Source organism: Bombina bombina, chromosome 1, assembly GCF_027579735.1.
Source record: "Bombina bombina isolate aBomBom1 chromosome 1, aBomBom1.pri, whole genome shotgun sequence".
NCBI lineage: Eukaryota > Metazoa > Chordata > Amphibia > Anura > Bombinatoridae > Bombina > Bombina bombina.
Genome location: NC_069499.1, coordinates 1,194,892,617 through 1,195,014,512, shown reverse-complemented (window position 1 = coordinate 1,195,014,512; position 121,896 = coordinate 1,194,892,617). Strand labels below are relative to the sequence as shown.

General features: G+C 39.6%; 1 protein-coding gene across 1 annotated transcript; it reads left to right on the top strand.

Moving 5' to 3' along the window:
• The first annotated feature begins 21,848 nt into the window (after positions 1–21,848).
• On the top strand, positions 21,849–107,395 carry PPP1R9B (protein phosphatase 1 regulatory subunit 9B). The gene is made up of 10 exons (XM_053700089.1): positions 21,849–23,260; positions 79,075–79,207; positions 88,746–88,866; positions 89,595–89,699; positions 94,052–94,187; positions 97,669–97,824; positions 97,923–97,976; positions 98,321–98,550; positions 99,898–99,994; positions 105,816–107,395. The coding sequence occupies exons 1-10, from the start codon at positions 22,121–22,123 to the stop codon at positions 105,867–105,869; spliced, it is 2,226 nt and encodes a 741-aa protein (XP_053556064.1). The 5' UTR covers positions 21,849–22,120; the 3' UTR covers positions 105,870–107,395.
• The last annotated feature ends 14,501 nt before the right edge of the window (positions 107,396–121,896 follow it).

The window sequence follows — 121,896 nt, the reverse complement described above, 5'->3', positions numbered from 1 at the left end:
CAACTGCCCTAGGGCACCTTTTCCAGAGGGAAGTCCACTTGGTTGGTAGAAAGAAAAAAAAAAAACATTGCAATCCACTTTTGATTTTAGATTTTGTTTGTGCATAAACAGATCTTTCCAATACATAAACTTTACTATGCTATGTATACATTTTTCTCATTAAGCAAATACTGTATAGGATTGTGGGTTGAAAATGAAACAATTCGTAAACATGACTGGGCACAAGTAAGGGCAACAATTTGACACTTGAGTATTTATAACTGTCACTTAACTGTGGAAAATTGTGACTGAGCCATAACAGCACACAATTTTGAGACATAATAAAGCATACTATGTTTCTTTTTTACCATTTACAACACACATTTTCTTTCTGCAACTAATTCCTGTGTTGTGAATGTCATGTGTACAATTATTGATATTTTGTTTATATGTCTAAACCCATTTAAGTAGTCTGAGGCCAAAATGAAAAACAAAAGGTTCAGCTACTCACTAAAACGGGCAATACTCACAGCTGAAATAAATGCATTTGCCCTCCCTATATTCACTAAAATGCAGTTTGCCAAAATAAACTGACAATTCTCTAATTCCTATGAGGTCCTGCAGAGTAATCACTGAACATATTTAACTATAGATCCCTGGTGTATATAAGGAAAATACCCCACAGTGCAGCGTAATGTGCAGGTAACAAGAAGGCAATTGTAGTAGTTATGGGACATTCAGAAAGGATTTTGTGGTTCTGGATAGGAATTAATTCATTAGTCAATTTTAATTAATTTTTAACAGCAAAGCTGGATTTTCAGGTCTTGGCATAGGATTTATTTGAAGCTTTTGGAAAATCTTCCATCAGAATTTAAGCCTTAAAGGGAGACTGAGCCCAATTTTTTTTCTTTAGTGATTCAGATAGAGCATGCAATTTTAAGCAACTTTCTAATGTACTCCTATTATCAATTTTTCTTCGTTCTCTTGCTATCTTTATTTGCAAAAGAAGGCATCTAAGCAATTTTTTTAGTACCATGGACAGCACTTGGTTATTGGTTGGTGAATTTATCCACCAATCAGCAAGAACAACCCAGGTTGTTCACCAAAAGTGGGCCGGCATCTAATCTTACATTCTTGCTTTTCAAATAAAGATACCAAAAGAATGAAGAAAATTTGATAATAGGAGTAAATTAGAAAGTTGCTTAAAATTGTATGCTCTATCTGAATCACAAAAGAAAAAATAATGGGTTCAGTGTCAATTTAAAAGAGTTCCAAAGCAGAGTTAATTTGGGAAATGCAGCACTAAAGCATTAAGCAGAGCTCTACATTTAAAAAAAAATCCCTGTAACATAAAATAATAAAATATTTTTATCTCCCTGGAGTCTGTACATTCCTAGTAAATATGGTCTGGTCAATTAATAAAGCAGGCAAAATAAATATACACACAGCTACATATACATTCAGACCTATATACAGAACACACACCTGTCAGCTCTGCTTACAAACCAGTTACCATGCAACACTCTCCTCCCTTCCGCCCTCCTCCCCCGCTCAGCTTATTGCTGTTGCCATCATTTCTCCTCTTTAGCATCTCCTCCTCTCACTCACCCACTACCTCCCACCATATCCAGCTGTTATCCGCCTGCTCAGGATTATGGGAAATGTAGTATCCTGTTGTTAAAGCAAAAACAGTGACACAGCCCTGACACAACATGTAACACAAAGCAAACAGCCTCCTTAGAACACTTTACTAAATAGAGTTTTAAACTGATTCTGTACAGATGTAGCTAACCAATCATATACAACACACTTACTGCAAACCTGTATGATCTATTTTTGTCCCTGTCAGCATTTGAGACAATTGCCAAAGGGTTGCATAGATCCCTTGGTCTATTTTATCCTTCAGGAGGAAAAACAGATTCCACAAGCCAGTAACATTGTGGGAGAGGGACAGACTCTGAAGCTCTCTCCAGTGTGTATCATCCTGCTTGGAGTGACATACTCTTTGTCCCATTGTATTTCCCCTGTGTATGGCCCGGTATCCCCCTGCAGGGTAAAAATAAACTGTGTTGGCCCAAGCTCATTCCTACTTGTGTCACTGTATTATATAGCAGGGGCAGAACCGATTTCATAGCCCTTTATTCCCTCTTAGGTGTCACTCTATCAACTTGCATGGGACTGACAGACAGCCTGGCCACTAGCCCTCATAAGTATCACTGTATTAGCTTGCATGAGAGGGACAGACTGTGTGACCCATATTACCTCTTAGGTGTTACTGTACTACCCTGCAAGAGAGCAACAGACTGTGTGGGCTTTAGCAATATCCTGTATGTGTCTTTGTGTCAGCTTGCATTAGAGGGACAGGCTGCATGACCCATATTCCCTCATCAGTCACTGTATCATTTTGCACAAAAGAAAAAAACTATGTGACCACTGGCCATCCCTGTATAACCTTGCATAACGGGGACAGACGGTGTGGCCTATAGCTCTATCCTGTATGAGTCACTAGCTCACTACTGTATGTGTCACTGTATCAGCTTGCAGGAGAGGGACAGACAATACGGACTCTAGCTCACTACTGTATGTGTCACTGTATCACCTTGCAGGAGAGGGACAGACAATGTGGTCTCTAGCTCACTACTGTATGTGTCCCTGTATCACCTTGCAAGAGAAGGACAGACAATGTGGTCTCTAGCTCACTACTGTATGTGTCCCTGTATCACCTTGCAAGAGAAGGACAGACAATGTGGTCTCTAGCTCACTACTGTATGTGTCCCTGTATCAGCTTGCAGGAGAGGGACAGACAATGTGGTCTCTAGCTCACTACTGTATGTGTCACTGTATCCCCTTGCAGGAGAAGGACAGACAATGTGGTCTCTAGCTCACTACTGTATGTGTCACTGTATCACCTTGCAGGAGAGGGGCAGACAATGCAGCCTCTAGCTCTACTGTATGTGTCACTGTATCACCTTGCAAGAGAAGGACAGACAATGTGGTCTCTAGCTCACTACTGTATGTGTCACTGTATCAGCTTGCAGGAGAGGGACAGACAATGTGTACGCTAGCTCACTACTGTATGTGTCACTGTATCACCTTGCAAGAGAAGGACAGACAATGTGAACTCTAGCTCACTACTGTATGTGTCACTGTATCACCTTGCAAGAGAAGGACAGACAATGTGGTCTCTAGCTCACTACTGTATGTGTCACTGTATCACCTTGCAAGAGAAGGACAGACAATGTGGTCTCTAGCTCACTACTGTATGTGTCACTGTATCACCTTGCAAGAGAAGGACAGACAATGTGGTCTCTAGCTCACTACTGTATGTGTCACTGTATCACCTTGCAAGAGAAGGACAGACAATGTGGACTCTAGCTCACTACTGTATGTGTCACTGTATCACCTTGCAAGAGAAGGACAGACAATGTGAACTCTAGCTCACTACTGTATGTGTCACTGTATCAGCTTGCAAGAGAGGGACAGACAATGTGGTCTCTAGCTCACTACTGTATGTGTCACTGCATCACCTTGCAAGAGAAGGACAGACAATGTGGTCTCTAGCTCACTACTGTATGTATCACTGTATCAGCTTGCAGGAGAGGGACAGACAATGTGGTCTCTAGCTCACTACTGTATGTGTCACTGTATCAGCTTGCAGGAGAGGGCAGACAATGTGGTCTCTAGCTCACTACTGTATGTGTCACTGTATCAGCTTGCAAGAGAAGGACAGACAATGTGGTCTCTAGCTCACTACTGTATGTGTCACTGTATCCCCTTGCAGGAGAGGGACAGACAATGTGGTCTCTAGCTCACTACTGTATGTGTCACTGTATCCCATTGCAGGAGAGGGACAGACAATGTGGACTCTAGCTCACTACTGTATGTGTCACTGTATCCCCTTGCAGGAGAGGGACAGACAATGTGGACTCTAGCTCACTACTGTATGTGTCACTGTATCCCCTTGCAGGAGAGGGACAGACAATGTGGACTCTAGCTCACTACTGTATGTGTCACTGTATCAGCTTGCAAGAGAAGGACAGACAATGTGGACTCTAGCTCACTACTGTATGTGTCACTGTATCAGCTTGCAAGAGAAGGACAGACAATGTGGTCTCTAGCTCACTACTGTATGTGTCACTGTATCACCTTGCAGGAGAGGGACAGACAATGTGGACTCTAGCTCACTACTGTATGTGTCACTGTATCAGCTTGCAAGAGAAGGACAGACAATGTGGACTCTAGCTCACTACTGTATGTGTCACTGTATCAGCTTGCAAGAGAAGGACAGACAATGTGGACTCTAGCTCACTACTGTATGTGTCACTGTGTCAGCTTGCAAGAGAAGGACAGACAATGTGGTCTCTAGCTCACTACTGTATGTGTCACTGTATCACCTTGCAAGAGAGGGACAGACAATGTGTACTCTAGCTCACTACTGTATGTGTCACTGTATCACCTTGCAGGAGAGGGACAGACAATGTGGCCTCTAGCTCACTACTGTATGTGTCACTGTATCACCTTGCAGGAGAGGGACAGACAATGTGGCCTCTAGCTCACTACTGTATGTGTCACTGTATCACCTTGCAGGAGAGGGACAGACAATGTGGCCTCTAGCTCACTACTGTATGTGTCACTGTATCACCTTGCAGGAGAGGGACAGACAATGTGGTCTCTAGCTCACTACTGTATGTGTCACTGTATCACCTTGCAAGAGAGGGACAGATAATGTGGACTCTAGCTCACTACTGTATGTGTCACTGTATCACCTTGCAAGAGAGGGACAGACAATGTGTACTCTAGCTCACTACTGTATGTGTCACTGCATCACCTTGCAAGAGAGGGACAGACAATGTGTACTCTAGCTCACTACTGTATGTGTCACTGTATCAGCTTGCAGGAGAGGGACAGACAATGTGGTCTCTAGCTCACTACTGTATGTGTCACTGTATCACCTTGCAGGAGAGGGACAGACAATACAGCCTCTAGCTCACTACTGTATGTGTCACTGTATCACCTTGCAGGAGAGGGACAGACAATACAGCCTCTAGCTCACTACTGTATGTGTCACTGTATCAGCTTGCAAGAGAAGGACAGACAATGTGGACTCTAGCTCACTACTGTATGTGTCACTGTATCACCTTGCAAGAGAAGGACAGACAATGTGGACTCTAGCTCACTACTGTATGTGTCACTGTATCACCTTGCAGGAGAGGGACAGACAATGTGTACTCTAGCTCACTACTGTATGTGTCACTGTATCACCTTGCAGGAGAGGGACAGACAATGTGTACTCTAGCTCACTACTGTATGTGTCACTGTATCACCTTGCAAGAGAGGGACAGACAATATGTACTCTAGCTCACTACTGTATGTGTCACTGTATCACCTTGCAGGAGAGGGGCAGACAATGCAGCCTCTAGCTCTACTGTATGTGTCACTGTATCACCTTGCAGGAGAGGGACAGACAATGCAGGCTCTAGCTCATTACTGTATGTGTCACTGTATCACCTTGCAAGAGAAGGACAGACAATGTGGACTCTAACTCACTACTGTATGTGTCACTGTATCACCTTGCAAGAGAGGGACAGACAATGTGGTCTCTACTAGCTCACTACTGTATGTGTCACTGTATCACCTTGCAAGAGAAGGACAGACAATGTGGACTCTAACTCACTACTGTATGTGTCACTGTATCACCTTGCAGGAGAGGGACAGACAATGTGTACTCTAGCTCACTACTGTATGTGTCACTGCATCACCTTGCAAGAGAGGGACAGACAATGCAGGCTCTAGCTCATTACTGTATGTGTCACTGTATCACCTTGCAGGAGAGGGACAGACAATGTGGTCTCTAGCTCACTACTGTATGTGTCACTGTGTCACCTTGCAAGAGAAGGACAGACAATGTGGACTCTAACTCACTACTGTATGTGTCACTGTATCACCTTGCAAGAGAGGGACAGACAATGTGGTCTCTACTAGCTCACTACTGTATGTGTCACTGTATCACCTTGCAAGAGAAGGACAGACAATGTGGACTCTAACTCACTACTGTATGTGTCACTGTATCACCTTGCAGGAGAGGGACAGACAATGTGGTCTCTACTAGCTCACTACTGTATGTGTCACTGTATCACCTTGCAGGAGAGGGAGAGACAATGTGGGCTCTAGCTCACTACTGTATGTGTCACTGTATCACCTTGCAGGAGAGGGACAGACAATGTGGTCTCTAGCTCACTACTGTATGTGTCACTGTATCACCTTGCAGGAGAGGGACAGACAATGTGTACTCTAGCTCACTACTGTATGTGTCACTGTATCACCTTGCAGGAGAGGGACAGACAATGTGTACTCTAGCTCACTACTGTATGTGTCACTGTATCACCTTGCAAGAGAGGGACAGACAATATGTACTCTAGCTCACTACTGTATGTGTCACTGTATCACCTTGCAGGAGAGGGGCAGACAATGCAGCCTCTAGCTCTACTGTATGTGTCACTGTATCACCTTGCAGGAGAGGGACAGACAATGCAGGCTCTAGCTCATTACTGTATGTGTCACTGTATCACCTTGCAAGAGAAGGACAGACAATGTGGACTCTAACTCACTACTGTATGTGTCACTGTATCACCTTGCAAGAGAGGGACAGACAATGTGGTCTCTACTAGCTCACTACTGTATGTGTCACTGTATCACCTTGCAAGAGAAGGACAGACAATGTGGACTCTAACTCACTACTGTATGTGTCACTGTATCACCTTGCAGGAGAGGGACAGACAATGTGTACTCTAGCTCACTACTGTATGTGTCACTGCATCACCTTGCAAGAGAGGGACAGACAATGCAGGCTCTAGCTCATTACTGTATGTGTCACTGTATCACCTTGCAGGAGAGGGACAGACAATGTGGTCTCTAGCTCACTACTGTATGTGTCACTGTGTCACCTTGCAAGAGAAGGACAGACAATGTGGACTCTAACTCACTACTGTATGTGTCACTGTATCACCTTGCAAGAGAGGGACAGACAATGTGGTCTCTACTAGCTCACTACTGTATGTGTCACTGTATCACCTTGCAAGAGAAGGACAGACAATGTGGACTCTAACTCACTACTGTATGTGTCACTGTATCACCTTGCAGGAGAGGGACAGACAATGTGGTCTCTACTAGCTCACTACTGTATGTGTCACTGTATCACCTTGCAGGAGAGGGAGAGACAATGTGGGCTCTAGCTCACTACTGTATGTGTCACTGTATCACCTTGCAGGAGAGGGACAGACAATGTGGTCTCTAGCTCACTACTGTATGTGTCACTGTGTCACCTTGCAAGAGAAGGACAGACAATGTGGACTCTAACTCACTACTGTATGTGTCACTGTATCACCTTGCAAGAGAGGGACAGACAATGTGGTCTCTACTAGCTCACTACTGTATGTGTCACTGTATCACCTTGCAAGAGAAGGACAGACAATGTGGACTCTAACTCACTACTGTATGTGTCAATGTATCACCTTGCAGGAGAGGGACAGACAATGTGTACTCTAGCTCACTACTGTATGTGTCACTGCATCACCTTGCAAGAGAGGGACAGACAATGCAGGCTCTAGCTCATTACTGTATGTGTCACTGTATCACCTTGCAAGAGAAGGACAGACAATGTGGACTCTAACTCACTACTGTATGTGTCACTGTATCACCTTGCAAGAGAGGGACAGACAATGTGGTCTCTACTAGCTCACTACTGTATGTGTCACTGTATCACCTTGCAAGAGAAGGACAGACAATGTGGACTCTAACTCACTACTGTATGTGTCACTGTATCACCTTGCAGGAGAGGGACAGACAATGTGGTCTCTACTAGCTCACTACTGTATGTGTCACTGTATCACCTTGCAGGAGAGGGAGAGACAATGTGGTCTCTAGCTCACTACTGTATGTGTCACTGTATCACCTTGCAAGAGAGGGACATACAATGTGGACTCTAGCTCACTACTGTATGTGTCACTGTATCACCTTGCAGGAGAGGGAGAGACAATGTGGTCTCTAGCTCACTACTGTATGTGTCACTGCATCACCTTGCAAGAGAGGGACAGACAATGCAGGCTCTAGCTCACTACTGTATGTGTCACTGTATCACCTTGCAAGAGAAGGACAGACAATGTGGACTCTAGCTCACTACTGTATGTGTCACTGTATCACCTTGCAGGAGAGGGACAGACAATGTGGACTCTAGCTCACTACTGTATGTGTCCCTGTATCACCTTGCAGGAGAGGGACAGACAATGTGGTCTCTAGCTCACTACTGTATGTGTCACTGTATCAGCTTGCAGGAGATGGACAGACAATACGGGCTCTAGTTCACTACTGTATGTGTCACTGTATCACCTTGCAAGAGAAGGACAGACAATGTGAACTCTAGCTCACTACTGTATGTGTCACTGTATCACCTTGCAAGAGAAGGACAGACAATGTGGTCTCTAGCTCACTACTGTATGTGTCACTGTATCACCTTGCAAGAGAAGGACAGACAATGTGGTCTCTAGCTCACTACTGTATGTGTCACTGTATCACCTTGCAAGAGAGGGACAGACAATGTGGTCTCTAGCTCACTACTGTATGTGTCACTGTATCACCTTGCAAGAGAAGGACAGACAATGTGGTCTCTAGCTCACTACTGTATGTGTCACTGTATCACCTTGCAAGAGAGGGACATACAATGTGGACTCTAGCTCACTACTGTATGTGTCACTGTATCACCTTGCAGGAGAGGGAGAGACAATGTGGTCTCTAGCTCACTACTGTATGTGTCACTGCATCACCTTGCAAGAGAAGGACAGACAATGTGGACTCTAACTCACTACTGTATGTGTCACTGTATCACCTTGCAAGAGAGGGACAGACAATGTGGTCTCTACTAGCTCACTACTGTATGTGTCACTGTATCACCTTGCAAGAGAAGGACAGACAATGTGGACTCTAACTCACTACTGTATGTGTCACTGTATCACCTTGCAGGAGAGGGACAGACAATGTGTACTCTAGCTCACTACTGTATGTGTCACTGTATCACCTTGCAAGAGAAGGACAGACAATGTGGACTCTAGCTCACTACTGTATGTGTCACTGTATCACCTTGCAGGAGAGGGAGAGACAATGTGGGCTCTAGCTCACTACTGTATGTGTCACTGTATCACCTTGCAGGAGAGGGACAGACAATGTGGTCTCTAGCTCACTACTGTATGTGTCACTGTATCACCTTGCAAGAGAAGGACAGACAATGTGGTCTCTAGCTCACTACTGTATGTGTCACTGTATCAGCTTGCAGGAGAGGGACAGACAATGTGTACGCTAGCTCACTACTGTATGTGTCACTGTATCACCTTGCAAGAGAAGGACAGACAATGTGAACTCTAGCTCACTACTGTATGTGTCACTGTATCACCTTGCAAGAGAAGGACAGACAATGTGGTCTCTAGCTCACTACTGTATGTGTCACTGTATCACCTTGCAAGAGAAGGACAGACAATGTGGACTCTAGCTCACTACTGTATGTGTCACTGTATCACCTTGCAAGAGAAGGACAGACAATGTGAACTCTAGCTCACTACTGTATGTGTCCCTGTATCACCTTGCAAGAGAAGGACAGACAATGTGGTCTCTAGCTCACTACTGTATGTGTCACTGTATCACCTTGCAAGAGAAGGACAGACAATGTGGTCTCTAGCTCACTACTGTATGTGTCACTGTATCACCTTGCAAGACAAGGACAGACAATGTGGTCTCTAGCTCACTACTGTATGTGTCACTGTATCACCTTGCAAGAGAAGGACAGACAATGTGGTCTCTAGCTCACTACTGTATGTGTCACTGTATCACCTTGCAAGACAAGGACAGACAATGTGGTCTCTAGCTCACTACTGTATGTGTCACTGTATCACCTTGCAAGAGAAGGACAGACAATGTGGTCTCTAGCTCACTACTGTATGTGTCACTGTATCACCTTGCAGGAGAAGGACAGGTGATGTGGTCTCTAGCACACTACTGTATGTGTCACTGTATCAGCTTGCAAGAGAGGGACAGACAATGTGGTCTCTAGCTCACTACTGTATGTGTCACTGCATCACCTTGCAAGAGAAGGACAGACAATGTGGTCTCTAGCTCACTACTGTATGTATCACTGTATCAGCTTGCAGGAGAGGGACAGACAATGTGGTCTCTAGCTCACTACTGTATGTGTCACTGTATCAGCTTGCAGGAGAGGGCAGACAATGTGGTCTCTAGCTCACTACTGTATGTGTCACTGTATCAGCTTGCAAGAGAAGGACAGACAATGTGGTCTCTAGCTCACTACTGTATGTGTCACTGTATCCCCTTGCATGAGAGGGACAGACAATGTGGTCTCTAGCTCACTACTGTATGTGTCACTGTATCCCATTGCAGGAGAGGGACAGACAATGTGGACTCTAGCTCACTACTGTATGTGTCACTGTATCCCCTTGCAGGAGAGGGACAGACAATGTGGACTCTAGCTCACTACTGTATGTGTCACTGTATCCCCTTGCAGGAGAGGGACAGACAATGTGGACTCTAGCTCACTACTGTATGTGTCACTGTATCAGCTTGCAAGAGAAGGACAGACAATGTGGACTCTAGCTCACTACTGTATGTGTCACTGTATCAGCTTGCAAGAGAAGGACAGACAATGTGGTCTCTAGCTCACTACTGTATGTGTCACTGTATCACCTTGCAGGAGAGGGACAGACAATGTGGACTCTAGCTCACTACTGTATGTGTCACTGTATCAGCTTGCAAGAGAAGGACAGACAATGTGGACTCTAGCTCACTACTGTATGTGTCACTGTATCAGCTTGCAAGAGAAGGACAGACAATGTGGACTCTAGCTCACTACTGTATGTGTCACTGTGTCAGCTTGCAAGAGAAGGACAGACAATGTGGTCTCTAGCTCACTACTGTATGTGTCACTGTATCACCTTGCAAGAGAGGGACAGACAATGTGTACTCTAGCTCACTACTGTATGTGTCACTGTATCACCTTGCAGGAGAGGGACAGACAATGTGGCCTCTAGCTCACTACTGTATGTGTCACTGTATCACCTTGCAGGAGAGGGACAGACAATGTGGCCTCTAGCTCACTACTGTATGTGTCACTGTATCACCTTGCAGGAGAGGGACAGACAATGTGGCCTCTAGCTCACTACTGTATGTGTCACTGTATCACCTTGCAGGAGAGGGACAGACAATGTGGTCTCTAGCTCACTACTGTATGTGTCACTGTATCACCTTGCAAGAGAGGGACAGACAATGTGGACTCTAGCTCACTACTGTATGTGTCACTGTATCACCTTGCAAGAGAGGGACAGACAATGTGTACTCTAGCTCACTACTGTATGTGTCACTGCATCACCTTGCAAGAGAGGGACAGACAATGTGTACTCTAGCTCACTACTGTATGTGTCACTGTATCAGCTTGCAGGAGAGGGACAGACAATGTGGTCTCTAGCTCACTACTGTATGTGTCACTGTATCACCTTGCAGGAGAGGGACAGACAATACAGCCTCTAGCTCACTACTGTATGTGTCACTGTATCACCTTGCAGGAGAGGGACAGACAATACAGCCTCTAGCTCACTACTGTATGTGTCACTGTATCAGCTTGCAAGAGAAGGACAGACAATGTGGACTCTAGCTCACTACTGTATGTGTCACTGTATCACCTTGCAAGAGAAGGACAGACAATGCAGGCTCTAGCTCACTACTGTATGTGTCACTGTATCACCTTGCAGGAGAGGGACAGACAATGTGTACTCTAGCTCACTACTGTATGTGTCACTGTATCACCTTGCAAGAGAGGGACAGACAATATGTACTCTAGCTCACTACTGTATGTGTCACTGTATCACCTTGCAGGAGAGGGGCAGACAATGCAGCCTCTAGCTCTACTGTATGTGTCACTGTATCACCTTGCAGGAGAGGGACAGACAATGCAGGCTCTAGCTCATTACTGTATGTGTCACTGTATCACCTTGCAAGAGAAGGACAGACAATGTGGACTCTAACTCACTACTGTATGTGTCACTGTATCACCTTGCAAGAGAGGGACAGACAATGTGGTCTCTACTAGCTCACTACTGTATGTGTCACTGTATCACCTTGCAAGAGAAGGACAGACAATGTGGACTCTAACTCACTACTGTATGTGTCACTGTATCACCTTGCAGGAGAGGGACAGACAATGTGTACTCTAGCTCACTACTGTATGTGTCACTGCATCACCTTGCAAGAGAGGGACAGACAATGCAGGCTCTAGCTCATTACTGTATGTGTCACTGTATCACCTTGCAAGAGAAGGACAGACAATGTGGACTCTAACTCACTACTGTATGTTTCACTGTATCACCTTGCAAGAGAGGGACAGACAATGTGGTCTCTACTAGCTCACTACTGTATGTGTCACTGTATCACCTTGCAAGAGAAGGACAGACAATGTGGACTCTAACTCACTACTGTATGTGTCACTGTATCACCTTGCAGGAGAGGGACAGACAATGTGGTCTCTACTAGCTCACTACTGTATGTGTCACTGTATCACCTTGCAGGAGAGGGAGAGACAATGTGGGCTCTAGCTCACTACTGTATGTGTCACTGTATCACCTTGCAGGAGAGGGACAGACAATGTGGTCTCTAGCTCACTACTGTATGTGTCACTGTGTCACCTTGCAAGAGAAGGACAGACAATGTGGACTCTAACTCACTACTGTATGTGTCACTGTATCACCTTGCAAGAGAGGGACAGACAATGTGGTCTCTACTAGCTCACTACTGTATGTGTCACTGTATCACCTTGCAAGAGAAGGACAGACAATGTGGACTCTAACTCACTACTGTATGTGTCAATGTATCACCTTGCAGGAGAGGGACAGACAATGTGTACTCTAGCTCACTACTGTATGTGTCACTGCATCACCTTGCAAGAGAGGGACAGACAATGCAGGCTCTAGCTCATTACTGTATGTGTCACTGTATCACCTTGCAAGAGAAGGACAGACAATGTGGACTCTAACTCACTACTGTATGTGTCACTGTATCACCTTGCAAGAGAGGGACAGACAATGTGGTCTCTACTAGCTCACTACTGTATGTGTCACTGTATCACCTTGCAAGAGAAGGACAGACAATGTGGACTCTAACTCACTACTGTATGTGTCACTGTATCACCTTGCAGGAGAGGGACAGACAATGTGGTCTCTACTAGCTCACTACTGTATGTGTCACTGTATCACCTTGCAGGAGAGGGAGAGACAATGTGGTCTCTAGCTCACTACTGTATGTGTCACTGTATCACCTTGCAAGAGAGGGACATACAATGTGGACTCTAGCTCACTACTGTATGTGTCACTGTATCACCTTGCAGGAGAGGGAGAGACAATGTGGTCTCTAGCTCACTACTGTATGTGTCACTGCATCACCTTGCAAGAGAGGGACAGACAATGCAGGCTCTAGCTCACTACTGTATGTGTCACTGTATCACCTTGCAAGAGAAGGACAGACAATGTGGACTCTAGCTCACTACTGTATGTGTCACTGTATCACCTTGCAGGAGAGGGACAGACAATGTGGTCTCTAGCTCACTACTGTATGTGTCACTGTATCAGCTTGCAAGAGAAGGACAGACAATGTGGACTCTAGCTCACTACTGTATGTGTCCCTGTATCACCTTGCAGGAGAGGGACAGACAATGTGGTCTCTACTAGCTCACTACTGTATGTGTCACTGTATCACCTTGCAGGAGAGGGACAGACAATGTGGTCTCTAGCTCACTACTGTATGTGTCACTGTATCAGCTTGCAGGAGATGGACAGACAATACGGGCTCTAGTTCACTACTGTATGTGTCACTGTATCTTCTTGCAAGAGAAGGACAGACAATGTGAACTCTAGCTCACTACTGTATGTGTCACTGTATCACCTTGCAAGAGAAGGACAGACAATGTGGTCTCTAGCTCACTACTGTATGTGTCACTGTATCACCTTGCAAGAGAAGGACAGACAATGTGGTCTCTAGCTCACTACTGTATGTGTCACTGTATCCCCTTGCAGGAGAGGGACAGACAATGTGGTCTCTAGCTCACTACTGTATGTGTCACTGTATCACCTTGCAAGAGAGGGACAGACAATGTGGTCTCTAGCTCACTACTGTATGTGTCACTGTATCACCTTGCAAGAGAAGGACAGACAATGTGGTCTCTAGCTCACTACTGTATGTGTCACTGTATCACCTTGCAAGAGAGGGACATACAATGTGGACTCTAGCTCACTACTGTATGTGTCACTGTATCACCTTGCAGGAGAGGGAGAGACAATGTGGTCTCTAGCTCACTACTGTATGTGTCACTGCATCACCTTGCAAGAGAAGGACAGACAATGTGGACTCTAACTCACTACTGTATGTGTCACTGTATCACCTTGCAAGAGAGGGACAGACAATGTGGTCTCTACTAGCTCACTACTGTATGTGTCACTGTATCACCTTGCAAGAGAAGGACAGACAATGTGGACTCTAACTCACTACTGTATGTGTCACTGTATCACCTTGCAGGAGAGGGACAGACAATGTGTACTCTAGCTCACTACTGTATGTGTCACTGTATCACCTTGCAAGAGAAGGACAGACAATGTGGACTCTAGCTCACTACTGTATGTGTCACTGTATCACCTTGCAGGAGAGGGAGAGACAATGTGGGCTCTAGCTCACTACTGTATGTGTCACTGTATCACCTTGCAGGAGAGGGACAGACAATGTGGTCTCTAGCTCACTACTGTATGTGTCACTGTATCACCTTGCAGGAGAGGGACAGACAATGTGGTCTCTAGCTCACTACTGTATGTGTCACTGTATCACCTTACAAGAGACGGACAGACAATGTGGTCTCTAGCTCACTACTGTATGTGTCACTGTATCACCTTGCAAGAGAAGGACAGACAATGTGGACTCTAGCTCACTACTGTATGTGTCACTGTATCACCTTGCAGGAGAGGGACAGACAATGTGGGCTCTAGCTCACTACTGTATGTGTCACTGTGTCACCTTGCAAGAGAAGGACAGACAATGTGTACTCTAGCTCACTACTGTATGTGTCACTGTATCACCTTGCAAGAGAAGGACAGACAATGTGGACTCTAGCTCACTACTGTATGTGTCACTGTATCACCTTGCAGGAGAGGGACAGACAATGTGGGCTCTAGCTCACTACTGTATGTGTCACTGTATCACCTTGCAAGAGAAGGACAGACAATGTGGACTCTAGCTCACTACTGTATGTGTCACTGTATCAGCTTGCAGGAGAGGGACAGACAATGTGGGCTCTAGCTCACTACTGTATGTGTCACTGTATCCCCTTGCAGGGGAGGGACAGACAATGTGGTCTCTAGCTCACTACTGTATGTGTCACTGTATCCCATTGCAGGAGAGGGACAGACAATGTGTACTCTAGCTCACTACTGTATGTGTCACTGTATCACCTTGCAAGAGAGGGACAGACAATATGTACTCTAGCTCACTACTGTATGTGTCACTGTATCACCTTGCAGGAGAGGGGCAGACAATGCAGCCTCTAGCTCTACTGTATGTGTCACTGTATCACCTTGCAGGAGAGGGACAGACAATGCAGGCTCTAGCTCATTACTGTATGTGTCACTGTATCACCTTGCAAGAGAAGGACAGACAATGTGGACTCTAACTCACTACTGTATGTGTCACTGTATCACCTTGCAAGAGAGGGACAGACAATGTGGTCTCTACTAGCTCACTACTGTATGTGTCACTGTATCACCTTGCAAGAGAAGGACAGACAATGTGGACTCTAACTCACTACTGTATGTGTCACTGTATCACCTTGCAGGAGAGGGACAGACAATGTGTACTCTAGCTCACTACTGTATGTGTCACTGCATCACCTTGCAAGAGAGGGACAGACAATGCAGGCTCTAGCTCATTACTGTATGTGTCACTGTATCACCTTGCAAGAGAAGGACAGACAATGTGGACTCTAACTCACTACTGTATGTTTCACTGTATCACCTTGCAAGAGAGGGACAGACAATGTGGTCTCTACTAGCTCACTACTGTATGTGTCACTGTATCACCTTGCAAGAGAAGGACAGACAATGTGGACTCTAACTCACTACTGTATGTGTCACTGTATCACCTTGCAGGAGAGGGACAGACAATGTGGTCTCTACTAGCTCACTACTGTATGTGTCACTGTATCACCTTGCAGGAGAGGGAGAGACAATGTGGGCTCTAGCTCACTACTGTATGTGTCACTGTATCACCTTGCAGGAGAGGGACAGACAATGTGGTCTCTAGCTCACTACTGTATGTGTCACTGTGTCACCTTGCAAGAGAAGGACAGACAATGTGGACTCTAACTCACTACTGTATGTGTCACTGTATCACCTTGCAAGAGAGGGACAGACAATGTGGTCTCTACTAGCTCACTACTGTATGTGTCACTGTATCACCTTGCAAGAGAAGGACAGACAATGTGGACTCTAACTCACTACTGTATGTGTCAATGTATCACCTTGCAGGAGAGGGACAGACAATGTGTACTCTAGCTCACTACTGTATGTGTCACTGCATCACCTTGCAAGAGAGGGACAGACAATGCAGGCTCTAGCTCATTACTGTATGTGTCACTGTATCACCTTGCAAGAGAAGGACAGACAATGTGGACTCTAACTCACTACTGTATGTGTCACTGTATCACCTTGCAAGAGAGGGACAGACAATGTGGTCTCTACTAGCTCACTACTGTATGTGTCACTGTATCACCTTGCAAGAGAAGGACAGACAATGTGGACTCTAACTCACTACTGTATGTGTCACTGTATCACCTTGCAGGAGAGGGACAGACAATGTGGTCTCTACTAGCTCACTACTGTATGTGTCACTGTATCACCTTGCAGGAGAGGGAGAGACAATGTGGTCTCTAGCTCACTACTGTATGTGTCACTGTATCACCTTGCAAGAGAGGGACATACAATGTGGACTCTAGCTCACTACTGTATGTGTCACTGTATCACCTTGCAGGAGAGGGAGAGACAATGTGGTCTCTAGCTCACTACTGTATGTGTCACTGCATCACCTTGCAAGAGAGGGACAGACAATGCAGGCTCTAGCTCACTACTGTATGTGTCACTGTATCACCTTGCAAGAGAAGGACAGACAATGTGGACTCTAGCTCACTACTGTATGTGTCACTGTATCACCTTGCAGGAGAGGGACAGACAATGTGGTCTCTAGCTCACTACTGTATGTGTCACTGTATCAGCTTGCAAGAGAAGGACAGACAATGTGGACTCTAGCTCACTACTGTATGTGTCCCTGTATCACCTTGCAGGAGAGGGACAGACAATGTGGTCTCTACTAGCTCACTACTGTATGTGTCACTGTATCACCTTGCAGGAGAGGGACAGACAATGTGGTCTCTAGCTCACTACTGTATGTGTCACTGTATCAGCTTGCAGGAGATGGACAGACAATACGGGCTCTAGTTCACTACTGTATGTGTCACTGTATCTTCTTGCAAGAGAAGGACAGACAATGTGAACTCTAGCTCACTACTGTATGTGTCACTGTATCACCTTGCAAGAGAAGGACAGACAATGTGGTCTCTAGCTCACTACTGTATGTGTCACTGTATCACCTTGCAAGAGAAGGACAGACAATGTGGTCTCTAGCTCACTACTGTATGTGTCACTGTATCCCCTTGCAGGAGAGGGACAGACAATGTGGTCTCTAGCTCACTACTGTATGTGTCACTGTATCACCTTGCAAGAGAGGGACAGACAATGTGGTCTCTAGCTCACTACTGTATGTGTCACTGTATCACCTTGCAAGAGAAGGACAGACAATGTGGTCTCTAGCTCACTACTGTATGTGTCACTGTATCACCTTGCAAGAGAGGGACATACAATGTGGACTCTAGCTCACTACTGTATGTGTCACTGTATCACCTTGCAGGAGAGGGAGAGACAATGTGGTCTCTAGCTCACTACTGTATGTGTCACTGTATCACCTTGCAAGAGAAGGACAGACAATGTGGACTCTAACTCACTACTGTATGTGTCACTGTATCACCTTGCAAGAGAGGGACAGACAATGTGGTCTCTACTAGCTCACTACTGTATGTGTCACTGTATCACCTTGCAAGAGAAGGACAGACAATGTGGACTCTAGCTCACTACTGTATGTGTCACTGTATCACCTTGCAGGAGAGGGACAGACAATGTGTACTCTAGCTCACTACTGTATGTGTCACTGTATCACCTTGCAAGAGAAGGACAGACAATGTGGACTCTAGCTCACTACTGTATGTGTCACTGTATCACCTTGCAGGAGAGGGAGAGACAATGTGGGCTCTAGCTCACTACTGTATGTGTCACTGTATCACCTTGCAGGAGAGGGACAGACAATGTGGTCTCTAGCTCACTACTGTATGTGTCACTGTATCACCTTGCAGGAGAGGGACAGACAATGTGGTCTCTAGCTCACTACTGTATGTGTCACTGTATCACCTTACAAGAGACGGACAGACAATGTGGTCTCTAGCTCACTACTGTATGTGTCACTGTATCACCTTGCAAGAGAAGGACAGACAATGTGGACTCTAGCTCACTACTGTATGTGTCACTGTATCACCTTGCAGGAGAGGGACAGACAATGTGGGCTCTAGCTCACTACTGTATGTGTCACTGTGTCACCTTGCAAGAGAAGGACAGACAATGTGTACTCTAGCTCACTACTGTATGTGTCACTGTATCACCTTGCAAGAGAAGGACAGACAATGTGGACTCTAGCTCACTACTGTATGTGTCACTGTATCACCTTGCAGGAGAGGGACAGACAATGTGGGCTCTAGCTCACTACTGTATGTGTCACTGTATCACCTTGCAAGAGAAGGACAGACAATGTGGACTCTAGCTCACTACTGTATGTGTCACTGTATCAGCTTGCAGGAGAGGGACAGACAATGTGGGCTCTAGCTCACTACTGTATGTGTCACTGTATCCCCTTGCAGGGGAGGGACAGACAATGTGGTCTCTAGCTCACTACTGTATGTGTCACTGTATCCCATTGCAGGAGAGGGACAGACAATGTGGACTCTAGCTCACTACTGTATGTGTCACTGTATCCCCTTACAGGAGAGGGACAGACAATGTGGTCTCTAGCTCACTACTGTATGTGTCACTGTGTCACCTTGCAAGAGAAGGACAGACAATGTGGACTCTAGCTCACTACTGTATGTGTCACTGTATCACCTTGCAAGAGAAGGACAGACAATGTGGACTCTAGCTCACTACTGTATGTGTCACTGTATCACCTTGCAGGAGAGGGACAGACAATGTGGTCTCTAGCTCACTCCTGTATGTGTCACTGTATCACCTTGCAGGAGAGGGACAGACAATGTGGTCTCTAGCTCACTACTGTATGTGTCACTGTATCACCTTGCAAGAGAAGGACAGACAATGTGGACTCTAGCTCACTACTGTATGTGTCACTGTATCACCTTGCAGGAGAAGGACAGGTCATGTGGTCTCTAGCTCACTACTGTATGTGTCACTGTATCAGCTTGCAAGAGAGGGACAGACAATGTGGTCTCTAGCTCACTACTGTATGTGTCACTGTATCACCTTGCAGGAGAAGGACAGGTCATGTGGTCTCTAGCTCACTACTGTATGTGTCACTGTATCAGCTTGCAGGAGAGGAATGTATTGCTGCATCACCCAACAAGAGACTGGCAGACTGCATGGCACCTATATTCTCTTCTGTCGCTGTATCTACCTGCAAGGTAGAGACAGGCTGATTGGCCCTGTATGTGTCAGTATTCACTTGCAGGCAAGAAGAAACTCTATGTCCTGTAGAACATTCCTGCTAGTTTTACACTGGGGGTCAGATGTTATGACTCATGACTCTGTTATATCCCTCTGTTACTCAGTAGTAGAAATAAAAGACACAACAACCTTTCATGATCTCTGTGTGACCCGGGGATGGATGGTGTTCAGATCCAATTACTGACACAACTAACTGCCTCCTGTCTATTTGCCTTTAAACAGGGAAGGGAATGACTCCCTTTCCTTTAGCTTATTTTTGTCTCTATATTAGTCATTCTGCATGTGGAAGAACAGACCCAATATCCTATTGCTCCCCACTGCCTATGTCAATATGACACCCTACAAACAAGAGAACAGTTTTCCCCCCAATCCTCTTACTGTCATAGAGAGCATGTCCCATAGAGAACTGTGTGTCACCTTGCAGAAGAAAGGGCAGACCACATGTTCCACAACGAGCGTTTCTACCTTTATTAGAACAATAGTAGCATACTTAATTACGTAACATTGATTGTAAACTAAAAATAAAAGTCTCCATTTAATGCAACCAGATGTTTTAAACATAAATTTTCCCAAAAGCTCCAGACATTCTGTATATCTGTTTTAAGTTAACTAACTATATGCATAGCACCAACCAGTTTCATTCTGTGACCCTATAGGGGAAGTACATGTTTCATGTTCTTTAGCTACAGTTTGTGTACCTAAAGTTTCCATAACCCCTACTGTGTCATTGTGTGTAATTATATCACCCTGCAGTTATCCCTCACTGCCTGTATCACTGAGTCATCCTGCAAAGGGAGTCTGTATCACTCTCCTCAGGGCAGGGGGGAAGCAGACCATTTTATATGTGACACTGTGTCACTCTGTATTAGTGAGACACAGGGTCTTGTATTATTATTATTCTCTCTGTATCACCATTTTATCCTGTGTAAGGCTCACACTTCAAGTTTTATTTGTGTTGCCCTGCAAGTGGGGTATACATTTATCTGTGACACTGTGTCACTTTGTATTAGTGAGACTCATGGTCTTGTAGTATTATTCTGTCTGTATCACCATTTTATCCTATGTAAGGGACAGACTTCTGTTTTTTTTTATGCTGCCCTGCAAGTGGGGGTATTCCTGTCCAATAGCTTCTCCTGTTGCCTTTATTCTGTGTCTCTGTTAAAGGAAACAATCTTCACACTATCTGTCTGTCGATCTATCTATTTATCTCTGTCCATCCGTCTGTCTAGCTAGCTGCCTAGCTATATGTGTCTACAAAGGCATTTTAATTGTAATAATTAACTCACAGAAGATTAGGGTATATAGGAATGGCAAATAAAATATATATCTGCAAATTTGATTTGTTTGTTATACAAATATATAGATTATTATATATAATACATTATTATTATTATTATTATTATTATTATTAAAGCTGCCCCACAAACATCACATGCTAATGCAAAACACACACACACACACACACACACACACATATATATATATATATGTGTGTGTTTGTGTATTTGAAGTAGAGTATGGAATATATTATAATATATATATATATATATATATATATACACACACTCCCATATATATATTTATATATATATATATATATATATATATATATATATATATATATATATATATATAATGAGAAAGAAAAAAAGAGATTGACAAGTATTAGCACATTTCAAATATTTTACAAACACACTCACACATCCTAAGCACCATACAGATATACAATACAATAAGTATCTTCTTTTAATCCATTAACATATCTCAACAGATGGATTCCTCTGTTGTTTTGTTTCTTTTTCAAATCCCTCCCTATTTTCATATCCTGCCTATTTGTGTTCAGCAGTCTGAATCTGCTTCTCTTTAGGACCCAGCAGGAACCTTACCAAACTGCAGAAGGCAGGAAAAAAGGGAAAGAGAGAGGGGGAGTAATACAGAGAAGGGGGGTCAGAGAGAGAAAGGAGGAAGGAGGATATTGCTTTTCGTGATGCTACAGTAGCTTAGGCCAGGATGTATCAGCTACATTGACATGGTGGGTGATTCTGCTACATCGCTCTGTAACAGCATTCTGCCAGTCTGCAACATCATTCGGCTGCTCTGTTAGTAAATGACAAGAGGGAGGATGCTCCAATAAAGGAAAGCAGATTGATGTGAGAGACAGGAAAAGGAGGATTTGTAAAGAAGAGGACTATGAAATCTGGGTACCCACATCCAGCATCTCCAAAATGATGAAGACAGAGGGTAAGACTTCAGGAGGTGGGCCCAGAAGCTCATCCCCACATAGAAATGCCTATGAGGTTGGGGTGCAGGCGGTGCGCCCTGGCAAGGATGGGAATCCAGAGCCTGAATCAGAGGAGGCCTGGAAATCACGGTGCAAATATGGTTCAAATGTCCATCGTATTAAAAACATGTTCCTACAGATGGGAACAGGTCCAGCAGGAGAGGCAGAAGCAGGACGGGTGAAAGAAAAGCCTTCACGGCTTACGTTGCCGCGGGCCGGCAGCCTGAATGAGAATGTCAACCACAGCGCCCTTTTAAAGCTAGGAACAAGTGTGTCAGAGAGGGTGAGCCGCTTTGATACCCCTTCAGACAGACCTCCATCCAAATTGCAGGAGGCACGGCGTGTGTTTGAGCGGAACCTCCAAGAAAAAGAGACCACCAACCGGATTTTCCTGCGCAAGGAGAGGGGTGGATTCCAAGATCGAAAATTGGATGTGGTGGTGAGATTTGGTGGAAGTACAGAGTCACTTGACAAGTTAGACACAGATGCTGTTTCTCCTACTGTCAGCCAGTTAAGTGCTGTCTTTGAAAATGCAGACCTTCGAAACAACCTCCATAAAATCCCCATCAAAGGTCCTAATACTCGTCGCACTAGAATCCTCCAGCCAGAGAATAGCAAACCTGTAGAAGAGAAGAAGACTTTAGCAAAGGTAGTGGATGTTACCCAAAAGGCACCCACTATCCCGGAAATATGTAAAATCAAACCAGTGGAGGTGGAAGAGAGTGGGGAGTCAGAAACAGATGTGATAAAAGACACAGAGGTATCCAAATTGGAGGTGACTGTCAGTGCTGGAACAGAGAATGGGGGTTCAGAGGTCAAAGGGGTAAGTGTGAGAGAGGGAGAGTTCGAGAAAGAGGTAGAAGGAGAAGTAGCAGAGGATGACTACAAGAGGGAAGACTGGTCTGAGGTGATAGAGCTCAGCGCCTACAGTGGACTTGGGGAGGATTCAGGAGGCAGTGGCTTGGAGGAAGATGAGGATGGGTTTTATGAGGCAGTCACTGGTTGTCTTGAGATCGAGGGCCTCTCTGAAGAAGAGGAGACAGCCCCTAGCAGGAAAATACGATTCAGCACGGCACCCATTAAGGTAAGTTAGTAACAGTTAGTAACAGTTTCCTGTAGAAATTAGGTGGAATGGAAGCTATAACATTTTAGATTACACATTGTTAATATATATATACATATATATATATATATATATATATATATATATAAAACAATAATTTTTTAAACTAAAATCCCTACTTAACTAACCTAACTATTTACCCTATTTATTTTTTTAACACATTCCCTCCCAAAATAAACCCTTTTTCATAAATTGATTTGGTGGATTACATTCAACACATAATGATACTTGTTGTTGCTAGGATCAGGCAGCTCTACCTGCCAAACAGCTAAATCAGAAAGGATTATCCCAGAATCCTTTGCAAAAAGTAATGGTACAGCATGTCCAATATGAACTTACCCTCATGGACATTAGTCATGTATTAATAGATAACTGTGTAAAAACTATATAAATCACTGAAAAAAAATATATTCTATAACTGTTATTCTATTGTGTTTATTTGGGCTTCTGCCTACCCTGATTTTGTGTGTGTATTTGTTTAAAACACTTTTTTTCCTCCTATATTAGTAGATATATATTTGTGCAGTTTTTCTTGTGTGTTTCTCTGTGTGTGTCACATTTCCTGCAGGGTGTGTGGGGAGAGGGTGTGGGAGGTTGTCCCCCTGCTTCCTGTTATGGGGGATATCTAACTGTTCCTATTCAATGACTTAAGTGTTCGGTATAATGTCTAGTTAGCAGATCTGTCTGGGAAAGTTTTTAACATTGTATGTAGACACACAGACACACACACATACATAGACATACACACATATACACACACACACAGACATACACACATATACACACACACACATACATAGACATACACACACATATACACACAGACATACATAGACATACACACATAGACACAGACACAGAGACACACATATATACACACACATATACATAGACGCAGACACACACATACATACATACATACATACATACATACATACATACATAGACGCATACACAGACACACATATATACACACACAGAGACACACATACACACACACACAGACACAGACACATACACATACGCACATATATACACACACACAGAGACACATATACACACACAGACATACATAGACACAAGACACACACATACATACACAGACACACATATACAAACACACACACACATACATAGACACACACACACATATACACAGACACACATACATACACACAGACGCACACACACACAGAGACACACAAACACACACACACACACACACACAAACACACACACACACACACACATATAAACAAATAAACACACAGACACAAACACACACAGACACACAAACACACATACAGACACACATATAAACAAACACACAGACACAAACACACACATACATACATACACACACACAGACAGACACACACACATACATAGACACAGACACACACACAGAGATATATACACACATACACACACACTGTATATATCACTGCCTAGCATAGAGAGCAGAATGTGTCTGTAATATGCAGGATTATGCATTCAGATCAACATCTGTCTGTACCATGCAGGTAGTGTGCTTAAAATAGGCAGAGAAGTGGGCATGCAGAGTAATGTAAAATTCAGACCAGTCTGTGACGTGCATGGTAGTGTGCATTTGTAGCAGACACCGTAAGGTGTGCAAGAAGCAGCCTTAGGCCTCTAGTTATGAAGGTCTGTCGGACCTGATCCGACAGTGCGGATCAGGTCCGACAGACCTCGCTGAATACGGCGAGCAATACGCTTGCCGTATTCAGCATTGCACCAGCAGCTCACAAGAGCTGCTGGTGCAACGCCGCCCCCTGCAGACTTGCGGCCAATAGGCCACCAGCAAGGAGGTGTCAATAAACCCGATCGTACTCGATTTCCGGGGATGTCTGTCCGCCTGCTCAGAGCAGGCGGACAGGTTATGGAACAGCGGTCTTTGTGACCGCTGCTTCATAACTGCTGTTTCTGGCGAGTCTGCAGGCTCGCCAGAAACACGGGGCATCAAGCTCCATACGGAGCTTGATACATATGCCCCTGAATCTGAAGTCTCAGCATTTTGCTTTTAAAAATCACAACAGATTGTGTATCTTGCAGAGTAGTATTTGTGTAACATTGTGAGCATTACACAAGCCTTTATCATGCAGATGAGGGTTTATTTAACATGGTCATGTATAACCTGTATGCATGTAATATGGAGAACCATGAATGCCTAACTCACAGAGCAGTGTGTAAGTCTAACATGTAAGCTAGTGCGTATCTGTAAAATGCAGAGCAGTGTACGTCTGTCACATGCAGAACACTGTGTACAATGTGGAACAGTGTGTATCTACAATGTGTGGGCAGTGGGCACCTATATCATAGAGCAGTGTACGTCTGTCACAGGCAGAACACTGTTTACAATGTAGAACAGTGTGTATCTACAATGTGCGGGCAGTGGGCACCTATATCATAGAGCAGTGTATGTTTATCGCATGCAGAACACTGTGTACAATGTGGAACAATGTGGAACAGTGTGTATCTACAATGTGCGGGCAGTGGGCACCTATATCATAGAGCAGTGTATGTTTGTCACATGCAGAACACTGTGTACAATGTGGAACAATGTGGAACAGTGTGTATCTACAATGTGCGGGCAGTGGGCACCTATATCATAGAGCAGTGTATGTTTGTCACATGCAGAACACTGTGTAGAATGTGGAACAATGTGGAACAGTGTGTATCTACAATGTGCGGGCAGTGGGCACCTATATCATAGAGCAGTGTATGTTTGTCACATGCAGAACACTGTGTAGAATGTGGAACAATGTGGAACAGTGTGTATCTACAATGTGTGGGCAGTGGGCACCTATATCATAGAGCAGTGTATGTTTGTCACATGCAGAACACTGTGTACAATGTGGAACAATGTGGAACAGTGTGTATCTACAACGTGCGGGCAGTGGGCACCTATATCATAGAGCAGTGTATGTTTGTCACATGCAGAACACTGTGTACAATGTGGAACAATGTGGAACAGTGTGTATCTACAATGTGTGGGCAGTGGGCACCTATATCATAGAGCAGTGTATGTTTGTCACATGCAGAACACTGTGTACAATGTGGAACAGTGTGTATCTACAATGTGTGGGCAGTGGGCACCTATATCATAGAGCAGTGTATGTCTTTTAATGCTTGTGTCAAAAGGATAATAGCTGACAAGTCTCTATGTGCAGATCACAAGACTGGTGTGTGATTTCCTGTTTCCGCAATGCCAGTGATGATAATGTAGCTTCAAGTTTCAAACAAATAACAATATAAAGATGGCCTTACATGCTTGAGTTTGTAGTGCTTTTAGCTCATACTCTGAACATAATGTAATGTGCTTAAAGGGATATTAAACCCAATTGTTTTCTTTTATGATTCAGATAAATCATGCAATTTTAAGCAACTTTCTAATTTACTCCTATAATAATTTTTTTCCGTTCTCTTGCTATCTTTATTTAAAAAGCAGGAATGTAAAGCTTAGGAGCCGGCCCATTTTAGGTTCAGCACCCTGGATAGCGCTTGCTTATTGGTTAGCCACCAATAAGCAAGCATAACCCAGGTTCTAAACCAAAAATGGGCCTGCTCCTTAGCTTTAAACGACTGCTTTTTAAATAAAGATAGCACTCTGGTGCCCTAACTTCAGGACTTAGGATATTGCGGCCACGCTAACTCTTTCTCCCCATATTCGTCTAAGGGGTGTGCTACAAAAAGCCTTATTAGTTATCGCTTGCGCACTAACCTGACACTGCGCTAGATCGACTGTACTAAAGCCGAAAGTGCATTAAGAATACTATACATTCATAACATAGGAAAACATTTTTATTTTTTTTATTTTTAAGAATATATAATTATTTTTTATAAAAAATACATCTATTTATCGAGAGAGAGAGAGATTGCATGTGAATATATATATATATATAAATCATAGCTTGGAACATAACCCCGCCCATTTATGAATTGCATTGCACCGCCCACTCCAATCCACTTCAAAAATGCACATAACATACCAGTATTATAATTTAGCCATACTGATTTTTTAAAGGGATAGGAAAAAGTAATAGTTTCAGGAGTCAGACAGAGCATTTAATTTATAAATTCACTTTTATTATCAAATTTACTTTGTTCTCTTTGGTACCTTTATTGAAACGAATATGTACATATCCTCACAGACACACATATAAACAACTACTGGGAGCTAGCTGTTGATTGGTGGCTACACACATTTGTATTTTGTCATTGGCTCACAAGATGTGTTTAGGTAGCTCCCAGTAGTGCACTGCTGCTCTGGATATGACTTTAACTATGTGTTTAATCCATTTGCACAGATTAAATGCATAGTTATATGCAAGCAACAGTGCAATAATACATATGCTAACATACTAGAACATTTTCTTTTTGCACTGTTATAGCCCTTAAATGCAGGTTAAATAATTAAGGTACTCATCTCCTCCCTTACCCTCAAGCACATAACTGGTATAGGAACTTTACAGCACCAAACCAAGCAAAAAAGGGTTCAGCATCTGTATAGCAAAGAAACCTAGTTTATATAGATGTTACACAGCCTAAAATTATACAGATATTAACACAGAGGGGCATATTTAAGAACGTGCGAGCGGACATTATCCGTTATTGCGGATCATGTCCGCTGCACATCGATAAATGCCGACAGCATATGCTCCCGGCATTTATCATTGCACCAGCAATTCTTGTGAACTGCTGGTGCAACGCTGCCTTTTGCAAATTCCCAGCCAATCGGCCGCTAGCAGGGGGTGTCATTCAACCCGATCATATTGCAGGCGGACAGGTTATGGAGCAGCGTTCTTTAGACCGCTGCTTCATAACTTGTGTTTCTGGCGAACCTGAAGGCTCGCCAGAAACACGGGGCATCAAGTTCCATACGGAGCTCAATAAATATGCCCCACTATGTTTAACCTGCTAGTTACTGTGTTGGGGCTGCTAGAATGGAAGCAGTATATGTAAATACACTAAGGATCCCTTTTGCTATGCTTTACTTGTGCTAAAACACTATTGAAAGCTTCACAAGCAGGTGGCATTTTATGAGGTAAATAATCCATTTTGATCTGTGCTGCAGCAGTGATTGTGGGCAGTGTATTAATAGACATAGAAATGCCCCATTAAATCTGTATTTTTGTATGTTCTGTGAATTACAGTCCCAGCACAGGAAGAGACTGATGTATTTAAGCCTCTGCTATTACACCTGTTCCAAATTGTGCAATACTATTCAGATGCCCTGCTTTCTCACACATTACATTCTAATCTACCCACCCTGGTATTACACATCTCATGGCTCCCCCTTACCTGACTACACACTGCTAAACTTCCGTATAACAGAAGAGCACTCAGCACAGACAAAGAAGACTAGAGAAAAAAATTACATTCATCAACTGATAATACGCTGGAATCCCGCGTCGTATTTGGCACGAGATTGATCCGCCGTAGTTAACAAAGCGCCAAGATCGTCAAATGTTGAAATGTGTGAAGAAATATACGCTTCTGTGATCTCAATCCGACGCAGATCGATGCTTGTGCCATTACAGATGTTTAGAATTCATATTTGACTCTATTTGACCCTTCTCCCAATTTATCAAACATTTAACAGGTACGCTCACGTCTATTCCGACACAGCGTACCTAGTTTTCAATCCGCCACCCTTGAGGCCACGGATGCCAAAGAAATCAATGGGAGTCTGAAAACATAGAAAGTTCATATTCGATGCGGCAAGAGAATGAAGTATGTTACATAATAAAAGTAAATTAGATACTTTATTAAATTTGTATACCCTTTCTAAATCAAACAATATTATTGCTCCACATTTGGTGCACTAGTAGATATAGGGATAAAAATGGAAAATACATTACTACTTATGGATTATGCTACAACTTTGTCTCTCATTACAAATCAAGGGGACAATATTTCTACATATTCGGTGCAAAGTTTTGTCCCAAACTTGTTGCACTAATAGATCTAGAGATAAAAATGAAATAAATACACAACATAATATAGCTAACTTCCTTTTTATTTTTTTGTAAAAATCTATGTGCAACATGTTTAAGCCTTGTATTACAAGTCACACTCTCCACTTTGCACCAAATTTGATGCAACACTTTTCACACCAATTATGAAGCAAACTCCTAAACAACCCCCACGCTAGTGAATTTTTCAACCACTTTTGATTGGAATATGCATAATCACATGATTTATAACATCAGCCAATCTGATTCAAATATACATTTTAAACTATCACTAACTAATCAAATTGCTCTATACTTGTGTCATTGATCCCTCATCAGAACTTGTAAGTGCCATTTGTTACATTGTGTATTATACTTTGAAAGTATGTATAAGTGAAATTAGTATTAAAGATAAACATTGATGCTGACATTAGGACACAAAGTGTAATATTTTAAACAATGATTTTAAAATTCAAATTGATGTTTGATTCAATATATCAATATAATCTTAAACTGATAGCTCAAAGGGATAGCCCACCTAACATTAAACTGTCCTGATTCAGCTACAGAAGAAATTAAAATCACCTCTTTACTGTCATGCTATTTTCAGTGTATTTCTTCCTTCTCTTGAACTTCTTTTTCAGTAAGCAATGTCATTTTATATGCCAGCCCATTTTATAACACCTGTGTAGGGGTGGTTTTTAAAACTAGATTGCAATCAGGAGGGGTTACACAGGTACAGAGAGAAAACTGGCCCAGCTCTTAAAATATCCATTGATTGCAAATAAATACATATGATACCCTGATTATGTTATGTTCGCAATTATTCCTGCTCAGAATAATAATACATTTACACTATATTTATATAGTGGTATAAATAAACACAGAGATATGAAAGACTTGTATACAGACAAGTATGTGCAAAGATATACAGGGAGTGCAGAATTATTAGGCAAATTAGTATTTTGACCACATCATCCTCTTTATGCATGTTGTCTTACTCCAAGCTGTATAGGCTCGAAAGCCTACTACCAATTAAGCATATTAGGTGATGTGCATCTCTGTAATGAGAAGGGGTGTGGTCTAATGACATCAACACCCTATATCAGGTGTGCATAATTATTAGGCAACTTCCTTTCCTTTGGCAAAATGGGTCAAAAGAAGGAATTGACAGGCTCAGAAAAGTCAAAAATAGTGAGATATCTTGCAGAGGGATGCAGCACTCTTAAAATTGCAAAGCTTCTGAAGCGTGATCATCGAACAATCAAGCGTTTCATTCAAAATAGTCAACAGGGTCGCAAGAAGCGTGTGGAAAAACCAAGGCGCAAAATAACTGCCTATGAACTGAGAAAAGTCAAGCGTTCAGCTGCCAAGATGCCACTTGCCACCAGTTTGGCCATATTTCAGAGCTGCAACATCACTGGAGTGCCCAAAAGCACAAGGTGTGCAATACTCAGAGACATGGCCAAGGTAAGAAAGGCTGAAAGACGACCACCACTGAACAAGACACACAAGCTGAAACGTCAAGACTGGGCCAAGAAATATCTCAAGACTGATTTTTCTAAGGTTTTATGGACTGATGAAATGAGAGTGAGTCTTGATGGGCCAGATGGATGGGCCCGTGGCTGGATTGGTAAAGGGCAGAGAGCTCCAGTCCGACTCAGACGCCAGCAAGGCGGAGGTGGAGTACTGGTTTGGGCTGGTATCATCAAAGATGAGCTTGTGGGGCCTTTTCGGGTTGAGGATGGAGTCAAGCTCAACTCCCAGTCCTACTGCCAGTTTCTGGAAGACACCTTCTTCAAGCAGTGGTACAGGAAGAAGTCTGCATCCTTCAAGAAAAACATGATTTTCATGCAGGACAATGCTCCATCACACACGTCCAAGTACTCCACAGCGTGGCTGGCAAGAAAGGGTATAAAAGAAGAAAATCTAATGACATGGCCTCCTTGTTCACCTGATCTGAACCCCATTGAGAACCTGTGGTCCATCATCAAATGTGAGATTTACAAGGAGGGAAAACAGTACACCTCTCTGAACAGTGTCTGGGAGGCTGTGGTTGCTGCTGCACGCAATGTTGATGGTGAACAGATCAAAACACTGACAGAATCCATGGATGGCAGGCTTTTGAGTGTCCTTGCAAAGAAAGGTGGCTATATTGGTCACTGATTTGTTTTTGTTTTGTTTTTGAATGTCAGAAATGTATATTTGTGAATGTTGAGATGTTATATTGGTTTCACTGGTAAAAATAAATAATTGAAATGGGTATATATTTGTTTTTTGTTAAGTTGCCTAATAATTATGCACAGTAATAGTCACCTGCACACACAGATATCCCCCTAAAATAGCTAAAACTAAAAACAAACTAAAAACTACTTCCAAAAATATTCAGCTTTGATATTAATGAGTTTTTTGGGTTCATTGAGAACATGATAGTTGTTCAATAATAAAATTAATCCTCAAAAATACAACTTGCCTAATAATTCTGCACTCCCTGTATGTACAAATTCTAGCATTAAAAATCATTTATAAAAAAAAAAACACAGATAAAAGCATATCATAACTTCCAGAAATACAAATACATATTAATTTATGTGAAAGTATCATATAACAAAAAAATATTAAAAATAACTTTCTATGAGATATTGTTTGTTGAGGTATAAATCTAGCTATTTCTTGGACATTAACAGATGAAAAATAAAAGATTAGCTTTAGAGAAATGTGCTTGTTCATGGACAGATGAAATGGTATAAATAAAGTTGGGAAAAACCTGAAAAACCGCAACATTGATGAATGTTAGTTAACAACAATCTGATGCTCATCGCACCGTACTTGACACGCGTATTTTTGACTTTTTTTTTCATAAATAAGGGTATCATATGTAATATGTAAATCCACAGCAGATATGTCTGGCGAGTGTATTGACACTGGCGAATGCACCAAGATTGACGCTTTGATAAATATCCCCCAATAAAGTTAAATTATAAGCCACATTGCCCTCACTGGTGGGAGTACTGCACTGCACACAATATTAAATACATGCAGACTAAATAGAACAAGGGCCATACTTAAAAGTCAGGTAGAGGAAGCCAAAAAACAGGACTGTCCACGGGAAAACTAAACAGTTGGAAACTATGTGTGTGTGTAAATATACAGGGAGTGCAGAATTATTAGGCAAGTTGTATTTTTGAGGATTAATTTTATTATTCAACAACAACCATGTTCTCAATGAACCCAAAAAACTCATTAATATCAAAGCTGAATAGTTTTGGAAGTAGTTTTTAGTTTGTTTTTAGTTATAGCTATTTTAGGGGGATATCTGTGTGTGCAGGTGACTATTACTGTGCATAATTATTAGGCAACTTAACAAAAAACAAATATATACCCATTTCAAATATTTATTTTTACCAGTGAAACCAATATAACATCTCAACATTCACAAATATACATTTCTGACATTCAAAAACAAAACAAAAACAAATCAGTGACCATTATAGCCACCTTTCTTTGCAAGGACACTCAAAAGCCTGCCATCCATGGATTCTGTCTGTGTTTTGATCTGTTCACCATCAACATTGCGTGCAGCAGCAACCACAGCCTCCCAGACACTGTTCAGAGAGGTGTACTGTTTTCCCTCCTTGTAAATCTCACATTTGATGATGGACCACAGGTTCTCAAAGGGGTTCAGATCAGGTGAACAAGGAGGCCATGTCATTAGATTTTCTTCTTTTATACCCTTTCTTGCCAGCCACGCTGTGGAGTACTTGGACGCGTGTGATGGAGCATTGTCCTGCATGAAAATCATGTTTTTCTTGAAGGATGCAGACTTCTTCCTGTACCACTGCTTGAAGAAGGTGTCTTCCAGAAACTGGCAGTAGGACTGGGAGTTGAGCTTGACTCCATCCTCAACCCGAAAAAAGCCCCACAAGCTCATCTTTGATGGTACCAGCCCAAACCAGTACTCCAACTCCACCTTGCTGGCGTCTGAGTCGGACTGGAGCTCTCTGCCCTTTACCAATCCAGCCACGGGCCCATCCATCTGGCCCATCAAGACTCACTCTCATTTCATCAGTCCATAAAACCTTAGAAAAATCAGTCTTGAGATATTTCTTGGCCCAGTCTTGACGTTTCAGCTTGTGTGTCTTGTTCAGTGGTTATCGTCTTTCAGCCTTTCTTACCTTGGCCATGTCTCTGAGTATTGCACACCTTGTGCTTTTGGGCACTCCAGTGATGTTGCAGCTCTGAAATATGGCCAAACTGGTGGCAAGTGGCATCTTGGCAGCTGCATGCTTGACTTTTGTCAGTTCATGGGCAGTTATTTTGCACCTTGGTTTTTCCACACGCTTCTTGCGACCCTGTTGACTATTTTGAATGAAACGCTTGATTGTTCGATGATTACGCTTCAGAAGCTTTGCAATTTTAAGAGTGCTGCATCCCTCTGCAAGATATCTCACTATTTTTGACTTTTCTGAGCCTGTCAAGTCCTTCTTTTGACCCATTTTGCCAAAGGAAAGGAAGTTGCCTAATAATTATGCACACCTGATATAGGGTGTTGATGTCATTAGACCACACCCCTTCTCATTACAGAGATGCACATCACCTGATATGCTTAATTGGTAGTAGGCTTTTGAGCCTATACAGCTTGGAGTAAGACAACATGCATAAAGAGGATAATGTGGTCAAAATACTAATTTGCCTAATAATTCTGCACTCCCTGTATATATATATATATATATATATATATATATATATATATATATATATATATATATATATATAATAAATAGCTGGTGCCCCAGCACTCCTTCCACACAGGTGTAGTCACAGCCTGGCTGCTAGCCTCGAGTTAATGTTTAAAGATATGTTAATGTTGGAGGGCACTCACAGGACATGTTATGAAGCAAATAACAATGCAACTTTATTTCCAAATTAGTTTCACATTAATAAAATGTCGTTGTTTCAACCCGTGTGGTCCTTCTTCAAGACAATCATTATTGCTGTAGTGCAATCAGAACTCCATACAACGGCGTACAACGCCGGACGCCCAGTGAAGATATCAGAGAGATATCTTCACTGGGAGTCCGAATATATCTATATAAACACAAACAAATGTGTAAAATTATTTTGTGTAAAACAAATTTTTTTACATAAAATAATTTTACACATTTGTTTGTGTTTATATAGATATATTCTATATACAACTACATACATATATTCTTTTCAACATATATTTTTTACACTCTGCTGAAGCCCTTCTGCTTCAAGTGCCCTCCACACTTTTGATCTGACATGTTATTATAACAAGCCTTATATAATCCTTAGAATTGTATCAAAAATAATTCTTCATCCAATAGATAGTAGAAATTACAGAGCAAGGAATATGGTTTATATGTGAAAAATTGAATCAGCTTCACCTACTAAATAAGTCTTAGTGTTCCAGTGTGAGCTCTGGACCGTTCGATCGCTGCTAGGTAACCTCCACTGATTAAAACCTGTTGAGGCGCAATAGTTACAGAGCCAGCGTGTGCGTGGCTCTTCTCAGAAGCGTATGGCTAATTTGCATATAGCTATGACGTGTATAGCGCTGAGCTAGTAGCATACCCACGCTGTATGAATAGTATCAGTGATTCAGGCAGGACATCAAATGTTATGAGGGGCTAAATGTTAATGGTGATGTGAGCTTCAAATGTAGGACTATAATTTCACAATATAGCATACTAATAAAGCGCCAACGGTCTGTGTACATATATATAGTATAGTGCAGTTGTGGCAACAGATGCCCCCATTATGCGAATCTAGCCAAATAAATAATAAATACTATTATTATTAGTATACATATATGTGTATGTGTGTGCCTATAAATCAAGGGCGTAGGACAAATTGTATAATATTTACTTAAGTGTATGTAGGCTTCTACATGTCTATTATTATCTTGAGCAAATACCTATGTAGTCTAGTCTAGTCAATAGCCCGTTATGATAGAATCTGTTAAACTTTCTTAGTTCTGTAGCTAAGTATCATACTATATATGTCTGTATGTGTAAACAAACACTGTGTGGTCTATCCAGTCACTGTGTGGTAAAAGCAAGCTTATTGTTAGTACAATAGATCATAATATATTGATCAGCCATGTGCCACCCCAAAGGTAGGGGTTTCTTATGTTTAGACCTCATCAGAAATCAATGGTCTGTTTATATTACAAGTGACAATCATGGTATATGAAGACACTCAAGATTATAACACAGACCTTGTGCCAGAGTATGAGACCAACTCTACCTGTATGACATCAATGTTTCATATGTATCATTGGTCTACTGTTGACAAATGGCAATCAAAGTCATAATTGGGGTATAATTAAGATATATTGTCATGGTGATCATGAGCATAGGGTATATAATAAAGTCACACATTATCCAAGGTCTCAGTATTAGTAGCGATTCAAAATGAGTAAGGGCAAAACAAGTCAGCGGTATATTGGCATCACATCATAGGTGGTATCTCCTTTTGTGGACATGAATGCTGTAACGTGTATCACATGTATTACACCCATCATTAGCCAAAACCCGATGCAGTTATATGAGTGTTCTCTATGAGACTTGTAGGGTCAGACTTAGCGTATATCCCATTATGACATGGGGTGTACCCTGGCTCGAAAACCCAATTCATATGTTAATGCATATAACTCACCCATGGATCCTGGGTTCATAGGAAACAGTGCCAGTCATTAGACATGTTTAGGCCATGTGGATGAAGAGTGCCAAGTCGATATATCCATCGTGATTCAATTTGAAGGAGTGGTCTGTCGCGGTCACCTACTCGTTTCAAAGGGGGGACGTGGTCAATCAAAATTAACCGCAAATCAGTGACTATGTTTTGCCTGCAAGAAATGTCTCGCTACTGGTTGGTCTGATACACCTTTATCCAATGCACTGCGTATTGCAGATCTATGGTTCGCCATTCTTAGGCGAGCATTGTCACTCGTTTTTCCAACATAGAACTGTCCACAACAGCAGCTGAGTAGATAAACCACATGGCTTGTGGTGCATGTAATGAAGTATTTGACGGTAAATTTTCTAGTGTTATGTGGATGGCGGAACGTTTTGCAAGGAATCATCCTGTTGCAAGTTGTGCAGCCTGTACATCTGAAGCAGCCAGTCTTTTTGGTCTTTAGTCATTGTTGCTTTTGGTAGCAGTGCTGTGGGTCTGTGAGTATCAAGTAATCTCTCAAGTTTTTCCCACGTTTGTACCCCATGATTGGTGGGTCCATCTGGCCAAAAGATAGGGTCTTATCTGTCTTGAGGATCTCCCATCTTCCTCTGATGTTATCGGCTAATTCCTTTTTCCTGGAGTTGTACGTGGTAGTGAATATCTTCCACGTCTTATTATCCTCTTTTGGTCTGGTCACCGCCTCATTGGGCTCAGAAGTGATCTCCTGTATAACCTCTCTGATCAAGCTGTTCCTGTAACTGCGTTGGAGAAACTTATTTGCCATCATCTCCAACTGCTGTTCCCGGTTTGTTGTCTCAGTGTTGTTTCTCATAACTCTCATCATTTGAGACTTAATAATAGCCTTACGGGTATGAGGTGGGTGGTTGCTGGTGGCTTCCAGTAGGGAGTTTCTATCTGTCGCTTTGGTGTAAAGAGTGGTGTATAATTTACCTTGTTTTTTTATAGATTCTTAGGTCAAGGAAATCGATATGTTCATGATCATACTTTAGTTCAAACTTTATCGGAGATTCTTTGACCTTTCTATCCCTTTAAAGCTTTACTCTCAAAAATGTATCAGATTATATTCTAAATTATACCGTCCTGGGAACCTAGTGCCAAGCTTAAATATCCAAAAACCTCACATTTATAGAATACATTTACCTTATCCACTCCTTTCTGGAGATTTAATGCTGCAAATAACTTTCCATCTAAGAGCCAGATCACAAGTGGTGCACTAATTTTGTTTCGCTCTCGTGCTAGCTGCGCTCAAAGTAAAAAATTATTGTGGCCGCATTAGCACAGATATTACAAGTTGAAAGTAAAAAGTTAGCGTGGGAGCAAAAGACCAACTTGGACTTGGATACCGCAAACATGCTAATGCATTTCCCCCATAGACTTCTAACCCACTAACCCGACACCATATTAGACCAACTGTGCTAAACTCGAAGTGAGTAAGAAATACTATACATTCCTATGATCTTCAAAAAAAAGAAAATGTTCTTTTTATTTTTAAATATCAATTTCTATTTTATTTTTTTTACAATATATTATATATTATTGCTGATATAGATATATATATATATAGAGAGAGAGAGAGAGAGACATATATATATATATATATATATATATATATATCAAAATTAAAAGGATAATTTCTATTCAAAACACATTAAAAATGAACACAAATTATATTGCATGTTTCAAGGTATTTGACTGAGAAGGGCTAAAAAGCAGGGATAGCCCTTGCAGTGTCCGCCACAACCTTAGTATATCATTTCTTTCTGATTAAATAATAGGAATAAAAAAAAAATATGTAGTGTGAATAAAGTTAGTGGCTTGTGAAGGGATTGCTAGCGATATTGGGTGATAAGTTATGGAATAAATAAATCCTGAGTGAAATATTGGATGTGTATCTGCATCTGTATAATAACACCCAGCTCTATACAAAGACACAGTAGTGACACTGGCACATGCGTATAGTCAGAGCAGGGCTGGTTATAGGATCAGTGGTATCTGCATCAGTATAATAACACACAGCACTATAAAATTATGTTTTTAATTTCAAATGTACCTTGGTGTCCTTCACTAAGGTCTGTACTTTGAAAAATGTCCGCCACAGCCTTTGTCTGTGCCTATCCCTGCTAAAAAGTGTACATACATATGTCTACATATGTGAAAATATGTATTTATATATATATATGTACAGTATGTGTGCACATACATATTTACACACATATGGGCCGAATGGAGCTTGATGCCACTGCTCCATAACTTGTCCACCTGCTCTCAACTCAATTGAATACGATCGGGTTGATTGACACCCCCTGCAGGATGCGGTATTGCACAAGCAGTTATGGTGAACTGCTTGTGCAATGATAAATGCCGACAGCGTATGCTGTCGGCATTTATCGATGTGCAGCAGACATGATACGCTACATTGTATCATGTCCGCTCGCACTTTGATAAATATGCCACATAAACACAAATACATGTTTACACATATACATATATATATATATATATATATATATATATATATATATATATATATATATATATATAACATAATTTATGTAAAAACTTACCTGATAAATTCATTTCTTTCATATTGGCAAGAGTCCATGAGCTAGTGACGTATGGGATATACAATCCTACCAGGAGGGGCAAAGTTTCCCAAACCTCAAAATGCCTATAAATACACCCCTCACCACACCCACAATTCAGTTTAACGAATAGCCAAGTAGTGGGGTGATAGAAAAAGGAGTAAAAAGCATCAAAAAAGGAACTGGAAATATAATTGTGCTTTATACAAAAAAACATAACCACCATAAAAAGGGTGGGTCTCATGGACTCTTGCCAATATGAAAGAAATATATTTATCAGGTAAGTTCTTACATAAATTATGTTTTCTTTCATGTAATTGGCAAGAGTCCATGAGCTAGTGACGTATGGGATAGTAATACCCAAGATGTGGAACTCCACAGAAGAGTCACTAGAGAGGGAGGGATAAAATAAAAACAGCCATTTTCCGATTAAATCCACAACCAAAAGAATACGTTTTTCTTATAATTGAAAAGAAAAAAACTTAAAACATAAGCAGAGTAATCAAACTGAAACAGCTGCATGAAGAACTTTTCTACCAAAAACTGTTTCCGAAGAGGCAAATACATCAAAACGGTAGAATTTAGTAAATGTATGCAAAGAAGACCAAGTCGCTGCTTTGCAAATCTGATCAACTGAAGCTTCATTCTTAAAAGCCTACAAAGTGGATGGAGACTGATCTAGTAGAATGAGCTGTGATTCTCTGTGGTGGGGCCTGACCCGACTCTACATAAGCCTTATGAATCAAAAGCTTTAAAGGGACAGTCTACACCAGATTTTTTATTGTTTTAAAAGATAGATAATCCCTTTATTACCCATTTCCCAGTTTTGCATAACCAACACAGTTATAATAATATACTTTTTATCTTGTATCTAAGCCTCTGCAAACTGCCCCTTTTTCAGTTCTTTTGACAGACTTGCAGTCTAGCCAATCAGTGCCTGCTCCCAGATTACTTCACGTGCACGAACACAGTGTTATCTATATGAAATATGTGAACTAACACCCTCTAGTGGTGAAAAACTGTTAAAATGCATTCTGAAAGAGGTGGGCTTCAAGGTCTAAGAAATTAGCATATGAACCTCCTGGGTTAAGCTTTCAACTAAGAATACCAAGAGAACAAAGCAAAATTGGTGATAAAAGTAAATTGGAAAATTGTTTAAAATTACATGCTCTATCTGAATCATGAAAGTTTATTTTGGCCTAGACTGTCCCTTTAACCAAGATGCCAGGTAAATGGCAGAAGCTTTCTGACCTTTTCTAGAACCAGAAAAGACAACAAATAGACTAGAAGTCTTCCTGAAATCTTTAGTAGCTTCAACATAATATTTCAAAGCTCTTACAACATCCAGAGAATGCAAGGATCTCTCCAAATAATTCTTAGGATTAGGACACAAAGAGGGGACAACAATTTCCCTATTAATGTTGTTAGAATTCACAACTTTAGATAAAAATTTAAATGAAGTCCTTAAAACTGCCTTGTCTTGATGAAAAATCAGAAAAGGTGACTCACAAAAAAGAGCAGATAATTCAGAAACTCTTCTAGCAGAAGAGATAGCCAAAAGGAACAACACTTTCCAAGAAAGGAGTTTAATATCCAAAGAATGCATAGGCTCAAAAGGAGGAGCATGTAAAGCTCTCATGACCAAATTACAGGCTTGATACGGACCAAAGCCTGAACAAAACAGTGAATATCAGGAAGTTTAGCAATCTTTCTGTGAAATAAAACAGAAAGAGCAGAGATGTGTCCCTTCAAGGAACTTGCAGACAAACCTTTATCCAAACCATCCTGAAGAAACTGTAAAATTCTAGGAATTCTAAAGAATGCCAGGAGAATTTATGAAAAGAACACCATGAAATATGTCTTCCAAACGCGATAATAAATCTCCCTAGAAACAGATTTACGAGCCTGTAACATAGTATCAATCACTGAGTCAGAGAAACCTCTATGACTAAGCACTAAGCGTTCAATTTCCATACCTTCAAATTGAATGATTTGAGATCCTGATGGTAAGACGGTCCTTGAGACAGAAGATCTGGTCTTAAAGGAAGTGGCCATGGTTGAAAACTGGACATCCGGACAAGGTCCGCATACCAGAAGCTGTGAGGCCATGCTGGTGCTACCAGAAACACAAACAAATGTTCCATGATGATCTTGGAGATCACTTTTGGAAGAAGAACTAGAGGCAGGAAGATATAAGCAGGTTGGTAAAACCAAGGAACTGCTAACGCATCCACCGACTCCACCTGAGGATCCCTGGACCTGGACAGGTACCTGGAAAATTTCTTGTTCAGATGAGAAGCCATCAGATCAATTTCTGGAAGACCCCACATCTGAAAAATCTTAAAAAACACATCTGGATGAAGTGACCACTCCCCTGGATGTAAAGTCTGACGGCTGAGATAATCTGCTTCCCAATTGTCTACACCTGGGATATGTATTGCATAAATTAGACAAGAGCTAGATTCCGGCCAAGCAAGTATCCAAGATACTTCTTTCATAGCTAGGGGACTGCGAGTCCCACCCTGATGATTGACAAATGCCACAGTTGTGACATTGTCCATCTGAAAACAAATGAATGGTTCTCTCTTCAATAGAGGTCAAACCTGAAGAGCCCTGAAAATAGCACAGAGTTCTAAAATATTGATTGGTAACCTCGCCTCTTGAGATTTCCAAACCCCTTGTGCTGTCAGAGATCCCCAGACAGCTCCCCAACCTGAAAGACTTGCATCTGTTGTGATTACAGTCCAGGTTGGATGAACAAAGGAGGCCCCTTGAACTATATGATGGTGGTCTAACCACCAAGTCAGAGAGAGTTGAACATTGGGATTTAAGGATATTAATTGTTATATATTTGTATAATCCATGCACCATTGATTAAGCATACAAATCTGGAGAGGTCTCATATGAAAACAAGCAAAGGGGATCGTGCACCGATGCTGCAGTCATGAGACCTAAAACTTCCATGCACAAAGCCACTGAAGGGAATATCAAAGACTGAAGGTTCCGACAAGCTGAAACCATTTTAATTAATCTCTTGTCTGTTAGAGACAGAGTCATGGACACTGAATCTATCTGGAAACCTAAAAAGGTGACCCTTGTCTGAGGAATCAAGGAACTTTTTGGTAAATTGATCCTCCAACCATGACTTTGAAGAAACAACACTAGTTGATTTGTGTGAGATTTTGCAGAATGTAAAGACTGAGCTAGTACCAAGATATCATCTAAATAAGGAAACACCGCAATACCCTGTTCTCTGATTCAGTGGCGTCACTAGGGGGTGCGGGCCGCATCCGGGTAACACCCTACAGGGGGTGACACCACCAAAAAAAAAATATATATATATTTTTTTAATTTTATTGAAATTCAAATAAATACAATGTAGAGATGCATATATTTTTTTATTAGGGGGGCCAGCATTTGTAAACATTAGTGGGACTGGGGAAGTTGTAGACACTTCATTTTTTTGCCCCTTGAGCCAGCGCTGCAATTTCCACAAATAGTTTTCCCGGCTGCTTTTGCTTGTTTGTACTTTGCTCCTCCCCTGCCCAATTTCACTATGAATGTTGTGGGCATGCCGTGGGGGTGGCAAAGTTGCGCTGCTAGCCTAAACCTGCCTGCCTATCTGTGCTCACTGCTCAGTGTTGTGTGGAGCAGTGGAGTCACTCACTGCTGTGCTGTCTCTCTAAACGGGAACTGGGAAATCATGAGGGGGATGCCTGGCACCTGACCGCATGACTGTCTGACACAGTCTCTAAAGTGAAGGAGCCATGTATGATGCCCACCAGACCGGTACAGTTACGGTACACTAAGTGCACACTGAAGAGGTAGGAGGGGAGGGTGGGCGGGGGTCTGGGGGTGGGCAGAGAGCAGAGGTGCTTGGCCATAAGAAGCGGTAGGCACGCGGCCCGGGGCTGTGCACTGACAGACTTGGAACAGAGTCAGAGAGCAGAATTTTCATAGTTTGCGCGCCTAAACCTTTTCTTTAGTGATTTATTTTTAGAATGCTCTGTTTATCTTTCATTTGATGCTCTGCTGAGCCAGGGAGCAGCTCTAGACATGAGCTTTATAATTAATGCAGTGCAGTTTACATATTTTGTATGTGTGTGTGTCTGAGTTTTTGTGTGTGTGTATGTGTGTGTGCCTGAGTGTTTTTGTGTGTGTGTATGTGTGTGTGTCTGAGTATTTTTGTGTGTGTGTCTGAATGCTTTTGTGTGTGTGAGTGTTTTTGCGTGTGTGTGTGTGCCCGAGTGTTTTTTTGCGTGTGTCTGAGTGTTTTTGTGCGTGTGTCTGAGTGTGTTTCCGAGTGTTTGTGTGTGCATCTGAGTGTGTTTTTAAGTGTGTCTGAGTGTTTGTATGTGTGTGCGCCTGAGTTTTTGTGTTTGTGTGTGTCTGCTTTCTGGGGGGAGGGGGGGTGACACCATAACTTACCACACCGGGTGACACCAACCCTAGTGACGCCACTGCTCTGATTACAGAGAGTAGAGCACAGAGAACCTTTGAAAAAATTATTGGAGCTGTCGCTAGGCCAAATGGAAGAGCGACAAATTGGTAATGTTCGTCTAGAAAAGAGAATCTCAGAAACCGATAGTGGTCTGGATGAATCAGAATGTGAAGCTATGCATCCTGTAAGTCTACCGTGGACATATAATGACCTTGCTGAACAAAAGGCAGAATAGTCCTTATAGTCATCATTTTGAAAGTTGGCACTCTTACAAAACAAATCAAAATTTTCAGATCCAGAACTGGCCTGAATGAATTTTCTTTCTTTGGGACAATGAATAGATTTGAATAAAACCCCAGACCCTGTTCCTGAAATGGAACTGGTATAATTACCCCTGAAAGGTCTAGATCTAAAACACACTTCAGAAAAGCCTGAGCCTTCACTGGATTTGCTGGAACACGTGAGAGAAAAAATCTTCTTACAGGAGGTCTCATTCTGAATCCTATTCGATACCCTTGAGAGACAATGCTCTGAATCCAATGATTTTGGACAGAATCTGCCCAAATGTTCTGGAAAAATTTTAATCTACCCCCCACCAGCTGAACTGGAATGAGGGCCGCACCATCATGCAGACTTGGGGGCTGGCTTTGGTTTCTTAAAAGGCTTGGATTTATTCCAACATGAAGAAGGCTTACAATTGGAACCAGACTCATTGGGAGAAGGATTTGGTTTCTGTTCCTTATTCTGTCGAAAGGAACGAAAACGATTAGAAGCTTTAGATTTACCTTTAGATCTTTTATCCTGAGGTAAAAAAAAACTCCCTCCCCCCAGTGACAGTTGAAATAATGGAATCCAACTGAGAACCAAATAAATTGTTACCTTGGAAAGAAAGAGATAGTAATCTAGACTTAGATACCATGTCAGCATTCCAATATTTGAGCCACAAAGATCTTCTAGCTAAAATAGCTAAAGACATAGATTTAACATCAATTTTGATGATATAAAAAATAGCATCACAGATAAAATGATTAGCATGTTGAAGCAAGTGAACAATGCTAGAAAAATCAGAATCTGTTTCCTGTTGCGCTAAGCTTTCCAACCAGAAGGTTGATGCAGCTGCAACATAAGCTATAGAAATTGCAGGCCTGAGAAGATAGCTAGAAAATAAATAAGATTTCCTTAGGTAAGATTCAAGTATCCCATCTAAAGGATCCTTAAAGGAATTACTATCTTCCATAGGGATAGTAGTACGTTTGGCAAGAGTACAAATAGCCCCATCAACTTTGGGGATTTTTTCCCAAAACTCCAATCTGGCTGCTGGTAAAGGATACAACTTTTTAAACCTAAAAGAAGGAATAAAAGAAGTACCGGGCCTATTCCATTCCTTTGAAATCATATCAGAAATAGCATCAGGAACTGGAAAAACCTATGGAGTAACTACAGGAGGTTTATAAACAGAATTTAAACGTTTACTAGTTTTAATATCAAGAGGACTAGTTTCCTCAATATCCAAAGTAATCAACACCTCTTTTAACAAGGAATGAATATACTCTACTCTATCTTAAAGAGATAAGTAGATTTGTCAGTGTCAATATCTGAGGTAGGATCTTCTAAATCAGATAGATCCTCATCAGAGGAGGATAATTCAGTATGTTTTTGGTCATTTGAAAATTCATCATCTTTATGATAAGTTTTAAAAGACCTTTTACGTTTATTAGAAGGCAGAATGGCAGACAAAACTTTCTGAATTGCATCAGCAATAAAATCTTTTATATTCACAGGTATATCATGTACATTAGATGTTGAAGGAACAACAGGCATAGTACTAGTACTGATGGATACATTCTCTGCATGTAAAAGCTTATCATGACAACTGTTACATACTACAGCTGTAGATATAGTTATCAAGCCGTCAACCTCAAATACGCTGGAATTCCGCAGCGTATTTGTGGCGAGGCTGATTCGCCTTAGTTATCAAAGGCTCGAGACCGGCTAAAGTAGAATTTAGTGACGTAAGCTTCGATCCGCCGGACTCAGTCCGACACAGATCGATGCTTACGTCACTCCAGATGTTCCGCACACAAGTGCGGCACATTCTCGCTACTTTTGCTAGTTATCAAATGACTAGCAGGTACCCTCGGCACTTTTACGGCCTAGCGTACCTGGTTTTCAAACCGCCACCCCTGGAGGCGGCGGATCCCATAGGAATCAATGGGAGTCTGACCATAGCGAAAGTACAAGTTCGCTGCTGACAGACATCCCATTGATTTCTATGGGAGCTGTCTACACCTAACACCCTAACATGTACCCCGAGTCTAAACACCACTAATCTGCCCCCCTACACCGCCGCAACTAAATAAAGTTATTACCCCCTAAACCGCCACTCCCGGAGCCCACTGCAAGCTACTCTATACATATTAACCCCTAAACCGCCGCTCCCGGAGCCCACCGCAACTATAATAAATGTATTAACCCCTAAACCGCCGCTCCCTGAACCCGCCGCAACCTATATTAAATGTATTAACCCCTATCCTGCCCCCCCTACACCGTCGCCACCTATAATACATTTATTAACCCCTAATCTGCCCCCCCTACACCGTCGCCACCTATATTAAACCTATTAACCCCTATCCTGCCCCCCCTACACCGTCGCCACCTATATTAAACCTATTAACCCCTATCCTGCCCCCCCTACACCGTCGCCACCTATAATAAATTTATTAACCCCTATCCTGCCCCCCCTACACCGTCGCCACCTATAATAAATTTATTAACCCCTATCCTGCCCCCCCTACACCGTCATCACCTATAATAAATTTATTAACCCCTATCCTGCCCCCCACTACACCGCCGCCACTGTAATAAAATTATTAACCCCTAAACCTAAGTCTAACCCTAACCCTAACGCCCCCCTAACTTAAAAATGAATTAAATAAATCTAAATAATATTTCTATTATTAACTAAATTAATCCTATTTAAAACTAAATACTTACCTTTAAAATAAACCCTAATATAGCTACAATATAAATAATAATTATATTCTAGCTATCTTAGGATTTATTTTTATTTTACAGGCAACTTTCAATTTATTTTAACTAGGTACAATAGCTATTAAATAGTTATTAACTTACGCAATTCGCATCATAGCAGACGCAACCTTGTGCAAGGAAACCTGGCCTCAACTAAGACGCCGGAAATTATGAATTTGCGTCACCGAACGTACCTTCGCGCCAAAAAAATTCTTGCGCCAAGAATGACGAAATAAATATGAGCATTTTGCGGCCTCACAAGACTAAATTTTGCCCGTGAAAATTAATGAAAACAGTCAATTTTGAAGAAAAGACTAATCCCCAGGTAAGAAAAAATAAACTTCCTAAATATGTTTTTCCCAATTTTGAAACTGATATCTGAGTCTGCAAAAGGAAATATACATAAACCTGACTCATGGCAAATATAAGTACAATACATATATTTAGAACTTTACATTAATACAAGTGCCAAATCATAGCTGAGAGTGTCTTTAAGAAATAAAAAAATACTTACCAAAAGACACCCATCCACATATAGCAGATAGCCAAACCAGTACTAAAACAGTTATCAGTAGAGGTAATGGAATATGAGAGTATATCGTCGATCTGAAAAGGGAGGTAGGAGATGAATCTCTACGACCGATAACAGAGGACCTATGAAAAGATTTCCCGCAAGGAAAACCATAGAATTCAATAGGTGATACTCCCTTCACGTCCCTTGACATTCACTGTACTCTGAGAGGAATTGGACTTCAAAATGCTGAGAAGCGCATATCACAGAATAAAATCAAGCACAAACTTACTTGACCACCTCCATATTAGGCAAAGTTTTTAAAACTGAATTGTGGGTGTGGTGAGGGGTGTATTTATAGGCATTTTAAGGTTTGGGGAACTTTGCCCCTCCTGGTAGGATTGTATATCCCATACGTCACTAGCTCATGGACTCTTGCCAATTACATGAAATAAATAAATATATATATATAATCTGGTCCTAAATTTTGTTATTTGACTGCCATGGCCCAAGTTTTTATATTCAATATGTGGAAATGAGGCCCAATTATGGGAAAAAATATAAGCTCTACAGTACGCTAATAACGATTTAATTTTAGCGCATATTAGAAGTTGAACGTAATATATTGGCATTTGAGTGAAAGTCTAAGGTACAAAAATATCTGGATGTCAGATAGTGAGAGTGCGCTAAATACTACACACAGACTTCTATGGGGGCACACTGAAAATATTATGCTGGCTATTGCCCGCGTGCAAAGGTAAAATAGTGGAGGACTTAAGTAACTTTTTTAACTATGATTTTCTATTGAGATACACGTTTAAAACACTGCAAACATACATACATAAATACATACATATGTATACACACATACATGCACATATACACACATGAATATGTATATATGTGTGTGTGTATGCATATATGTGTATGTGCATGTATGAGTGTATATACACAAATACCCACACATACACCTACATCTTTAAACCCTTCCCAGTCTAACACACCTTGTCATGTGCCATATCCCTTTAAATCACTGTTAAGGGGGGCGGAGCTTGGAGCCAAATGGAGATGGACGTGTGAACTCCTAGCTCCGTGCTGCTTGTTAAAATAAAAGTGGTTTGGGGGCGAAGTCAACCTCCGAACAGAATGGTCGCAAACATGATGAGCTCCATTTACAATAGCATCAAAAAGGCATTTTAAAAGAGATTCATAATAGATTTAATATTCGGAACTGACCCTGGTAACCAGCAAACTCAAGGGATCTAAATGTCACAGACATTGATGTTCAGCCTGAGACAGGAGCAGAGGATTGTAGCACAAACAAGAGCCGAACACTGAGGCCCAACACAGCACACCATGATACATTGCACAGCATTGCAACCGGCGAACAACCAAAGCTGCTCATACACCGTACACGTCACTGAAGCAATCGTTAACTGGGAACGGTATACCTCACGACTACTAGATGAGCTCTTTGGCAGCCTTCAATTACAGCTGAGAACAGTTTGTTCAAAAGTGCTCGCACAAGCTGAGGATTGTCTTACGGACATAGTCACACTCGCCAGAGACCCCTGTGATTTACATGGTTCTGGCGGGCCCATAGGAAGCATTGATATTGCGGAGGGCCAAAAGTTGTCGACGCGAACAGCTGCTGGTGATATGGAGGAGGAACTTCTCACGCATGAGTTCCGATTTTCGCCTGATCTATACACACAGGCTGAGGACCGGCATGGTGGCCTAAGATAAATTGCTTTGTTGGGTAATATGGTGGATACTATCTCAGGCGGTGGGGAATCTGTACAATGGCCGAACTCTTCTATTGTCCGGTGTTTAAAGACAGGAGACATGATGCTTGACTCTGTTCCTTCCTCAAGCAGTCGGTATGTTTTAGCGAGTAACAGACCTGAGCTTCTCCACCTCTTAGTTGAACCCCCTGCTGCAGTTTATTACAAGGATACCTATAGAAATTTCAGCGAGGAAGAACCAGCACTTTCATCTGGCGGCTTGAAATAAATGGAGTCTCATAGGGTGCTGCTTGCAGAGCACCAACCTCGATTCTTGTTCTGGGGGAGACCAGTGGACTACCTACAAGCCCTCAAGGATACTAAAGCAATATACACTAATCAATCCCATGCCCCTGATGATAACAATTAGGTTTGAAAACCGGGGACTGTATGCTTGTTATGTACTGATTTTATTTTCAGTGACCCCCCCATAAGAGTCTTAGTTTTCTTCTCTACCTTTGCCCTGTTTACATGCATACCCTTCACTACCATATAGCTCAATGGCTCCTTTTATTACAAGAGTTATTACCTATGCCATCACCTTTCTTTCATGTGAAGTTCTAATCCACTGAGGCATATTAACCATGCTGCCTTAATATTATATTCTTAATTAATCCAAGGTTATACATAGGGTTTTTCATTTAATACACTACCATGACCTCTGCATGTCAGCAGTCTTCTGGGGTTGGTGGGTGGCCCCTGGAGACACATGCAGGGATATCTTGGGTATAAAGCGCCTCATAGGAGTATATAAATGTCTACATAATACTAGAAGTGTATTATAACATATAGCCCTTTAATGTTGTTTTTCTACACTACTTGTTTTTTTTCTCCTCTAGCGAGTCCCAGATAAATAGGCAACTTTAAAAATACAGGACAAAAGTGCCAGGTACTGTCTACCCTAGGTCCAGTGTGTGCTAGGTACTCCTTGTGCTGTGTAATGCTTGTGTTAGGTACTGTTTGTGATAGGTACAGTGCGTGCTAGCTTCTATTTGTACTAGGTACTGTTTGTTCTAGGCATGGTTTGTGTTGGGTACTGTTTGTGCTGGGATCAGAGTGTGCAAAGTACTGTTTGTTCTAGGTACTATTTGTGTTTGGTATGGTTTATGTTGGGTACTGTTTGTTCTAGGAACAGAGTGTGTTAGGTACTGTTTGTATTAGGTTCTGTTTGTGCTAGGTACTGTGTGTGCTGGGTACTGTGTGTGCTGGGTACTGTGTGTGCTAGGTACTGTTTGTGCTAGGTACTGTTTGTGCTAGGTACTGTGTGTGCTAGGTACTGTGTGTGCTAGGTACTGTGTGTGCTAGGTACTGTGTGTGCTGAGTACTGTGTGTGCTAGGTACTGTTTGTGCTGGTTTCTGCTTGTGCTAGGTGCCGTTTGGGCTATGTGCTGCATGTGCTAGGTACTGTACGTGCAAGGTACTGCTTGTGCTAGGTACTGTATGTGCTAAGTACTGTTTGTGCTAGACACTGTGTGCGCTAGGTACTCCTGTGTGTGCTAGGTACTCCTTGTGCTGTGTAATGCTTGTGTTAGGTACTGTTTGTGCTAGGTACAATGCGTGCTAGCTTCTATTTGCACTAGGTACTTTTTGTTCTAGGCATGGTTTGTGTTGGATACTGTTTGTGCTGGGATCAGAGTGTGAAAAGTACTGTTTGTGCTAGGTACTGCGTGTGCTAGGTACCGCGTGTGCTAGGACCTGTGTGTGCTAGGTACTGTGTGTGCTAGGTACTCTGTGTGTGTTTGGTACTGTGTGTGCTGGGTACTGTGTGTGCTGGGTACTGTTTGTGCTAGGTACTGTTTGTGCTAGGTACTGTTTGTGCTGGATGATGTCTGGGCTGGATGATGTTTGTGCTGTGTGTTTGTGCTAGGTTCTGAGTGTCCTAGGTACTGGATGTGCTAGGTCCAGTGTATGTTAGGTAATGTTTGCTCTAGGTATGGTGTGTACTAGGTACAGCCTTAAGATTATTTTGTGACCTTCCACTCTATGCTATCTTCTTCCTCATGTTGCTATGCATGGTTGTTTTAGTTTATATTAATAGTTTATTGAGAGACCGATATAATACTATGTATCGCTGGAATATAATCTCCTTGTGAAGTTAAATAGTTTTTGTTCTCTGAGCCTTTATCTATCTCAGGTATGCCTTGTGTGGGCTTTTGGAGGATTAAACTTAATTTATATGCTCTAGCTCCCCCCCCCACACACACCCCCACATTCAGGGCCCACATCAGGGTTCAATCTAGGTGAACTATTTTCACCACAAACTCCCTCATATTACCTATTCTTCCCTTTTTGTATTAAAGAAGTGGGAGTTCCCCAATGGTCAGATTTATATTGGCTTCTTTGAAACAGAAAAATGTGAGTCAATCTGATTTCTATTTATACGACTGTCTAATCTTGCATTTCTTAGTTTGACCTTGGAGGAGTTGGTTTAAAGTCCCCTTCCCTCACTAAGGAAGGGTTACCTGACTTATCAATGTTTTGACAATAACTCTAACTGGACCTGCGTGTCAATTTCATATGTTTGTGTCTATTGGAGCAGGGGTCCTGCGTGTCCCCAAGTGTTACTTCTATTTTTGAAATTAAATAAAAATGTATAAAAAAAATAAAATAAAAGTGGTTTAAACCAACTACCTAACCTGGATTACGCTCAGACAGGCTAGGGGAAGACTCCTGGCCCTGATATAGCCATATACTGTGGATCCCAGCAACGGAATAGAGCTGGTGGGAAAGCGACGAAACAGAGCGGCTGCCATTACAGCTATGGCGCAGCAACACCCACGCTGAAGCGAGCAGACTGCCACTACCTCTGGCGGATTACGGAGCCCAAAAATAATGTCAAATGAGGGGGAAAGAAGAATGCAAAGCCGATGCATAATGCTGGTAAGACCTTCTACACCGCCATTACAGTAACATAGCAATTTTATGCAAGCAGGGGAAGGATACAGGAGAAATCCTCCCACATGGCACCGATGTACACACCAAACAAGCTAAATATCAATAGCGTTTATCATCTAACCCCTACAGAAACATCTACTGGCTTAAACCTTATACAGGCCTATAAGTAAGCACTGTACCTATCTCAGCGTGGGCCAAATCCAGACCATGGAGTTTATTTTAGACAATCGTCTCTAGCTACACTACTCATAGATGACAAGGGGTAAATTGAGCAGCTTACTCCTATGCCTGTTACATCTAAATGCAGAAGTACCCTACAAAACATACCTCCACATGATTAAGGCCATTTATATATAAAATAAAATTCTACAAGAGACTATAACCTACTCACTGATCTCTCAAGGAGAACCATGATATCACCTAGCAACTGTAACTTTACACATACTATATGCTGGTAAGGGGTGACTGAAATATTTACATCGCAAAACTCTCTAGAACACACTTCATCTTTATTCAGCATATCTCTTGAACAGTGAAAAAAATATGTCAGCTAGGAAACAAACTAAGCCTAACGCAGCGAACACGACATCAGCAGTTGCTTTATTTTTTAAATCTGCAAAAGGCGATAAGGCCTTAGAAGCCTATACTACCACAATTGAAGAAGATTCAGAACCTGATATGGAAACACAAACTGCAATGAATGATGCAATTCCGTCACCAAGGCTGATCTTAAGCTACTGGTCTCTAAACAGGACATATCAGTCAATGTTGACAAATTGTGGGAGAAATTCGACACCCTACAAAATACTAATAGCCTAGCAGAACTGAAACAAGATATGAATGATCTTGGCACTAGAGTGGACACATTAGAGAATGCAGAATCGGTCACCGTCGATGAAATACCTACTCTAACTCAGCAAGTCTCCACCCAACAACAAACGATTACTGATATTCGGGAAAAACTGGAGGATTTAGAGAACCGGTGCCGCAGAAATAACTTGAGACTAAAAAGCATCCCAGAATCAGTCACCCCAGACAAGCTGAATAACTACTTATCACAACTCTTCCAAGCTATATCAGGAGAGACAGGCAACAACATGTTCCAAATGAAACGGGCACATTGCGCGATTCATGTAAAACCCAAAGAAAATGCCCCACCACACGATGTGATCGTCAAGATGCTCCGCTTCCCAGACAGAGAGACTCTTCTCTCTGCAGCAAGAAAGAAATCAACGTTCAAGTTTCAGGGCTCCATTATTCAATTCTATAAAGATCTATGCTTGAAAACACTACAGAGGAGAAGCACTCTACATCCTCTTACATCAATCCTGAGGAAGCATCAGATCAATTATAGATGGGATTTTCCTTTTGCACTCCAAATTTTCCATGAAGGAAGAGTTCTCAGTCTCAAACAAGCATCGGACATCCCTGAAATTTGCAAATACCTTCAACTTGATCCACCCTCAATCCCTTCCTCTGAACAAGCCGAAAAAGAGGGACAGGCAACCCTCCTCCCAAGCCAACCACAGAGACAAAGGTGGACCAGGATTACAAAGAAAAATATCTAAGACTTGAGGGATACCATCCACAAAGAAATCCTCTGGCACCTTACCCCTACCAAGCCCTACTTTCGGGAGATTGAGGGAAAAGGAGAGACTTTCAGGTCCTGTCAGACCACTAACAAATGACAGCAGAGGAGGGAGAGACTAAGATGAGTATAACTACTCTTATTAAAGTCACTTACCTCCCCTTTTCCACAGCTATTCTGCATGTTCATACAATGTGTCAGCCTTAACTTAGATTTAGGGTTTGACATTAAATCTGTTTGCATAAGATATGCTTCAATGTCTAAAATATGTTAAGGTCAGTTAACTGATAGACAACCTGAAGAGTCTCATGTCAGCCTATACTTCAACACGTTTAGGTTATTATATTAGAAGTTATTGTTAAATGAGCCCAAGTAGCCACTGGATGGCTTATTTATCATACCACTTTTACTATTGTTGATTTACAACTCTTTGACACCTTTAGTAGCACACTATGTACCCCCCTTTTTCGATCTTCTTATGTGGATTACATGTGTGTTCACTTCAATTCATGTTACAGTTTTGTTTATGTTACTGTTTTCTTACTTTTGTTCAATTGTGCTGTTTTTTTATTATTTGTTTGAACTATGATGACACAAGAATTGAAACTACTCTATAGAATCAGGGAGGTTAGGAAGGTAGATCTGGGCTAGAAATAGTTAAAGATTATATGGGAGGGACCAGAAAGAGAGGTAGCACCAAGAAACTCAAATGATGACTCCAAACATTAAACTCATCTCCCATAATGTACGTGGTCTACATTCTGACCTTAAATGCAAAACCGCCCTCACACAATAGTCAAATCTTAAGGCTAACCTAATATTCCTCCAAGAAACACATTTTACCCAAAACTCAATTCCCAAGAGCTGGACTAGGCAATTCCCTCATCATTATCACTACACCACAGATAGGAAGAAAAGAGGAGTTTCTATACTAGTACACTAGTACACTAGTACACAGATCGCTCGACTTTACCCTAGAAGAGGTGATTAAAGATTCTGAGGGTAGATATTTGATAGTTAGGGGTAGACTTCAGGGTATAGATATAATATTATGCAATGTGTGTGCCCCAAATGAAAAGCAAGACTCATTCTTTAGAACAGTATCAGAATTATTAACTATATGGTTGCAATCTAGAATTTTCTTAGGGGGGGACTTCAATATCACTATGACCTCTAATACGGCAATAGGATCCACGAAACTAACGCATAAACAACAAAGACATAATACAGTGATAAAGTCCATTAGAGAATCGATCCAGTCCCACAACATCTTAGACTCTTGGGGCACACTATATGGTACAACCACAGACTATACATTCTATTCTCATGCCCACAAATCATATTCAAAATTGGACTACATATATTTGAGCCAGGTTCTTATCCCTGACTTTTTTGAAAAAGAAGTATGAATCAGCGCTTATTTCTACCAGCCAAGTACAGAAAATGGTCCCTCTCACAAGGGCCAAAAAAGGGTTAGAAACTGAAGAGAAAAGTACTGGTGCTAACAGCTAAGGTATGTGATCCCAAAATCAATGAGTAATTCTCAATACACAAGAGGGGGTCAATACACCCAGGTGGAGGATAAGAAATATAGGATGTTATTTACAGTGAAGAGGTAGAATTATAAGTGAATTGTATCAGCAAGTGATCAATGTTAAAAAAAGGAAGACAGAAGTCAATGATTCTAAAAAGATATAAGTTTATTTAATACAATAAAATAAGGGTCAGATAAGATTGCACACATAGTGTCTAGTGTGATGTGGATAGAGAAAATACCTAGCTCTAAGGATGAGCTTGAACAAGCAAATTGCAATAGGTAGATATTTAAAAACTATCTAAAACACTAGTTAAGAGTTAATCCTGGCTAGAAGATATATATATTAACAATAATAATCACAGTGCTCTAACTAGAGCTAAAATTCACTAAGTGTGATTAATGTACATAAATGAAATTGAGAGGCAAACTAAAATACATTCAAGGCAATGCTAACTGACTGGACGTCCAGTTTAAAAATAGTACATATAAAACATAAAATAATAAAAAACAGCGAGTGGGCTGTCACACAGAACAAAGGTGTTTGCTGCCCAATAGAGCAATAGTCTCTATAGCAGACAGTGATCAGAACAATGACCGGTCATATATATAGATCTAGGGTGGCTAATAGCAAGCAGGATGGCTGTATGAACAGTGAAAAGTTCACTCTCATATGTAGTTGATCTTGCTCTGACGAGTATTGGATCAAGCTATCATATGAGAGGGGTACCTGAGGGTTGCCGGCTTGTAGTCTGTTGTGAGGGTGGCTACCAGGAGCCGTACCAAAAGATTGAATGAAGTAGGAAATCCCCTTGTTAGAACTTGGGTCCTTTGGGTCTTTATACTCCTCTCGCGGACCGTTTACTTTACCGCTGTCCTCTGGGCTGACAGGTGCGGTGCCGGTCGCTGGGGCTGTGTCGGATTCTCTCAGCTGTTGTAAGTGACGCTTCCGCTTACGTTCTGGATGCTTTGCGTGTGGTCGTCATCAGCTGGGTTTCCAGTTTGGAATGTTTCCAAAGTAGGTCTGCTCAAATGACAGAGCTCACCAAACGTCTTAATTTCACGCTTGGGATATGACAGATATTTTCTTTTCTAGAACAAAGTGCCAAACAAAGTGCCAAACTTCAACGCGTTTCCCCCCTTCCTTGGGGCTTTTTCAAGACTTCTTGTGCAATCTTATCTGACCCTTATTTTATTGTATTAAATAAACTTATATCTTTTTAGAATCATTGACTTCTGTCTTCCTTTTTTTAACATTGATCACTTGCTGATACAATTCACTTATAATTCTACCTCTTCACTGTAAATAACATCCTATATTTCTTATCCTCCACCTGGGTGTATTGACCCCCTCTTGTGTATTGAGAATTACTCATTGATTTTGGGATCACATACCTTAGCTGTTAGCGCCAGTACTTTTCTCTTCAGTTTCTTATCCCTGACTTAACATCCTCCTCAATACACACATGTGTATGGTCTGACCACTCTACAGTACAGATCGAAGTGGCAACCTTACACGGCAGCAACCGACCAAAATCTTGAACATTCGACCCTAACACTCTTAAAAATCCAAAGACACAAGACTCTATCTTTCAGGCTATGTTGGAATACAGGAAAATAAATGATGGTACCACTAAGAATCCTTTACTAACATGGGTATCCCACAAACCATATATTAGTGGACTTCTCAATAGATAAAAAGCTATACACATAAAACTATATCGAGCCAAGTCAGGCACACTCCAGAAAGACATTGACAATCTAATGAGACAACATCAACAGCCCCTCTCACTAGCTACTTTTAAATTGCTACAACACAAAAGGCAGGAACTAGCAAAACTACTAAATGAAGATTCCATTAGGGCAACCCAAAGACTTAGAGCTCAGTACTTTGTTTTTTTTTCCAACAAGCCTGATAGATACCTAACCCATAAACTCTGAGAAAGAAGCAGTTTCTTCTCCATCCTGCAGACACTAAAAAAAGACGGCTCTCACACCACAAACCCTCAAGAGATCAAAAACAGCTTTGCAGATTACTACGAACAGCTTTATGACAGTAACACAGCCACCCCTTCACCTCAAACACAGACCCTACAATGACAATTTTTACAAAAAGCCCATCTACAGACCCTAGACCGTGAAGCAATTGATGAATTAAACTCTGAAATTACAGCAGGGAAAATTTTAGCAGCCATTAAAGACCTAAAATCTGGAAAGGCGGCAGGCCCAGACGGGTTCCCAGGTGAATATTACCAGCTTTTCAAACAGGCACTAGTCCCACATCTACTAAAATTTTGTAACTACATCATGCAAGGACAGGGGGTACCAATCTCCCTGATTAATCAGGATATAAAAAATATTTACTAAGATCATGGCTAAGCGACTTAACCGATATCTCCCCTCCCTAGTTCATCCGGACCAGGTAGGATTCATAGCTAATCGTGAAGCCCCTGACAATGTAAGGGGAACAATCTCCCTGATAGATCATTTGGGGTCAACAGGAATGCCTTCTATGCCCCTTTCTTTGGATGTGGAGAAGGCATTCGACAGAGTAGACTGGAGTTATATGTTAGAGATTCTTACACAGATGGGATTTCAGGGACAGTTCATACAGGCAATCAAGGGGATATACTCATGTCCGACAGCTACTATTAGAGCAGCAGGATATCAATCTAGACCTATTACCATCCTAAACAGAACTTGGCGGGGGTGCCCCCTGTCTCCTCTTTTATTTGCCCTTTGTATTGAACCCCTAGCTGCTTTCATTAGAAACTCCCCAGACATACATGGAGTACAGTTAAATCATAAGACATACAAATTAACTCTCTTCACGGACGATGTCCTACTAACACTGACAAAACCGTTAATCTCCCTACCCAACCTATATCAGGCCCTAAGAGAATTTTCTGATATATTGGGTTATAAAATCAACCCTGACAAGTGTGAGGCCCTACCATTCGCCCTACCTCAACACACTAAAAAATTGATAGAAACTGACTTTGTTTTGGCAAAAGACTCAATTAAATATCTCGGAGTTAAACTGTCACATAAATACACTGATCTATACAAACTAAACTATACTCACCTATATAAAACAATCAGAAGAGACCTAGGCAAGTGGAGGTGCTTCAATTTTTCTTGGTATGGTCACCTAGCTACCATTAAGATGAATATCCTTCCTAGACTACTCTATCTCTTTACAGTTTTACCCATTAAAATACCTCTCTCAGATCTTGATAAATTACAGAAAGATTTAACCAGCTATCTGAGAGGAAATAAACAAGCTAGAATACCTTCGATTACTACAAATACACAGACAACTAGGTGGAGTCGGAATGCCAAACCTCAGAGAATACTACCAAGGAGATAGATTGGCGCAATGCGCCCTCTTAAGCAAAAATCCTAAAGACATTACTTGGACTGAAATAGAAGCTGACATTGGCGATTATGATAGTCCAGCAGATATACTTTGTCATGCAGCATCAACGACACACACAAACCCATAAATCCCTCATTATACTAGATACTATTCAAATCTGGTCTACTCTGACCAAATCCTTAAAATTACTCCCCCCCTAACTCCAGAGTTAGACCAATTAAAACCCTTCTCCCATCAGAATTCCATACACAATTAGGCAAATGGGAAAACAAAGGGTTATACAGAGTAGCTGACGTTCTAGACAGAGGGAAAATCTATACATTCACACAGATCCAAGACAGATTTTCAAGTTACAGTGGTTTCAGTATCTCCAAATTGCCTCAGTAATTTCCAAACACTACCCCCACCACAAGGCCCAACAACTTAGCACACTAGAAACCATATGCGGCTCTGAAGACAGGAATAAAAAGATCTCTAAGATTTACCTAGCTATACAAAAGATTAAATATGACTCTAAATCACCCTTATTGGAAAAATGGGAACAAGACATTGGAAAGGTGTACACGAAAGACGAGTGAGATCACATTTTTCTATTGTCCGGTAAAGGACTAATTAGTGCAGGCTTTAGGGAAAACTGTATAAAAACAACATTCAGATGGTATCTCACCCCCTTAAAAACCGCACACTTCTCCACTCAAAACAGCAGGAATTGTTATAGAGGTTGCACAACACTAGGTACTTATGAACATATGTGGTGGGAATGCCCAAAAATACAATATATCTGGACCAGACTCTCCACCCTAATTAGCACAATTCTTTCAGAACGTGTCACCCTCACAATTTCTCAAGCCCTACTAAATATGTAAAACCCTTCAACTGCGCAATAAACACTTTTTAAAAATTCTATGCACAGCCACCAGGATAGCTATAGCTAGACATTGGAAGACCGATGCCCCTTTGTGGGATGAAGTTTTAACTAAGATTAAAAATACATACACCATGTCAGTACAAGTTTCTTGGGCTAAAGGCACCAATGCTCAATTTCTCGCTACATGGTTCTATTGGATCCTGAAAGAAAGGGAAATAGATACAATTTAAGAAAAGTACTCCTAACTAGGCCAGAGCTTCCAACAGAAGGAAAAAGTTAGTCAAAGATTACAATAGAGATTTACACTAAGACTTAAATTATATATCTGTTATCAAGTTTATTATTTATGCTTTATTTATAGTTCATCTTTCACCATGTACTTTATCAGATTGTTAAAAAAGTTATATTTTTATTACAACAACAATCCGAACCTGGAACCAGTAGGTCCTACGAAACTGAGGAAGAAATAACACCTTACTTTAAGGTCAATATTGACTCACTTAACAAACTTTTCCTAAGGACTCTTTGGTATTTAGATGTTCTTTTTTCTTTTTTTGGCTCCCTTTTAATTTCTCTTAATTGAGAACCTACTACATCCTGAACTGAGACGTTGAAACATCTACTTGAGACAAATGGTCAAAGACGAAATACATAATGTATAACATGTTATTGTTTGATATTCTATGTTTATTTTGCTACAAAAAAGTAATACAAATATTTCAACTAATCACCGTTAGAACATTTTTTCAATAATAAGCCTTTATTTTGCACTTATTATCTATAAATTCAAGTTAAATATTTTATGATATTATACATGTGTAAGAGCACTACATTGTCCAGAACTATTTTGTGTTGTGTTCAAGTGCAACAACCAACACTTGTAATATGAGCGAATAGGCGCACCCTCTGCTATCCATTTAAAGTATAGGGAGCACTAAAAAATGTTAAGAATGTTTTTACCATTCACTTGTAATACTATATTGTGTGATATTTTTAGCTCAGTGTTGTGATAAGAATAATGTACCATGAGCTTTTAGTTGCACTCTATATGTAATCCAGTCCTAAACTAGAATGATGTCTTCATTAGGGTGTTATAGACCTACAAAACATAAACACTATAATAAAAAATGGACCCAAAGACTCCAACCTTACTCTGCATAGTGGCTATTAATCCCAGTCAGCTTCCTACTCACACATACCTACAACTACTAATTCATACATGCTTACAAGGTCTATTGACTCCCAGACACGTAAATCATTATGTTTATCTCACCTGAGGTTCAGTGGCCTGGATTACAATCCACCCAAAATGGCCTTTCAATACATACCAACTGGGTCATTGTTGGGTTTTCAAGTTCAAGTCCATTCCAATCCGTTTGTTATTGCTGTGACAACCAATTATTTAATGCTTTTCTACTGTATTAGTCCTACGTAAACACACCCTTTACCTTGCATGAAGACAATTCAACATCACTATTTCAAGCAGTCAGAAAACTTGTTTTTGGCAGTTTATCAAAGGATTTTAGAATTGTTCATATTCTACATCTTGGCATTGTTGAAAACACATTTTCAAATCAGCATTTAGAAAACCTAGGTTACATATTTTGCTTTACGTCCACTCTAAGGAGCATGGGACAAAGCACAATTTGTACTCAAAACCAAGCGACGTTTAACCCCTTCATGACAGGGGCAAATTTTCATGATCAGAACAGAGTAAACAATTGCAGGAAACAGGAAGTCACATGATCGTCGATGCAATCATGTGACTTCAACGCTGGGGTTGGATCATGGGGGACTGCCTACTATGTTAGGCACTTCCTCCAGTACGATTATTAGTTTACTAGAAGCAGGAGGGAGCAGGATGCTGAAAAAGCTAGGACATGTATATTTACTGTACATATTTCACATTCCAATGTTCTTCACTTCCAGGATAATGGCCTTTTTATTGTAAATATATATATATATATATATATATATATCCTATATTGTATATCTATTCCTATAGATATATAGGTATAGATATATTCATATGTTAAATTTGCGTTTTGAGATTTAGATTTTAACACGGTCGGGTTAGTGCACAGGAAAACGTAGTAATCTTAAAGCGCATTATTGAAATATTACATATAAAACATTTTTTAAAATTATAAAAATTAAACATACTGTAAAATATATAGATCTATTATTTAGAATATTTTACAATATGTTTAATAATTTTAAATAATTTTCATTCATTTGTTTAATATTTTATATGTATTATTTCAATAACGTGCCTTAAGATAACTATGTTTTCATGTACACTAACCTGACCACATTGAAATCTAAAATGCAAAAACTGATTAACAAAATGCATATTTTACATTCCTATGATCTTCATATAGAAAATAATCGGCTAGATTACGAGTCTTGCGTTATGAGTAAAAAAGCAGCGTTAAGCCTCATAACGCTGCTTTTTCACTACCGCTGCTATTATTACACTTTTTTGGCCTTACCGCAAATCAACTTACGCAATTTGCGTATAGTCTATTTTCAATGGAACTTCCATAGCGCCGATATTACAAGCTTGTCCTGGGAGGCCAAAAAGTGAGCGGTATACCCTATCCCATCAAGATTCGTACTGCATTTTAAAGTCAGTAGTTTTACACTACAAAGCCGTAGCATAAAACTCATAACTAAAGTGCTAAAAAGTACACTAACACCCATAAACTACCTATTAACCCCTAAACCGAGGACCTCCCGCATCGCAAACACTAAAATAAAATTATTAACCCCTAATCTGCTGCTCCCGACATCGCCACCACTATAATAAACATATTAACCCCTAAACCGCCACACTCCCACCTCGCAAACATTTGTTAAATATTATTAACCCCTAATCTGCCGTCCCTAACATCGCCGCCACCTACCTACATTTATTAAACCCTAATCTGCCGTCCCCAACATCGCCGCCACTATATTACATTTATTAACCCCTAAATCTAAGTCTAACCCTAACACCCCCTAACTTAAATATAATTAAAATAAATCTAAATAAAACCTACTATCATTAACTAAATAATTACTATTTAAAACTAAATACCTGTAAAATAAACCCTAAGCTAGCTACAATATAACTAATAGTTACATTGTATCTAGCTTAGGGTTTATTTTTATTTTACAGGCAAGTTTGTATTTATTTTAACTAGGTAGAATAGTTACTAAATAGTTATTAACTATTTAATAACTACCTAGCTAAAATAAATACAAATTGACCTGTAAAATAAAACCTAACCTGTCTTACACTAACACCTAACCCTACAATTAAATACATTCCCTAAATTAAATACAATTAACTAAAATCAATAAAATTAGTTAAATTACAAAAAACCCACTAAATTACAGAAAATATTTTTTTTTTTGCAAGATCTTTAAACTAATTACACCTAATCTAATAGCCCTATCAAAATAAAAAAGCCCACCCAAAATAATAAAAACCCCTAGCCTAAACTAAACTACCAATAGCCATTAAAAGGGCCTTTTGCGGGGCATTGCCCCAAAGAAATCAACTCTTTTACCTTTAAAAATAATTGCAAATAACCCCCCAAACAGTAAAACCCACCACCCACACAACCAAACCCCCCAAATAAAACACTAACTAAAAAAACCTAAGCTCCCTATTGCCCTGAAAAGGGCATTTGGATGGGCATTACCCTTAAAAAGGAATTTAGCTCTATTGCAGCCCAAACCCCTAATCTAAAAATAAAACCCACCCAAAACACCCTTAAAAAATCCTAACACTAACTAATCCTAACACTAAAATAGGGGATTGCAGTGATGCCTCAAAATCGAGGCATCACTATAATACCCTGGAAGCGATCAAGATCGCTTCCAGTGCTTCAAACCCCAGAGGACGTGCCAGGAACTTCCTTGGTCATTAAGGGTGTTTTTTTATAGGATGTTCCTGGCACGTCCTCAGTCGTTAAGGGGTTAAAGAGATAGTTTAATCAAAATTAAACTTTCATGATTCAGATAGAGCAAGCAATTTTAAGCAAATTTCTAATTTATTCCTATTATCAATTTTTCTTTGTTCTCTTGGTATCTTTATTTTAAAAAGCTGGAATTTAAATTTAGAAGCCAGCCCATTTTTGGTTCAGCACCTGGGTAGCGCTTTCTGATTAGTGTCTAAATGTAGCCACCAATCACCAAGCGCTACCCAGGTGCTGAACAAAAAAGGGGCTGGCTCCTAAGCTTACTTTCCAGCTATTTTAAATAAAGATACCAAGAGAACGAAGAAAAAATGATAATAGTAACAGTAAATTAGAAAGTTGCTTAAAATTGCAATTGCATGCTCTATCTGAATCATGAAAGTTTATTTTTGACTAGTCTGTCCCTTTAAGCTTTTCAAAACACAAATGAAATGCATAATTTAACATAAATTGATTTAAGAATAAATTGTGCATTGAAACATATTGTTGTGCTAATTTTAGCTTAATAGTGGCCTAACTTTTAGTAGGGAGGTCAGTAAAATCAGCTGGGTGGTGTGCCCATTAAGGGGTAGATTATGAGTGGAGTGCAAATTAGTGCTTGAACAATAACATTACTAGACTAGGGCTTTTTGCGCACGTCAGGTTGCGCTCGTATTATGAGATGAAAGTAAAAAGTTTGTGCACGAGTCTAGTCCTGATGCACGCAAAACAATTATTGTGACCGCGTTAACTTCCTCTCCCTTAGACTTCAATGGAGTGCGAAAACTGGGGGATAAACTAACAGCCATACTTGCATGCTAACCCGACCGCGTTTATTCAAAAACGCTAAAAGACATGAAATATTAATGTCACATTCCAATGTTCTTAACCTAGAAGAATATGGGCAAGATTACGAGTGGCGCGCTGACTGTTGTGCACAAACAAGAAGGGGTATATGGCAGCTCTTTGTGCATGTATAACAAGTTTAAAGTAAACACATTCGCTTCAGCGCAATTGAATTTAACGCACGACTTTAGAGCTCTAGTTAACTGTTAAACGAGACATAAAAGTGTCACAAAACACATAAAAAAATAAATTGAAATAATTATTAATAAATATTGCATAAAAAAAGATATGAAGGCACAACGATATGAGGCCTGCAAAGGGCTATAACAGAGAGATACATAGACCTATGTGTTTTGGTATGCAGTCTCTGGAGTTTTTCAAATGGGCTTTTAATACGCACGTCATTTTTTGTGCACATTAAAAGCACATTCGAAAAACTCCAGAGAGTGCATGCCTGTTTTTGGATTCTATTATTACTTTGCCTACACCCTGGTATATATTTGTAGAAGTGAGAGTGATTTTTTTTTGTTTTCAAAGCTTTTAACTCATAACTAGTAAACCATAGTGATACTTTTCCTCCCCTGTATATATATATATATATATATATATATATATATATATATATGTGTGTGTGTGTGTGTGTGTGTGTGAAAAAGATAGGGTGTTTTGGCTTGCACTGTGCGTTGCAAATAGTTATTTTGCCCTTTAAAATTCCTCCTGGTGTATTTCAAAGGCAGCTTAGTCTGGAGATTCCACTATCATCAATGCAATGAATTATAAAGGGTGAGAGTTGAGGGTCTCAGACTGTAGCGCTCATAGAGTGGAGGAATACCTCACACATTTGAGGTTTAAAAAGGTGAGCACTATTCTTACTTCTTTACTATATTGGTTACTAGTATATACATACTGCACCATAAATTGTTTCTTGTTTATGTTTCCTCCACTCTATGAGCGCTACAGTCTGGGACCCTCAACTCTCACCCATATATATATATACTGTATACATTGTATGTTCTATCCAAATCATGAAAGAAAATGTTGGGGTTTCCTGTCCCTTTAATGTGCATGTCTAATCAGCCTCTTCAAAAGCAGGTAAAATCAAATCCTATTGGTGCACATCAAACTGACATCATTCCATACACATTACCAGGACTGCCTGATATACTTCAGCATAATGGACATACAAATATATTAGGCTTAAACTGTGCACTAAAATTGTTTCAATCTAAAGTGCACTTAACATTTCATATCTCATATCAATATATACTGCTAATAGGCAAGAAAAAATTCCATACAAAAGCATATATAAGCAGTGAATGCTAGTTACAATGATAGACTTCAAAGCTAAACTTATAAAAACATACCAAAGAACTATATCCCTAAGAACATAAATATTTACATACGGCTAGATTACGAGTTTTGCATTAAGCTGAAAAAGCAGCGTTAACAGGTCCTAATGCTGCTTTTTCACTACCGCTGCTATTACGAGTTTTGCAGGCTTAGGGGCCCCGCACACTTTTTTGGCCTTACTACAAACCAACTTACGTAAACTTCGTAAACCGTTTTTTCTATGGGACTTCCATAGCGCCTGTATTACGAGTCTGTCCTAGGAGGCCAAAAAGTGAGTGGTACACCCTCTATCTCCAAGATCCGTAACGCATTTTAAAGTCAGTAGTTATGAGTTTTACACTACAACGCCGTAACATAAAACTCATAACTAAAGTGCTAAAAATTACACTAACACCCATAAACTACCTATTAACCCCTAAACCGAGGCCCTCCCGCATCACAAACACTAAAATAAAATTTTTAACCCCTATTCTGCCGCTCCGGACATCGCCGCCACTAGATCAAACATATTAACCCCTAAACCGCCACACTCCCGCCTCGCAAACACTAGTTAAATATTATTAACCCCTAATCTGCCGCCCCTAAGATCGCCACCACCTACATTATATATATTAACCCCTAATCTTCCGCCCCAACATCGCCACCACTATATTAAATTTATTAACCCCTAAAACTAAGTCTAACCCTAACCCTAACACCCCGTAATTGAAATATAATTTAAATAAATCTAAATAACATTACTATAATTAACTACATTATTCCTATTTAAAACTAAATACCTATAAAATAAACCCTAAGCTAGCTACAATACAACTAATAGTTACATTGTAGCTAGCTTAGGGTTTATTTTTATTTTACAGGCAAGTTTGTATTCATTTTAACTAGGTAGAATAGTTATTAAATAGTTATTAACTATTTAATAACTACCTAGCTAAAATAAAGACAAATTTACCTGTAAAATAAAACCTAACCTATGTTACACTAACACCTAACACTACACTACAATTAAATAAATTAATTAAATTATATACATTAAATTAAATGAGCTAAATCACACAAAAAAACACTAAATTACAGAAAATAAAAAACAAATTACAGATCTTTAAACTAATTACACCTAATCTAATAGCCCTATCAAAATAAAAAAAGCCCCCCCCCCAAAAAAAAAACCCTAGCCTAAACTAAACTATCAATAGCCCTTAAAAGGTCCTTTTGCGGGGCATTGCCCCAAAGTAATCAGCTCTTTTACCTGTAAAAAAAAATACAAACAACCCCCCTAACAGTAAAACCCACCACCCACACAACCAAACCCCCCAAATAAAAAGCTAACTAAAAAAAAACTAAGCTCCCCATTGCCCTGAAAAGGGCATTTGGATGGGCATTGCCCTTAAAAGGGCATTTAGCTCTTTTGCAGGCCCAAAGCCCTAACCTAAAAAATAAACCCAATTCACCCTTAAAAAAATCCTAACACTAACCCCCGAAGATTCACTTACCGGGAGAAGTCTTCATCTAAGCGGCAAGATGTCCTCAATGAAGCCGAAAGAAGTGGTACTCCAGACGGGCAGAAGTTGTCCTCCAGATGGGCAGAAGTCTTCATCTAGACGGCATCTTCTATCTTCATCCTTCCTGCGTGGAGCGAGTCCATCTTCAAGACATCCGACGCGGAGCATCCTCTTCAAACGACGGCTTCTTCGTAATGAATATCTCTTTAAGTGATGTCATCCAAGATGGCGTCCCTTAGATTTCGATTGGCTGATAGAATGCAATCAGCCAATAGGATTGAGCTGGCATTCTATTGGCTGTTCCAATCAGCCAATAGAATGCAAGCTCAATCCTATTGACCAATTGAATCAGCCAATAGGATTGAAGTTCAATCCTATTGGCTGATCCAATCAGCCAATAGGATTTTTTCTAATTTAATTCCGATTGGCGGCAGATTAGGGGTTAATAAATATAATGTAGGTAGCTGCGATGTTGGGGGCAGCAGATTAGGGGTTAATAAGTATAATGTAGGTGGCGGCGGTGTATGGAGCGGCAGATTAGGGTTTAATAAAAATAATGCAGGTGTTGGCGATGTTGGGGGCAGCAGATTATGGGGTTAATAAGTGTAATATTAGGGGTGTTTAGACTCGGGGTTCATGTTAGGGTGTTAGGTGTAAACATAACTTTTATTTCCCCATAGGAATCAATGGGGCGTTACTGAGTTTTACGCTGCTTTTTTGCAGATGTTAGACTTTTTCTCAGCCGGCTCTCCCCATTGATGTCTATGGGGAAATTGTGCACGAGCACGTAAGACCAGCTCACCGCTCACTTAAGCAGCGCTGGTATTGGAGTGCACTATGGAGCAAAATTTTGCTCAATGCTCACTTCTTGTTTTTTAATGCCGGGTTTGTAAAAACCTGTAATACCAGCGCTGTAGGTAACTAAGCGGTGAGAAAAAACTGCTCATTAGCACCGCATAGCTCCTAACACAAAACTCTGGCCGATAGTAATGAGTTAATCATTAGTTCACACTATAGCAACAAATCTATCATGGAGATTGAATGGGGAGAATCCTAATGTTGGTATATTATTATAGATGATTACAATCATTAGAATTTTTATTTCCAATAATTTATTAGATCGTATTCTGTATTTAATCCCAAGGGAATCCTAGTCCCTAGCTGGAATATCCAGTACATTTCACATTTATTGAGGATCTTGTCCCTATTTCCCCCTCTTTTGGGTTTAAACAGTTCTTCTATAGCCTTCCACATAAAGGTGATCTCACTACAGCCATGTTTTTGGGCAAAATGTTGAACCAATGGTGTCGTTGCTGTGCCAATTGTGATGGAGGACAAATGTTCTCTAATGAGTGACTTGATATCACAAGTAGTGAGACCTACATATTGGACCCTACAGGATACACATGCTGCTAGGCATATGATGTATGTTGAAGTGCAGTTTAGACATCTCTTAATCGTATATGTTTTATTCGTTTTTATGGATGTGAATGTATCTTCAACTTCAACAAACTCATATGCTCTGCACCTAGTGTGTCCACACCTGAACATTGCACAATGTGTAAGTCCAAAGATTCTACCCTTCTGTATGAACACCTAACTTCCTTTTTTTAACCAATCCAAACAATATATCATCTGCGGCCAAAAGGCTAAAATGTTTCTTTACTATCCTGCAGATGTGGTCATATTGGGAGCTATAGTCAGTGACAAAGGTTATGCCTTGTGAGTTGGTCCTTTCTCTCTGCTTGACCTGTAAAAGACTGCTACAATCTAATTTGGCTACTTCACGTTTTTGCTCTGTGAATTACTCTTGATTGATAGCCTCTTGCTTTCAATCGTTGAGTTAAATCTTTAGTTTGTTGTATGTATTGTACTTCTTGGGAACAATTCCTTTTTAGTTAAATTAATTGCCCTTTGGCTATGGCATATGGCACATGCCTAGGGTGACTACTGCTAGCATGCAACAGTGAGTTGCCGGCTATTGGTTTACAAAAAACTGTAGTTTCTATCTGTCCATTTAGTTTGTTCTGTATAGTTATATCCAGATAGTCAATAGACTTAGTATGGTAAGAAAACATGAATTTTAAATTATAGTCATTGATCTTAATCCATTTTACAAAATTACTGGCTTCAAGTTCCCCTCCTATCCAAATCCAAATCAAATCATCAATGAATCTTTTGCATAGCCACAGGAAGAGCTTTGTCCAAATTGAGAACCACTATTGAACAACCATCACATAGCGCTCTTGTGCCTAATGATTGCTATTGACTTTCATATTACCAAATAGTCACCAGTGTGTTGTTTATTAGTCTAACTGTGAAGGTTTGGGTTATATTTAGAACTGAGCACACCTACTCTTTTTCTTCTATTTACAGACATATATACACATATAAATAAATATGTATATATATATATATATATATATATATATACCCATATATATATATATATATATATATATATATATAAATAAAAATATATATATATTGAGATATATATATATACATACATACACACACACACACACACACACACACACACACACATATATATATATATATATATATATATATATATATATATATATATATATATATATGCATTGGAGCCCTTTGCAGTCAAGTAGCTGAAAACATGAAAAAACATATTTATGCAATATTCATATTTAATCAAATGTTTGTGTATTTACTGTAAATATTTTAAAATGTCAATGTTCTTCACATAGGGGAATATGTTCTAAGTATTTTTAATATATACTCCTATATATATCTGTATATATCTATACCTATAATTATATAGCTATATAGGTATAGATATATATTTAATCAAAAATCATTTTATATATATATATATATATATATATATATATATATATATATATATATATATATATATATATATTGTGACAAAGCCCTTGCAGGAATAGTCACTTCAGCACGAAATATAGTGGTTTAGGCTGTTTTATTTTTATCAGCAGTTTTAAACATGGGGTGTACTTCCCCTTTAAAACAAACATAAAACAAACAAAATCCTACTCCTTTTTAGGAGACTAACTATACATGCAATATTTCCTTACTAGCCAGTACTGGGCAGCTAAGCTGGTCCCAGTTAACAAAACAAATCAAAATAAGCAGAATACAACAAAGTTTGCTCACCAGTCTCTTGTTTCTACCAGCTATAAATTCAGTCATGCAGCAAGGTCTCAAATCCTCCCTCTCTGGAGTAGCCTACACAATGAGACACTGATTCCCTCTACAGAACTGCTTATAAAGGATCCAAATGATTTAACCAGAATCAGCTGTGGTGAGCTACTAACAAATTAACACTTTGTTAGAGGGGAAAAAGTGACCTTTCCAATCTCCTGCTAACATACACTCCTTCTCTCACCCTGTCGCACATCCCCCTCCCCAGCGCAACACCAGTGTGTGAAGGGACTGCTGCAAGAAGCCCATTCACACGAGACAGTGCATCAGCGTTACCATGGAGCAAACCAGCTCTGTGCTTCACTACAAAAGTAAATGGTTGCAAGGACAAAAACCATCTAGTGACTCATGAGTTTCTATCTCTGTTGGCATGCATCCATTTTAACGGAGCATGGTCGGTGACAAGGGTGAAGCGTCTTCCCAGTAAATAATAGTTTAGAGTCTCCATAGCCCACTTAATAGCTAAGCACTCTTTTTCTATAACAGCATAGCGCTGTTCTCGAGGCAACAATTTCCTGTTTAGATATAGCACTGGATGTCCTCAGAGGCATCTGTCTGTAAAAAAAACTCTTTATCAAAGTCAGGTGCCACAAGGATGGGTTGCTCACACAATGTTGAACGAAGGTCCATAAAGGCCTCCTCTGCCTCTCTGTCCCACCTTACTGTGTCTGGACTTTAATTAGGTTTGTGAGAGGAGCAGCTCTGGTCACAAAATGGGGTATGAACCTGCGGTAGTAGCCAACAATTCCCAAGAAGGCTCTAACCTGCTTCTTCCTAAGAGGCCTGGGCCAATTCTGTATAGCTCCTATCTTGTTCATTTGGGGTTTCGCTAACCCCCTTCCCACTACATAACCTAAATACTTAGCCTCTGCCAATCCAAGAAAACATTTGGAGGGGTTGGCAGCTAATCTAGCTTTCCTAATGGTGTCTACCACTGCCTCTACTTTCTGCAAATGAGAGTCCCAGTCTGTGCTATGGATTATTACATCATCCAAGTACGCAGTGGCATAGTGCGCATGGGGGTCTTAATAATTTATCCATGAGCCTCTGAAAAGTGGCTGGAGCTCCATGGAGACAAAAGGGCATCACCTTATATTGAAATAAACCATCTGGGGTTACAAAGGCAGTTTTCTCTCGGGCATGCTTAGTGAGTGGTATCTGCCAATACCCTTTTGTTAAATCCAATGTAGAAAGAAATCTGGCCTTAGCTAGCCTCTCTACAAGTTCATCACCCCGTGGCATTGGGTAGGCATCAAACTTTGACACTTCATTTAATTTCCTAAAATCATTACAACCATCCTGTTTAGGTACCAAAACAATTGGGCTAGACCAATTACTATGTGATTCTTCTATCACATCTAATTCAAGCATTTTCCTAACCTCTGCTCATACAGCCATCCTTTTTGCCTCAGGAATCCTGTATGGTTTTAATTTAAGTGTTACTCCAGGCTCAGTAATAATATCATGGGCAATTTCTTGTGTTCTGCCCGGCATAGGTGAGAAAACATCCTTATTCCACTCCACCATTTCCTTAACTTCCTTTACTTGTTCAGGGGTTAGCTCTGGTGAAATAGTCACTACTTGTTCTGAGACTTGAGGCTTATGTAACTGGGCTAGTAATGTTTCTCTATTCCTCCATGGCTTAAGAAGATTTATGTGGAATATTTGCTCTTTCCTACATCGGTCAGGCTGACTAACTTTATAATTCACAGGGCTTACCTTTTCTATTATTTCATAAGGTCCCTGCCAATGAGCCAAAAGCTTACTCTCAGCTGTAGGAACCAAAACCATTACCCTGTCCCCCTGTTTAAATTGCCTTACAGTAGCACTCTTATTATAATACATTTTTTTAGTATCCTGAGCTTTTTCCATATATTGGCAAACCAGGGGGAAAACATGAGCCATTCACTCCTGCATTTTCTCTATATGCTGCACCACATTAGTACCTAGTACTCCCTGTTCCTCCTAAGTTTCCTTTAGTATGTCCAACATACCTCTCGGATGTCGACCATACAAAAGTTCAAAAGGAGAAAAACCAGTTGAGCTCTGGGGAATTTCACGGACTGCAAACAATAAGTAAGGAAGCAGTTGATCCCAATCCTTCCCATCTCTACTAACAACTTTCCTTAACATCCCCTTAAGTGTGCAGTTAAACCTCTCTACTAGCCCATCTGTCTGTGGGTGATATACCAAGGTTTTCAAAGCCTGTATGTTAAATTACTGGCAAAACTCTTTCATGAGACGGGAAATGAAAGGAGTACCTTGGTCAGTTAAAATCTCCTTTGGGATCCCAACCCGTGAAAATACTTGCACCAATTCTTTTGCTATGTTTTTAGCATTAGCCTTACGTAGTGGAATGGCCTCAGGGTATTGAGTTGCATACTCTACAATAACAAGAACATATTGGTGACCATGAGATGATTTCTCTAATGGGCCTACCAAGTCCATCCCAATCCTATCAAATGGTACATCAATAATTGGGAGGGGTATAAGGGGAGCCCTTAACTTGGGTTTTGAGGATGACAGTTTTCATTCTGGGCAGGAAGCACAATATCTCTTTATTTCTTCATAAACTCCTGGCCAATAGAACCTCCTCAGGACCCTTTCCTGAGTTTTCTCTACCCCCAGATTTCCACCCAAAAGGTGTGAATTTGCAAAATCTAACACCTTCCTAGTATGAGAGGAAGGCACAACTAGCTGTTCTATCTCTTGACCTTCTTCTGATATTACTCGGTACAGAAGGTCATTTTTAACCATAAAATACGGGTATACACTTTTTGTTTGACCTTCTACAGGTGCTCCATTAACCTCTACTACCCTGCTCCTTGCATGGTATAGCAATGGTTCATTAGCTTGTTCTCGCCCAAAGCTACTGCTAATAATGTCTAGTTCACAGGGAACATTTTCAGTAATTTCACTTCCCTGATCTACTTCAGATTCTGTGCACTGAGTGGCCACGCCTTTATTACTACGTTTCCCTGCTCATTTAACAAAACTTCATTAAGGGCTTTATTAAATCTGTATTTACTCTTCCTGCGCTCTTTTCTAGATTTACCCCTTTTGGGACTGGATTCATACAAATTAGGGTGAATAAAAGGGAAAACTTCATGTAGACTCCTATCCCCTACTTCAACCTCTGACTCTCTTTGTTTAGCAGTAAGTTGAGACTGTATTAGGGTGTGAAACTCTGGAAAGGTTCTTCCTATAACCAAGGGATAGGGCAGCCTAGGTACCACTATAGCAGTTATTTGTATTAATTTCCCAAGTATAGAGACACTTATAACAGAAGTAGGATAAGTAACGGTACACCCATGAATACACAGTACCCCTATTGTCTTATTTTTTTGCAATTGTGATTGTTCCACTAAATCTCCTGACACTAGAGTTAAGGCACTGCCAGAGTCCACCAAAGCCTCTGTGTCTCTTTTATTAAAGCATACTGACACCCGGAAGGTGTGTATGTTTTCTCCCATGCCTGCTAGGTAAATAAGTCCACAAAAGTCTGATGGTTCTTCTCCTAGGGCACATTGCATTGGTTCTGGTAGGTTTGGGCCTCCTGCCCAGACATGCCCTTTGGCACCACACTCAAAGCAGGTTAAAAGGTTCCTCCCCAAACGATCCACTCTTGGCAAAGTGTGGTTTATCTGATAGCGATCTGCTGGTTCAGCTTCAGTCTCACCCTTTTTGTTTCCTGGCCTCTGGGTCCTAAAAGTCTTTTGTTGTCTCAGAGATTCTGAAACAAATTTAGATGGCATAGGACAGGCTTTCTCAAGGTCCCTGGCAGCAAGGTATCTTTCCACTTGATCAGGGGGTGGGATGTGTCAGGTGGGAGGCTGATCTCTACACTAAAGCTAAAAATTAACCCTACAAGCTACCTAATTAACTCCTTAACTGCTGGGCATATTACAAGTGAGGTGCGTAGCAGCATTTAGCAGCCTTCTTATTACCAAAAAGCAACGCCAAAGCCATATATGTCTGCTATTTCTGAACAAAGGGGATCCTAAAGAAGCATTTACAACCATTTGTGCCATAATTCCACACAGTGGCGTCACTAGGGGGGGGGGCGGGGGGGGCGGGCCGCACCCGGGTGACACCCTCCAGGGGGTGACACCAAAAAAAAATTATTTTTTTTTTTTTTTTTTTTTTTAAATTTTATTGAAATTCAAAGAAATACAATTTTGAGATGCATAGATTATTTTATTAGAGGCTGGCATTTGTGAACATTAGTGGGACTGGGGAAGTTGTAGACACACAATTTTTTTGCCCCTTGAGCCAATGCTGCAATTTCAACAAATAGTTTTCCCGGCTGCTTTTGCTTGTTTGTACTTTGCTCCTCCGCTGCCCAATTTCACTATGAATGTTGTGGGTGTGACGTGGGGCTTGCAAAGTTGCGCTGCTAGCCTAAACCTGCCTGCCTATCTGTGCTCACTGCTCAGTGACATGAGTGTCAGAGAGCAGAATTTTCATAGTTTGTACGCCTAAACCTTTTCTTCAGTGATTTATTTTAGAGTGCTCTGTTTATCTTTCATTTGATGTTCTGCTGAGCCAGGGAGCAGCTCTAGGCATGAGCTTCATAATTAATGCAGTGCAGTTTACATATTTTGTATGTGTGTGTCTGAGTTTTTGTGTGTCTCAGTGTTTTTGTGTGTGTGTCTGAGTGTGTTTCCGAGTGTTTGTGTGTGCATCTGAGTATGTTTTTAAGTGTGTCTGAGTGTTTGTATGTGTGTTTGCCTGTGTTTTTGTGTGTGTCTGCTTTCTGGGGGGGGGGGGGGGTGACACCATGACTTACCGCACCGGGTGACACCAACCCTAGTGACGCCACTGATTCCACAAGCTGTTTGTAAATAATTTCAGTGAGAAACCTAAAATTGTGAAAAGTGAACGTTTTTATTTTATTTGATCGCATTTGACGGTGAAATGGTGGCATAAAATATACCAAAATAGGCCTAGATCAATAATTGGGGTTGTTTACTACACTACACTAAAGCTAAAATTAACCATACAAGCTCCCTACAAGATTCATAATTAACCCCTTCACTTCTGGGCATAAATACACGTGTGGTGCACAGCTGCATTTAGCGGCCTTCTAATTACCAAAAAGCAAAGCCAAAGCCATATATGTCTGCTATTTCTGAACAAAGGGGATCCCAGAGAAGCATTTACAACCATTTATGCCATAATTGCACAAGTTGTTTGTAAATAATTTCAGTGAGAAACCTAAAGTTTGTGAAAAAATTTCTGAAAAAGTGAACAATTTTTTTATTTGATCGCATTTGGCGGTGAAATGGTGGCATGAAATATACCAAAATGGGCCTAGACCAATACTTTGGGATGTGTTCAAAAAAAATATATACATGTCAATGGATATTCAGGGATTGCTGAAAGATATCAGTGTCCCAATGTAACTAGCGCTAATTTTGAAAAAACATAATTTATGTAAGAACTTACCTGATAAATTAATTTCTTTCATATTAGCAAGAGTCCATGAGCTAGTGACGTATGGGATATACATTCCTACCAGGAGGGGCAAAGTTTCCCAAACCTTAAAATGCCTATAAATACACCCCTCACCACACCCACAATTCAGTTTAACGAATAGCCAAGAAGTGGGGTGATAAGAAAAAAGTGCGAAAGCATATAAAATAAGGAATTGGAATAATTGTGCTTTATACAAAAAAATCATAACCACCACAAAAAAGGGCGGGCCTCATGGACTCTTGCTAATATGAAAGAAATGAATTTATCAGGTAAGTTCTTACATAAATTATGTTTTCTTTCATGTAATTAGCAAGAGTCCATGAGCTAGTGACGTATGGGATAATGACTACCCAAGATGTGGATCTTTCCACGTAAGAGTCACTAGAGAGGGAGGGATAAAATAAAGACAGCCAATTCCTGCTGAAAATAATCCACACCCAAAATAAAGTTTAATGAAAAACATAAACAGAAGATTCAAACTGAAACCGCTGCCTGAAGTACTTTTCTACCAAAAACTGCTTCAGAAGAAGAAAATACATCAAAATGGTAGAATTTAGTAAAAGTATGCAAAGAGGACCAAGTTGCTGCTTTGCAAATCTGATCAACCGAAGCTTCATTCCTAAACGCCCAGGAAGTAGAAACTGACCTAGTAGAATGAGCTGTAATCCTTTGAGGCGGAGTTTTACCCGACTCGACATAGGCATGATGAATTAAAGATTTCAACCAAGATGCCAAAGAAATGGCAGAAGCTTTCTGGCCTTTTCTAGAACCGGAAAAGATAACAAATAGACTAGAAGTCTTTCGGAAAGACTTAGTAGCTTCAACATAATATTTCAAAGCTCTAACAACATCCAAAGAATGCAACGATTTCTCCTTAGAATTCTTAGGATTAGGACATAATGAAGGAACCACAATTTCTCTACTAATGTTGTTGGAATTCACAACCTTAGGTAAAAATTCAAAAGAAGTTCGCAACACCGCCTTATCCTGATGAAAAATCAGAAAAGGAGACTCACAAGAAAGAGCAGATAATTCAGAGACTCTTCTGGCAGAAGAGATCGCCAAAAGGAACAAAACTTTCCAAGAAAGTAATTTAATGTCCAATGAATGCATGGGTTCAAAAGGAGGAGCTTGAAGAGCCCCCAGAACCAAATTCAAACTCCATTGACTTAATGACAGGTTTTATACGAACCAAAGCTTGTACAAAACAATGAATATCAGAAAGATTAGCAATCTTTCTGTGAAAAAGAACAGAAAGAGCAGAGATTTGTCCTTTCAAAGAACTTGCGGATAAACCTTTATCTAAACCATCCTGAAGAAACTGTAAAATTCTCGGAATTCTAAAAGAATGCCAAGAAAAATAAGGAGAAAGACACCAAGAAATATAAGTCTTCCAGACTCTATAATATAGCTCTCTGGATACAGATTTACGAGCCTGTAACATAGTATTAATCACAGAGTCAGAGAAACCTCTTTGACCAAGAATCAAGCGTTCAATCTCCATACCTTTAAATTTAAGGATTTGAGATCCTGATGGAAAAAAGGACCTTACGACAGAAGGTCTGGTCTTAGCGGAAGAGTCCACGGATGGCAAGAGGCCATCTGGACAAGATCACGCATACCAAAACCCTGTGAGGCCATGCCGGAGCTTACCAGCAGAACAAACGAGCATTCCTTCAGAATCTTGGAGATTACTCTTGGAAGAAGAACTAGAGGCGGAAAGATATAGGCAGGATGATACTCTCCAAGGAAGTGATAATGCATCCACTGCTTCCGCCTGAGGATCCCGGGATCTGGACAGATACCTGGGAAGTTTCTTGTTTAGATGAGACGCCATCAGATCTATTTCTGGAAGCTCCCACATTTGGAACAATCTGAAGAAATACCTCGGGTGAAGAGACCAATTCGCCCGGATGCAAACGTTTGGCGGACTGAGATAATCCGCTTCCCAAATTGTCTATACCTGGGATATGAACCGCAGGAGATTAGACAGGAGCTGGATTCCGCCCAAACCAGAATTCGAGATACTTCTTTCATAGGCCAGAGGACTGTGAGTCCCTCCTTGATGATTGATGTATGCCACAGTTGTGACATTGTCTGTCTGAAAACAAATGAACGATTCTCTCTTCAGAAGAGGGCCAAGACTGAAGAGCTCTGAAAATTGCACGGAGTTCCAAAATATTGATCGGTAATCTCACCTCCTGAGATTCCCAAACTCCTTGTGCGTCAGAGATCCCCACCCGACATTTTTGGCGCAAAAGAACGTCAAAAATGACGTAACTTCCGGCGACACGTATGACGCCGGAAACAGAAAAGATTTTTTGCGCCAAAAAAGTCCGCGCCAAGAATGACGCAATAAAATGAAGCATTTTCAGCCCCCCGCGAGCCTAACAGCCCACAGGGAAAAAAGTCAAATTTTTAAGGTAAGAAAAAATAATTGATTCAAGTGCATTATCCCAAATATGAAACTGACTGTCTGAAATAAGGAATGTTGAACATCCGAGTCAAGGCAAATAAATGTTTGAATACATATATTTAGAACTTTATTAAAAAAAGTGCCCAACCATAGCTTAGAGTGTCACAGAAAATAAGATTTACTTACCCCAGGACACTCATCTACATGTTTGTAGAAAGCCAAACCAGTAACTGAAACGAAAAATCAGCAGAGGTAATGGTATATATCTAAGAGTATATCGTCAATCTGAAAATGGGAGGTAAGAGATGAATCTCTACGACCGATAACAGAGAACCTATGAAATAGACCCCGTAGAAGGAGATCACTGCATTCAAAATAGGCAATACTCTCCTCACATCCCTCTGACATTCACTGCACGCTGAGAGGAAAACCGGGGCTCCAACCTGCTGCGGGAGCGCATATCAACGTAGAATCTAGCACAAACTTACTTCACCACCTCCATAGGAGGCAAAGTTTGTAAAACTGAATTGTGGGGGTGGTGGTGAGGGGGTGTATTTATAGGCATTTTAAGGTTTAGGAAACTTTGCCCCTCCTGGTAGGAATGTATATCCCATACGTCACTAGCTCATGGACTCTTGCTAATTACATGAAAGAAAAAGTGGTTTGGAAATAGCGGCTACTTATATTTATGGCCCTATAACTTACAAAAAAAGCAAAGAGCATGTAAACATTGGGTATTTCTAAACTCAGGACAAAATTTAGAAGCTATTTAGCATGGGTGTTTTTGGTGGTTTGGTGGTAGATGTGTAACAGATTTTTGGGTCAAAGTTAGAAAAAGTGTGTATTTTTTTCATTTTTTCCTCATATTTTATATTTTTTTTATAGTAAATGATAAGATATTATGAAAATAATGGTATCTTTAGAAAGTCCATTTAATGGAGAGAAAAACGGTATATAATATGTGTGGGTACAGTAAATGAGTAAGAGGAAAATTACAGCTAAACACAAACACTGCAGAAATGTAAAAATAGCCTTGGTCCCAGACGGTCAGAAAATGGAAAAGTGCTCTGGTCACTAAGGGGTTAAGCAAGAAAATGTTATAATGATGCAAAGTATCAATCTGGCACTACCTGCATAGTTCATAAAAACACCTGTCTGGCAAACGTTTCTGCAGAGAACACTTTGCTCTATGTGTTACTGGCAGCCAAAGAGGATGTTACACTGATTTGTGTGTAGGTGAGTCACTCATTGTTCTGTGTGTTCTACTGGCAGTTAACAAAGGTCATGTCACTACTATGTATGTGATACAGCCAGCCGAAGAGGTAAAAGCATTTATTTATGTGTTACTGGCATCCAAGGGGATACAATCATTACTAAATTGTGGGAAATGTGTGACCTCACCAACTACCCATGTCCCATTACCTACTGGTTATCCAGTATTTTGTAGAGGATAGCTGGCATCCTTACTCCAGGCCAGTGGGTCAAAACATGGGAAGAAACGTGTATCTGTGTAGAGATTTACCATAAGAGTTATCTGTCTATAGCGTATTTGTATAACTTTTAGAATATTGTGTCCATTTAATATACTAAGCAGTGTATCAACAACAAGCAGTGTATGTGTCTCACATGCATAACATTACACACACTATATATATAAAAAGCATGTTGTTGTTTCTCTGGAATGTAATATCTCTATAAACTGTACTATATCTGTGTCCGCAGGTATTCAGCACATATTCTAATGAGGAATATGACCGTCGTAATGATGATGTAGATCCCATGGCAGCGTCTGCAGAATATGAGCTGGAGAAACGCGTGGAAAGGTTGGACCTGTTCCCTGTGGAGCTGGAAAAAGGTATAATAACTTCTTATCTTACAGAAAAAAAGTTCTCAAAACATTTTGGATTCTTTAAAGATTGCTCACCCTATAAAAATCATTATTTTGTCCCTGTCTGTGTTGAGTGAACTGTATGTCTGTGTGTACCTGCTCAGTAGCTACTTTTGTATTGTTGGTAAGGAGCGCGTGTCTGCTATGCAGGTTGGCCTGTTTGTTAATGAGCTGGGTCTACTTGTATTGACTTTCGACTAGATTATTAGTTTTGCGGTAAGAGCTGCTCGGTAATAACTTGCAAGTTATTGTCACCGCTCACTTCCCTACAGCGCTGGTATTACAGGTTTGCAAAAACCCGGCGTTAGCAGGCAAAAAGTGAGCATAGAGCAAAATTGAGCTCCATACCGCACTCCAATACCAGAGCTGCTGAAAGCTGCGGTAAGCTGGTTTTACGTGCTCGTGCACGATTTCCCCACAGACATCAATGGGGAGAGCCGGCTGAAAAAAATCCTAACACCTGCAAAAAAGCAGCGTAAAGCTCCGCAACGCAGCCCCATTGGTTCCTATGGGAAACAAAATTTATGTTTACACCTAACACCCTAACATGAACCACGAGTCTAAAAACCCCTAAACTTACACTTATTAATCCCTAATCTGCCGCCCCCGACATTGCCGACACTGACATTATACTTATTAACCCCTAATCTGCTGCCCCCAACATCGCCAACACCTACATAACCCCTAATCTCCTGCCCCTAATGTCACCGCAACCTACCTACATTTATTAACCCCAAATCTGCCACCCCCAACGTCGCCACCACTATACTAAATTTATTAACCCCTAAACCTAACCCTAAGTCTAACCCTAACACCCACTAACTTTAATGTAATTAAAATAAATCTAAAATAAACCTACTATTAATAACTAAATAAATCCTATTTAAAACTAAATACTTACCTGAAAAATAAACCCTAAGCTAGCTACAATATAACTAATAGTTACATTGTATCTAGCTTAGGTTTTATTTTTATTTCACAGCTAACTTTGTATTTATTTTAACTAGGTAGAATAGTTACTAAATAGTTATTAACTATTTACTAATTACCTAGCTAAAATAAATACAAATTTACATGTAAAATAAAACCTAACCTGTCGTACACTAACACCTAACCTTACACTACAATTAAATAAATTACATAAATTAAAGGAACACTGAACCCTATTTTATTCTTTTGTGATTCAGATAGAGCATGAAATTTTAAGCAACTTTCTAATTTACTCCTATTATCAAAATTTCTTCAATCTCTTGGTATATTTATTTGAAAAGCAAGAATTTATGTTTAGATGCCGGCCCATTTTTGGTGAACAATCTGGGTTCTTCTTGCTGATTGGTGGATAAATTCACCCACCAATAAACAAGTGCTGTCCAGCGTACTAAACCAAAAATTGTCTGGCTCCTTAGCTTAGATGCCTTCTTTTTCAAATAAAGATAGCAAGAGAATGAAGAAAAAATTATAATAGGAGTAAATTAGAAAGTTGCTTAAAATTGCATGCTCTATCTGAATCACAAAAGAAAAAAATTGATTCAGTGTCCCTTTAAATACAATTAAATAAATGACAAAAAAAACACTAAATTACACAAAATAAAAAAAGAAATGATCAGATATTTAAACTAATTACACCTACTCTAATAGCCCTATCAAAATAAAAAAATCCCCCCCAAAATAAAAAAAACTCTAGCCTAAACCAAACTACCAATAGCCCTTAAAAGGGCCTTTTGCTGGGCATTGCCCCAAAGAAATCAGCTCTTTTACCTGTAAAAAAAAATACAAACAACCCCCCAACAGTAAAACCCACCACCAACACAACCAAATCTCCCAAATAAAATCCTACCTAAAAAACCTAAGCTCCCCATTGCCCTCAAATGGGCATTTGAATGGGCATTGCCCTTATAAGGGCATTTAGCTCTTTTTCCACCCAAAACCCTAATCTAAAAATAAAACCCACCCAATAAACCCTTAAAAAAGCCTAACACTAACCCCCGAAGATCCACATACAGTTTTTGAAGACCCGACATCCATCCTCAACGAAGCCGGCAGAAGTCCTCAACGAAGCGGCAGAAGCCTTCATTCAACCGGGCGGAAGTCTTCATCCAGACGGTATCTTCTATCTTCATCCATCCGGCGCCGACCAGGTCCATCTTCAAGATATCCGGCGCGGAGCATCCTCTTCAATCGACGTCTTCTTCCGAATGAGGTTTCCCTTTAAATGACGTCATCCAAGATTGCGTCCCTTAGATTCCGATTTGCTGATAGATTTCTATCAGCCAATAGGAATTAAAGTTGAAAAAATCCTATTGGCTGTTGCAATCAGCCAATAGGATTGAGCTTTCATCCTATTGGCTGATCCAATAAGCCAATAGGATTGAGCTTGCATTCTATTGGCTGATTATGTCTGCTTCTGTTTGTTGTGACAGTAAGTGATCACTTGCCACTATAGAATTCTCCTGCTAATTTAAATTACAATTTTCCTCTTTATGCCACAAATCTCACAATCCATTGGTGCTATCTAACTTTTCTGCTGTGGTGGCCTGGATTTTTATAGACATGCATTGAAAAACAGAATTTATGTAAGAACTTACCTGATAAATTAATAATGGCAAGAGTCCATGAGCTAGTGACGTATGGGATATACATTCCTACCAGAAGGGGCAAAGTTTCCCAAACCTCAAAATGCCTATAAATACACCTCCCACCACACACATACTTCAGTTTAACATATAGCCAAGTAGTGAGGTGTAAAAAGGAGTAAAATATCATACAAAAAAAGAGGAACTGGAAAATAATATTGTGCTTTTATACAAAAAAATATAACCACCAAAAAAAGGGTGGGTCTCATGGACTCTTGCCATAATGAAAGAAATTAATTTATCAGGTAATTTCTTACATAAAAGAGTCCATGAGCTAGTCATGTATGGGATATAATACCCAAGATGTGGAACTCCACAGAGTCACTAGAGAGTGAGGGATAAAATAAAAGAAGCTATTTCTGCTGAAAAAATTAAATCCAAATAATAATTAAGTTTTCTTAAATTACAAAAAACTCAAATTATAGGCAAAAGAATCAAACTGAGACAACTGCCTGAAGAACTTTTCTACCAAGACTGCTTCTGAGGAAGCAAATACATCAAAATGGTAACATTTAGTAAATGAATGCAAAGAAGACCAAGTTGCTGCTTTGCAAATCTGATAAACTGAAGCTTCATTCTTAAAAGCCCAAGAAGTGGCAACTGATCTAGTAGAATGAGCTGTAATTCTCTGAGGCGGAGACTGTCCCACCTCCAAATAAGCCTTGTGAATCAAAAGCTTTAACCAAGATGCCAAAGAAAAGGCAGAGGATTTCCTGACCTTTCCTAGAACCAGAAAAGACAACAATAGACTAGAAGTCTTCCTGAAATCCTTAGTAGCCTCAACATAGTATTTCAAAGCCCTTATAACATCCAAAGAGTGTAACGATTTTTCAAGCAATTCTTAGGATTCGGACATAAGGTAGGAACAACAATTTCCCTACTAATGTTGTTAGAATTCACAACCTTAGGAAGAAATTTAAACAAAGTCCACAAAACAGCTTTATCCTGATGGAAAATCAGAAAAGGAGACTCGCAAGAGAAAGCAGACAATTCAGAAACTGTTCTAGCAGAAGAGATAGCCAAAAGGAACAATACTTTCCAAGAAAGTAATTTAATATCCAAAGAATGCATAGGTTCAAAAGGAGGGGCCTGCAAAACCTTCAATACCAAATTAAGACTCCATTGAGGAGAAATAGACTTAATAACAGGCTTGATACGGACCAAAGCCTGAACAAAACAGCGAATATCAGGAAGTTTAGCAATCTTTCTATGAAATAAAACAGAAAGAGCAGAGAAGTACCTGCAAACAAACCTTTATCCAAACCGTCCTGAAGAAACTGTAAAATTCTAGGAATTCTTAAAGAATGCCAAGAGAATTTATGAAAAGAACACCATGAAATATAAGTTTTCCAAACCCGATAATAAATCTTCCTTGAAACAGACTTACGAGCCTGCAACATAGTATTGATCACTGAGTCAGAGAAACCTCTGTGACTAAGCACTAAACGTTTAATTTCCATACCTTTAAATGTAGAGATTTGAGATCCTGATGGAAAAACGGCCCTTGAGACAGAAGGTCTGGCCTTAAAGGAAGTGACCAAGGTTGGCAACTGGACATCTGGACAAGATCCGCGTACCAAAATCTGTGAGGCCATGCTGGTGCTATCAGAAACACATGCGATTGTTCCATTATGATCTTGGAGATCCCCCTTGGAAGAAGAACTAGTGGCAGAAATATATAAACAAGTTGGTAAGACCAAGGAACTGCTAACGCATCCACCATCTCCGCCTGAGAATCCCTGGACCTGGAAAGGTATCTGGGAAGTTTCCTGTTTAGATGGGAATCCAACAGATCTATTTCTGGAAGACCCCACATCTGTACAATCTCAAAAAATACATCTGGATGGAGAGACCACTCCCCCGGATGCAAAGTCTGACGGCTGAGATAATCCGCTTCCCAATTGTCTACACCTGGGATATGAATTGCAGAAATTAGACAAGAGTTGGATTTTGCCCAAGAAAGTATCTGTGATACTTATTTCATTGCTAAAGGGCTGTAAGTCCCTCCCTAATGACTGACATATGCCACAGTTCTGATATTGTCTGTCTGAAAGCGAATGAAAAGTTCTCTCTTCAATAGAGGCCAAGCCTGAAGAGCCCAGAAAATAGCACAGAGTTCTAAGATATTGATTGATAACCTCACCTCTAGAGGATTCCAAACCCCTTGTGCTGTCAGAGACCCCCAGACAGCTCCCCAACCAGAAATACTTGCGTCTGTTGAGACTACAGTCCAGGAAGGACGAACAAAAGAGGCCCCTTGAATAATATGATGATGTTCTAACCACCAAGTCAGAGGGAGTAGAATGCTGGGATTTAAGAAAAATCAATTGTGATATCCGAGTATAATCCCTGCACCATTGATTCAACATGCAAAGCTGCAGAGGTCTTATATGAAAATGAGCAAAGGGGATCTTCTCACAGGAGGTCTTATTCTGAAACCTATTTGATACCCTTGAGAAACAATGCTCTGAATCCACTGATTCTGAACAGAATCTGCCCAAATTTTTTTAAATCATTTCAATCTGCCCCCCACCAGTTGAACTGGTTTGAGGGCTGCACCTTCATGCAGTCTTGGGGGCTGGCTTTGGCTTCTTATAAGGCTTGGATTTATTCCAACTTGAAGATGGCTTCCAATTGGAGCCACAGTCCTTAGGGGAAGGAGTGGTTTTCTGTTCTCTATTCTGATGAAAGGAACAAAACCAATTAGAAGATTTAAATTTACCCTTAGACTTGTTATGTTGGGGCAAGAAAACTCCCTTCCCCCCAGTGATAGTGGAAATAATAGAGTGCAATTTAGAACCAAATAAATAATTACTCTGGAAAGATAGAGATATTAATCTAGATTTAGATACCATGTCAGCCTTCCATGATTTAAGCCATAAAACTCTTCTAGCCAGAATAGCTATAGACATAGATTTAACATTAATCTTGATGCTATCAAAAATAGCATCACAGATAAAATGATCAGCATGTTTAAGCAAACGGACAATGCTAGACAAATCAGGATCTGTTTCCTGATGTGCTAAGCTATCCAACCAAAAAGTTGATGCAGCCGAAACATCAGCCATAGAAATGGCAGGCATGAGAATATAGCCAGAATGTAAATAAGCTTTCCATAGATAAGATTCAATCTTCCTATCTAAAGTATCCTTAAAAGAAGTACTATCTTCCATAGGAATAGTAGTACGTTTGGCTAGAGTTGAAATAGCACCATCAACCTTAGGGACTTTTTCCCAAAACTCCAAATTAGCCACTGGTAAAGGATATAACTTCTTAAACCTAGAAGAAGGATTAAAAGAAGCACCAGGCTTAGACCATTCCTTAGCAATCCCATCTGAAACCACATTTGGAACAGGAAAAACCTCAGGAGTAATCACAGAAGGTTTAAAAACAGAATTTAAATGTTTACTGGTTTTGTTATCAAGAGGATCAGACTCCGCAATACCCAAAGTAACCAATACTTCTTTCAACAAAGACTGAATATATTCAATCTTAAAAAGATAAGAAGATTTATCAATTTCAATGTCTGAAGTAGGATCTTCTGAAGCAGAGAGATCCTCTTCAGAGGAGGATATTTCAGTATGTTGTCGGTCATCACAAATTTGATCAGTTTTATAAGAAGTTTTAAAAGACCTTTTACATTTATTAGAAGGTGGAATAGCAGATATAGCCTTCTGTATTGCATCAGCATATCATTTTTCATATCAACAGGGATATCATGTACATTAGATGCTGAAAGAACAACAGGTGCTGTACTAGTACTAATAGAAACATTATCGGCATGCAAAAGTTTATAATGACAACTGTTATATAATATAGCTTGCTTACAACAGATACACTTAGCTTTGGTAGAACTGTGTTCAGGCAGCATGGTTCCTACATTAGCTTCTGAGACAGGATCAGACTGAGACATCTTGCAAAATGTAAAAGAAAAAATAACATTTAAACAAAATATCCAATTTCCTCATATAACAGTTTCAGGAATGGGAAAAAATGCATATGCTAAATAAGCAAAAAAGCAAACATCATAGCCCTCTAGAATATAAAGAGAGCAGGGAGCATAAAGGAAGTGGGGTAATATAACCAAAAAATATTTGGTGCCAAGTATGACACACAATGCAAAGTGAACATTTTTTGGCGCCAAACAACATCTGGAAATAACGCGTCACAACAAGCGTGACTTTGCACCAAACAAACTAACGTCAATAAAGATGCAAGAAATGACGAAACTTGCGATACCATAGACGCAAATTTGCAGTAAAAAATGTTTGCGCCATAAATGACGCAATAAATAACAGCATTTTGTGCCCTCGGAAGCCTAGATTTGCCAGCGAAATTTAAGGAAAAAATGACTAAACCCCAGGTAAGAAATTTTTAAAAAAAAATTAACTTCCTAAAACATGATTCTCATACTGAAACTGTTAGACTTCAAAGGGAAATACACAGAGACCTGACTCATGGCAAATATAAGTAAATACATATATTTAAAACTAAACTTGATATTCTATATAATAAAAGGCCAAGTGTGTTTTTATCCGAAGCTGTCATGCGCAGTAGAGACTGCGTGTGAGGACAAACACACCTGGCCTTCTAACTGACCTGACGTCATGTGGTGGAGTGGGCGTGACCGGTCGGGTGCGACATGGGCGTGACCTGCGTGACATGGGCGTGGCCTGGCGTGACGCGGGCCGGACGGGGCCAGATGCCGGGGCTGCCGAGAGACAGAGAGCTCTAAAGAGGGGGGATAGAGAGAACAGAAGAGGGTGAATAGAGAGAGCAGAAGAGGGGGGATAGAGATAGGGAGAGAGAGACAGCAAAAGAGAAAGGGGAGAGAGACAGCAAAAGAGAAGGGGGAGAGAGACAGCAAAAGAGAGGGGGGAGAGAGACAGCAAAAGAGAGGGGGGGAGAGACAGAAAAAGAGAGGGGGGACAGAGACAGCAAAAGAGAGGGGGGAGGGAGACAGCAAACGAGAAAGGGGGAGAGAGACAGCAAACAAGAAAGGGGGAGAGAGACAGCAAAAGAGAGGGGGAGAGAGACAGCAAAAGAGAGGGGGAGAGAGACAGCAAAAGAGAGGGGGGAGAGAGACAGCAAAAGAGAGGGCGGAGAGAGACAACAAAAGAGAGCGGGAGAGAGACAGCAAAAGAGAGGGGGAGAGAGACAGCAAAAGAGAGGGGGGAGAGAGCGCAAAAGAGGGGAAAATAGCGTAAAAGAGAGGTGGAAGAGAGAGTGCAAAAGAGAGGGGGAGAGAGCACAAAAAGAGGGGGAGAGAGCACAAAAGAGAGGGGGAAAAGCGCAAAAGAGAGGGGGAGAGAGCACAAAAGAGAGGGGGGAAAAGCGCAAAAGAGAGGGGGAAGAGAGCACAAAAGAGAGGGGGGAGAGAGTACAAAAGAGAGGGGGAAGAGAGCGCAAAAGAGAGGGAGAGAGAGCGCAAAAGAGAGGGCAGAGACAGAAAAAAGAGAGTGGGGAGAGAGACAGAAAAAGAGAGGGGGGAGAGACAGCAAAAGAGAGGGGGGGGAGACAGCAATAGCAAAAGAGGGGGAGAGAGAGCAAAAGAGAGGGGGGAGAGAGAGAGCAAAAGAGAGGGGAGAGAGAGAGCAAAAGAGAGGGGGGAGAGAGAGAGAGTAAAAGAGAGGGGGAGAGAGAGAGTAAAAGAGAGGGGAGAGAGAGCAAGGGGTGGGACCGCTGTACTGCAAAAAATGGCCCGTGTACACAGACTTTAGGCCTAGTTAATACATAAAGCGCCAAATATAGCTGAGAGTCTCTTAAATAATGATACATACTTACCGAATACACCCATCCACATATAGCAGACAGCCAAACCAGTACTGAAAACTATCAGCAGAGGTAATGGTATAAGAGTTTATTGTTGATCTGAAAAGGGAGGTAGGAGATGAATCCCTACGACCGATAACAGAGAACCCTTGAAAAGATTTCCCATGAGTGAAACCATAAAAATCAACAGGCAATACTTTCTTCACCTCCCTCTGACAAACACTGTACTCTGAGAGGAATTGGGCTTCAGAATGCTTAGAAGAAAACATAAAAATCAAGCACAAACTTACTTCACTACCTCCATAGGAGGCAAACTTTGTAAAACTGAAGTATGTGTGTGGTGGGAGGTGTATTTATTGGCATTTTGAGGTTTGGGAAACTTTGCCCCTCCTGGTAGGAATGTATATCCCATACGTCACTAGCTCATGGACTCTTGACATTTACATGAAAGAAAGCCAGATACACTATAATGCACTTGCTATTTATCCAGCACATCAGAGTACAACAAGCCTCGGCTGACCATTGCAGGACTTCAATCAATCTTGGTCAAATTTTGAATTAAAAATATAAAGGAAAACTTAGGTGTGTGGCCTGAGAGAAAACGTTACAGGTGTGTGCATGCAGTTGACTATTTAAGAGCTAAACAGCACTAGTTTACATAATTACTTCAATGGTATATTTCTGTTGTTGCTTGTTTTTTGTTTGTGTGGTTGTAAGGGAGGTACATGATAGAGAGGAGAAGTGAAAAGAGTAAGCTGGGTATAGTAAGAGAGACAAAGGGCGAGAGACAGAGGAAGAGGAAAGCAAGGAGAAAGGCCAAGGAAGGAACCAGGAGATAAAAAAAAGTGGTTATAAAGAAGGAATGACAAAAAGAGGATTAGAAGAAATAGAACATAGACAAAAAAGGAGAAGTGAGTAGATATGGAGGCAGAAGAGAGAGTGTGTAAAGATTTTTATGACATTTAGGTGGTTTTCTTGTTTGCTGCCCATAGTTTGCTACTACAGTAGACTAAGGCCTTATTGTGGTTTTTTATTTTATGTTTTTTAATATCCGTCCCCAGTCTGCCTAATCTCATTCATAGACATTATGTTTATTATAGATTCGGAAGGACTTGGCATCAGTATTATTGGTATGGGTGCAGGAGCTGACATGGGGCTGGAGAAACTTGGTATATTTGTGAAGACAGTAACAGAGGGGGGAGCAGCTCACAGAGATGGCAGGTACTGTATCTAATGATAACACAAACAGCTCTATCATCCTATATTTCATTCTATCACTTGTCTATAAAAATCCTCCCTGTAACTCATCCTATTGCTCCGTGTAACCTCTCTACATAGCTCCATAGGTTGCTCCCTATTATTCTTTTGATTTATTCATATAATAACTCATAACTCATCCTATTGCTCCGTGTAACCTCTCTACATAGCTCCATAGGTTGCTCCCTATTATTCTTTTGATTTATTCATGTATTAACTCATAACTCATCCTATTGCTCCATGTAACCTCTCCACATAGCTCCATGCAATATAATTCCTTTGATATACCCATATAATATCTAGTTAGAACTCATTCTTTTGTTCCCTATGATCTATCCCCATCACTTCACTTTCTGCTTCATATAACCTCTTTCTATTGCTCAGCATGACTACCAATACCTCCTTCTATTAAAAAAACCTTCTCAAACATATAAGTATTGATTGCCCCTATAACTTCTCCTTATATTTACTTATGTCACTCCATATAACCTCTACTTATAGTTCATATTATTATAAAATGTAGACTCAATATATCCCATAATTGAATAGAAACCTCACTATTATTATTATTATTAGTTATTTGTAGAGCGCCAACAGTTCCCTAAAGCCTCCTATATTATATCCCAAATCCCCTAAACAACCAATTCTATTTAATATTACGTTATTAAAAACCTTTATTAATCTTTGCACAGAATTGAGGTAAACGATCTGCTGGTGGAAGTTGATGGTACAAGTTTAGTTGGTGTCACTCAATCCTTTGCTGCTTCTGTTCTGAGAAATACAAAAGGTCGTGTCAGGTGAGAAACTACTTACACCCTCTCCCTACAAAGCATTCACAATGCATTTAAAGGATTCACCAAATTTCTAAATAATATTAAATTATTAGAGATTTGTCTATACATACTGGATTAAGGTACACTGTAACATGACTTTTGTACAAATGCAGTTAAATGTTTTATACCAACATAAGAATTATATATATATATATATATATATATATATATATATATATATATATATATATATAGCTTAGATAAAGGTCGCTATAAATCTGCAAATGTGCCACTATTTCCTGCTCAATATGACTTTTTTCTGAACTGCACACAACATTCCACTATGGGCATCCATAAGGGCAAAGGTCTCTCTCTGGGTATGGGCACATGCTTAATGTCTGATCCTGGGGATTACCTGTTAAAGAACCATAAACGCAGGACCCATGTAACTAATATGGACATGGGACCCCTCAATGGAGGAGCATTTGTACCTTTAGGGATCACATGCAGGGGCGTATTAAGGCATAGGCCAACGAGGCCGGTGCCTAGGGCAGCAGATTTTTAAGGGGCAGCAGAATATTGAGTCCCTAGGGCCACTCTACTGAACTCAGGGCCGGGTGGCTAAATCAACCAATTACAATTGACTTAAATGGCTGGCCCGGCTATTGCTATCCTATGGGATTGTATGTGGGTGCGCATGACGTGGTGACAGTGGAAGCGGAGCTCACTTGCACAGTCTGGCCTGGACTGAGAGGGAATGCAGTATTCTTCCTGGCTCCACCGCATGATTGAGACTCACACAGACTACACAGTACATTGTGCACTACAACGTGACCACTGTGAAACAGCATATGCCTTTCCCCGTTCAATACATCTTCATTAGGCATTAAAATACTTAAACGGATTAGTCACTAAATACTTGTACATTTACTGTTTGTCTATCTGTCATACATGCAAAGAATAAGTATTTATTGCTGAATCTATACAACTATGTGACTTAAAACACAACTGAAAATATGTTGTATGCATTTAATACATTCAGAAACAATACAAGTGTATACTTTATTATGATTGTATCATGTGACATTATCCCCTAGGATACAATTCCTAAACCTATCATAACTACTGTTGTATTTTTTAAGAACTTTTAAAGGCCAATTTGTATATTCATTACATATTTATCCAAGCAGATATTTTGCTTAAATAACTGTCAATCACCAAAGAAGATGTTTAAGGTTAAACAAATACCTACTGACAAACTATCATACAATGAAGGATATTTTTTTTCTGATATAAACACTTTAATCATCTGACTTGCAAAATAATGTCTTAATATATATATATATATATATATATATATATATATATATATATATATATATATATATATATACAGGGAGTGCAGAATTATTAGGCAAATGAGTATTTTGACCACATCATCCTCTTTTTATGCATGTTGTCTTACTCCAAGCTGCATAGGCTCAAAAGCCTACTACCAATTAAGCATATTAGGTGATGTGCATCTCTGTAATGAGAAGGGGTGTGGTCTAATGACATCAACACCCTATATCAGGTGTGCATAATTATTAGGCAACTTCCTTTCCTTTGGCAAAATGGGTCAAAAGAAGGACTTGACAGGCTCAGAAAAGTCAAAAATAGTGAGATATCTTGCAGAGGGATGCAGCACTCTTAAAATTGCAAAGCTTCTGAAGAGTGATCATCGAACAATCAAGCGTTTCATTCAAAATAGTCAACAGGGTCGCACGAAGCGTGTGGAAAAACCAAGGCGCAAAATAACTGCCCATGAACTGAGAAAAGTCAAGCGTGCAGCTGCCAAGATGCCACATGCCACCAGTTTGGCCATATTTCAGAGCTGCAACATCACTGGAGTGCCCAAAAGCACAAGGTGTGCAATACTCAGAGACATGGCCAAGGTAAGAAAGGCTGAAAGACGACCACCACTGAACAAGACACACAAGCTGAAACGTCAAGACTGGGCCAAGAAATATCTCAAGACTGATTTTTCTAAGGTTTTATGGACTGATGAAATGAGAGTGAGTCTTGATGGGCCAGATGGATGGGCCCGTGGCTGGATTGGTAAAGGGCAGAGAGCTCCAGTCCGACTCAGACGCCAGAAAGGTGGAGGTGGAGTACTGGTTTGGGCTGGTATCATCAAAGATGAGCTTGTGGGGCCTTTTCGGGTTGAGGATGGAGTCAAGCTCAACTCCCAGTCCTACTGCCAGTTTCTGGAAGACACCTTCTTCAAGCAGTGGTACAGGAAGAAGTCTGCATCCTTCAAGAAAAACATGATTTTCATGCAGGACAATGCTCCATCACACGCGTCCAAGTACTCCACAGCGGGGCTGGCAAGAAAGGGTATAAAAGAAGAAAATCTAATGACATGGCCTCCTTGTTCACCTGATCTGAACCCCATTGAGAACCTGTGGTCCATCATCAAATGTGAGATTTACAAGGAGGGAAAACAGTACACCTCTCTGAACAGTGTCTGGGAGGCTGTGGTTGCTGCTGCACGCAATGTTGATGGTGAACACTGACAGAATCCATGGATGGCAGGCTTTTGAGTGTCCTTGCAAAGAAAGGTGGCTATATTGGTCACTGATTTGTTTTTTTGTGTTTTTTTTGTCAGAAGTGTATATTTGTGAATGTTGAGATGTTATATTGGTTTCACTGGTAAAAATAAATAATTGAAATGGGTATATATTTGTTTTTTGTTAAGTTGCCTAATAATTATGCACAGTAATAGTCACCTGCACACACAGATATCCCCCTAAAATAGCTAAAACTAAAAACAAACTAAAAACTACTTCCAAAACTATTCAGCTTTGATATTAATGAGTTTTTTGGGTTCATTGAGAACATGGTTGTTGTTCAATAATAAAATTAATCCTCAAAAATACAACTTGCCTAATAATTCTGCACTCCCTGTATATATATATATATATATGTGTGTGTGTGTGTGTGTGTGTGACTAGAGTGAATGCAAGCCCTGGTGAACATCTACTTAAAAAGACATTTTTTTAAAAATTTTTACACCCTGCACCAAAAATATTATGTCTAAAAAAAGGTCTTAAACCTGGGGTGGGGTGGGGGGTGGTTAGCAGAATTTTGAGTGCCTAGGGCAGCACAAAACCCAAATACGCCTCTGATCACATGTTAATCAGAGGGGCGTGAAAACCCATATCCAAGAGGGTAATTTCATTGAGATTGATCACCCACATCCTAGAGTAACAAGTGAAAACCTCATTTTAAGGAGGGGCTTCTCACTCAAATGAGAGGTGGCATTTCACTGTAGACCAAACTAGCGGGGAGAGAGGGGCAACATTTTAGCCCCTTACACCTAGAGCACCAGTTTGCTCTCTTTCAAATAAAGAGTTTTTATGTCTCTGTAAGTAATGTGAGGGGCTAAAATATAGGCTCTGTTAGAGCCCTCCCTTCATGCACATCTGACAACAAGGCAGTGCCTTCACTTCCGGGAAATTCTTTATGACACTGATGTCATGACCACTAATGTAGTGATGTCACACCTACACTGAGCAACCAGTGAGACCTATCACGATGGCATAATGTAAAGGGTGACCCTAAACTCAAATGGATGTGAATGTCATTATTCCCATTGTAAGTGTGATGCAAATGAAAACAACATGTTGTCTTTCATAATTAAGGGGTTAAGGTTGAAGAGCTATGAAACTCTGCTCACTATAGAAAGTCCTATCATTGTGAAGCCAACAGACTGTGTAGTGCTCCATCACCTTTAGCCAAAAGATGGTGCTGCACTCTGCTGTCTTTTATGGGAATATAACTGTATACAGTAGATGGTGCATTATAAATTTGACAACTTTTTTATTGATCTAGCTTTTCTTTATATTTGATAAATAGTCTGGTATAATGAATTCCATCTAGATTTTCTATTACTGAAATCCATTAAATGGGTAAGAAATCCTATCAACGTCTGGTCCCCAGGTAGATTCTAAAACTTCCTCTTGTCATTGGCTAACTAGATGGGTTCAGCTAGCTCCCTTTAGTGTATTGCTGCTGCAGAACCTACTCTTAAGATACCAAGAAAAGGGAGTAAATTAGAAATCTATTTAAAATTGTGATTCAGCTTTCAGAACAAAACATATGTTCAGATAATGATATGGCTGATGTAAAAATGGCAATCACTTATCTCACTAAATGCTTGGTTCAAAGTTAAATAATGGGTAAATATTTAAAACTGTAAATACATATTCTAGTCTATCTACATTGATATTATAAATATTTTGCCCCTTCTTAAAAAAAAATCCAGGCTCCAGTACAGAGGAAAAAAATACAATCACCAATGGGTAGAATGATAGAAGAATATTCTTTTTTTTTAGGTTCCTGATTGGTCGTGAGAAGCCTGGGGAACAGAGTGAGGTGGCTCAGCTGATTCAACAGACATTGGAGCAGGAGAGATGGCAGAGAGAAAGTATGGAACAGAGATACAATCAGTGTAATGAAGAAGATGAAGAGGTGAGAAAGGCAGAGCAGAAAAAGAGGGAGAAGGCAGTATCAATGAAACAAACACAATTTGTGTAGTGAGTAGACGTGAGTAAGATAGGAGAGTGCTTGTGAGTGTGTGTGTGTGTAAGGTTGGGAGGGTGCTTGTGTGTGTGCAAGGGTGGGAATAATGCTTGTGTGTAAGGGTGCGAGTGTGCTTGTGTGTGTGTAAGGGTGCGAGTGTGCTTGTGTGTGTGTAAGGGTGCGAGTGTGCTTGTGTGTGTGTGTGTGTGTGTGTGTGTGTGTAAGGATGGGAGAATGCTTGTGTCTATGTGTAAGGTTGGGAGAGTACTTGTGTGTGTAAAGTGGGAATAGTGCTTGTGTGTGTTTAAGGGTGAGGGAATGTGAGTGTGCTTGTGTGTGTGTAAGGGTGCAACTGTGCTTGTGTGTGTGTGTAAGGATGGGAGAGTGCTTGTGTCTATGTGTAAGGTTGGGAGAGTGCTTGTGTGTGTGTAATTGTGGGAATAGTGCTTGTGTGTAAGGGTGCAAGTGTTCTTTTTGTGTGTGTGTTTAAGGGTGGGAAAGTGTGAATTTGCTTGTGTGTGTGTGTAAGAGTGTGACTGTGTGTGTGTGTAAGGGTGGGAGAGTGCTTGTGTGTATGTGTAAGGTTCGGAGAGTGCGTGTGTGTATGTGTAAGGGTGGGAGAGTGCTTGTGTGTATGTGTAAGGTTGGGAGAGTGCTTGGGTGTGTGTGTGTGTGTGTAAGGGTGGGAATAGTGCTTTTGTGTATAGGTGCGAGTGTGCTTGTGTATGTGTGTGTGTGTAAGGGTAGGAGGGTGCTTGTGAGTGTAAGGGAAGGAGGGTGCTTGTGAGTGTAAGGGAAGGAGGGTGCTTGTGAGTGTGTGTGTAAGGGTAGTAGGGTGCTTGTGAGTGTGTATGTAAGGGTGGGAATAGTGCTTTTGTGTATGGGTGCGAGTGTGCTTGTGTGTGTGTATGGGTAGGAGGGTGCTTGTGTGTGTGTGTGTGTGTAAGGGTGGGAATAGTGCCTTTGTGTATGGGTGTGAGTGTGCTTGTGTGTGTGTATGGGTAGGAGGGTGCTTGTGTGTGTGTGTGTGTGTAAGGGTGGGAATAGTGCCTTTGTGTATGGGTGTGAGTGTGCTTGTGTAAGGGTGGGAATAGTGCCTTTGTGTATGGGTGTGAGTGTGCTTGTGTGTATAAGGGTAGGAGGGTGCTTGTGAGTGTGTGTGTGTGTAAGGGTGGGAATATAGTGCTTTTGTGTAAGAGTGCAAGTGTGCAAAATAAGTATATGGGTGTCAGTCCGAGAAAGCAGGAAACAATAACTGTTATACAGAGGCTAGATTGAAGAAGCTCACAATGGATATGTATAGGGGAGAGAAGGAAAGAACAATAGTGAAGTCCGTTAAATCCAGAATATTGCATTCAAAGAGAACGGTACTAACACTGTAAAGAGCTATGTCTAAGCTCTTAGATTATCAGCAGGCAGGTTTATAGCCCCACGGCTAACAATGAAACTCCTAGACTCCAAAGGTAGGTAAAAAGCAAATGTATTAAAATCAAAGGACAGATTACACAGACTGCATCGGCCAAGGGACAGAGAAGCATACAAGAACCATTTGAATTAACTTTCAGATACTAAAACGGAAAGCTTCAAATACCAGCCATGTGTGTGTGTAAGGGTAGTTCCTGTATTAGTATGAGAGAACACTTTGGGTGTGCATAAGAGTGCATAAGGGTAAAAAGAGCACCTACCTTGTGGACAAGGTTGGTGTACAAGAAAAGGGGAAGTATCTAATGGGTGTGTGAAAGAGTAGGATATATATCTAGGGAGTGTGAGCAAAAATAGGAAAAGCACCAGCATGGGTGTGCACAAGGATGGGTTCTGCTTAGGTGTGTGCATGCAAGAATGGGAAAATACCTGGGCGTGTGTGCACATATGAGAGAGAGATCATAATGAGTGTGTGTAAAGAAAAAAGTGAGCCTGTGTAGTGTGCATAAAGGGAAAAAAGTGCTTGTGCGTATATAACAGTAGGAGAGGACCTGGCAGATGACATAAGAGCTCCTGGCAGGTGTGCATAAGAGTAGGAGAAAGCCTAAGGATTTACGTAAGAGTTAGAGAATGCAAAATGATTTTTGTTTATATATGTCTGTTTTTTAATGGTGGTTAAGTGCCTCTGGTGTTGTGCATAAGGATGGGAGAGTATATGGGGTGTGTATATTTAAAGGGATATGGAACCCAAAATGTTTATTTCATGATTCAGATAGGGCATGGTATTTCAAACAACTTTCCACTTTACTTCTATTATCTAATTTGCTTCAGTTTCCTGGTATTCTTTATTGATAATAATACCTAGGTAGGCTGGGACATAGCTGCTGATTGATGACTCCATATATATTGCCTCTTGGCACCCAATGTGTTCAGCTAGCTGCCAGTACTGCATTGCTCCTCCTTACACAAAGGATACTAAGGGAACAAAGCAAATTTAATAATAGAAATACATTGGAAAGTTGTTTAAAATGGTATGTTCTATCTGAATCCTGAAATATTTTTGGGGCAGTTCATATCTCTTTAAGCTGATCACCTCTCCACTGCAACTTGGAAGAGGCGATCACCTCAGGTACAAGGCCAGGAGAGGCTCATGGACCAATCTGAATTGAAGCACATTGCTGACTGTTGGTTGCATTGTTGCGCTACTCACAAATTGGCAGCTTTCATTACTTCTGAGAGGCTGTACCAACCCTCTTCTGTAAGTAATAAAAAAAAGACTCACAGTGAGATGAGGCTAGGAGATCATACAAACATGCGCCCATTGGGATGCTAAAATCAACATTACATTTTTATAACAATGCAGTTAAGTAGCAATACGACAAACTTTTTTTAAAAGTTGTTGTTTACTATACCTTTAAGGAGAAAATATTGTGAAGATAAAATATACAGAAAGGGGTGTATGTTTATGTGAAGCCTAAAAGCAGTTCAGAAGACAGAGGACTTCATTCCTTATGCTTTAATGTATATGTTCAAAATATTGTCCATATAGTAAATATTTTTTTAAAATAATTGTTTAATGTCTTAGTGCTCATACAGAATTCAGCAAAGACTTTCAGGAAGACTTATTCCTCAGGTATAGGTGTTTGTATATCATGGCATACATATAGAAACTTCTGGTTCTGATGTACCTTATGCGTCAAATCATAGAAAAAAATGTGTGTTCATGCCAAAGTTAAAGCTTTAAATTTCAAATATTGGGTTTTAGTTGTCTTTTATTATAAACTTGAAATATCAGCTTTATGCTCCCTGCCTTACAACAAAACATTTTTTAACCTTCTGCTGTGTAATAAAGAGTTCAAGGGTAAGATGATGCAGACATTTTTTTAATTTGTACTTTTATGTGTTGAGGGAAAATAGAGCAGAGGTTATTCCATACAAACATATATCATAGTAACTTAAGGTTTGGTCTGATATAGAAGAATTAACTGCAGTTCCTATGTGATGCCAGACAGGAGAGTATGCCACAGATGAAGAAGATGAAGAGATGAGCCCCATGTTCCCGGGTGGTGAGATGGCTATTGAAGTATTTGAGCTGCCTGAAGGAGAGGACACACTTTCCCCAGTAGATATGGATCCTGAGAAACTGGTGCACAAATTTAAAGAGGTGAAACACAAATTATGACCTATGTTGTTTCAATATATGTATTGCATTTTGAGTTATCCGATTTTTATATATATTTATTTATAAATTCCCTTTTACAGCTTCAGATCAAACATGCTGTCACAGAGGCTGAGATTCAACAGCTAAAAAGAAAGGTGAAAGAAAGCATTCTACTTCCATCACAGTACCCAACCAAAATCTATCACATTCTCAAACTTCTGTCATCCAACCCCCCTCACAAAACACACCTCGTCCAACACCTCCCTGGTAACCAGTCATAGCACAGGTTCATAAGGCTACTCTAACCATCAATTATCTAATAAGTCAAAAGGCTTTCCTTCCAGGTAAAGCCTCACAACCCTACATAATTGTAAAGAGCCAGCCCAATTGTTACTTGCTACACTTGTATCAACATAATCATAATTATATAGACTTTTCTGATTATAAATGGTTATTAATGTTTTTTCCTAATATTTTTCTAATATCCTTTCCCCTTCAGCTGGCAGGCCTGGAGCAGGAGCGATCTCGCTGGCGAGTGGAGAAAGTCCAGCTGCAACAGAGTGTCCAGGAGAACAGGGAGAGGGTGGAGAAGCTACAAGGGTACTGGATGGAGGCACAAAGCTTGTGCCAAGCTGTGGATGAGCACCTGAAGGAGACTCAAGCTCAACATCAGGGACTGGAACGCAAATACAGCAAGGCAAAGAGACTCATCAAAGACTACCAACAAAAGTAAGCTATTCCTAACAAATCAATTTGTCCAAAAATCTCATAATCTATGGTTGGTACGTTAATCTCAAATACCACTCAAAAATTGTTCATTAGTTATATTAAGACAGTATCTTTTTTCTCCAAAATCATAAATCTTTACCTTGCCCTTTTACCTCCATTTTTTTCACTATCGCAGATCTTCTTTTCTCTCCAATCCCTAAAGAACTCTTTCCTAAATCTTCTATTTCCAAAGCCCAAGGTCAATACAGTCAAACATGCCATTCAATAAGATGCATGCCTGTCTTGCAAATAGACATCCTTCAAAAGAAAGAGCAGGGAAAGTCACAAGAGGAGTGGCTCTATGATATAAAGGACTCAAAGGTTTAGAGATTAGGTCAAAACTATATGCTGTGTAATTGTGTTCTAATCTGTCTCTACTTATTTAGTTTTTTTTATTCTTCTCATTCATTGATCTTCCACTTCACGTTCAATCATCTTTCAACCATAATTCATACATTGATTTTCTCTGTCTCAACACTCATCTCCACATTCATCTATTTTAACCCTATTCATCTAGCTTCTCAATGATTAGTTTGCTAACTCTCATGCATCCTCTTTTCATTTAATTTATCTATCTTCTCTTTCTCAGTAATCTCCTATTGCTAGATTATATATCTCTTAATTCATCAATTCTAATTTAAACCTATCTCTCCTTCATCTGTCTCCTTTGCATCAACTATCTTTTCCTCATCCAAATATTTCATAACGTTCTTTTTTATCCCTCTGTGTCCTTTATTTCATCCATCTATTTTATTCCTTCCATTCTTATTTTTTCCCCACCATTCAATAGTCTTCCTCTATACCTCTATGTGTTATTCCATCTCTCTCCATACATATAAACACACATTCCTTTATGTCTTCTTCTTATCATTTATCTATTTTACTCGCATTAAACTATCTCTCTATATTAATTCCTTTATTTTTTTCTAATTATTCATATTTTTTTCTCAATCCTGACCATTTATTTTCCACATCTTTAACTCTTCTATCTTTAATTTGTAATTATTCTCATTCATTCATATGCTTCTTCTCATACACCTATCTATATCTCTTTTTGATTCAGTCCATCTATCTTTCTAATCTATACATTTGAATTATCCATTTCTTTCTTACCCATATCCTTTCTTTCCATTTCAACACGTTCTACTTCCCATCAAAATTATTTTCCATTGATTTCATGTGCTGTCTTTAGGAGTGGGAATGCCAAGTTTTTTTTAGCAGTTCTCTTAGTACTCAAATTGGCAACTTGCAATGGTGAATTAATTTAGGTGTTGCCAACATTTTAAAATGATGACATTATTTTCAAAGGGAGCAGGACTTCTTGAAGAAAGAGGAAATGCAGAAGCAGTCATTGGAGGAGGTGGAGACAGCGCATGCAGCAGAAATCCTGAGGCTGCAGGACAAGGTGTCGCCCTCTTTCTGTTTAAATCCTATTCTATATGGTCTCTTATGTTCTATGTCTTTCTTCAGTTTATTTCTCCTTCACTTAATCCCCTTCATTCCAACTATTCTCTACCACATTTTCATCAACAATTTAACACATTCTTAAAGGGACAGTCTACACCAGAATTTGTATTGTTTTAAAAGATAGATAATCCCTTTACTACCCATTACCCAGTTTTGCATAACCAACAAAGTTAAATTAATACACTTTTTGCCTCTGTGATTACCTTGTATTAAAGTCTCCTCTGACAGCCTCCTGATCACATGACTTTTTATTTATTATCTATTGACTTACTATTTAGCCAATTAGTGCTGAGTTGTGCTGACTTTTAAATAACTCCACGAGCATGAACACAATGTTATCTATATGGCGCACATGAACTAGTACCTGTTGTGAAAACCAAATAAAAACGCATGTGATAAGATGCTGTCTATAGTGACATAGAAACAGGCAGAAATTTAGAGGTTTAAATGTTATAAAGTATGTTAACATAACAATGTTGGTTATGCAAAGCTGGGAAATGGGTAGTAAAGGTGTCATCTATCTTTTTAAACAGTAACAATTTTGGTGTAGACTGTCCCTTTAAATGTTAACTGATTTTTAAAAATAATATATATATATATATATATATATATATATACAGTATTAATAAAACATCAAGTTATATGACTGAAAAACTTGTATATCAATTTGATTTAATAGAAACATTTTCTTGAATTAGCATGCCTAGCCAGTGATGTGTCCACCTTAGTGTGAACATTTATTCCTCCATAAAAAAAGAATATGTACTTGTATTTGTACCCTAGACAATGTAGAATAAATGCATACCTTAGCACACAAACGCCTAGATTACGAGTTTTGCGCTATAGAGGGTGAAAACGAATGCAACAAAAGTTGCGTTATTTCACCCTCCATAGCGCTGCCATTATGAGTTACTGAAAAGCCTGCTTGTGCGTGCGTTATAGTGGCTATAAGCTCCATACTACACAAAAGCCAACGGCTGATTTCACATGCATAGACATCAATAGGGAGAGAGTGTTAGAAAAAAACACCTGAAGCGCGGAATGAAAAGCTCCATAACGCAACCCCATTGATGTCTATGGGGAAAAAAAGTTATGTTTAAACAACCTAACATAAACCCCAAGTCTAAACACCCCTTATCCACCACCCCCGACATCGCAGACACAGAAATAAACGTATTAACCCCTAATCTGCCGCTCCCGATATCGCCAACACCGAAATAAATGTATTGACCCCTAATCTGCTGCTCCGGACATCGCCGCCACTAATAAAAGTTATTAACCCCTATTCCGCCACTAACCCGACATCGCCTCCACTAAATAAAGTTATTAACCTCTGGCCTCCCACATCACCGCCACTAAATAAACCTATTAACCCCTAAACCGCCAGCCCCCCACATCGCAAAAAACTAAATTAAACTATTAACCCATAAACCTATCACCCCCTAATTTTAAATTAAAATTACAATATCCCTACATTAAAATAATTAAAAACTTACCTGTGAAATTAAAAAAACCTAAGTTTGAACTACTAATCTATTATACTAAAATTAAAATAACTACCAATTAAAAAAACTAAATTACACATTAAAAAAACCTAACACTACTAAAACAATTTAAGTCTAAAATGACAAAAAAATAAAAAATACTAAATTACAGAAAATAACAAACACTAAATTACGAAAAATAACAAACAAAATTATCAAAAATAAAAACAATTACACCTAATCTAATAGCCCTATAAAAATAAAAAAGCCCCCCAAAATAAGAAAAAAACCCTAGCCTACGATAAACTAAAATGGCCTTTTGTAGGGCATTGCCCTAAAGAAATCAGCTCTTTTACCTGGAAAAAAATACAAAGACCCCCCAACAGTAAAATCCACCACCCAACCAACCACCCAAAATAAAAAACCTAACTCTAACAAAAACCTAAGCTACCCATTGTCCTGAAAAGGGCATTTGTATGGGCATTGCCCTTAAAAGGGCATTCAGCTCTTTTACTTAAAGCCCAAACCCTAATCTAAAAACAAAACCCACCAAAAAAAAAAAAAAAACTAACACTAATCGCCGAAGATCCACTCAAAGTCCGGACATCCAGGCGGCGAGGTCTACATCCATTCAGGTGGCGTCTTCTATCTTCTTCCAGGCGGCGTCTCCCAGTGGCGCGGAGTGGGTCCATCCTTGAAGACATCTGGTGCGGAGCATCCTCTTCATACGGACACCGCCGTACACTGAATCCTCAATGGAAGGGAGCCTTTTCAAAATGGCGTCACTTGCATTCCTAGTGGCTGATATGATTTTTGAAATTCAAATCAGCCAATAGGATGAGAGCTACTGAAATCCTATTGGCTGTTCAAATCAGCCAATAGGATGAGAGCTACTGAAATTCTATTGGCTGATTTGAATAGCCAATAGAATTTCAGCAGCTCTCATCCTATTGGCTGATTTGAATTTCAAAAATCAAATCAGCCAATAGGAATGCAAAGAACACCATTTTGAAAAGGCTCCCTTGCACTGAAGATTCAGTGTACGGCGGTGACCGTATGAAGAGGACACTCCGCGTCGGATGTCTTCAAGGACGGGCCCGCTCCGCCGGGATGAAGATAGAAGACGCCGCTGGGATGAAGATAGAAGATGCCACCTGGATGAAGATAGAAGACGCTGCCTGGATGGATGTAGACCTCGCCGCCTGGATGTCTGGACTTTAGAAACTGTGAGTGGATCTTTGGGGGTTAGTGTTAGTTTTTAAAAAAATCTTTTGGGTGGGTTTTGTTTTTAAATTAGGGTTTGGGCTTTAAGTAAAAGAGCTGAATGCCCTTTTAAGGGCTATGTAAAAGAGCTGAATGCCCTTTTAAGGACAATACCCATACAAATACCCTTTTCAGGGCAATGGGTAGCTTAGGTTTTTGTTAGAGTTAGGATTTTTATATTTTGGGAGGTTGGTTGGGTGGTGGGTTTTACTGTTGGGGGGTTCTTTGTATTTTTTTTTTCGGGGGGCATTTTTATTTTTATAGGGCTATTAGATTAGGTGTAATTGTTTTTATTTTTGATAATTTCGTTTGTTATTTTTTGTAATGTAGTGTTTGTTATTTTTCGTAATTTTGTATTTTTTATATTTTTGTAATTATAGACTTCATTTTTGTTAGTAGTGTTAGGTTTTTTTTAATGTGTGATTCAGTTTTTTTTAATTGGTAGGTATTTTAATTTTAGTATAATAGTTATGTTAGGTTAATTGTTAGTTTAAACTTAGGTTTTTTTAATTTCACAGGTAAGTTTTTATTTATTTTAAGATAGGGATATTGTAATTTTAATTTAAAGTTAGGGGATTGTTAGGTTTAGGGTTTATTAGTTTAATTTAGTTTTTTGCGATGTGGGGAGCTGGCGGTTTAAGGGTTAATGTGGGCAGTGATGTGGGAGGTCAGAGGTTTAGGGGTTAATAACTTTATTTAGTGGCGGCGATGTCGGGGAGCAGAGGAATAGGGGTTAATAGCTTTATTATAGTGTCAGCGATGTTGAGGTGCGGGGGAATAGGGGTTAATAAAGTTATTATAGTGGCAGCGATGTCGGGGAGCGGCGGAATAGGGGTTAATAACTTTTATTAGTGGCGGCAATGTTTGCGATGCAGGAGGGTGTCGGAATAGGGGTTAATAGGTAGTTTATGGGTGTTAGGGTACTTTGTAACAGTTTAGTTATGAGTTTTGTGAAACATTTTTGTTGCCCAAAACTCATAACTACTGCTTTCAGATGGCACAAAGGATCGTGTCGGTATAGGCTGTAACGCAAGCATTTTAGCCTCACCGCACAACTTGTAATACCCAGGCAAAAACATCATATTATTGAGTGCAGGATTGACAGTGCGTTACAGGCTAAAATGCTTGCGGTATAGCTATACCGACAAGACTCGTAATGGCTGCGTTACTGTTTTTACGCGGAAATGGCCATTTTTTCAGCGTTAAAACCGTAACACAAAACTCGTAAACTAGGTGAAATAAAATACTGTTTGCCAGTCTATGAGACAAGCAAACCAAATTAACTAGAAATATATACACTCATAACTATATCAGGAAAAGCTAAATTTAAATAAAAAACATTCACCAGCAAAGTAGTTCCATAAAACATAAAGATTGATAGACATTACCTTTGAAATTATAGGGTTTTAGTGAAATATTTAGGGGCCTATAATGTGGTTAGTTATTGTAAAGTCTTTGCATTTCTTTTAGGCATTTACCACAGCTAAGTTCAGACATTAATATTTGTCCTTTGGGGTAAAGTAAATCTGAGAAAACTCATACATTTATTATTATTTTTTTTAAATGCTGTGTTCCTCATTTTCATTGCTGGTATGTAAGCAAAGGGGATTGCATATATCTACATAATTATATATTGCTGGTTTAGTTCCTTCTTGTAGCAAGGTATGAAAGTTATTTAGTTAGGAAATGTTCTTCCATCTTACAGCTGTGGTATATTTGTTTTTGTGGCATAGAATATTTATGTTTAGTAATATTTTTCTTACTATAATAGTTCTGTTCTCTCACCTTATTTGTGTGTTTCTTGGCTACATGAACTTTACTTGTGGAATTTTAGTATATATGTACAGACTCTTGTATCTTCCTTTCTGTTCTATTCCCCCTTCTTTATATACAGGTGGCCCTCGTTTTACAACGGTTCAATTTACACCGTTTCAGAATAACAACCTTTTTTTCCAGTCATGTGACTGCTATTGAAAAGCATTGAGAAGCAGTGCATTTATTAAAATAGCAAGTAGGTGGAGCTGTCCACTTGTGTTGCAGCAAAGCCAAGCAAGCTGAAATTAATCAGTTTAACCAGACCTGAGCTATCGAGTAGATTTCAAAGGAACAAGATCTTCCTGTCTATAAATCAGTCCAGATTGGAATGCATAGAAAGAACTGTTTGCAGAAAAATGCAAGTGAAGTCTGTGTTGTGTGATTATTTTATTAGGTTTATAATGCTGTTTAGCAAATGTTTTTTCATTTAACTGAATATAGTTTAATTTATATTCTGTGTTGTGTGATTATTTTGTTAGGTTTATAATGCTGTTTTGCATTTAAAGTCTTCATTTCAAAGCTTTAAAAATAATATATTAGGTGTTACTTATGACAATTTTGAGAGGGGCCTGGAACCTATCTCTCTCACTTCCCATTGACTTACATTATAAACTGGGTTTCAATTTACAACGGTTTCGATTTACAACCATTCCTTCTGGAACCTAACCCCGGCGTAAACTGAGGGCTACCTGTATTTACCCCTTTCATACCTGTGTTCTGTCATTCCTTCCATCCTTCTCTCTTATTCTATGTTTTTGGTATGTACAGCATTCTGTATTCTTCATGGCATATATCTGCTTTATTCAGACTCTTTCATTCCATTCCTCTTTTTTATCTCTGTTATTGATTTTTCATTGGTTCACCCTTCAATTATGTATTTGATATGTACATTATTTAATCTGTTATTCTTTGTTATCTCTCTGCTTTTTGCTCAACATTAATTCATCATCTCTTCCACCTCTAAAGTGCAATCCACACTATCTCTTCCTAAATTCTTCTCTTTAATATAGCTTTCCTTTTATTCAAGCTCTTTCTCTTTTATCATGGCTTTAATTACAATTTACTCCATTTTCCTTCTGTAGTCTCTGTTTTCTTCATCTTTTCTTATTCGTCTTTCTTTCCCCCATAAATTACCATTAGTACATGTAGTATCTTTTTTATTGATCATACTTTCAAACTATTGTTTTCTTTTTTCAGGTCTCAGAGTTGGAAAAAAAGCTCCTCACTCTTCAGTCTCCAATCCTCCCATAAATCCAGTGTTATAAAGGGTGGGAGTATTGGGCAGGTGACTACACTTGCAGGATGTCTCCGCACCCAGTGAAGGGACCACAGACACTTGCTTCCTTTCTGCTGCTCATTTTTTGCCCCCATTATTGGGGGTTAGGAGTATTATTCACTGGGATCTGAACTTATGATTATGATGCGCAAAGGCATTTTTAATGGACCTAACTGGGATCTCAGCTGGATGTGTGTTGACTGTGACTAAGTGGCCTGTGCTTTCTGGTTGCCACTTACTGCTCCATGGCCTTTGTTTAGTGATGGCCTTGTTATGTCTAAGGGACCCTGGTGGCTCTTTAGATTCTTGATGGCCAAGTGGCTCTGGTAGAATGTGCGGTGGCTGTGGCCCTGTGTCCTGGACTCTGCGTGTCTCTGTAATGTGTCCGTGATGGTGGTCTGTGTCTATTATTGCGCTAGAGATCATGATGTGTGCCCCATTCATCTTACTATCCCCTCCTGCTCCCTTGAAGGTCTACACCCTCCCTCTCTCATACTCTTATACTTTCTCATACATAGAGTGATTGGCTGTTAAAAATACAAGAGTCAAAGAAGTAATGTCTGTGCACAGTGAGGTAATATAGCTGTGAATGGTGTGTGTCTGAACAACAAGGCTTGCTGTTTGTGTACATGATGTAATGTGTATATGAAAAGTCAAGCTTAATCAAAAACACACACATTTACACAGACACAAGTAACATAATGTATATACATACATATACACACACACTCTTACATGCGTACATATGTACATACATATAGTCGATTTGATCCAGACTGTAAATCTTAGATACCAACAAGGTTAGGTAAACAAAAACGACTACCTGCAAAGTGACATCTGAGCCCATTAAGAAATCACACGCACACAGCAAAGTGTCTGTAACATTTTAACATATACTAGGTGTGTGTCTGAGGAGTTAGATTAGGCAGTGTGTGTATATATTAGTGTAGGGTGTGTACCTGCCCGATGTATATAGCTCTGTTTAACTGAGAGCCAGACTTTGTCACTGACATCACTACCTGCACCCATACGGCTGATGCCAACATGGTAACGATATTATGTCCTGGCAAGAAATCTGCCTGTTGCCATATCCACTGCAGGCGACACACTCATGTGGAGACTATAGCAGAAAATATTGCAGTAAATCAAGAAGGAAGAAATAGGCATACATTTGACTTCTATAATTTAAAATTTTAACTTTTCCCTAAAATAGTGGGAAATTTGTATATTTTGAACATGGGACATAGAGGGGGAGGGGTAATACGAGGACCAATCCAAGACTGTTTGAATGGTTGATGGGGGGGAGGGGGGAGTGAGTAATATAGTGCCAAATTAATATCTGTTTATTTATTGCTCTGTTATTGAGAAAACAGGAATATTGGAAATTATGTATAAATATGTGACATGGGTCCACTACGGGGATGAAAACAATCAAAACATTTGTGCGAGTTAATGGATCATGAACAAAAAAAATCTTGGCATTAAACTAAACCTAATTCTGCATTTGTCAATTTTATAATTGGGAACAGTGAGTTATAGGGAAAGTTACATGGAGTAATAGGCGGTATAGGGACAGCTTACATGAACCTGTCTAAAAGGTTGTAAGGCTATAGGACACTAGAGAGGGTTATAAGAGCAACGTTTAAGAGCACTTCCATTATTTTACAAACACCTGTATAATAATTTTGGATGATTTTCCAGAAAGAGTTAAAGAGTAGAGTTGATTAAGCCATCTAAATGAATATAGAAGTTTACCAGTTTAAATCTTAGATCTGAGCATGGACTCTGTGTGGTAGATTCCAATCTTGCTTATATTCTTTTTGAATAGAGCAAATCAGATGGCAGCACTCCAGTAATCTTAAGAGATGTATTATTTAATCACATCAACTGCAAAAAAGACAATAAAACAACAAAGTTTTGGGTATTACCCCTTAATCATGCAACATGATTAAGGGGTAACAACCGAAATGTCATTGTTTTATTGTCTTTTTTGGAGTTGATGTGATTAAATAATACATCTCTTAAGATTACTGGAGTGCTGCCATCTGATTTGCTCTATTGGATTAACTTTTGGTGTGAGATCCTGGATGGCGTTGTCCCCCACTAGATACACAGGTGCTGGAGATAATCTATTGTAATATATTCTTATTGGACATTCAGAAGCATCACAATTAACATGCCTCATTTTTGCATTACTTTGTACCACATAAACACTTTAGGTACTTAACATCTGAACTGCATTACTACCATTATTGCAGTGCAATTGAAAAAAGACATTTCAGGTGAATGAAATTCTACATTTCTTTGCAACATTTTACTAAAATCTTTTCCAAATTATAGAATAACTCTATAAGGTCCATCAGATAGCCATTGAGATGTGGTAATGATATATGAGCATGTAAATGCCCCCTGCAACACTAAGACATTTCCCCCATCTCAAGGCTAGATTACAAATGGAGTGCAAAAATTTTAGAGCTGTTGAGCGCTAACAGCGCTCATGGTAAATCAATAGAATTCCCATATTTGTGCTGGTATTAAAAGTTGAAAGTTAAAAGCTCTCTCTCACACGAAAGACTCAGGTGCACTAACATCTGGAGGTCGGAAAACACAACTGCACTAACTCCCTTTCCTCCATATAATTCTATTGGCTGCTCAGAAAAATCCTCTTCTGGCTTTTGCTCGAGCGATAACCGGAAGGTGCGTTAGGCCAACTGCACTAAAGCTAAAAGTGCATTAAGAATACTTCAAATAGCTATGTTTTTCACTTAGAAGAAAATGTTCTTTTTATTTTTAAATATATATTTCTATATATATATCTGTATATATCACTTGCAACCTTGACCATTTGTCTTCAGCAGAAAACACTTCAGCAGAGGAAACCCAGTGTTACCAAACAAATGCATAGTACTTTAAAGGGACATAAAAGTATAACAAGAAAATGTTATAATGTGATAAAGTATATCAGAATTGCACTTTTACTTATATATAACGAAGTGTCTAACCCCTTCAAATTCAGCCCCAGAGCAGTAATGAACTAATGGGAACTAGCTGAACACATTTGGTAAGCCAATCATGGGCTAGATTGCGAGTAGAGCGCAATTTAATGCTCCAGCTAGAGCATAAACCACAATATATATGGAGGCATTTTGTGCACGTCGGGTTGCATTTGAATTACAAGTTGAAAGTAAAAAGTTTGCCTGCAAGTGAAAAACCGACGTGCTCTAAAAATATATCGCTACCGCATTAACTTCTCTCCTATAGAACTCAATGGAGAATGAAAACTGAAAAAAAAATTAACACCCATAATCATGCGCTAACCCGATTGCGTTTATTCAAGTGTGCTCAACCTGACATGAAATATGAATATTTCACATTCCAATGTTCTTCACATAGAAGAATATGTTCTCTTTATTCTTAACTAAATATTTATATATAAATATATATGATGAATTTTTGGTAAAATTTATAACTATCCCTTTATAATTTATATGATTATATATAGGTATGGGTATATACAGATACAGTATATATAGGATTATCTATTTAAAAATATATAAAACATTTTCCCCTATGTGAAGAATATTGGAATGTAAAATATTTGCAGTGCATACACAGTTAAACACATTATTAAATATTACATTTGAATACAAATAATTTTTCTTGTTTTAAGGTATTTAAGTGGAAAGGGCTCCAATGTACAATGGGCTTTAACATATAAATGCATAAATATCCATGTCTAAATATGGGTATGAATGTATGTATATATATATATATATATATATATATATATATATATATGTAAGTACATACATATTTAAATATCTATCAGCTAGATTACAAGTCTGTGCGTTCATCTTTTAATGCTGAAAATATGGTATTTTCAGCGTTATAACAGCAACGCAGCCATAACAAGTCTTGTCGGTATAGGTGTACCGCAAGCCTTTTAGCCTGTAATGCAACGTCAGTACCGCACTCTTAAAAATTATGTTTTTTTAATGGGATTCCCATAGCACTGCTATTGCAAGTTTTGCGGTGAGGTAAAAAAAACGGCGTTACAGCCTAAAACGACAAGATCCGTAACGCCATCTAAAAGCAGTAGTTATATACAAAGTACACTAAACACCCATAAACTACCTATTAACCCCTAAACCGAGGCCCTCCCGCATCGCAAACACTATATTAAAGTTATTAACCCCTAAGCTGCCGCTCCCAACATCAACACCACTAATAAAAATTATTAACCCCTATTTCGGCACTCCCCGACATCGTCACCACTATCATAAAGTTATTAACCCCTAAACCACTACCCTCCCGCATCGCAAACACTATTTAAATATTATTAACCCCTAATCTGCCATCCGCCCCCACTATACTTAAGTTATTAAGCCCTACACCACCGCCACTATCATAAACCTATTAACCCCTAAACCGCAAACCCCCACAACGAAATATATTAAAATAAAATATTAACCCCTAAACCGAAAGCCCCCCACATCGCAATAAACTAAATTAAACTAGTAACCCCTAAACCAAACGCCCCCCTAACTTTAGATTAAAATAACAATTTCCCTATCTTAAATTAAATTAAAACTTAGCTGTCAAATTAAAAAAACTAAGTTTAAACTAACAATTAAAATAATATAATTATTAAACTAAAATTAAACTAACTACCAATTAAATTAAACTAAACTACACATTAAAAAACTCTTACAAAGTATCTAATTTCAAAAAATAAAAAAGAGCAAATTACAAAAAATAACAAACACTAAATTCCGAAAAATAACAAATTAAATTATCCAAAATAGAAAAGAATTACACCTAATCTAATAGCCCTATCAAAATAAAAAAGCCCACCCAAAATAAAAAAAAAACCCTAGCCTACAATAAACTACCAATAGCCCTTAAAAAGGCCTTTTGTGGGGCATTGCCCTAAGTTAAACAGCTCTTGTACCTGTAAAAAGAAATACAAAGACCCCACCAACAGTAAAACCCACCACCCAAAATAAAAAAAAATAATTCTAAAAAAAAAAACCTAAGCTACCCATTGCCTTGAAAAAGGCATTTGGATGGGCATTGCCCTTAAAAGGGCATTTAGCTCTTTTGATGCCCAAACCCTAAACTATAGAAAAAAACACCCAAAAAACCCTTAAAAAAACCTATCACTAACCCCCGAAGATCCACTTACAGTTTTTGAAGTTCCGCTTGAACGATCTTCATCCAGGCGGCGAGAAGTCTTCATCCAGGCGGCCTCTTCAATCTTCATCCAGGCGGCATCTTCTATCTTGATCACAATGTCGCGGTGCGGGTCCATCCTGAAGACATCTGGCATCTGGCACAGAGCAACCTCTTCATACGGTCGCCGCCGTACACTGAATCTTCAATGCAAGGAAGGTGATTCAAGATGGCGTCCCTTGCATTCCTATTGACTGAAAAATTTGAATCAGCCAATAGGAATTAGAGCTGCTAAAAGCCTATTGGCTGTTTAAATCAGCCAATAGGATTTAAGCAGCAATCATTCTATTGTTTTGTTTTTTTTAGTTAAGGGTTTGGGCAGCAAACGAGCTAAAAGCCCTTTTAAGGGAAATGCCCATCCAAATGCCATTTTCAGGGCAATGGGTAGCTTAGGTTTTTTTAGATAGTTTTTTTTTATTTTGTGGGTTTGGGGGAGTGGGGGTTTGCAATGTTAGTGGGGGTTTGTATTTTTTTTACAGGTAAAAGAGCTGTTTAACTTAGGGCAATGCCCTACAAAAGGCCCTTTTAATGGCCATTGGTAGTTTATTCTAGATTAGGTTTTTTATTTTGGGGTGTTTTTTTTTTTTTTTTAAATGGGTATTAGAATAGAGATAATTTTTTTGTTATTTTGTGTAATGTATTTTTTTCCGTTTTGGAGGTGATTTATTTTTAGATTAGGGCTTGGGCAGCAAAATAGCTAAATGCCCTTTTAAGTGCAATGCCCATACAAATGCCCTTTTCAGGGCAATGGGTAGATTAGGTTTTACTTTATTTTTATTTTGTGGGTTTGGGGGTGGGGGTTTGTATACTGTTAGGGGTGTTTGTTTTGTTTTGTAGCAAAAGAGCTCTTAACTTTAGGGCAATGCTCTACAAAAGGCCCTTTGTAGTTTATTCTAGATTAGGCTTTTTTTTTTTTTTTGCTTTTTAAAGGGTATTATAGTTTTTATTTTTTGGGATAATTTCGTTGTTTTTTTTTTTTTGCAATGGTAGGTTTTTTTATTTTTTGTGATTTTAGTGTTTTTTTTATTTTTTGTAATTTTAGGTTTTAGTGTAAGGTAGCTTAGGTTTTATTTCACAGGTAAGTTTGTATTTATTTTAACTAGGTAGTTAGTAAATAGTTAATAACTATTTACTAACTAGTCTACCTAGTTAAAATAAATACAAACATACCTGTGAAATAAAAATAAAACCTAAGCTAGCTACAATATTTCACAGGTAAGTATGTATTTAGTTTTAAATAGGTATTATTTAGTTAATAATTGTAAGTTTAATTTAGCTCTATTGTAATTATGTTAAAGTTAGGGGGTGTTAGGGTTAAGGTTACGTTAGGGTTACAGTTAGGTTTAGGGTTACGTTAGGGGTAGGTGTAGGGGTTAATTATTTAATTTAGATTTTTGTGATGTGGGGGGCTGGTGGTTTAGGGGTTAATAGATTTATTTAGTGGTAGTGATGTGGGGTGCAGAGGAATAGGGGTTAATAACTTTAGTATAGTGGCAGCGATATTGGGAGCGGCAGATTAGGGGTTAATAACATTATGTAGGTGTCGGCGATGTCGATGGGGGGCAGATTAGGGGTTAATAACATTATGTAGGTGTCGAGGATGTCAGGGGGAAGCAGATTAGGGGTGTTTAGACTTGGGGTTTATGTTAGGGTGTTAGAAATGATCAGATCTAACATCTGAACCGCAGTGAAGTGCGCAAAATAATAAATTAGGGGGAGAAAAAAGAAAAGAACCAAAAATTAATCAGCACTAATGTTAGTGTTTTAGAAAGTGCCCATAAATGCTATTGGTAAACACTCATAATAATTAATTAACACTTGAATAATGTGAATAATATAAACAGTGATTGGTAAAAATATAAAATACATGAAATTATAATAATCTTTAGAGTAATGGGCACAACAAAGTCACTGTTTGTAATAAACAGTGGTAATCTTCAGTTCGATGTGACACAGAAGTGAGGCAGCACTCTCTGGGAAACAATGATGATAGTAGGTAGTCCTAGAAGACAAAGGAGAGGCGCTTCATGGTATAATAATGTCTATAATCAAATGTGCATCAGTCACAAATGGCAACTCACAATTTTGAAGAGCAAACCTAGTGCTATATAAGGCAAACCGAGACCAAAGAGTCGCTCGGTAGACTCGTCACTAGCCCAGCTGGGCTGATATCCAAAAAAGAGAACCAAACAATCTGTCAGGCAATCCCCAGCCTCTGGTACTGACCCTTAGTACAGGTGCTCAGACGATTAAATGAGACAAGTCCCACTTGTAAGATGACCGAAAGGCCAAATATCCAAAAGTGCAAAATAACACAGGAGCGGCAGCATGTTCGTGTAGAATCTGGTATTTTATTAAAAGTATAAAAACATATAAAATAACAGCAACGCGTTTCTCGGCTCAATCGGCCGTTTCATCAGGCTGTAATGACAATAATACACAGTCTTAACTATATACGCTCCTCAGACCAATAGATATCAAGAATCCACACGCCCCTCTCACACATCCACAGTGTCCATCAGCGTGGCGTATCTAATGATACACCTGAAACCGGTGCCATCACAATGAGGGGGAGGGCATGGATTGAGTACCGATATAACAGGTTACTTTAGCACAAAAGTTTGGTAGTAGATGATCACATATAACTTTATATGATACAATCGTAACAAATTCATGTGACAATCTGATGACCTAACCATAATATTTTGTCGATTAAATAAGTGTAACATAAATTGGTTAGACATTATAGTTACATAAATTAGAAATGAGAATAAAAAACAGTTCTATTAATAAACATGGAAAGAAAAAAAATAAATTGGTTAAAATATTTGTCTTAACTGCAAAAAATATATCTAAAAAATTATATATAATATTATAATGGGGTTAAGAACGAACCCATGGGAGTCTATAAACAATAAAGATTATGAAAATATGTATATATATATGTATGTGACCAAGAGTATTAGAACATTATCTGATCTACAAATATTAAGCACACGTCATAACAGCAATATTTGTAGTAGAATCGTTCAATTCATGATATACCATTAGATCACACATTCAAAAGATGAACGTTCATGACAGTATGGTTAAAAGTTTCATATTCATGACCGCATAGTGCGTGTAGTGCCATATTCCATTAAACCTAGACCGATAAATCATAGTCTTTGAATATGGCCATCAACGCACAATGCAGGCATGATTAGAAAAGGTTCAAGCACAATGTAATAGGACAGAGTTCATAAGGCTATGAAGTACTTAGAATACAGAAAAATATCAAGTCTAAAATTGCAGGGATATATAAATAGATAGCCCATATCTTAATGAAAAAACGATTACAACTATATTATTCCTATAAGCAGAATGATAAAACCCAAGTGTAATAAAGATTGACAGACCCAAAATCCGTTACTAATATACCTATGAAAGTTGATAATCTATACATGTATATTAGTATGTTGGATCATGATCAGACTCATATGATATAATAACCTATTATAAAAACAGAGGACTAGCTACTGAGTTGTTGGGCTAGTCTGATGTTATATATAAATATATATGTATATGAGCTGTCAATCTGAGGAAAACCGTTAATTAGACGGCCATAAAAGGAAAATTAATAATACTTAGTAGGGTCAATATTATTTTTGGATATTTATGTATTTTAATATAGACTCTAACATAAGCAAATAAATGGCTATCTGTTTCTCATAGATGGAGTCAGTCGAAAACCGCCAGATCCACATTCATGTTAAGTCCAGAAGGATATACAGTTTGTAATTTGTGGATCCAGAAGGTTTCTCTCTTTCTCAACCTACGGAATGTATTATAAATAAATGATTTTTCAATGGATTCAATTGGCACGATGGAAAAACACTCCAAATTTCATTTGTGTTTTATATTGCAATGTCTAGAGACACTATGCAATTTGAAACCTTTTTTCATTTTGCAATAGTGTTCTGACCATCTATGGCTAAGCCGTCTGCAGGTGCGCCCTACATATTGGATTCCACAAATATAGGATAACGGGTATATTATATTATTGGATGCACATGTAATCCTATCTAAAATGGGATATATTTTCTTAGTCACATGAGATTTAAAATAAGTCTTTGCATGTTTGATATGAGCACACATTTTGCATCTCTTTATTCCACACCTATATGATCCTTTCCTAGGCTTCACCTTCGTGAATATTTTGGGATTAACCATTTTTTTAGTGTGTTTAACAACCTTGCTAGGTGCTAGGATGGTTTTCAGAGTTGGTGCCCTTTTAAAGACTACCACCGGTTTATCATCCATTATATCCCCCAATATGGGATCTTTTTTTATTATTTTCCAATGCCTAGTCAGAATGTCCCTAATCTGTTCATAATTGGAGTTATACTGGGTTATAAACATTAATTTATTTAGAGGGTTCTCAGCTTTGCTGCTCTTATTAGTTATGAAATAATCATCTCTATTGTCATTCAAGGCCCTTCTATATGCACCTTCTACCAGACTGTCGGGATATCCCTTTTCTCGAATTCTCTTTTTAAGAATCTGACTCTGTTTCATAGTCTTTGATGTTACTACAATTGCGTTGGATTCTTTTAAATTGTCCATAGGGAACATTTTTATTCCAAGGATGATGGTGATCGCTTGTATAGTTTAGACGGCTACAATCCACGTTTTTTAAATAAGTGGTCCTAGTAATTTTGATATCCCGATCAATCTTTATAAAAGATCTAGAAAGACTATGGGGCCTATCTATCAAGCTCCGAATGGAGATTGATGCCCAGTGTTTCTGTCGAGTCTTCAGACTCGCCAGAAACACAAGTTATAGAGCAGCGGTCTAAAGACCGCTGCTCCATAACCCTGTCCGCCTGCGCTGATGTGGCGGACAGGATTCGCCGGAATTCAACCCGATCGAGTATGATCGGTTGATTGACACCTCCTTGTCCCTGATGCTATTGGCTGTCTCGGAATTTCTAGACAAAGATTGGTTCATTCCAGAGGCTCAGATACAATTTATTCTCCAATTAATATCCTTTATTCTTAGGCATAATTATTTTGTCTTTCCAGACCAATTTAACCTTCAGACTAAGGGTACTGCCATGGGTACTATGACTAAGCCTAGTAGTCTATGGCAGATACATAGATGATCTTATTTTTGTCTGGAGGGGTGGAGAGGACTCAGCACAAACTTTTGTGAAACACTTGAATAATAATAATAGGGGCATAAAATTTGTCAGCTGTATTCATCGTGATTCCATAGTCTTTCTAGATCTTTCTATAAAGATTGATCGGGATAACAAGATTACTAGCACCACTTCAAAAACGTGGATTGTAACAGCTATCTAAACTATACAAGCAATCACCATCATCCTTGGAAGAAAAACGTCCCCTATGGACAATTTAAAAGAATCGGACTCAATTGTAGTAACATCAAGACTATGAAACACAGAGTCAGATTCTTAAAAAGAGATTTCGAGAAAAGGGCTGGTAGAAGGTGGATATAGAAGGGCCTTGAATGACAATAGGGATGATTATTTCATAACTAATAAGAACAACAAAGCTGAGAACCTTCTTAATAAAGTAATGTTTATAACCCAGTATAACTACAATTATGAACAGAGTAGGGACATTCTGACTAGGCATTGGAAAATAATAAAAAAAGATCCCATATTGGGGGATATAATGGATGATAAACCGGTGGTAGTCTTTAAAAGGGCACCAACTCTGAAAACCATCCTAGCACCTAGCAAGGTTGTTAAACACACTAAAAAAATGGTTAATCCCAAAATATTCACGAAGGTGAAGCCTAGGAAAGGATCATATAGGTGTGGAATAAAGAGATGCAAAATGTGTGCTCCTATTGAACATGCAAAGACTTATTTTTAATCTCATGTGACTAAGAAAATCTATCCCATTTTAGATAAGATACATGTGCATCTGATTATGTAATATACCTTTTATCCTGTATTTGTGGCATCCAATATGTAGGGTGCACCTGCAAACGGCTTAGCCATATATGGTCAGAACACTATTGCAATATGAAAAAAGGTTTCAAAAATGGTTTCAATATGAAAAAGGTTTCTGGACTTAACATGAATGTGGATCTGGCGGTTTTCGACTAACTCCATCTATGAGAACCAGATAGCCGTTTATTTGATTATGTGAGAGTCTATATTAAAATACATAAATATCCAAAAATAATATTGACCCTACTAAGTATTATTAATTTTCCTTTTATGGCCGACTAATAATTGGTTTTCCTCAGATTGACAGCTTTTATATATATATATATATATATATATATATATACAGTATATGTATATATAACATCAGACTAGCCCAACAACTCAGTAGCTAGTCCTCTGTTTTTATAATAGGTTATTATATCATATGAGTCTGATCATGATCCAACATACTAATATACATGTATAGATTATCAACTTTCATAGGTATATTAGTAATGGATTTTGGGTCTGTCAATCTTTATTACACTTATCAATCTGCTTATAGGAATAATATAGGGTCTGTTTATATATCCCTGCAATTTTAGACTTAGTCTCACACTTGATGTTTTTTCTGTATTCTAAATACTTCATAGCCTAAAAGAAATAACACTTTCCAAGAAAGTAGTTTAATATCCAAAGAATGCATAGGCTCAAAAGGAGGAGCCTGCAAAATCGTCAAAACCAAATTGACACTCCAAGGAGGAGAAATAGATTTAACAACAGGTTTGATATGAATCGAAGCCTTAACAAAACAGTAAATGTCAGGAAGTTTAGCAATTATTCTATGAAATAAGACAGAAAGAGCAGAAATTTGTCCTTTTAAAAGTATTTGCAGACAAACCCTTATCCAAACTATCCTGAAGAAACTGTAAAATCCTAGGAATTCTAAAAGAAGGCCAAGAATAATCATGAGTTGAACACCATGAAATATAGGTTTTCCAAACCTGATGATACATTTTCCTTGAAACAGACTTAAGAGCCTGTATCATAGCGCTAATCACTGAGTCAGAGAAACCTCTATGACTAAGCACTAAGCGTTCAATTTCCATGCCTTCAAATTTAGAGATTTGAGATCCTAATGGAAAAATGGGCCTTGAGACAGAAGGTCTAGCCTTAAAGGAAGTGGCCAAGGCTGGCAACTGGACACCCGGACAAGATCCACATACCACATACCAAAACCTGTGAGGCCATGCTGGTGCACATGAGACTGTTCCATTATGATTTTGAAGATCACCCTTGGAAGATTAACCAGAGGCAGAAAAATATAAGCAGGTTGGTAAAACCAAGGAACTGCTTAGGCATCCACCATTTCCGCCTTAGGATCCCTGGTCCTGGAAAGGTATCTGTGAAGCTTTTTGTTTAGACGAGAGGCCATCAGATCTTTTTCTGGAAGACCCCACATCTGTACAAGAGGAAAAAACACATCTGGATGGAGAGACCACTCCCCTGGATGTAAAGTCTGATGGCTGAGATAATCTGCTTCCCAATTGTCTACACCTGGGATATGAATTGCAGATATTTGACAAGAAATGGATTCCGCCCAAGAAAGTATCCAAGATACTTCTTTCATTGCTGAAGTCCCTCCTTGATGATATACATATGCCACTGTTGTGATACTGTCTGTTTGAAAACGAATGTAACGTTCTCTCTTTAATAGCGGCCATACCTGAAGAGCTCTGAAAATAGCACAGAGTTCTAAAATATTGATTGGTAACCTCGTCTCTTGAGGTTTCCAAACCCCTTGTGCTGTCAGAGACCCCCAAACAGATCCCCAACCTGTAAGACTTGCATCTGTTGTGATCACAGTCCAGGGAGGACTAACAAATGAGGCCCCTTGAATAATAAGGTGATGGTCCAACCACCAAGTCAGAGAGAGTGGAGTGCTGGGATTTAAGTATATCAGTTGTGATATCTGAGTATAATTCCTGCACCATTGGTGCAACATGCAAAGCTGTAGGCCTCGTATGAAAAGGGACAAAGGGGGTCGCGTCCGATGCTGCAGTCATGAGACCTAAATCTTCCAAGCACATAACCACTGAAGGGAAGGATAGAGACTGAAGGTTTAGACAAGCAAAAACTAACCTTATTCGTCTCTTGTCTGTCAGAGAAAGAGTCATGGACACTAATCTACCCGGAAACCTAAAAAAGTGACCCTTGTCTGAGGAATCAAGAAACACTTTTGTAAATTGATCCTACAACCATGTCTTTGAAGAAACCACACTAGTTGTTTCATGTGAGATTCTGCTAAATGAAAAGATTGAGCTAATACCAAGATATCGTACAAATAAGGAAACACCACAATACCCTGCTCTCTGATAGAAGATAGAAGGGCACCGAGAACTTTTGAAAAGATTCTCAGAACTGTCGCTAGGCCAAACGGAAGAGCGACAAGCTGGTAATGCTTGTCTAGAAAAGAGAATCTCAGAAAACGATAGTGGTCTGGATGAATCGGAATATGAAGATAAGCGTCCTATAAGTCTATTGTGGACATGAAATGACCTTGCTGAACAAAAGGCAGAATAGTCCTTATAGTCACCATCTTGAAAGTTAGGACTCTTACAAAACTATTTAGAAATTTCAAATCCAGAATTGGTCTGAATGAACCTTTTTTCTTTGGGACAATGAATAGATTTGAATAAAAACCCAAACCCCGTTCCTGCAGAGGAACTGGAACAATCACCCCTGAAAGCTCCAGGCCTGAAATGCATTTGCGAAATGCCTGAGCCTTCACAGGGTTTGTTGGAACATGAGAAAGAAAGAATCTTCCAATAGGAGGTCTTATTCTGAAGCCTATTTGATATCCCTGAGAAACAATATTCTGAATCTATTGGTTTTGAACAGAGACTGTCCAAATGTGTTGAAATCATTTCAATCCAGTTGAACTGGATTGAGGGCTGCACATTCATGCAGTCTTAGGGACTGGATTAGGTTTTTTGAAAGGCTTGGATTTATTCCAATTTGGAGATGGTCTCCAGTTAGAGCCAGAGGCCTTAGGGGAAGGAGAAGTTTTTTGTTCTCTATTCTGACAAAAGGAATGAAAACGATTGGGAGCTTTAAATATACCCTTAGATTTCTTATCTTGGGGCAGAAAAACTCCCTTTCCCCCAGTGATAGTGAAGATAATAGAATTCAATTGAGAGCCAAATAAATTATTACCCTGAAATGATAAAGATAGTAATCTAAATTTAGACACCAAATCAGCACTCCAAGATTTAAGCCATAAAGCTCTTCTAGTAAGAATAGCTAAAGACATAGATTTAATATCAATCTTAATGACATCAAATATAGCATCACAAATAAAATGATTAGCATGTTGAAGTAAAAGAACAATGCTAGACAAGTCAGGATCTATTATCTGTTGAGCTAAACTGTCCAACCAAAACGTTGAAGCAGCAGCAACATCAACCATATAAATGTCAGGTCTAAGAATATAGCCAGTATGTAAATATGCTTTTCTAAGATAAGATTCAATCTTCCTATCTAAAGGATCCTTAAAAGAAGTACCATCTTCCATAGAAATAGTAGTACATTTAGCCAAAGTAGAAATAGCCCCATCAACCTTAGGGAATGTACATTAGAGTGTGAAGCTTTAACAGTAGATGTATTTGTACTTATAGAAACATTATCAGCATGTAATAGTTTTTCATAACAAGTGCCACATATTTGAGCTGAAGAAGTAAGATCTGCTAATTTAAAACATACATACTTAGCTTTGGTAGAATTGTGTTCAGGCAGCTTAGTTCCTACAGTAACATCAGAGGCTGGATCAGTCTGAGACATCTTGCAAAATGTAACAAAAAAGAAAAAGTGACATTTAAACAAAATATCCAATCTTCTCAAATAGCAGTTTCAGGAATGTGAAAAAATGCTTATGATAAAATTTTTATACAAAAGTAAAATCAAAAGCAAGCAACCTAGCCTTCTAAGATCAAATGAGAGCAGAGAGCAAAAAGAGGGAGACACTTATATAACAAATTTAAGGTGCCAAAAACGGCGCAAATGCAGAACAAAGAACTTTTGGCGCCAAAGATAAATGATGCGATTCGCGTCATAACAGGCACGACTTTGTGCCAAAAAAACACGCAACAAGAAAGTTGCAAGAAATAACGTGACTCGCGTCATGGCAGACGAGACTTCACGCCAAAAATCTTTGCGCAAAAAATGTTGCAATAAAAAAGTAAGATTCAGCATCATTGCAAAACCTAAGCCCGTGAAAGTTTTGAAAAAACTTCAAGTTATAATTAACTGGAATCCCAGGTAAGCTTAAAACTCCCATAAACATAATTCCCAAGCTGAAACTTTAGCTTAATTCCCAAGCTGAAATTCCCAAGCTGTTTAGACTACAAAGGGAAATACACAGACCTGACTCATGGCAAATATATACAATATACATTTAAAACTTTATAAGATAAAGTGGCAAACATAGCTGAGAGTGTCTTTAAAAATGATATATACTTACCAGAAGACACCCATCCACATATAGCAGACAGCCAGACCAGTACTGAAACATATCAGCAGAGGTAATGGTAGAGGAGTATAATGTCAATCTGTAAAGGGAGGCAGCAGATGAATCTCTGCGACCGATTACAGAGAGCCTTAGAATAGATTTCCCATAGGTGAAAACATGGGGTCATCAGGCAATACTCCGTTCACATCCACAAACACTGTACTTTGAGAGGAACTGGGCTTCAATATGCTTAGAAGCGCCTATCACAGAAGAAAATCAAGGACAAGTTGTTTCACCACCTCCACAAGGAGGCAAAGTTTG

Excerpts from the sequence above, each read along its gene's own strand:
- PPP1R9B (XM_053700089.1), top strand. The coding sequence starts at position 22,121 with ATGATGAAGACAGAGGGTAAGACTTCAGGAGGTGGGCCCAGAAGCTCA. Across the intron at positions 94,188-97,668 it reads GTAATGAAGAAGATGAAGAG|ACAGGAGAGTATGCCACAGA; the intron begins GTGAGAAAGGCA and ends ATGTGATGCCAG. Across the intron at positions 98,551-99,897 it reads ATCAAAGACTACCAACAAAA|GGAGCAGGACTTCTTGAAGA; the intron begins GTAAGCTATTCC and ends TTATTTTCAAAG.